At 51.1% G+C, this 140,826-nt stretch overlaps 4 protein-coding genes and 1 non-coding gene across 10 annotated transcripts; 2 read left to right on the forward strand and 3 right to left on the reverse strand.

The window, feature by feature from the left end:
- Positions 1-41,659: 41,659 nt before the first annotated feature.
- TRNAG-UCC (transfer RNA glycine (anticodon UCC)) lies at positions 41,660-41,731 on the reverse strand. The gene has a single exon. It is a non-coding gene; the product is annotated as a tRNA-Gly (tRNA).
- A 269-nt stretch (positions 41,732-42,000) lies between these two features.
- Positions 42,001-80,006, forward strand: DPP9 (dipeptidyl peptidase 9). Of its 3 annotated transcripts, XM_061150634.1 has the most exons (22): positions 42,001-42,154; positions 43,092-43,144; positions 46,037-46,124; positions 50,219-50,472; positions 55,753-55,865; positions 56,920-57,093; positions 57,236-57,404; positions 58,159-58,272; positions 60,574-60,702; positions 62,185-62,246; positions 63,790-63,890; positions 64,792-64,969; positions 65,209-65,371; positions 67,239-67,318; positions 69,828-69,980; positions 70,341-70,476; positions 72,178-72,323; positions 73,085-73,231; positions 74,128-74,280; positions 74,868-75,010; positions 76,230-76,341; positions 78,953-80,006. In XM_061150634.1, the coding sequence occupies exons 3-22, from the start codon at positions 46,069-46,071 to the stop codon at positions 79,043-79,045; spliced, it is 2,676 nt and encodes an 891-aa protein (XP_061006617.1). In that variant the 5' UTR covers positions 42,001-42,154; positions 43,092-43,144; positions 46,037-46,068; the 3' UTR covers positions 79,046-80,006. The 3 variants fall into 3 exon arrangements, with proteins under 3 accessions (XP_061006617.1, XP_061006618.1, XP_061006619.1); XM_061150635.1 differs by lacking the exon at positions 46,037-46,124; XM_061150636.1 differs by lacking the exons at positions 76,230-76,341; positions 78,953-80,006 and adding an exon at positions 74,398-74,532 and having other exon boundaries at positions 74,868-75,006.
- LOC133062087 (uncharacterized) lies at positions 63,912-84,471 on the reverse strand. 3 transcript variants are annotated; one of them, XR_009694105.1, is made up of 4 exons: positions 84,294-84,414; positions 77,229-77,281; positions 76,475-76,552; positions 63,912-64,403 (listed from the first exon to the last, which is right to left on the reverse strand). XR_009694105.1 is itself a non-coding variant. In XM_061150637.1 (4 exons), exons 1-4 carry the CDS (start codon positions 84,341-84,343, stop codon positions 76,036-76,038), a joined length of 309 nt encoding a protein of 102 aa, XP_061006620.1. In that variant the 5' UTR covers positions 84,344-84,471; the 3' UTR covers positions 75,681-76,035. The 3 variants fall into 3 exon arrangements, 1 of the variants encoding a protein (XP_061006620.1); XR_009694104.1 differs by lacking the exon at positions 63,912-64,403 and adding an exon at positions 75,050-75,706; XM_061150637.1 differs by lacking the exon at positions 63,912-64,403 and adding an exon at positions 75,681-76,163 and having other exon boundaries at positions 84,294-84,471.
- On the forward strand, positions 84,467-97,088 carry MYDGF (myeloid derived growth factor). Of its 2 annotated transcripts, XM_061150640.1 has the most exons (7): positions 84,467-84,701; positions 86,081-86,131; positions 91,492-91,553; positions 93,089-93,170; positions 94,654-94,726; positions 96,036-96,153; positions 96,892-97,088. In XM_061150640.1, the coding sequence occupies exons 1-6, from the start codon at positions 84,525-84,527 to the stop codon at positions 96,113-96,115; spliced, it is 525 nt and encodes a 174-aa protein (XP_061006623.1). In that variant the 5' UTR covers positions 84,467-84,524; the 3' UTR covers positions 96,116-96,153; positions 96,892-97,088. The 2 variants fall into 2 exon arrangements, with proteins under 2 accessions (XP_061006623.1, XP_061006622.1); XM_061150639.1 differs by lacking the exon at positions 96,892-97,088 and having other exon boundaries at positions 84,468-84,701; positions 96,036-96,600.
- A 2,883-nt stretch (positions 97,089-99,971) lies between these two features.
- Positions 99,972-117,520, reverse strand: TNFAIP8L1 (TNF alpha induced protein 8 like 1). The gene is made up of 2 exons (XM_061150638.1): positions 117,376-117,520; positions 99,972-101,026 (listed from the first exon to the last, which is right to left on the reverse strand). Exon 2 carries the CDS (start codon positions 101,019-101,021, stop codon positions 100,461-100,463), a length of 561 nt encoding a protein of 186 aa, XP_061006621.1. The 5' UTR covers positions 101,022-101,026; positions 117,376-117,520; the 3' UTR covers positions 99,972-100,460.
- Positions 117,521-140,826: the final 23,306 nt, after the last annotated feature.

Below are 140,826 nucleotides of genomic sequence, written 5' to 3' on the forward strand. Positions count from 1 at the left end.
AACCTCTAATCTACTCTCTGTCTCTATTAATTTGACTATTATAGGAACCTATGTATAATAAATGGAATCCTACAATATTCTTTATTGTCTGGTTTATTTTACTTAGCATAATGTTTTCAAGGTTCATCCCTGTTGTAGTGTGTGTTAGAATTCCTTCCTTTGAAAAAGCTGAATAATATTCCATTTTAAGGGGTGGCTCACATTTTGTCTATCCATTCATCTCTCAGTGCACACTTGGGTTGTTTCCACCTTTTGACTATTGTGAATAATGCTGCTAGGAACATGTGAAAATATGTCTTTGAGACTCTGCTTTCAGTTCTTTTGGATATATACCCAGAAGTAGGACTGCTGAATCATCTGGTAATTCTATTTTTAGCGTTTTTGAAGAACCTACATACTGTGCATACAGTTTTCCACAGAGGCTTTACCATTTTATATTACCACCAACAGTGCACAAGGGGCCCAACTTCTCTACATCCTTGCCAACTCTTGCTATTTTCTTTCTTTTTTGGGGGGAGATTAATTTTATTATTTATTTGTACTTTATTTTTTGGCTGCACCATGTGGCAGAGGGATCTTAATTCCCCAACCATGTGTAGAACCTGTGTCCCCTGCAGTGGAAGTGTAGAGTCTTAACCACTGAACAGCTAGGGAAGGCTCTGCTTGCTATTTACTTTTCTTTCTTCTTCTTTTTTTTTAATGCTAATGAGTGTGGCAGTTGGGTGCATTTTGCATCAAGGTCTTGCCAGGTGAATTTGAAAGGCTTGAAGGACAAGGAGTGATTAAGGACAGGGAGACTCAAACAATCAACGTATTGGTCATAAGACAGGCATTGTAGGTTCACCCCAAACCTTTGGGGTCATGTGGAAGGATACCAAGATGATTATGGGATAAAAGGCAGAGAGGAAAGCTGTTGGAAAAGTCTGTTGGAGTGGTATGATATTGTGATTTATTTTAAAAATTAAAAAAAATTTTTTTGGCTGTGCTGCTGGCATGTGGGATCTTATTTCCTTGACTAAGGATCAGATCTGCTCTCCTTGCATTGGGTTAGCACTGAGTCCTAACCCCTGGACAGCCAGAGAAGTCCTGATATTCTGATTTATCATAAGATAGATACAGATATCTACTGGTCTATATAGTCAAAGCTATGGTTTTTTGAACTGTGGTGTTTGAGAAGACTCTTGAGAGTCCCTTGGACTGCAAGGAGATCAAACCAGTCAATCCTAAAGGAAATTAACCCTGAATGTTCATTGGAAGGACTGATGCTAAAGCTGAAGCTCCAATACTTTGGCCACCTTATTCGAAGAGCTGACTCATTGGAAAAGACCCTGATGCTGGGAAAGATTGAGGGCAGGAGGAGAAGGGGATGACAGAGGATGAGATGGTTGGATGGCATCACCAACTCAGTGGACATGAGTTTGAGCAAGCTCCGGGAGATGGTGAAGGACTGGGAGGCCTGACATGCTGCAGTCCATGGGGTCACAAAGAGTTGGACACGACTGAGCGACTGAACAACAATAACAGATACAGACATAGATATATTTGGTCTTTCCCCCTGTTCCTGGCACAGAGCTGCTAAAACCCTTGGAATTTCCTAAATGGTAAGAGCAATTAAAGGTGAAATGGGTGTTATCCCAATAGCCAACAATTTTATCAGTTTTGCCTACATAATAAAACCTCCATAAAAATCTCTATGGGTCTGGAGAACTTTCAGGTTGATGACCACGTGGAGATGCTGGGCAGGCAGCACACCCCAGAGAGGGCACAGAAGTCCCTTCCCTCCTCCATACCTTGCCCTGTGCATCTCCTCCATCTGACTGTTGCATTTTTTCATAATACATGTGTCATCTAGTAAGTAAACTAAGCAAAACAGTTCCCTGAGTTCTGTGAGCCACTCTAGCAAATTACCTAACCTGAAAAAGGCATTGAGGGAGCCTTATTTATAAGCTGGTCAGTCAGAGGCCCAGGTGATAATGGCCAGGACTTGCGATTAGCATCTGAAGGCAGAGGGCAGTCTTTTGGGATTGGGTCCTCAACCTGTGGGATCTGATGCTATCTCAGAGTTTGTGTCAGAATTAAGTTGAATTCAGGGCACCCAACTGGTCTCTGAGGACCATTTTGTGTGTGGTAAAACCTGCACATTTTGGTGTCAGAATTGAAGTATTAAGAGCAGTCCTGGAGAGGAAACACAGGAGTTCTTCCTTCCAGGTGGAGTTTCAATGGAGGAGCTCTGGTTGCCAGCAACAGAAGCCACACCAGTGAGCCCCACAGAAGAAATGGGTTGTTCACAGGGTTGGCTGAATATAGGACCCAGGGCAGTTCTGGGTATCTGGGGAGCAGGACTCAATGGATGTCCCCTTGAGGGAGCTTTGGTCACCATGGTTGACTGAATAATGCAGCAAAGGTATTATTCGTCCTGACCTCCTCCCACTCAGGGGAAAATTCTGAGAAATTTCTGCTCATTGGCTCAGATTCATGAAACTGTCCCCTGCTTGAGTGGGATGTGTGGATTGACAGCCCATCCAAGACCCAACATCTAGGGAAGGAAGTGTTCCCCAGCAGTAAATCTGGGTGTTGTGAAAAAATGAAAGTGTTAGTTGCTCAGTCATGTCCAATTCTTTGCAACTCCATGAACTATAGCTCTCCAGGCTTCTCTGTCCATGGAATTCTCCAGGCAAGAATACTGGAGTGGGTTGCATTCCCTTCTCTAGGGGATCTTCCCAACCCAGGGATCAAACCCAGGTCTCTCTCTTTGGCAGCAGATTCTTTACCATCTGAACCACCAGGGAAGCCCTAAAAACCCTACCAGTTCATTATAAACAGTGCCTCAGGAACCCAGGCACTGGGACAAAGAGGAATGAGCTGACCCTCGTCCAGGAGAAAAGTGTCTGTAGTCAGAGTCACCCAAGTCATATAGTCTCACAAGGTTGATTATGTTCTTCCCCTGCTCTAAGCTCTTCCATTGCTGCCTATTGCCCTCAGGATAAATTCTATGCCTCAGTTTGCTCATCTGCAAAACAGAGCTATTGTTCTTTTTAATAGAATCAGCCTCCTCAGGATACAGTGAGAATAAAATGAGTTACCATAGGGAGGGCGCACGAACAGTGTCAGGCATGTAGTCACCACTTAAGAAATGAAAGTGACCATGATGATAATTAAAGGCTTCCCTGGTGATTCAGGGCTAAAGAACCCACCTGCCAGTTCAGGAGACCCGGGTTCGATCCCTGGATTGGGAAGATCCCCTGAAGAATGGAATGGCTACCCACTCCAGTATTCTTGCCTGGAGAATCCCATGGACAGAGGAGTCTGGCAGACTAACAGGCCATGGGGTCCCAAAAGAGCTGGATATGACTGAGTGATTACGCATGTATGCATGTGATGTTAATTATCTTTATGATGGATATTATAGTCTTTTGCGAGCCTTCACATCCCCGCCTCAAACACCTCCAGAGATTCTAATATGCTTTCCTTCTGCTCAAAAAACTCCCATTGTGCCTCAGAAACTATTTCTGCTTCTGTGAAATGGACACAGTGACACGAACCCCCCACCCCCACTCCCACCAACAGGTTTGTTGTTGTTCCGTCACTAAGTTGGACAGGTTGTGGTGCATATATTTTTAAACTCACGTGTCAAATGCTTAACAAGTGCTGGGGACATGGTAAGGGCCCAGAAATTTGTATTTTTTAAGGAAACATTTATTTATTTATCTGACTGCACAGAATCTTAGTTGCAGCATGCAGAATCTTTTTTTTTTTTTTTTTCTTCTTCCAGTTGCAGCATACAGGATCTTTAGTTGAGACATGTGGGATCTAGTCCCCTGACCAGGGATCAAACCTGGGTCCCCTGAATTGGGAGTTCAGAGTCTTAGCTACTGGACCACCAGGTAAGTCCTAAAATTTTTAGATAGTACTATATACCTTTTGTGAAACTTAATTTTGTGATAACTGTAGGCTCATATGCAGTTCTAGAAACACAGAAGGGTCTGGGGTATCCTCTACCCAATGACTACATCTTGCAAAACTATAGATGTATATCCAGAAAATTGACACTGAACACTTCTGACACTGTGGGGGGGCCCTCCTGTTGATCTTTTAAAGCCACCCCCAATTTCCTTCTACTCCATCCTTTTTTTGGCTCAGCATGTGGAATCTTAGTTCCCCAACCAGGGATCAAACCTGTGTCTCTGCATTAGAGGTGTGGGATCTTAACCATTGGACTGCCGTGGGATCCCCCTAATTCCACCCTCTAAACCCCTGGCAAGCACTGATACGTCTCCTGTTTCTCCAGTTTTGTGATTTCAAGAAGGTCTGTTAGAGGAATGCATACAATGTGTAAGCTTTGGGAAGTGGCTTTCTTTACTCAACATAATTTTTTGAAGATTTATTCAAGTTGTTGTGTGTTATCAGTCATTTGTTTCTTGTAACTACTGAGTAGTTCCATATATTAGATTTCCCCTTTTTCTTTTGAAAAGAATATCAAAGGTTATAAGACTGGTACCATGACCTCTTGGGTACCCATTGCTCCACCTCACATTTTGTTGTTCACATTTTAATAGATACATCTTGCATTGTCACCAAACTCCAGAGGATTTGGCACCTCTAAGAAAAAGGCCATCCTCTTACATAATCATACAACAAATTCATGCAATTTAACATCGAGTCGATGTTATTATCCAATATATGTAATCCATATTCAAATTTCTCCAACAGTCAGCATTGTGTTTGTTAGAGCCCTTTCCTTTTCCAATCTGGGGTGTAGTCAGAATCACATATTGCATTTGGTGTTCCTGTCTCAACCAGCTGTAATTTTCTTCCACGATGTTTGAAGAGAGCAGAAAAGTTTTCTTTTTTTTTTTAAGGTTGTACTGCATGGCATGTAGGAGCTTAGTTCCACAACCAGGGTCTGAACCTGTGTCCCCTGCATTGGGAACACCAAGTCTTAACCACTGGACCACAAGGGAAGTCCAGAAGTTGTTTCATAGATGGAATTTGTCTGATGGAGTCTCTAATTCATTTCATTCATCCAGCACACACTTATTGGGCATCTACCATGCCAGGTGGGTTTCCCAGGTGGTACTAGTGATGAAGAACACACCTGCCAATGCAGGAGACCTAAGAGACACAGGTTTGATCCCTGGGTCAGGAAGATCCTCTGGAGGATGGCATGGCAACCCACTCCAGTATTCTTGCCTGGAGAATCCCATAGACAGAGGAGCCTGGTAGGCTACAGTCCACAGGGTGGCAAAAAGTCAGACAGGACTGAAACGACTAAGCATGCAGACATGCAATGATTGAAGCAATCCATGGTTAAGACACCAAGCACCACATATCTACTGAACCAAGTGTTGAACGTTGCTGAGGAATATAGCCAACTTCTAAGCATCCAAGGGTCCCTGGTTTCACAAGGGTAAGATTTCCCAAGCTGTGGTCAGACTTTCTGCTTTTTACCCAGCCCACCCGGTCCCCAGAGCTCCACCCCTGGCTCATCCGCACTGTGCCTCTATGGGTCTGGATGCACCTGCCTGCCCAGCCTCTATCGCCAGAGCCTCAGCCGAGAAGAGGAGCTCAGGTTTCTGCTAAGAGCAGCTGCTAGGAGGCCCCGGGCAGGTGAAGGACTTGGCAGTGAGGCCCTGCTGATGAGGAAGGAGTCAAATAATCCCTGTGTCACTCTTGTCCCTTGCAGTATCCCAGGTCACCTGTGAGAGCCAGCTCAGGGGTCAGAGAACCAGGGAGAGCGTGTATGGGTGGGTGAGCATATAGAAACAGTCAGTGGTAGTCAGCTGGATTGGGGGGTTTGCCCCGCTCCAGAGGACATTTGGCAATGTCTGGAGACATTTAAAATTTTTTTATGCTTTCATTTATTTATTTATTTAATTTTGGCTATACTGGATCTTTGTTGCTGTGCATATGCTTTCTCTAGTTGCGGCAAACGGGGGCTGCTCTCTAATTGCGATGTGTGGACTCACTGCAGTGGGCTCTCTTGTTGCGGAGCACAGACACTAGGGCACTCAGGCTTCAGCAGTTGTGGCGTGTGAGTTCTACAGCACAGGGTCAGTAGTTGTGATGCTCGGGCTTAGTTGCTTTGCGGCATGTGGGATCTTTCCTAACCCTGGGATCGAACCCATGTCTCCTGCTTTGGCAGGTGGATTCTTTACCACTAAGCCACCAGGGAAGCCCTAGAGATATTTTTGATGGAGGTGTTGCTGGCGTATAATAGGTAGAGGCCTGGGATGTCCCTAAACATCCTACAATGCACAGGACCATCCCTAAAAACAAGACTAATCTGGCCCCAAATGTCAGTAGTACTAAGTAGGAGGAACCCTGATCTGTGAAGATGGAAAGGGGCTCATTTCATCTCATCTTCTCAAAAATAGCCTTCCTTGTTGTCTTCTTCTTATTACATGAGTGCAAGTTGCCTGCAGATAATTTAAAGATTAGAGAAGAACAACAGAGAACATAAAAGTCACCCACAAATACCCCATGCAGAGGGAATTGCTGCTAGCAATTTTTTAATATCCTCACCCCTAATATATCTGTGTTCTCATTCATATATTTACAAAAATTGAATCATTCAATTTTTTGAATCATTCATTCAGCACACTATTTCACATAATAGATGGGAAAATCTTTTTGCATCTTAAAAAAATTTTTTTTTTGACAGCACCCCTTAGCACGCGGGGAACTTAGTTCCTTGACCAGGAATGGAACCTGCACCCTCTGTAGTGGAAGGCAGAGTCTTAACCGCTGGATTGCCAGGGTAGTCCTGATCTTTTGCATATTGAAATTCTCTGCTACATTCTATTTTCTGATATGGCCACGTTGCCACTTAAGTAGGAGCCTCATCATTGGAGATTCCAGTTGGTCACAGTTTAGGGTTAATGCACCTTTGTGACAAAGCTCTTTGGGACTAACTCTTTGTACTGGTTCATATCTATTTCCTTAAGATAAGCAGTTGGAGGCTGAATTGCCATATTAACAAACATGCTCATTTTAAAGCATTTTTTAAATGACAACTTATCTGCTACCTATAACTGCAAGGCAGTTGATAATTACATTGTTTACTACAATGCAATTGTAAAAAAAATTAAAGAAGGATATGAAGCAGGAAAGTAAATGTTTCAGTTAGCTCCACCTCTTAGTACCATCTCTCTAGCCAGTTTGGAGCACACCTTACCAAAGCTTTTTCTACACGGACACAAACCTATGTTCACCAATTTCACGTCTATAAAATGTGAGCTTGCTCTGTTCCTAACTATAAAACTCCAGAAAAATGATAAAGATGAAGCTATTTGCAGGGCAGGAATAGGGACACAGACATAGAGAATGGATACATTGAGTTTGGGAAGGGGAGGATGGGACGAATTGAGAGAGTAGCACCAACATGTATACACTACCATGTGTAACGTAGCTTGTGGAAAGCTCAGCTCAGCGTCTGTGATGAGCTGGTGGGGTGGGATTAGGGAGTGGTAGAGAGGGGATATATGTGTCCTTACAGCTGATTCACTTCCTCGTACAGCAGAAACTAACACGACCCTGTAAAGCAGCTGGACCCCAGTAAAAAATCCTAAGATAAGTAAGACCATTTCCACCCCCTCTTTTCATCTCCTAATCACTTCAAAAGCATAAACCCATCTGATTCTCACTTTTCTCAGGTGGTGTGACCTGAGGGTGGAAAATGTCCCCATCCATTCATCCATTTACCCACCACATGTTTACTGAGCATTTGCTGTGTGCTGGACATTATTCTAGATGAGCAGTGAACAAGACAGACAAAGATCCGTGCCTTCGTAGAGGTTACAACTCAGAAAGGGAGACAGGCACTGAACAAGGAAGGCTTCTAACACAGAGCATTGGAGAGAAGTATAGGATACTGTGAGTAAGTAGCAGGTGCCCAGGGCCAGCTTCTCTGACTGTGTGAGCCAACACAGAAGGGTGCATTAGCACAAATAAGAGGCCCGAGAGGAAAGCGTATTCCTGGTGGTGGACACAGCATGTGCAAAGGCCCTGAGGTTCGGGGGAAAATGAACCACTTGGGGCACTGCAACCAGGCTGGTGAGGAGCAGAGACTGTGGGGGGAATCCCATGTTGCTGGAAGGGTCCTGACTGTGATGCTGGCAGAGATTAAACTGGGTGTGGGGAGGTGGAATTTCAGATGGGAGCCGTGGAAGTGTTGGGGGACTCCCAAGACCCTGTCAGGATGGATGAAGGTCAGGTTTACAGGGGATGGATCATGGGTTGGGGGGTCTGTGAGGGTTCAAATTGCAGACCTTGATAACAGCCTCCTTTCTCTCTCCTACAACTTTGAATATTTGTCTATGTCAGTTAAATCCAAAGCCTGTAAAACTTAAAAAATTTTTTTCTGGCTGTACCACATGGCATGAGGGATCTTAGTTCCCCACCAGGGATCGAATCTGGGCCTCCTGCATTGGAAGCGTGGAATCTTAGCCACTGGACCTCCAGGGAAATCCCCAAAGCCAGTAAAACTTATATCAAGGTATCAAATGTCTTCTTTAAACAGAGAGAGAGAAAAAGGGGTAGAGAGAGGGAGAGAAACTGGCAAATGCAGACTGTGTCTTCCTGAAACCATGGTGACCAGAATAATGACCTGGGGGGCTGCTGATGATATTAATAATAAATCCCTGTGAGCTTGTGTGGATTTTTCCAACATGGGTATTGTAAGGGCAAGACAACATGTTTGCCTATGTGTGTGTGTCTGTGTGTGCGTGTGTGCATGCATGCATGGATGGGGCTCTGTGTGTATGCACTTTTGCATAGGTGTCTGTGTGTGTGTGTGTGAGTGACTGTTGTGCATGTGGGTTGCAGGTGTGTGGCTTGTGTGTGTTGTGCGTGGGTGTGACTGCATGAGCGTGTGCTTTCACGTAGGTGTGTAGAGTCCTATGAGTGTTCGAGTGCCCCTTTCCATGACTGTGTAATCAACTGTGTGTACATATACATCTGTGAAGGCATCTGAATCGGCCTGTACATATGTGTGTGTGCAACGCTGTGTGAGTGACTTGTGCCCATGGATTCAGGTGTGTGTATGTATAGCATGTGTGTTCAACACCAGAAGTGTGTCTGCACATGTTTAGATGTGAGTGCCAGAGGGGAGCTTAAAGTGATAATTGGAAAAGTGAAGACCCACATCCTACCTAACAACTGGTCCCCATGCCAAGTTCCTGATTTTGAGAATGTACTAGAGTTATGTAAGATGTTACTACTTCGTGGAGGGGGAAGGAGGGGTACAAAAGAATGTCTGTGCTATTTTTACAACTTCCTGTAAAGCCTATAATTATTTAGAAAACAAACTTTTTTTTTTAAATCTGAAGATGAGAAACATGAATTTCACATGTTTTCTTGTCTCCTCAAAACAAGCAGTAGAAAAGTGGAAAAAACCTAAGCTGCCAACCAAAGATTTCTTTTAAGTGAGGTTTTATCTGGGAACATGGTTGATGTCCCCAAGTCTCCTGGGTGGGGGATGGCGATACAGGCATATGTGCTGGGGAGGTGGGGAGGCTCAGGCTGGACCCAGGCAGGTGCAGTCAGTGTCCACAAGCCTGTGGCTGTCTAGTGACCTGGATGGGGACTGGGAACATGCAGAGTGAAGGGCAGCATTGGCGAACACGCGGGACTTCACAGGTGAAGACGAGGAAATTGAATCAAGGCGGAGCGGACAAGTCAGCAGTGTCAAATTGCTTGGGTTGGCAGGAGAAGGAGGGGCAGAGCAGCTAATCCCTGGGTTTCAGGTTGTCTGACCACCTGCCTTAGTGGAGGTCCTCCCTAGACCCCAGGGTCCCGAGTTGAGTGGGTGTTGGGGTACAGAGGGAGGCAGAGACATGGAGATAACATGGAGATACAGAGAGAGAATGTGAAAGAGAGGGAGAGAGACAGAGGCCAGGCAGAGCAGGGAAACAGAGAGAGAGGCAGAGACACACAGAGAGAGACGAGAAAGAGAGAGAGAGAGAGGCAGAGAGAAAGCAAGCTTTTGTTGTCTCTGTTGAGCCTTTGTTTCCTTGCCTAAAAGGATAGATCAATTAATTGGTCCATCAGTGGCATTCTCGCAATAGGCCAGTAATTTATCAGTTATCTATTGCTACATAACAAACCATCCCAAAACTTAAAGTCTCAAACAACAACAGTTTATTATTTCTCAATTATTCTGTGATATGGCTGGGTGGTTCTTGCCTGGGATCATTCATGCAACTGGACTCAAAGGGCAACAAGTTGGGCTGAAGTTCTAAAATGGTCTCATCCACATGTCTGGGGCATCATGGGGTTTCTGGAAGCCTGGAGTCTCTCTCCTTCTACTTCTGGGTCTGGAAGCTTAGAAACTACATTTCCCAGAATCCCATGCAGCTAAACTTTGGGTGCAATTAAATTCTGTTAAGGGAATATAGTGATGCAGAGGCTGTATTTCTGTTTTATTTGTTTATTTATTTTTGGTTGTGCTGGGTCTTTGTTGCTGCAGGGAGTTTCAGAGAGTAGAGGCTACTCTCTAGTTGCCGTGTTCAGCTTCTCCTTGCAGTGGCTTCTCTTTGTTGTGGAGCCATGGGCACTAGGGCACTCAGGCTTTAGTTGTTGCGGCACATGGGCTCAGCAGTTGTGGCTCCCAGGCTCTGGAGAACACAGGCTCAATAGTTGCGGTGCATGGGCTTAGTTGCTCTACAGTATGTGGGATCTTCCCGGATGAGGGATTGAACCTGTGCCTCCTGCACTGGCAGACGGATTATTTACTACTGAGCCATCAGGGAAACCTGAGGCTGTGTTTCTGCCACACCTATGCTGTATTTCTTGGGAAGCAGGGTGGTGATATGATATGAACAGAGGCATGAAAGTCCAGGTACCATTTTTTTTGTTGGCATTGAAAGGCAGGACATGGCGGAATCAATTTTTGTTGCTGTTTTCATGGACATTTAATGACCAATAACAACCTGTTTGAGATGGGTTTTCTGTGACTTGCAATCCAAAGAATCCCAACTGATGTGGTAAGGAAAGTGAAGTCTTCACGGATGGGTATTTTATACACAAGGAAGCAGAGGAATTAGTTTAAGGAAAATGATTTCCATGAGGTCAGGTTCCCAGCTCAATCAGAGCAAAGAGCAAAAATGCTTGAGCCACATGGGATAGCAGAGACAGAATAGCCTTCAGAAAAATGTTGCTGGAGCCACAGCAAGGAAAACTGAGTCCAGCAGGGGCAGAGAGGCTTGCCCAGGATCACGTAGTGATGCCAGATGAAGCTCTTTTCCTGCTTGTGGCTGGGGGGAAGAAAAGATGTAGGAGGGAATGGGAGGAAATTTCTCTGTGTGCAAAATTGCTATTAGAACAGGAATAGTAAATGTATCATCAGCAAGATAACTGAGAGATAGAGCCTTAAAATGTCACTGGTCTGGGAAGGGCCAGCTCTGAGAAAAGATGGAGAGATGTACAGACAGACATCAGGGGAGATGGTGGCATGGATGATGACTGTTTTTCAAGCTCTCAATTTAGTCTCTGAATTCCTGGATGAAGAGCACACAGTAGCTGATAGTGCCAGGATCCCAGGGGTGCAAAAATGGCCTCTATTGTCCTAGGTGTGGCCATACCAACAGTTACGGCATGGCATATTTTATCAGGTAATGAAAAATGTCTGCTTGTTTCTGTGGTGGAAACAGTGAGATTTCAGAAAAACCAGGGATGTATCAGTTAGGGAAGGCTAAGGTTTTGCTGCTGTAACAAACATCCCCTAAATCTCGGGGGCTCAAAACCTCAAGATGTACTTCTTGCTTGTGCCAGCCCCTCTATTGGGATTTGGCTGAGGGCTGTATATGGACTTCTTCAGGACACAGGTTGATGGAGTCACCACTGTCTCAAACTTTACCGTTCATTAGTTGAAAGAAAGAGACAATGTGATGAGTTGTGCTCTGGCTACTGGAGCTTCCACCTAGAAAGAGCAGCCCCTGAGGTAGTGCTAGTGGTTAAGAATCTTTCTACCAATGCAGGAAACATAAGAGACATGGGTTCAACCCCTTGGTGATCCCCTAGAGAAAGGCGTGGCAATCCACTTCAGTATTCTTGCCTATAGAATTCCTTGGACAGAGGAGTCTGGCAGGCTACAGTCCATAGAGTCCCAAAGAGTCAGATAGGACTGAAGCAACTTAGCACACACACAAAGACAGGGCACATGTCACTTAAGCTCACATTTAACTGGCTCAAGGCCATCTCATGGCCCCCAGCTGACTTCATGGGGGGCAGGGAAGTGCAATTCTGCCTGGGAGAAGACTGGAAATTTTAGGGAAACAGCATTTTTGGCTAACTTGGGAGATGGGGGAGGGGAAATGTTCTCTAGAAATGAGACAGTCATGCCAGTTTTTTTTTTAAATGAATGTATTTATTTGGCCAGGTCTTAATTGCAACACATGGGATCTTTAGTTATGGCACACAGACTCTTAGTTGCAGCATGTGGGATCTAGTTCCCTGACCAGAGATTGAACCTGGGCCCCCTGCTTTGGGAGTGCACAGTCTTAGCCCCTTGACCACCAGGAAAACCCCACTCATACCAGTTTTTTTTTTTTTTTTTTAAGACTAACTATTTCTAAGGCTCTTGGATATTGGCTCTATTCTAAGCATTTGATATGACTTAACTAATTTAATTCTCATGACAACTCCATGACAGATAAGGAAACAGCCCAGAAAGTTTGGTTAGGTATACTAAGAACCCAAGAACTATCCTAAGAACCCAAATTCTGAAGTAGCAGAGGTAGGGATTTGAAACCAAGCAGTGTGACTCTAAAGCTGGTGCATTTAAGCACTACACTATGATGCCTCAAATCCAGAGAAGACTTCAGGGTAAAAAAAAAAAAAAGAGGCCAAGAGATGTCAGTGGCTATTGGATCACATAGGAGCCCCTAAGGATTCTCAAGGTGACAACCAGCCCAAGGACAAAGGTAACACACTTGAGAATGTTAGGATAAACTTTGGGGACACTGAAACATTTCTGAGCAGGGCAGGCACAGGAAAGCTGTGAAAAGATGTTTGCATTCACTTAAGATGTGGAAGACATTTGTACAGAGGCCTTGGACCAAGAGAGCTTTGAATATGGGTCTGTGGTTAGACCCAGGGGCTTTGGACCATGCAGACTCAAACCCTGGCTTGTCTGCCTCTTAGCTGTGTGACTTTAGGTCAGGAACTTATCCTTTCTGTGCCTCAGCTCTCTTATGCTTGGGCAGCCCTTTAGAGGGACCCACGTGGTGAAGAACTGAGGCATCCCACCCACAGTCTTGCAAGGGCATCATTCTCCAATTCCCACCAAACATTTGTTTAGTCCTGGTAACAATCTGACTGGAACCTCATAAGAGACTCTCAGCAAGCATCATCCTATGAGTCTGTCCTGGCCTTCAATCCTCAGAAACAATAAGATCATAAATATTTATTGTTTGAAGCTTTAATGTTTGGGGAGAATTTGTTCCCTTGGACAACAAGGAGATCAAATCAGTCAATCCTGAAGGAAATCAACCCTGAATACTCATTGGAAGGACTGATGCTGAAGCTGAAGTTCTAATACTTTGACCACCTGATGTGAAGCACTGACTCATTGGAAAATACCCTGATACTGGGAAAGATTGAGGACAGAAGGAGAAGGGGGCGAAAGAGGATGAAATGTTTGGATTGCATCATTGACTCAATGAACGTGAATTGGAGCAAACTCTGGGAGATGATGAAGGGCAGGGAAGCCTGGCATGCTGCAGTCCATGGGATCACAAAGAGTTGGATGTGATTGAGCGACTGAGCAACAACCACCACCACAGAGAACTGATATACTGGGGAGGCACATGGGTTCCATGTGGGCTGAATTGCAGGATTAGCAGATGGTTTGGGAGCCAGGTCTAGCTGGTGCAGAGGAGGTGGGAACCAGGTAGGTGGAGCCAGTGAAAGCCAAGGAGAGCAGTCAAGGACAGTCTCCCAATAGGGGGCCACACCTGCCTATGCCATCCATGATGTTCCACCTTGAGACTGCCCTGGTGGTCCAGGGGCTAAGACTCTGTGCTCCCAATGCAGGGGACCTGGGTTTGATCCCTGGTCAGGGAATTAGATCCCACATGCTGCAACTAAGAGTTTGCATGTTGCAACTAAAGATCCTGCATGCCACAACTAACAGACCCCACCTGCTGCAATGAAGATCAAAGATCCCATGCCTTAGGCTGCAACGAAGACTCAGTGCAGCCAATTTTAAAAGAAAATTTTTATTTTGTATTGGGGTATAGCCAATTTCAAGGTAGAACTTTTTTTTTTTTTAATTTGGCTGCACCAGGCCATTACAAAGAATGAAATAATGCCATTTGTGGCAACATGAATGAACCTAGAGATTGTCATACTGAGTGAAGTAAGTCAGAGAGAAGGAGATATATCATATCCCTTATACGTGGCAACTCACTCCAGTATTCTTGCCTGGAGAATCTCCATAGACAGAGGAGCCTGGCGGGCTACAGTCCACAGGGTCGCACAGAGTCAGACACGACTGAAGGGACTTAGCACAAGCCCATAGCCAGTTAACAAACAATGTTGTGGCGGTTTCAGATAAGTGGCGAAGGGACCCAGCCATACATATACATGTATCCATTCTCCCCCCCGACTCCCCTCCCATCCAGGCTTCCACACAACATTGAGCAGGGTTCCATGTGCTATACTGTAGGTCCTTGTTGGTTATCCACTTTAAATGAAACAGTGTGCACATGTCGGTCCCAGACTCCCTAACTACCCCTCCCCCCCATCCTTCCCCCCAGCAAACATAAGTTCCCAGAAATTAATTCTCTAAGTCTGTTTCTTTCTGTTTTGTGAGTTCACTTGTATCATTTCTTTTTAGATTCCACATATAAGGGATGGCATATGATATTTCTCCTTCTCTGTTTGACTTACTTCACTCAGAATGACAATCTCTAGGTCTATCTATGTTGCTGCAAACGGCATTATTTCATTCTTTGTAATGGCCTGATGCAGCCAAATTTTAAAAAAGAGTTCTACCTTGAAATGACGGTGACTGCACATAGCGTTGTCCTTGAAGTTAAGGCCCACTGCTCAACTACCCAGCCCAGCTTTTGCAACTGCCCCTAAGAGCCTGGGAAGGACCTGACTCCCTTCCCACCTGGCTCTTTCCAGGGTACCCAAGGGGACCAAGGAGTCCCCCCACATCTCTTCTGTGGACCTTCAGCAGAACCCTGAGCCTAGGTTCTCATCAGTTGCCAAGTGTTCTCCTTCCCACTCCCGATGCTTCTCCATCCTCCCATCACACATGTGGTCCAGGCTGCCAGTGTCACTTGTTTGGATGATGCTCCCATGTCCTCTTTTTTCCCTTTTTTATTTCTTTCTTTATTTAGTGACTGTTCTGGGGTCTTCATTGCTGCACCGGCTTTCTCTAGTTGTGGAGAGTAGGGGTTACCCTTCGTTGTGGTGCTGAAGCTCCTTAATGCCGTGGCTTCTCTCGTGGGACACAGACTCTAGGTGTTCGTGCTTTAGTATCCATTCTCCCCCCCAAACTCCCCTCCCATCCAGGCTGCCACACAGCACGGAGTAGAGTTTCACGTGCCATACAGTAGGTCCTTGTTGGTTATCATTTTAAACATAGCAGTGTGTACATGTCCATCCCAAACTCCCTGACTATCCCTTATCCCGTCTTCAGTAATTTCAGCACGCAGGCTCAATAGTTGTGTCACCCGGGCTTGGTTCTTCCGCAGCATGCACGATCTTCCTGGACCAGGGATCAAACCTGTGTCCCCTGCATTGGCAGCTGGATTCCTAACCACTGGACCACCAGGGAAGCCCTCTGAAGTTTTCCTGGCTCCCTGTGACACAGCTGCCTCCCCCTCCCATGTCCCCAGGCAGCTCTGGGAAATGTCAGCCTGAGCTAGTCACTCTCCTGCATAAAACCTTCCCATGAGAACAGAAAATGGCACCACCTCTCGGGAGAACCACTTGACAGCTTTTAAAAATGTTAAACATACACCTCCCTTAGGAGCCGTTGCAATCCTTGATACTTACCCCAGAGAAAGAGAAACATATGTCCGTATGAAGATATGTCCATACATGTTTATAGCAGCTTTATCTGTCATTGCCAATCGAAAGAAAGCTGTTTAAAAGTGGCAACTTCCCATGAGGGCAATCGGATGACATCTACCAAAATTACAAATAAGCATGCCCTCAGACTCTATAATCGCACTGCTGAGAATTTACACTCCAGATGGGGCCACACACGTGCCAAGTGACACATGTAGAAGACTGTTTCTCACAGCAGTGTGTGTGTGTGTGTGTGTGTGTGTGTAACAAAAGAGTGTAAACCACATAAATGCCCATCAACTAGGGGCTGGTTAAATCAATTATGAGAAATACATGCCATGAGATATTATACAGTGAGTGAAAGCAACAAGAAAGCTCTTTGTGTACTGAGAGAGAAGCTCTTTATGTACTGAGAAATACCTTCAGGATGTTATTATTAAATGAATAAAGCAAAGTGTGTAACGATTTGTTACCAGTTGATCATGTGTGTATGTGCATGTGGGTGAAATGTTTCCATTAAGAGTCTTTGCAGTGGCTGTTTGCTCTGCTTAAAAGCCTCTTCCCTTGGGGACTTCTCTGGTGGTCCAATGGTTAAGAATCTGCCTTCCAATGCAGTGGACATGGGTTCAATCCCTGGTTGGGGAACTAAGCCCATGCACTACAACCTCTGAGACTTCAAGGCAGATAGAAAGAAACTGGCTTACCAGTGAGGATCCCGCATGCCAAAACTAAGACCTGCCCCAGCCAAATAAGTAAATAAATATTTTTTTTTAAAAATGCTTTTCGCTTGATAAACTAGAGGGATGGGAGGGAGCCTCAAGAGGGAGGGGATATATGTATACTTATTCACATTGTTGTACAGCAAAAACTAACATATCATTGTAAAGCAAGTATCCTCCAATTAAAAAAAAAAAAGCTCTTCCCAGGATTTCCCTGGTAATCCAGTGGTTAAGTCTCTGTGCTCCCAATGCAGGGACCATGTGTTCAATCCCTGGTTGGGGGACTAAGATCCCACATGCTGTGTGGCAAAAAAAAAAAAAAAAAAAAAAATGCTCTTACTATAGACTCTACATGTCTCATTCCCTCACTACTTTAAACCTCTGCTCAAATGTTGACTTCTCAGCAAGGCTTTCTTTGGGCACCTTATTTAAGATTTTTCACACAACTCCCATCTTATATCCCATCTCTTTTCCTTAATTTATTTTTCTCTGTAGCATTTAACACCATCTAATATGATATATTTATGTACTGATACTGTTTCTTAACTATTTCCCCCACAACAGTGTGAATTCTACCAAGGCAGTGATTTTTTTTTTTACTTGCTTTGTGCATGCTGTGTCCCTGTTCCTATAATAGCGCCTGGTATACAGTAGATACTCAGCAAATGTTGGTTAAATGAGTGAGTGGATCTCTCTCTGAGATCTGAAGCTGCCCACAGGTATTCTAGATGGCCACCACAAACCAATGGATATTTAAGCCTCCAAAATCTTAGCGGCTGCCTTTGAAACATTTCCTTTGTAGCAGTCCCGTCTCCTGCTGTAATAGTCAGCTATTGCTCTGTAACAAGTTTCCCTAAAGTGTTGCCATTTGAAACAATGAACATGTGTCATCTCACAGCTTCTGTGGGCCAGGAATCCAGACCTGCTTAGCTGACTGGTCCAGGCTCAGTGTCCCTCATGATGTTCCAGTCAAATTCTTGGCCAGGGTTGTATGATCTGAAGGTTTGACTGGGACTAGAGGATCTGCTTCTCAGATTGCATATACATTTGTTGGCAAAAGCCTGGATGGTATTCAGATTTTTTTCCCTTTTATTTTACTTTGAAATAATTTTAGACTTACAAAATATTGCTAAAATAGTAAACAGAATACCTCTCTACCCTTGATTCATCTTCTAATCTAACACTGTCGATAACTGCAGGAAATTGCCACTTATACAACATAGTGAACTGATTTAAGATCTTATTCGAGTTTCCCTGATTGTCCCATTGAATACTATTTAACTGAACTATACAGATCTTGAGATTCATCCGGCCTGGCATTCAGCATGATGTACTCTGCCTATAAGTTAAATAAGCAAGGTGACCATATACAGCTTTGATGAATCACAATCTTGAGATTCATCCGGCCTGGCATTCAGCATGATGTACTCTGCCTATAAGTTAAATAAGCAAGGTGACCATATACAGCTTTGATGAATCACAAGCTGGAATTAAGATAGCTGGAAGAAATATCAGCAACCTCATATATGCAGAGGATACCACTCTAATGGCAGAAAGTGAAAAGGAACTAAAGAACCTCTTGATGAGGATGAAAGAGAAGAGTGAAAAAGCTGGCTTGAAACTCAACATTCAAAAAACTAAGATCATGGCATCTGGTCCCATCACTTCATGGCAAATAGATGGGGAAAAAGTGGAAGCAGTGACAGATTTTGTTTTCTTGGGCTCCAAAATCACTGCGGACTATGACTGCTGCCATGAAATTAAAGATGCTTGCTCCTTGGAAGGAAAGTTATGACAAACCTAGATAGCATGTTAAAAGGAAAGACATCACTTTGCTGACAAAGGTCTGTATAGTCAAAGCAATGGTTTTTCCAGTAGTCATGTATGGGTGTGAAAGTTGGACCAGAAAGAAGGCAAGCACCAAATAATTGATGCTTTTCAATTGTGGTGTTGGAGAAGACTCTTGAGAGTCCCTTGGACTGCAGGGAGATCCAACCAGTCAATCCTAAAGGAAATCAGCCCTGAATATTCACTGGAAAAACTGTTGCTGAAGCTCCAATACTTTGGCCACCTGATGCAAAGACCCAACTCATTGGAAAAGACTCTGATGCTGGGAAAGGTTGAGGGCGGAAGGAGAAGACAGCGGCAGAGGATGAGATGGTTAGATAGCATTACCAACTTAATGGACACGAGTTTGAGCAAACTCCAGGAGATGGTGAAGGACAGGGAAGCCGGGCATGCGGCGGTCCATGGGGTCACAAAAAGTCGGACATGACCGAGCAACTGAACAACAACAACAGATCTTACTTAGATCTCACCAATTTTTCCTCTTAATGGGATTAATATTATTGGATGATTAATCCTATTATTATAAACATTAACTTAATCTTCTCAAATATTAATAGGATTCTGGTTCAGGCTCCTTCATGGCATTTCATCTCCTCCTGTCTTGTCTTTCACAACCTTGATATTTTTGAAGAGCATGGGTCAAATAGTTTTGTATAATGTCCCCCAGTCTGGGTTTGCCTGAAGTTTGCTCATAACTAGATTGAAGTTAGGCCTTTGGGGGAAAGGATGCCACAGAAGCAATGTGCTCTCAGGGCATCTTCTGGAGAGGCATGTAATGTCAAGTTGTGTCATCACTGATGATGTTCACCTTAATCTCTTGATTACAGTGGTGCTAACCAGGACTCCCCACTGGAAAGTTACCATCTTTCCCTTTGTAATTCACAAGTATCCTGGGGAAGATACAACAAGATGATGCACATAACCTGACAATTTGAGCATATGGATGGATGTGGAGGATCAAACCAACAGGACATCCCCGTTTCCAACTCTGGCATCGTCAGTGCCGCATCCATATCCCCTTTGCCCACCTCAAATGTCACCTGTTCTTAGTTCAGGAATGTGGTACACTGGGGGTGTTCTCTGGTTGGGCACTGAACTTGGTCAGCATGTCAGGGAGCCACTACCCCAGGAGGGACCCTGGATTGATTGATTAAGGTATTGATTGATTAAGGAAGAGGCAACTCCAAGGTGCATCCTATTGGAACACCTTCTGCCGTGGCCCATGCCTGTTCTGTCTCTCTTCCCTCCCCGCTTCTGGGGTTTCCTCTGCTCCCACATGAGCTATCAGTCTTCAGATCTTTTTTTAAAAAAATATTTTAACTTATTTATTTGGCTGCACCGGGGTCTTAGTTTTGATGCATGGGTTGAGCTGTGGCATGTGGGATCTATTAATAGTTCCTGGACCTGGGATCTGAACCCAGGGTCCCTGCATTGGGAGCGTGGAGTCTTAGCCACTGGACTACCAGGGAATTCCCTGTCAGTCCCCAGATCTTGTCTCTGGAGCTGCAAAGAACTGGTGTTTAAGGCATTCTTATGACCTCCAGCTTGAATACAAAGATTTTTTTTTTTTCTCTCTAAAACAGCTTTAGAAGAGTGTGCATGCTCAGTTGTGTTGACTCTTTGCAGCTCCATGGACTGCAGCTCACCAGGCTCCACTGTCCATGGAATTTTCCAGGCAAGAATACTGGAGTGGGTTGCCATTTCCTCCTCCAGGAGATCTACCTGACCCAGGGATCAAACCCATGTCTCTTGTGTCTCTGACATTGGCAGGTGGATTCTTTACCTCTGAACCACCTGGGAAGCCCTTAAAACAGCTTTATTAAGATATAATTCACATGCTGTACAATTCACCCCTTTAAATATACAATTCATACTGGGTTTCTTTTTCTTCTGCTTTTAATATATTCACAGAGTTGTGTAGCCACAGTCTAATTCAGGACACTTTCCCTCCCCTGGAAGGAAATCCCGTCCTCATCAGCAGACCCTCCCCATTACCCCTCCACCAGCTCCTGGCAACCACTCATCCACTTCCAGTCCCCACGGATCTGCCTGTCCTGGATGTCTCATATAAATGGACTCAGACACTATGTGGCCTTTTGTGTCTGGCTTCTTTCATCACAGGCATCAAGTTTTCAAGGTTCGTCCACGTGTCACATGAATCGGTGCTTTGTTCGTTTTTGTGCTGTGCTGTGCTTAGCCGCTCAGTCGTGTCCGACTCTTTGCAACCCCATGGACTGTAGCCTGCCACACTCCTCTGTCCATGGGGATTCTCCGGGCAAGAATACTGAAGTAGGTTGGCCATACCCTCCTCCAGGGGATCATCCCAACCTAGGGATCAAATCCAGGTCTCTCACATTGTGGGCAGATTCTTTACTGCCTGAGCCACCAGGGAAACCATGTTCCTTTTTAAGGCTGAATAGTATTCTATTGTCTGGGTGGACCACATTTTGTGTGTCCATTCATCCATTGATGGACATGTGGATTGCTTGCACTTTCTAGCTGTTGTGAATAATGCTATTACAAACCCTGGTGGGTACATTTTCCTGTGCTGTAATTTGTCTTGGGTGGACTCACTGGATCATGTGGCACCTTATTGAGGAGGGGGTGCTCCAAGCCCGAGGCTGAGCAATTGTAACCGCTGTCTCTGATTGTTTCTTACAGACTTTTTGGTTTGTCTCTCCCACTGCAAGGTCAGCACCATCAGGACAGGGGTTTCCTCCTGTTCTTTTTTTCACTGCCGCATTGTCCCCAGGGTCTAGCTCCCAGTGCCTGGCATGTAGCAGGTGCTGGGTAAATCAGTTAAAGATCAAAATGAGGACCATCCAGGGCTCAGTGCAGGGTCTGAGAGCTTGTGAACACAGGGTACCTGTAACTACTGGTTTCACCACCAAAATACCTTAGGGGTGGGGCGGAGGGAAGGTCCTGGGCTGGTTCTATTGCTTGTGTCCCCACCTGAGTCTGTGTTTAGTCTCCTCCTCACCTCCCCCCACCCCCACCACTCCTGCCTCCCTCCCTGGGAGGATCTCCCAGGCTTTCTCTATGGTGCACCCCCCATCTCCCTCTGACAGATGTCACTTGTCGGTTCATGGGCCTGGATCACTTTCTCTCTTTTGCTGTTGGGTTGTTTACATCTTTCTCCTCTCTTTCTCTCTCTGTTTTTCTGTCTTTTTCTTGCATTTCTCTCCCCCGCCCCGCCCCCCCCACTCTGGCCCGTCCCTCTCTCTGTCTTTTTCTCCTGGTCCTCTGGGGCTCTCCCCCTTGGAGACTGTGTGTCCGTCCATCTTTGTCTGCCTTTATCTTTCCACTCTCCCTCCCCGCTAGACTTGCGGTCTGTCTTCAGCTTCTTTGCCTCTTCCCCTCCGTCTCCTTCTATCTCTCCGTCTCTGAACTTTTGTGTCTCTGGCTCTCCTGCTCGCTTTCTCTCTGCCTCTGTCTCTGCCTTTCTGCCCTATGTGACCCCGTGCGCGTCTTTGTCCTCCGTGTCTGCCTCTCTCTGGGGCTGTCCTTCCCCTCCTCTCTGTTCCCATCCCCCGTTAAGTGCACACAGGAGGGAACAGCAGCCCCGTGGGCCTGGGGACACCCCCTCCTTGGTTGCCAGGGTGCTGGAGCCTGGGAGGGGCTGTGGGCTCATTACCCTAATGGTGTCTGCGGTGGGCACCCAGCCGGCCCAGGAAATGGGCCACTTAAGCCTATTGGAGCTGATAGCAGCCTGCGGCCACTTTTCCCCTGCTGCTTTCAGGCAGAGAGCTGAGAGAGGGGAGAGAGGGAGCAAGCGGGGACTGGGAGCGAGGGGGGAGCAGTGGAGAGAGGGAGAGGGCAGGAGAGAGAGGAGGAGGAAGAGGGGGGAGGGAGGGAGGAAGGAAAGGAGGAAAATGCCTCTTCATCTCAGGCCTGGTAGGTCCTGGAAAACTGTGCTGGGCTGGACCCTGGACCCCAGGAGCAGGGCCATCCCTTGTACACACAACTTGCACACCCCAGAGAGCGCCACCTATAGGTTCCACTCAGGGACACCGCACGCCGCGCCCCCACCCCGTCCCCCACCCCTTATCATCACAGACGTCATCAGCACACCCACACACCAGGACAGGCGCAGACCCTCACCGATGGTCATGGTGTACAGGTCACGCGCGCACTCACGCTCATGCAGAGCACTGAGACATGTGGGGAACTGAAAAGGAGGGGCGCTCACGAAGAAACCTCTCACACACAACCAGACACACACTTGCGGGCTGCGGGAGCATGGAAAAGACACGGTGACCACATCCCATATACATGGTCCACCAATCCCGTCACACACCCTCACACCACGGTCAGGCACAATCCATGCTACACAGACCCACAGATTCACAAAGCTGTGGACACCCACAGAAGCAGCAGCATCAGAGACAAACGACAGGTACAACCACAGCCAGCCACGTCTCACCCCAGCCTCTGCTCACGGCCACGCGTCACCACAGAACAGTTAAGTCTAGCTTGGCCAGATCCAACCATTTTTTCCGGAGAAGCCCGAGATCTGGATTTTTATGTGAAACCACTTAAAAAGAGGATAAAGTGTGTGCCACCCTGGGACTTCCCTGGGGCTCCAGTGGTTAAGACTCTGCACCTCCACTGCAGGGGGTGCAGGTCTGATCCCTGGTCAAGGAAGTTCCACATGAGGTGTGGCCAAAGGAGACAAAAAAGAGTGTGTGCTTCCCAGACCAGCAGAACTGATGGTCTAACCTTAGCCTCTATTTTCAAAGGCCCCAGCCACACCATGAATAGCTGGGCAACCCCTAGGCCTTTCTAGGCCTCCACCTTCGGTCCCTGGGTCAGGAAGATCCCCTGGAGAAGGAAATGGCAACCCACTCCAGTATTCTTGCCTGGAGAATTCCATGGACGGAGGAGCATGGTGGGTTACCGTCCATGGGGATGCAGAGTTGGACACGAATGAGTGACTAACACACACACCTGCTCTTCTAGAAAACTCCGTCAGAAAGAACCTCATTTCCCAGGCCTGATGTGAGGACTGTGGCCTGATGCCAACTCAGATATGGGACAGAGGGAGTGCCTCCTGCCCTCTGCATCTCCCCGTGCCTGCCTGCCTCTGCTCCTCTGCTGGGTCCTACCCCCTTCTGTGTCTTTCTGTCACGTGCACACACACACACACACACACACACACACACACACACACACTCACACAAGTGGCCTGGAGTCCCAGCCAGGAGGCAGAGAGGCCACTGGACTGAGCTGGGTTCTCACAGGGTCTTTGATTTTGAAGAATCTGCAGAGAAATGTGTGTGTGTGTGTGTGTGTGTGTGCGCGCGTGCGCATGCAGGTGACTGGTGTGCCCGCATTTGCATGTGTACCTTTGCCTACGTGCAGGCATGAGCCATGAGCTCACAGGTGTGTGGTTCCATGTGTCCTAGGCAGATGTTTGGAGTGGGTGGTAAGGTGGGGCCATTCTGAGACCCATCCCTGCCTAAACTGGATCTTCATCTTCTTGAAGCGAGGCCCCTCCATTCCTCTTGCTTGGGTGGGGTCCCCATCCCAGGAGCTGCATCCCAACCCTGCTCCCATCTCTGAGTGCTGCTGGTCCGCTTGGAGCCATTTTAGACAACCAAGCCACCACCGCCGCCACCACCACCAATGGCGCAGAAGATACGGCACTCAGATCATTCCCAAAGGACACTTGTTGACAATCTGAGTGAAGTCAGAAGAGAGCAATTGCCTGGTTCAGTCTCAGCAGGGAAAACATGTGGTGGAGACGCATTTTTCACCATTCTGCACACGTCCAGGAATGACCATGAGAGTCAAGCGTATTTGCTTTGGAGCTACAAAAAAATGTTAGCAACGAGGTGATTTTGCATATACCAAACCTGAAAATGGATCTTCCGCACGGTTCAGACAGTAAAGAATCTGCCTGCAGTGTAGGAGATCTGGGTTTGATCCCTAGATTGGGAAGATCCCCTGGAGAAGGGAGTGGCTATCCACTCCAGCATTCTTGCCTGGAGAATTCCATGGACAGAGGCGCCTAGAGGGCTACAGTCCATGAGGTCACAAAGAGTCGAACACATGTAAATCCATGGCTGATTCATGTCAATGTATGGCAAAAACCACTACAATGTTATAAAGTAATTAGCCTCCAACTAATAAAAATAAATGAAAAAAAAGGAGTCTAACATGACTGAGTGACTAACACTTTCCTTTTCAAGCCTGAAAATAAAGAGGATTGACTCTATAAAGAATGTGTATCCAGGGAATTCCCTGGCAGTGGTCCAGTGGCTGGGACTCTGTGCTTCTAGTACTGGGGGCACAGGTTCCATCCTTGTCCCTGGTCATGGGACTGAGATCCTGCTTGCTGCTTATTGTGGCCAGAAAAAGAAAAAGCCCCCAAAGAACGTGTATTTAAATTGCATTATTGCTGTCTGTATTCCCCGGCTAAATGATCACATGGGCAGGTATCTTGGTCTCTCTTGTTCACAGCTATGTCCCCTAGCTCCAAAGAGAGAGATTGGCACACGGTAGGTGCTCAATAAATATTTCCTGGTGGACGAAGAAAGAACCAATAGATGCAATTTTTTTTTGGCCACATAGCATGTGGGATCCTGGTTCCTCAACTGGGGATTAAATCCTCACCCCCAGTATTGGAAGCATGAAGTCTTAACCACCGGACTGCCAGGCAAGTCCCTGATGGATACAGTTTTTAAAAGCTATCTTGTGGTATAACTGACATAGAATGAACTGCATTTAAAGTGTACAACTCACAGGGCTTCCCTGGTGGCTCAGTGGTAAAGAATCCACTTGCCCATGTAGGAGACATGGGTTTGATCCCTAGTCAGGGAAGATCCCATATGTCTTGGAGCAACTAACCTGGTGAGCCACAACTATTGAGTCTATGCCCTAGAGTCTGGGAGCCACAACTACTGAGCCCATGCACCCTAGAGCCCATGTTCTAAAACGAGAGAATCTGCTGCATGAGAAGCCCAAGCTCTGCAATGAAAAGTAGCCCCTGCTGTCCACACCTAGAGAAAGCCCTGAAAGCAATGAAGATGCAGCACAGCCAAAAATAAATAAATAAATAAAATTATAAAAAAGATTACTATTTAACCGAAAAACAAACAATGAAGTGATTTTTTTTTTAAAAAAGTGTACAACTTGCTAGGTATTGACATCCATGAAGCCATCACCACCATCAAAATAGTGAACACATCTATCACCCCCAAAAGTTTCCTCCTGTCCTTTGTCATCACTCCCTCCTACTCTCCCCCTCAATTCCCAGGCAACCACTGACCTGTCATCTGTCACTGAAATGAGTTTGCACTTTCTGGAGTCTTCTGTGAATGGAATCCAACCATCTGTACTCTTTTTGTCCGGTTCATTTCACTATGGATAACTGTATGAGATTCATCCATGTGTTGTGTGGATGTATAGTTTCTTCTCTTTTCTTAGTGCATAGTATTCCATTGTGTGGATGTACTACAATCTCTCCATTTACCTAGGATGACATCTCCGTCATTCCTAGGCTTTTTGTGATACAGTACAATATAGTTCTGACACTAACCACTTGGAGTTAAGGCAGACCACATAAGTTAAGGGCGCAGTCGCCAACAAGACTGTTCTCACTTCAGATTCATTTACCAACCAAGAAGCTCTACTGAGCTTTGGTGCTCAGAGTTTTAATTGGAGTTTCATTACATAGGTATGAATGATCAAATCATTGGCTGTGAGACTGAACTTAATCTCCAGTCACCCTCCCATTCCATCCCTTAAGGTCAGTCAGTGTTTCCTGCAATGACCAGTACCCATCCTGAGTCGTCCCATTTGCATAAACTCAGATGTGGTCAAGCCCCACCGTCAACAATAGACACTTCTATTGTTCATGGAAAACCCAAGGATCTAGAGGTTATCTTTCAGGAACCTGGGACAAAGACCAGATACATTCTTTTTTGTTCTTTTAACAATACAGCAGTTGGTTATGAATAAAGCTTCTATGAACATTTGCGTACAAGTCTTTTTTGTTGTTCAGTTGCTAAGTTGTGTCCGACTCTTTGCGACCCCATAGACTGCAGCACACCAGGCTTCCCTGTCCTTCACTATCTCCCAGAGTTTTCTCAAACTCATGCCCACTGAGTCAGTGATGCTGTCTAACCATCTCATCCTCTGTTGCCCGCTTCTCTTCCTGTCTTCAATCTTTCCCAGCATCAGGGTCTTTTCCAGTGAGTTGGCTCTTCAAATCAGGTGGCCAAAGGATTGAGAACCTCATGAACACAAGTCTTTATATGAACATAAATTCCCTTTTCTCTTTGTTAAATATTATTACATAGGAGTAAAAAGACAGTCATGGCATTTTTAGAAGTTTTTTTTTTTTTAACACGGACCATGTATTTTAACAATTTTATTGAACTTGTTACAATATTGTTTCTGTTTTATGAGTTGTGGGTTTTTTGTTTTTTCTGGCCTTGAGGCATGCGAGATCTTAGCTCCCTAACCAGGAATTGAACCCATACCCTCTGGAATAGAAGGAAAGGTCTTAACCACTGTACCACCAGGGAAGTCCCTGGGTCAAGGCATTTTAAAAGCATTTGATTTGGGGAACTTTCAAAATACACGCAAAAGGAAGAGTACAGAATAGTGAGTTCCCATTCCCTGTCCCTGTCTCAAATTTGTGGCTATTTGTCGTTGTTTAATTGCTGAGTTGTGTCCAACTCTTTTGCAACACCATGGACTGTAGCTCACTAGGCTCCTCTGTCCAAGGGATTTTCTAAGCAAGAATACTGGAGTGGGTTGCCATTTTCTACTCTAGGGTATCTCCTACCCAAGAATCTAACCCATATCTTCTGTGTTGGCAGCTGGATTCCTTACCACTGAGCCACCTGGGAAGCCTTTGTGGCTATTCCCAGGCATTACATCTCATTTACAAATATCCTAATGGTCTATAAACAATAAGGACTCTTTTAAACAATGTAATCCCAATATTATCACCACTCTTTTAAAAGCTAGCAAGTCTTTTTTTTTTTTTTTTTAAAGCTAGCAATAGTCTTTAATAAACTTAATAGTGTGAACTAGGAGCCTGTTAGAGCTCATAACATTTTTGCACGATTGGTTTGTTCAAATAGCCCACATATGGTGCTAGAATATGTTTTTTTTTTTTCATCTAAAGGAATGCTCACCAAAAAGTTACCAGTGTGGTTGTGTATGTGGGGGGGGAGGATGTGGGGGGGGTAAGTTATCAGTGGGAAGTGGAATTAGGAGTCCCTGCTGTTTTCTTCTGGGTATAGCTGGTAATAATGTTCGTTAAACTTTATTTTTAAAATGTGCTTACCTCAGTGTCTGTCAGCTGTAGACTTTAAGCTTTTATTACTATCTGAGTGTTTGCTGTGTTCTCAGCACCAAGCCCTTCAGTACACAGTTTATCTTATTTAATCTGGACAACCGCCCCCTGTAGCAGGCATGGTTATCCCATTTTGCAGATGAGGAAACTGAGGCTCAGAGAGGTGAAATGACTTGTCCTCGGGGACACCCAGCTGGAGACAGGGGCCAGGCTGGGAGCCCAGGTGTGCCCAGCTGTATTTCTACATCAAATCTGGGAGCTCCCTGGTGGTCCAGTGGCTAAGACTCTCCATTCCCAATGCAAGGGGCCTGGGTTCAATCCCTTGTCAGGGAACTAGATCCTACATGCTACAATAAGAGTTTGCATGCTGCAGCTAAAAATCGCACATGACATAACTTAAAAAAAAAAAAGATCCTGTGCTGCAATTCCACAACCAAGACCTGGCAAAACCAAATAAATAAATAATTTTTAAAAATTTAAATAAATAAATAAAATCTGTATTCCTTAAAGATTCTATTAGTACAACAAATATCTATGACTTTAGGGGAAAACAGGGTGTATTCATCTCCTGTGGCTGCTGTAACATGATCCCAAACTCGGTGGCTTACGACAACAGAAATGTCTCCTCTCACAGCTCTGGGGACCAGAAGTCCTACATCAAGGTGCCAGAAGGGTTGGCTCTTTCTGGAGGGCGTGGGGGAGAAATTGTCCCATGCCTTCATCCTAACTGAACTTCCCTGGTGGCTCAGATGGTAAAGTGTCTGCCTGCAATGTGGGGGACCTGGGTTCAATCCCAGGGTTGGGAAGATCTCCTGGAGAAGGAAATGGCAACCCACTCCAGTATTCTTGCCTGGAACATCCCATGGATGGAGGAACCTGGTAGGCTATAGTCCATGGGGTCCCAAAGAGTTGGACACGACTGAGTGACTTCACTTTCTTTTTTTCTTTTTCTCCTAACTTCTGGTGCTTTCCCCAAATCCTCAGTGTTCCTTGATATATAGATGTACCTGTCAAATCTGCCTCCAACTTAGCATCATCTTCTCCTCTGTGTCTCCCTAGGGGTCCCCTCCTCTTAGACGGACACCAGCCATTAGATCTGCGGTTGTGACCAACTCTTTGCGACCCTATGGACTGTAGTCTGCCTTCAGGCTCCTCTGTCCTTGGAATTCTCCAGAGAAGAATACTGGAGTGGGTTGCCATTTTTTCCTCCAGGGGATCTTCCTGACCCAGAGATCAGACCCAGGGATTGAACCTGGGTCTCCTGTATTGCAGGCAGATTCTTTACCATCTGAGCCACCAGGCCCTTGGATCCAGGGCCCATCCCAAATCCAGCATGACCTCGTCTCAACTAATTACATCTGCAAAGACCTAATTTCCAAAAAATGGTCACACTTGGAGGTTCGAGGTGGCTACAAATTTTTTGGGGGGGAACACATTGAACCCACTACATAGGGTTAACTTTTAAAAATATTTATTTATGTATTTGGCCACACTGGGTCTTACTTGCGGCACACATGATCTTCATCTTTGTTGCAGCATGCTTGATTTTTAGTTGTGGCAGGTGGGATCTAGTTCCCTGACCAGGGATTGCACCCGGGGCCCCCTGTGTTGGGAACAATGAAATCTTAGCACAGTTAGCATTTTAGACCCAAAAAGGCAGAAAGGAGGACCCGTTACCTATTCTCCATAACCTGATGCCCCTAGAGCCCTGGACCTGGCTCCTCCGGCCAAGATGGGGCCGAGTTTCTGGGCTGGGGGCAGTGCGAGCAGGGAAATGGGGCGTGTGGACAGATGGCCCCAGATCATTGGCAACGCAGTCAGGAAAGGAGCCTGGCTTCACAGCTCCAGGTTTCTAGGCTCCTCCTGCACTGTGGGATTCTGACACTTCCAACCCCCCCCCAAACTCAGGATGGGGACATAGAAATAACCAAACGAGGCAAGGACATTGAGGTTCTAGGGGACACTACTCCCATCTTCTCCCTGGTGCCAAATGGCTCTCTTTGTATGAAGGAATACCTTTTGTGGTATTTCTTCTACTTTGTATGGAAACATCACCTGCTCATATGAGGCAGACATTTAGCACACTGAGCCCATACATGTGTGTAGACGTTGTAACCACCATCCAGCTGGTTGTGTGGAACACTCTGGGACTCCCCCAGAGGGCTCCTGGGAAATCTTTCAAATGGGAAGCGTGGTCCTGTCCTCCCTCACCTAAATCTTTCCGTGTCCCATCACCATGAGGATCAAACTCATAATCATCACCATGATGACAGCGCTCAGTGTACATCAGGCACTTGATCTGCCGCAAAGAGCTTGTCTGCATGGAGTGCCTTTCTCTCCTGATATCCTTTGGACACAGGGATTCCCTGGTAGCTCAGCTGGTAAAAAATCCACCTGCAGTGCAGGAGACCCCAGTTCAATTCCTGGGTTGGGAAGATCTCCTGGAGAAGGGGTAGGCTTCCCACTCCAGTATTCTTAGGCTTCCCTGGTGGCTCAGCTGGTAAAGAATCTGCCTGCAATACAGACAGGTTCAATCCCTGGAGGAGGACATGGAAACCCACTCCAGTATTCTTGCCTGGAGAATCCCTATGGACAGAGGAGTCTGGTGGGCTACAGCTCATGGGGTCTCAAAAAGTTGGACACGACTTAGGGACTAAACAGCAATGCTTGTTACACCCATTTTATAGATGGAGAAGATACTACGTGGAGTGTTGAAGTCATCTGGGCTAAATTTGAAGCCAGATCGTCTGGCTCCAGCCCCACCTCCAGATAGTCATGGAGGCTGCTTCTTGTGATACAGCTGTGTGCTTGAATGTCACCTCCTATGATCCCTAGCAACTAGCAGTCTGGGTTGAGAATTCAGGGCAGGGCGCCAGATATGCGGAGAGACAGAGTCAACGTAGGAATAAAAAAGCAGTGGGAGAGACTTCCTGGTGGTCCAGTGGTTAAGGCCGCTCCCTTCAACTGCAGGGGCATGGGTTCCATCCCTGGTGAGGGAACTAAGCTCTCGTATGCCCCATGATGTGGTCAAATCGGGGAGGAGGGGACAGAGAAAGAATCAAGGAAAGAGAGAGAAACAGAGAGGGATTAGAGAGAAAGCAATGGATGGAGACAAACTTGTCCCAGGTCCCTAGTACGTGCTTTGAATAGGTGGGTGGCTGGGGAATGCCCATGAGATCATCAGACACTGATGCTGATCAGGGAAAGGGGAGAAGCAGCAAGACTCCAAATCTAGGCACCTGGGTACAGAGCATGCGTGAGAGGGCGCTGAGATGTACCAGTGTGTGTGCACATGCACGTGAGGGCCCTGCGTGGATGCAGCGATTTGGCCTTATGGCCGGGCGAGCATCCTTTCTCCTCTCTCCCAGTCTCTCTTCCCCATCCTGGGTCTCCCAGCTTTCCCCCTGTCTCTCTATCTCTTGTCTTAGAGTCTCTGCATTTCCCTGGCAGCCAGTGTTGGGCGTATGTTGGCACAGAAGGCACCTCCTTGGGGGTGGGGTCCCCATGGCAGCGGCTGATGCCTCACACACACTCATTCACATCGGAGTTCCTCCGCCCCCGCCACTGAATCCCCAGGAGGACTCACCCACGGCTGTCAGTCACAGTGTGGTAAATGGCAGCCCCCACCCCATCTCACCCACCAACTGTGGACTGCAGACCCACAAGTGGCCTGCTCTGACACTGAGAAGGGAAAATGGATGGGAGCCCGTCTCCCTCAAAACCCCCAAAACCTGGCCGAGGAAGGATCGTGGGGCCTCTCAAGCTAGGCCAGGCTGAGGACTCCCATCTTTAGAATCCCAGGGAGGGAGGCTGGTGGTGGTGGTGGGCTGTTCAAGAGGAGGAGGAAGAGGAGGGAAGGGGCTCTGGAAACAGAGGGGACTCGGAGTGGAGGGGGCACAAAGAGAGGAGAAGTCAGAGAGGAGCTCAGAGAATGGGAGGGGGCTCTGAAAGCGAGGATCAGAGTGGGGAGGGGACAGCACCCAGGCTTGAAGACTCCCCAGAGAGGGCCCGCAGCAATCCTGGAGAGCTTCCAGGAGGCCTGGCCTGCTTCCCCCTGGGAGAGTCCTTCCCACCCCACCTCCCAGCCTGAAGGAGTGGACCCCAGAGCCCACCAGCTAATGACCAAGGGACTGACCAGCTGACCCTTGTTGACCAAAGAAAGCCAGTGGCCTGTTCAGGGGTATGTGTGTGTCTGTGTGTGTGTGTACTTCCCAAGGCTGTCCTGTGGACCTTTCCCCAAGGGGCCCTGTTGCCCTTCCAGGTCCCCAGGGCATCCCTGTCTTCCTAATAATGTCTGAGGGAATAGGCCTGGCCAAGGACAGAACTCGCTCCTTCTGTGCTTTGCGGTGGTCGTTCAGCTGCCCCCACTGCCCAGGTCCCTGTGGGCCTGGGAGTCCCAGCCCAGGTGCCCCCACCCTGGATCACGTGGTCCCCTTCCCCCGTCCCCTCCTCCTTCCTCCTCGGCCCACTCGGCCCCCTGCCGTCTTTAATTGGCTTTTGTGGAGCTGAATTCACTGGGACCCTCACTGCACAGCCCTGCGAGGTGGGGCCCGGCTGCCGCTCTCCCGCCTCCCTCCCTGGCTAATTGGGGGGCTTCATTGTCGAGAGGAGGCCCCCCCCAGCCACCGCCCGCTCCCGCTGCTGTCTGCTTGCTCCTGCAGACAATGCTGGAAGCCTGCTGTCCTTAGGGGCGGGCTGCTGTAATTTGGTCTAATTCAGCCCTGGAGACAGCGATTACAGCTAATAAATAGACCCCAACCCTCCTTTGTCTCATGCTTCCTTCCATCCTGCTTCCACCCTTCCCCCCAGCTGCTCTGTTCGTCTCCTTTCCCACAGCCAGGAGAGGGCAGGAAAACAGACAGGGCCTCCAAGCCTCAGTTTTGCCATCTCAGTTCAGTTCTGTTCAGTCTCTCAGTCATATTTGACTCTGCGACCACATGGACTGCAGCACACCAGGCCTCCCTGTCCATCACCAACTCCCAGAGTTTACTCAAACTCATGTTCATTGCGTCAGTGATGCCATCCAACCATCTCATCTTCTGTTGTCTCCTCCTCCCGCCTTCAATCTTTCCCAGCATCAGGGTCTTTTCCAATGAGTCAGTTCTTCATATCAGGTGGACAAAGTATTGGAGTTTCAGCTTCAGCATCACTCCTTCCAATGAATATTCAGGACTAATTTCCTTTAGGTTGGACTAGTTGGACCTCCTTTCAACCATCTAGGAAACGGTTATCGCATGGGTCCCCAGGAGCTGGTGCCCATCCATCTCCCCTGCACCTTGAGTTGGGTGTGGGCAGCAGTAGCTTGCTCACATCAGCACCCCGCCATGTCCTAGGCACACCAATGTGCCCCCTTCTTTAGTGGAATCTCTCTTACTCCATCCCACCCAATTCAAGGTCAAGGTCTGGGAATCTGGGAAAGGACTGTGGACCCACCAGACTGGGTACTCCTCCCCTCACATAAATTAACACTGACATGGAACCACTCCTGATGATGGCTTGAAGCACAGGGAGGGTGAGACACCTATCTGATGTCACACAGCAATTAAGGGGCAAGGTTGAGGGAATTCCCTGGAGGTCCAATGTCCAGTGATCAGGACTCCGAGTTCCCATGGTAGGAGGTGTGGGGTTTATCCCTGGTCAGAAACTAAGGTCCCACAGGCTGCATAGTGCTGCTAAAAAAAAAAAAAAAGAGGTGGGGGATGTGGGCAAGGTTGAGATTTGAACCAAGGCTTTAGGGATTCAATGCCCATGTTCCTAATCACCATGCTATAGTAACTTAGAGGATGAACTTGCCTTAGGGAATGGGCTTTGTTTTAGGGGGGTTGTTTTTTTTTTCAATATTTATTTACTTGACTGCGCAGGGCCTTCATTTCAGCATGTGGGATCTTTAGTTGTGGCTTGTGAGATCTAGCTCCCTAAGCAGGGATCAAACCCAGGCCCCCTGGATTGGGATCAAGGAGTCTTAGACACTGGACCACCAGGGGTCCTGGGGATGAACTTTGAATGTAGTAGACTCAAGGGCAAGCTGGCTAAAGGAAAGAGATTTCTAGAAGGAAGTCACAAAACATTCATTCATTCACATAGTTTATGTGAATTCACATTCATTCACATTCAGTCCTTCCTGAATACCGCAGGCTGTGTACTATGGACAGAGCCATGGCTCAGATAGCTAGGCAAGGCTTGGGGAGAAGCAGAAATGACAAGGAGATGTTTGAGGGACAATGTGGAGACCGAGGTGTTTCCCTGCCTGAGCGGGGACAAGTCAGGGCACAAGTGTGGAGGGGACTGAGGTGAGCAACAGGAGAAAGGACTCCATTGACTCGCCAGGAGCCAGGGGTCTGCGGGAGGAAACCCTTCCTGCACTTTGCTGTGAACTCACCGCTTCCCAGGTAGCGCTAGTGGTGAAGAACTTGCCTGCCAACACGAGAGATGCAAGAGACTCAGGTTTGATCCCTGAGTTGGGAAGATCCCTTGGAGAGTGAAATAGCACCCCACTCCCTTGCTTGGAGAATCCCATGGACATGGAGAATCCCCTGACAGGCTGCAGTCCATGGGGTCACAAAGAGTTGAACGTGATTCACACACACACACACACACACACACACACACACACACGACCCTCCATGAGGGAGCACTATTTTTATCATCTCCATTTCAGAGATGAGAAAGTTGAGGCTCAGAGAGGGAAAACCACCTGCCCAGTGGCACACAGTGAGGCTGAGTTCACCAGGCTGCCCAAGAGAGAGTGGGAGAGGAGTGTAGTTCTGGGGAAACTCCAGTAGGATATGTGTGTGTGTGTGTGTGTGTGTGTGTGTGTATGAGGGTCGGGGAGACAGATCTGGGGGATGAGAAAATCTTTCTCACATCCCTCTATACCCTGCCCTCACCACATCCCATCTCCCCCCACATTTAGCCTTCAGAGAATGACGGTTTGATTGTGCAGAGCTAAGAATAACCTCAACTGTAAAGTGCCCTGGAGATGCAGGGAGGTGAGAGGCAGAGCCTGTAGGAATGAGGCAGGGAAAGGGACAGGTCTCATCCACACATGCCCCCTACCCCTGTGCCAGAAGCTCTCCATTCTGCAGCTTCTGCCAGCAGCCCAAGGCTTCTGCTTCTCTCATCAACCATCCCTGCATCCCCATGACAGAAATAACAAGCTCACTGTGTCATCATCTCTTGATGGAGAAGGTCCTTTCTATATTTATAGGCGCTGGGTTAGCCATGGAGAGGTTTAGAATCGTGCGTTCTGGAGTCAGAATGCCAGGTTAGAATCGGTGCTCCCCAGCTGGCTGACAGATGACTTCATCTCTTTGGGCCTCAGTTTCCCCATCTATACAATGGGATTAATGATCCTACCTCTCAGTGTCACAAGGGTGACTGACACATTGTGGTACAGCAGATACTAACACATTGTAAAGCAATTATACTCCAATTAAAAAAATAAAAAAAAAAGAATTTATGGGACCCCCCCACCCAGTGCTAAGGATTGTGTTCAGATGGCGGGGGTGGGGGGTGGGGGGGAGGAATCCACATGGGCTGCAGGCAAGAAGGCATCATTTCATAAACTGATGAAAATTATAAAGATAAGGTGGGCAGGGGAGTTCCCAGCTACTGCAAACCTCCCCAGGTAATCAGTCAAAGAATTGATTCATTCAAACATGACTGTTGTGGTTCCAAAACTTATGGAATAAATAGTTTAAAAATATTTCTCAATAGCAAAAAACAAGTGAGCGAGGTTGTTTATGAAGTTAATCTCTCTGTGTGTCTGTCTCCCCAGTACACTGCTTCTTGTGTAACTTAAATCACCAAGCCTAGTTTCCCCATCTGTAAAATGGACATAATGAGAGTTGTGATAAAGAAATTATGGAAACACGTACTTCAGGGGCTTCCCTGGTGGCTTGGTGGTAAAGAATCTGCCTGCCAAGGCAGGAGATGTGGGTTTGATCTCTGGTCTGGGAGGATCTCACATGCCTCGGAGCAATTAAGCACTACAGCTGCTGAGCCTGTGCCCTAGAGTCTGCTGAAGCCGACGTGCCCTAGAGCCCATGATCCACAAGAGAAGCCAGCGCGGTGAGAAGCCCTCGACCACAGCTAGAGAGGAGTCCCCGCTCTCTGTGACTAGAGCAATGAAGACCCGGCACAGCCAAAAATAAATAAATAAATAAAGTTATTTAACAGCAATTAAAAAAAACAAAAACCCTAGTTCAGGACCTGGCACCTTAACTATCATTATTTAATTACTAGTTAACCAGTTCATTAGCTAGTAGTTCACTATCATGATGTTTGTAAACTAAGTTCTAATCGAAAATGTGATTGATCCCTGGTCTGGGAACTAAGGTCTCACCTGCCAAGTGATGCAGCCAAAAAAGAAGGGAAAAAAAAAAGGTTTTTGCATTAGAGCCACGATTCTTCTGTCCCACAAGTTTTTCTGTATGTTTGGAATGGTTTCCAAAATAGAGATGCAACTTGTATACAAGCTGAGGAGTAGTAAGTCAGTCTTGCCCAAACCCCCAGCCCCCAGCCTCCAGGAGCCTCTCACCCAGAGGTCATAGGCAGTCACCCTTGCTGCCCATTTCACAGGTTCCTTCCAGGGCTATTTTGTGGGCACACCCCACTATGTTCATATACATAGGTGCCCTTTCTGAGTTGTGATTATTTTGATAAACGCTGGCATAGGCTATAGAGTTCCCCAGACTGCCCCAGTTCAGAACATAAAGGGTCTTCTCATTTATCACACAGCTATGGATGGACAATTGGGCTGTTTCTGCTCTTCAAAAAAAAAAAAAACTTATTTGGCTATACTGGATTTTAGTTGTGACACAGGGGATCATCAAACTTTGTTGTGGCATACGGAATCTAGTTCCCTGACCAGGAATCAAACCCAGGACCCCTGCATTGGGAGCACAAGGTCTTAGCCACAGAGCCACTTGGGAAGTCCTGGTTTCTGTTCTTTTGCCCAGAAAGCTCTTGGTCTACCATGTCTTAATATACTCATGAATGACCATGGTATGGCCCAGGCCGAATGTTCTAGTGGCTGATTCCTGTTCAATGAGCTTTTATTTTATCTTTAGTCATCTTGATTACCTTGAACTTCATCTTTGTGGTATGCAGTCTAGTTTTGTGCTGTGAACTTTGGAGCCAGACCACCTGTCTTTGAATCTCTCATCTATCATCAAGTTGTTGTTGTTTAGTCACTAAGTCATGTCCGACTCTTGAGACCCCATGGACTATAGCCTGCCAGGCTCCTCTGTCCATGGAATTTCCCAGGCAAGAACACTGGAGTGGATTGCCATTTCCTCCTCCAGGGGATCTTCCCCAATCCAGGGACTGAAACCACGTCTTCTGCATTGGCAGGAGGATTCTTTACCACTGAGCCACCTGGGAAACAACTGAATCTATCATCTACTACTTATAAGCTGTGTGACCTTGGGCAAGTTACTTAACCTCTCTGTGTCTCCTTGAGCGTGTTACTATACTCTCCATACCTGGGTCTCTTCCCCTATTAAAAAGGGGGCTGCTAGGGGGTTGTTGGGAGTTTATTTATTTACTTGGCTGTGCCAGATCTTAGTTGTGGTGTGTGGGATCCAGTTCCCTGACCAGGGATGGAACCTGGGTCCCCTGCATTGGGAGTTTGGAGTCTTAGCCACTGGACTACTTGGGAAGTCCCCTAAAAGAGTATAAAATGTGACATTTTCTTAGAAAGTTTCTCAGCTCACATTTGCTGGAAGTACAAAGGGATCTGTTGCAGACAGCCTTTACAAGAGATGTTTCCCAGACTGGAAACACTGAATCCTTACCCACTTCCCTTCTTTCTTTCCTCTTTCCTCTTCTTCCCTCCAACCTTCCTGAAGGCCCCTGGAAGGCTGAGCACTTTGGTAGAATAGACTCTGCCTGCTTGGGGACAAGGACACTTCTGTAAATACTGGGGGTGGGTGTTAGGGGAGAGAAATCTGGGCCTCAGTGAGGAGCTAGAAGGAAGGATGGGATGTGTGGTAGGAAGGGGATAATGGTGGGGTGGTATGGATACTGCAAGGTGCCTGTGGTCTGGGCTCCTGCTGACACCTAGTGGAAAGATGGAATTATCGTTGTTTTCATTCGAGGCACCTGAGTTTCTAGCCTCCTCAAGGACATCTACTGGACACAGACTCAGAGAAGGGGAGCAACTTTCTGGGCATCACACAGCAGACTGGCTGCCTTGAGTCAGTTTGAAGGACACAAGAAATGATTTTTTAATGAATTCCTTCAACGAGCTTTTTTAAGTGAATGTTTTATTTTTATTTTTAAAAATTATTTATATTTTGGCTGGGCTGCGTCTTCATTGCTGTGCTCAGGCTTTCTCTAGTTGCAGCAAGTGGGGGCTGCTCTCTAGTTAGGACAGGTGGGCTTCTCATTTAGTGGCTTCTCTTGTTGCAGAGCACAGGTTCTAGGCGTGCAGGCTTCAGTAGTTGTGGCACGTGGGCTTAGTTGTCCTGTGGCATGTGGAATCTTTCTGGACCAGGGATCGAACCTGTATCCCCTGCATTGGCAGGCAGATTCTTTTATGCAGGTCTTTGCTGCTGTGCGGGCTTTTCTCTACTTGCAGCGAGCAGAGGCTACTCTTCATTGCACTGCGCAGGCTTCTTATTGCAGTGGCCTCCCCCGTTGTGGAGCAGAAGCTCGAGGGCCCGAACTTCAATAGTTGCAGTTCCCAGGACCTACAGCACAGGCTCAGTTGTTGTGGCCAATGAGCTGAGTTGCTCTGCGGCATGTGGGATCCTCCTGGATCAGGGATCCAACTCGAGTCTCCTACATTGGCGGGTGGACTCTTCACTACTGAGCCACTAGGGAAGCCCCAGCAGGTGGATTCTTAACCACTGGTCCATCAGGGAAGTACAAGAAATAATTTTAAAGAAGATTTTCTTTTTGTTGCTTTTTGTTTTTGTTTTGTTTGCAGATAAGTGACCTCTCAGACCTTGATGCAGGAAAGAACAGGCTTTGCAAGGTTTTGTCCTTCACCAGGAAGCCACCTGTGTTACTCCATCCCCCAAACCAGGTATTTTCACGCCATCCCTTGGTATTTTCTCTCCTCTGAGCAGCTATTCATTTGTTTGTAATTTCAACACATGTTTCCTGAGCCCATAGTGACATGTAGGGAACAAAATAAATTTAAACAAACAAGTAACAACAACAAAACCCCTGAACTGGTGAAGCTCACAGTCCAGTGGGGGTAGACAGAGGAGAAAGAAGTAAACAGATCTACATATGGGGTTGTTTCAGAGACTGATAAGTCATTGAAGGAACAGTGACGTGATAGGGACTGAATTTATGGCTGCCAAAGTTAGGGGAGAAGATTAAGGTTAGCTGGGCTCAAGGAAGGCCCCTCTTCAGAGGTAGCATTAAAACCAAGACTTGGAGGAGAAGGAGGAGCAAGCCCTGGAAATAAGTGGGAGAATGTGGCAGGCACAGCTTGTGCAAAACTGTATGGTCCTTGGGGCAGGACCATACCTAGTATGGTGGAGGGATAGCGAGCAGGCCCATGTGACTGGAGCAGGGTGAGGGGGAAGAAGAGAGGAAGGAGAGGAGGGCAGGGAGAGGATGGGGCAGGTCGTGCGGGACCTTATGAGCCATGGGAGGATGTGGTCTTTTGTCCCAAGGGAAATGGGAGTCCTGGAGGGCTGTGGCAGGGGAGGGGTGGGGCCTCAGTCAGGTGATCACAGGTGCAGTGGCTGCTGCAAGAAATCACATGCTGTGAGGGTTGAGAGGATGCAGGTGACCACACTGGTCCATGTGGGCCATGAGGGGGAGGATGCGAGAGATGGTCATATAGTATGTAGTCAGTAAATACTTACTGAATGAATGAATAGATGGAATACTATGCAGCTGTCAAAAAGAATGCCACAGAAGAAGTTTTAATGGCAGGGGGAGGTGTAGTTGGCAGAATAATACCCCCCACAATGTCCACGTCCTACTGTCCAGAACCTATGAAGATGCTGCCTTCCATGGCACAAGGTACTTTGCAGGTGAGATTAAGTTCAGGGTCTTGAGCTGGAGCGATTATTTTGCATTATCTGAGTGGGCCTACTGTAATCAAAGGGATCCTTGTGAGGAGAAGAGGGGACTTCCCTGGAGGTCCAGTGGTTAAGACCCCATACTCCCAAAGCAGGGGGCACAGTTTCAATCCCTGGTCAGGGAACTAGACCCTGCTTGTTGTGACTAAGAGTTCACATGTCACAACAAAGATCAAAGATCTTGTGTGCTGCAATTAAGACCTAGTGCAGGAAAAGGAAAACTGTGTGCTTCTCAATATGATTGAAAAAAAAATTATATATTTTGCTGTCCCGTGTCTTAGTTGCAGCATGTTGGAACTTTCACGTGCAGCATGTGAGATCTAGTGCCCTAACCAGGGATCAAATCAGGGCCCCCTGCACAGGGAGCTTGGAGAGTTAGCCACTGGACCACTGGGGAAGTCCCTCAGTATGTTTTAAGTAATTTTTAATAGTAAATCCCTGCCTCGAGCCTATGTGGAAAGTGTTATCAATATGTTTGCTTCCATTAAACACAGAAACATAAAATTGTAAGTTCTTAATGTTGTGAATTTTAATATACCTACTTTTAAGTTTCAATATTCTCAATGATGTTCTGGGGGGAAATAGGACTTAAAAATATGTAAAACCAGACATAGAAGGGCACACATTTTTGTTCTTGCCTCAGACTGCAATACGGCTTGGTAAGACACTGCCAAAACCTGTCTTGATTTAAGATTTTGATATTTTGTCCACTGTGAGGTTGCTTTTTGCCATTAAGTTGATATTAATATCTTGGGATAATGTATTAAAATATTATTTATCTTGATTGTTGAGTTTTTTAGAGCCACCTTAATTTTTGCACCTGAGGTCTGTGCCGCATCACTCTCCTTTTAATCCTGGCCCTGCAAAGGGAAAAAAAAAAAAAGCAGATTTTACAGTAACTTGATCTAAATCCTTATGATTACCTCCCTTCCTTCCACTATCTCTCTTAAAAAAAGAAATGCTCTAAAATGAGTTAACTCCAGTTAATATGAAAACTCATTTAAATTATCTTCAATTAACTTCTTCCTATGTCCTCATTCCCCCCGCCCCCCTCCACTTCCAAATTCGATGCACCCAGCAGCGAGATCTTTTACAGAAAATTACTCTAGAAAGTGGTTTGGGCTGAAACAGCATGGTTAATATTTGTAGGCAGGAAAGAGTTTAAAATAAGGAATCTATGAGACGAACTAATGAAACGTTGACTTCAGGATAGGTTTGAGAGCAATTTCTGTCTTAGATTGTTTTATTAGTGTGTTTGTGCTTGTTGAGAGGGGGTTATTTTCCTCCTTCTAGCTTCCACATCAGACAGAGTGATGGACATTTAGGAAGAGTGGAAATCAACGTGGGGGGACGGAGCCAAATAATAGTCATTTCAGGAGCTACAATGTAACAACTTCTGTAATATTGCCTATAGTAAACTCAAGAAGTGTGCCTCTTGTCCGTTTCCCTAGTGTAGCGGTTATCACTGTCACCTCCCACAAGAAAGAGCCCTGGTTCAAAACCCAGATGGAAACACTTAGATATTTTTACTATGGGACTTTAAAATTTACTACAGTAGAAATTCAGATTAGGCGCTTTTAAAATTTATTCTTGTTTTTTTAAAGCTATTCTGGAATTGTAGAAGTTATTGCAAAGTAATAGAAATACTAGCTTGATGTTTAGGAAATTTTAAATAATAAGAGAAGCTTTTAAAAAAAGAATTAAGCAACTATTGCGTTGGCCGGGAATCGAACCCGGGTCAACTGCTTGGAAGGCAGCTATGCTAACCACTATACCACCAACGCCTGGGCAACATAAGATTTCTCACAATGCCCTTAGTAAAAGTCTTAGCTGTTTGGTTGGGTGATACCAAGTTACCAGGGGTGTCTCTTCCCAGTGTCCCTTCCTCGCACAGGAAGACGCCACCCGTGGCACGTCTCACCCCACTTACTGCGGGGGGCCCTGCTGACGCGTCTCCCCCAAGCGCCCCTGGCTTCTTGGTACTGGCTGGGCCGCGACCAATCCCAGGGCGCCGCCTGGGCCGCTCGACTTCCGGGTCAAAGGGGCCTGGGCTGCCGGGTACCCCGTGTCCGCCGGCGCCGCTGTGCCCCGCGCCCGCCACTTCCGGGGCCGCAGTCCCGGGCATGGAGCCGCGAGTTTGAGGTGCCGCCAGCCCCGGGACGCCCTGCCCAGCGCGGCCGCCTCCCTCGTGCCGGCCCCAAGTCCCGGTAAGCAGCACCCCCACGCCCCGTCCGGCCTCGGCCGCAACCCTGAACCCGCCACTGACCCGCCCCGCTTCATTCCCGACTCTGGACCCTACGTGGAACCCTCCGTCCCGGCCTCCGCGCTCCCCGGCCCTGCCGTTGACCTTACGCGCGGTTCCTCCAGTCCCCGCCTCCGTTTCCCCTTCGCCCCGCGCCTCTCCTCGCTCCTCGCCCGCGCGTTCCCTCCGCTTGCCCGGCCAGCTCTCAATCTCTCCTCTGCCCAGCCTAACCCGACGTCCTCTCCCATCCCGTTGCTGCCCGGGCCACTGGGCTCTGACCTCTTTCCCGGGTGGCCTCACTCAATAACGCCTTCTCTTCCCCGTCGGCTCTGGAGGTCCCTACCTTGTCCTCTCTTCATGCAGACACATGCTACCTATATGAGAGCAGAGGCCACCGCCCCGCCCTGCGTCCGACCCCCACTCCTTCATCCCACATCCCCACTGGGTCCAGCCCGCTTCTCTGAGCCCCCTTCCCAGCCCTGTCCAGCTATCCACCCTCTTCCAACAGAGTCTTGACACTTCCCCATCTGTGCGGCAGAAGTGGCCCCTTTCCCTTTGAGCTCATCCCCGCCCCCGACTGTGAGGAAGTCACTTGCCTGAGCGGCAAGCATAAACCTTTACAGGAGCTGGGACTAAAAGCCCAGGAAGGGTGCAGTGTGGTCACCAGTCCCTGTAGTCCCTTGTTGGATCCTGGTCGAATTGGCGCCTGGTGGCAGGACTTTCCTGCGGGGTGTGGTCCAGGGCGTGCAAACAGCGCTGCGGGGCTGTGAGGCATCATTAAGATCTACTGGGTACAGTGAATCAGGCTCAACCACTGGGGACTCGCCAATGGCAGGAGCGTGAGGGGGTTAGTCAGTCCTTCTGTTAAGTCGCGGTGTTAATGACACATTTACTCTGTCAAGGTCTGTGAACCACATCTGCAGCTGAAATGGAGGCTCTCTGGACCCTTTAGAAGGTCAGTGGCGATGGGGTGGGGTGGCTGGACTGCTGGGTATGGGTGGGTGGGATTCATTTGTCTGTTCCAGGATATAGAATCTGGGAGGAAGTGGTTTTCTACAGCCCTGGTGTCACTTTCCCTGGGGGACAGTTAGCCTGGCCCCAGGCTAGTGGCTTCAGCTTTGCTCTGGTTGGAGACTTTTCTTTCTATCCAGGAGGAGAAAAAAAAGTATTTGGTGGATGTGTGGCTACACATGCAGACATACACACCACGCCCACCCTCCACCCCCCATCTAATAGGGTGCCTGGCACTCGGTTCTGGAATGGTGTGGATTCTTGCTCTGAAAGGGGCTTGAGTCCAGTTCTCCTCTTGGAGATTTTAAGTAATTTGTTACTTTGTTATTAAGTACTTGTTATTTAAGTAACTATTGATTTTAAATAATTTGTTCACATGACAGTATTAGCTGCCCTGTGGTTTCTACGTGTGTGATTTTACCCCTGTAATCTCATTCAATCCTCCCAGTAGTCTTAGGTGTTGGCCCTGCCAACAAACAGGGCGTTGGTCCTGTTTTACAACTGGGGAAATTGAGGCACAGGGATGTTAGGCGACTCCTTCAAGGTCACAGAAGCCACGAGTAGTGGAATCAGGATTTGACCCCAAACCTCTCTGACACCAGAGCCCACAGTTTTCTTCCCTGGTCTGCGGTGAAATCGGTGCTGCTTTCTCGTGACAGTTTGCTTTACTTCCAGGTGATTATCCTGGGACCAGGCGCTGCTTTCTTTTTCTCTTTCAAATATTTACTTGACTGCGCTGGATCTTCACTGTGGCATGCAGGATCTAGTTCCCTGACCAGGGGTCGAACCCGGGATCCCTGTGTTGGGAGCACAGAGTCTTAGCCACTGGACCGCCAGGGAAATTCCGCTGCTTTATTTTTCTTTAACCATCGGGGCACCTGTCTTGTCAAGAAGGTGGTGGAGTGCCCCCCACACCAACGGTCCCTTTGACTTTAGACAGCATTCAAGTGAGGACAAGGACGTGCTCATTCAACCTGAGATGTCTGTTGAGTGCATCCTGTCTGTCAGGGCCACAATGGGAAGAGACAGGTGAAGGTCTGCTTCCATGTAGCTGACATCCTGTTGGGAGTGGTCATCTACCCAGAGAGGGGTTCTCAGCCTCAGCTCTAGTGGTGTTAGGGGCCAGATTATTCTTTGCAGTGGGAGGGGGTTTATCCTGCTTATTGTGGGGGCTTAGCAGCATCCCTGGTCTCCACCCACCAGATGCCAGCCGCTTGCCTCCCAGTCCTGACAACCAAAACTGTCCCCTGGGGACACTGGGCCTCGTTGAGAGGCGTCTGCGTACCAGGATTACCTGACCTGCAGAGGCCCTGGGAGGCTGCATACATCTAAGCACACAAACAGAGAAGGGGTGATTCACAGGCCCTGGGGGCCACCCTGGTATACCACCTAAACCACAGGTGATTTACTTTGGTGTCTAAGTGTTAGTCGCTCAGTCATGCCTGACTCTTTGCGACCGCATGGACTGCAGCCCACCAGGCTCCTCTGTCCATGAGATTTTCCAGGCAAGGATACTGGAGTGGGTTGCCATTTCCTTCTCCAGGGGATCTTCCCAACCCAGGGATCGAATCTGGGTCTCCTGCACCGCAGGCGGATTCTTTACCGACTGAGCTACAAGGGAAGCTTAGTGTCTGGTGTCTAGTGTCACTTTGGTGTCTAGTATGAGTCTAAGAATCTCACTCAGTTTTTGCCCCCCAGACGGTAAACACAGTTTCTCCCCCTTGGCACTTAGAACACTGAGACCAGATCATTCTTGGAGAGAGTGGGAGTGGGCTGTCCTGGACACCCTAGGGTGACAAGTAGCATCCTAGACCCCGCCCACTGGGTGTCGGTAACCGCCCCCCCATCAGAACAACAAAAAATATCAACAGACATCACCAAAGATGCCCTGGGCAAGGGTGGAGGGCAGAAATTACTCTCACTGAGAACTGCTGTCTTAGAATGAGTGCCTGCAGAAATGCCCAGGCATTGAGATGGGGCTGACAGGGTAGCACTCTGGACCGAGTGCCAGGAATGACCCCTGAACAGCTGATCCTGGGACCCAAAGGACAAGAGGGAGCAGGTCTCACAAAAAGCAGGGCAGGAGTGTTCTAGGCAGAGGGGCTGCAGAGTGCAAAATCCTGGAGGTTGGCTTGTCTGTGTGTTTAGGGAGGTTAAGGCCAGTGTGGTTGGAGATGGTGGTCAAGATCTGGGAGGAGTGGGGTTGGGACAGCCATCGGGGAGCAACCGCAGTGGGGAATGTGGGTTTATTTGATTCCCCAAAAGTGCTGTAGGTGGTATCTCCCTAGTCATGTGAAACTCGCATCTTCTCAGGACTCTTAGCTGGGGAGAACTGCCCGCTTCCTGGCAAACATCTGGATAGGCCTTCAGATTTCTTAACATCTGCCCCATGAGAGGGACTTCCCTGGTGGTGCAGTGATAAAGAATTCCCCTGTATATGCAGGAGATGCAAAGACACAGGTTTGATCCCTGGGTCGGGAAGATGCCCTGGAGAAGGAAAATGGCTGCCCTCTCCAGTATTCTTGCCTGAAAATCCCATGGACAGAGGAGCCTGGCGGGCTATAGTCCATTGGGTGGCAAAGAGTCAGACACAACTGAGCACGAGAAGGCCCTTGGCGTTGAGTGTTCCTTGCAAACCAGAGGGCTGCCTTTGGTTTTTCTGGGTTTTTTTTTGGTCGCCCCATATGGCATGTGGGATCTTAGTTCCCTGACTGGGGATCAAACTTGAGCCCACTGTATAGCCGAGAAAGTCCCGGGAGGGCTGCGTTTGAAGGGGAGTGAGGCCTCACCCCTCCACACTGCCAGAGCTGCAGCCCTGCGGTCTCCCCCCTCGCAGGCTCCCCCACCTCGAGGTCAGTCAAGTGGTTAATGCGGAAGGTTAAGAAGCTGCGGCTGGACAACGTGAACACAGGACATTGGAGAAGGTAAGGGGTGCTTGGGGATCCCTGGTCGGTGGTGACATCGCAGAGGTTCCCAAATTTCTAATGGAATCATAGGTCTGGAGGGTCTAAGACAAACTGGCTGTTCCCAGCTCTCTGGTTTTCCCCACAGTGTGCTTCTGGCTCTTCTGTGAGGGCAGCAGTGTGGGCTGGCAGGGTTACTCAGCCTCAGCATTTAAAAAATAGATTTTTATTTATTTATCTGGCCATGCCGGGTCTTAGTTGTGGCCTTCAAACTCTTAGTTGCGGCATGAGGGATATAGTTCCCTGACCAAGGATCGACTCGGGCCCCCTCCATTGGGAATGTGGAAGTTCTAGCCTTGATATTTTCGCCACTGGGCTAGGTCCTTCAGTGCTTGCCCTGGCATTGCAGGAGTGGAGCATCCACCCCCACCCCCAGTCATGACAACCCCAAGTGTCCCCAGACATCACCCAGTGTCCCCTGTGGAGGGGATTGAGAACCACTGGCCAGATGGTCAGGATGTGGGCTTGGGGCTCCTGCCCTTTCTTGTGGGGAAGGTTGGGTGGGCCACTTGACCTCAGAACCTGCTTTCCAGTCACCTTTAGGGAAGAGCCCAGAACTCACTTCCCAAGGTTTCAGTGAGGATCAAATACAATTATCCTCACAAGGCTCAGTCACTCATCTGTTCTACGTGTGGGGCCTGACACGAGAGGAAGGGACCATGAAAATTCCTCAGCTGAGCTGATCTCTGTCAGTATCAGTTTTCTGATCTGCAGCTGCTGCTGCTGCTGCTGCTGAGTCGCTTCAGTCATGTCCGACTCTTGTGCAACCCCATAGATGGCAGCCCACCAGGCTCCCCCGTCCCTGGGATTCTGCAGGCAAGAACACTGGAGTGGGTTGCCACTTCCTTCTCCAATGCATGAAAGTGAAAAGTGAAAGTGAAGTCGCTTAGTCGTGTCTGACTCCCAGCAACCCCATGGACTGCAGCCCACCAGGCTCCTCTGTCCATGGGATTTTCCAGGCAAAAGTACTGGAGTGGGGTGCCATTGCCTTCTTTTCTGATCTGCAGGCTCACCTGCTTTCCATGAGTGCAAGGATCGGGATGGGGTGGGCAGGAAGGGAACAAAAGACGGTTCTGGAAGACAGGGCTGGCATTAAGTGCGTGATTTGTTTCCCAGATGTGACTCTGAGCTTGTGTGGTGCCCGCGCATTCGGGCGTCAGTTCCCAATGGGGTTGGAGTCTCCTCTCCCCTGTGCACCAGGTCTGGGGCGGGCATGGGCTGGGCTGCTCATGGACTGGTAGAAGCTGAAGGCCTGGGTGGTGCTGGGGGTGGCCCTCATAGAGTGGAGGATGGCCTGCTATTCCAGGGGAGCCCCCAGCAGGAGGGGTGCTATGAGGTCCCTAGGCCGCTCCCAGGCGTTTCTAAGCATGGTGGCCGCGGCCCCCACCTCCCTTCGCCTGGCCCCTCCTGCCTTCTTGCCTCCGCCTGCTTCCCTCATCACCTGGGACTCTGGGGGGCAGGTGGTCTCAGCTTGAGAGGCTCTGGGCACTACAGAGCCCACGCGGCCCCGGCACTGTTGGCAACAAGCTCACATCTCAGAAGCCGAGCGGGCCTTGACAGCGACCCTGCTGGCAGATCCTGACCTGGGTGCTGGTGGTGGGTGGTATGGGCTGTGGGCCATCCTATCGATTGGCAGAAGGAAGGCGTAGGTGGGTCTGACCTAGGTGGCTTGGAATCCGCTTTCATTTCCCCAGCTGTGTAAACTCTTGACTCAAGAAGCCGAGCCCCAGCTGGCACTGAATGAGGCAGAGCCGGCACAGGCTTGCTTCCTGAGGACTGCGTTCTGTTCACCTGTTCCCCTCTCCAAGCCTCTCTTTCTGCCCCTGGGGAGGAGAGAGGCGAGCTGAGGGCCAGGGCCCAGCAGCAAGTGTTGGCCTGCCTGCGAGCTTGGGCTGCCCAGCCACGTCTAGAAGGTTCCTAGAAGGTCCTCCCGATGTTTCATTTCGTTTCTCATCTCCTGGATCGTGTTTTTGCTTCCTGGGCTCTCTGCACTGATCGGAGGCAAGATCATTTTTATTTTCCTTTGCTGTGGACATAAGCCATGAGATTCCATGAGGGTTTTTGCCAGGCTTACTTTCTGCCTCTGGGGTTCCCCATGGGAGCACCCGAGGCCAGTTTGTTTTTCTGCTGTGATCGCAGCTGGAATTGTGGTGGCAGCATGGGGGGGGGGGGGGGGGGGCGGGGCTTGGCGGTTAGGGGACTTGCCCTGACTTGGTTTTCTGAGCTTGTTGCCAACAGTGCCAGGGCCGCGTGGGCTCTGTAGCGCCCAGCTGGTCCTGGCCCGGCCCCTTCCCAGCCCTGCCTGTGGCCCCTGCTGCCCTCGAGGTGAACCGCAGCTCTGTGGCAGGCCAGGACAGGCCATGGGTGCCCCTCAGCAAGGGTGCCATCCTGCCAGGGTTTGCTTTATTTGACCCGAGGGCCCCAAAGGCTCTGATGGTCTGTGGTCCATGTCCTCAGAGGCAGCGTGGGGGCAGCTGAAGTGTTTGGGGTGGCAGGCCATGTCAGTCTGTTGCCCCTCCCCCAGCTCAGGTGGGTCAGAAAGGACCAAGCAGGGGCCCAGTTGGAAAGAGGAGTCTGAAGATCAGCCTACAGTGGGTGGTCAGCAGCCATGGGTGCCTCCCCGTGTCTCTTTCTCCTGTCGCCTCTCACAGCGGGCAGGGATCTTGTACTAGTAAGGGGCAAAGCCTTCTGGAAGTCTTAAGGCCCCCACGTGAAGGTGGAGCCCTAGCTCTGTCCACGACTTCTTGAAAGCCAGTTCCTCCTAAAAGGGAACATGTACGTGTGCCCGCAGAGGCACTGATCCCACAGGATGAGGTATCCAGGAGTCTAAGCAAGACCTTTGGCTCTTTGGTACCCTCACAGGAAATCCAAGCTGGCCTGCCCATGTTGGCTGGCCTCACCAGACGACCCTGGCTCTTCTATAATCAGGTCACCAAGGCTGTGTTTAGATTTCCATAAAATAAATATTTGCCTGGCCAGTCTAGTTCAGTCAAGAAGCCGCTAGTGCGGGGGGTGGGGAGGGTATTACACAGCAGCAACCTTTCCTGGAGTGGGCGGAGAGAGTGGAGTGGCCTCTGGGGAAGGGGGTGCCTGTCCATCCTCTCACCTGAGGCTCTCTGATGACCAGCAGATGTCTGCCTGGCTCTCTGAGCCCCTCTGGTGAGACGGGACAGCTTCCCCTGCTGGCTGGTGAGCTGATAGCATGGGCCATGAGATTTGCCCACCTGCCCCTTATTCTCAGTTCTTGGGGAATGAGAGAGTGTTTCCCGGCGGAGATCATCATGCTGTGGCTCTCCAAGGAACTCCTCCTGTGCGCCAGGGGCCGTGTGAGGTTCCAGGGACACTGCCGTGGCCAGGACAGACACAGTGTTGGGGAGGGGGGTGTGGTCCTGGGCAGGAACAGGCAGGAGATCCGTGAACAGTCACCATGATGAAACATTCTGAGGGTGGAGCAGCCAGGGGGCAAGTGAAAGATAGATGGACAGTTTTGGTCCAGATGGCCATCCACAGCCCTGACAGACACTTACACTGAGATCTGATTAGAAGCTAGTCCAGTATGGAGTGGGGCAGAGGTGTTCCAGGCAGAAGGCCAGCACAGACAAAGGCTCTGGGGTGGGAAGGAGCCTGGCTTGTTTTTGAAGCTGAGAGAAGGCCTAGACTGATGAAGGTGGGTGAGGTTTGAAGGCCTGGCAGAGGTCAGAAGGCAAAAGCCAGCAAAGGCCATGTGAGTGCTTGGTTTTACCCCAGCTGAGTGTGGGAAACCAAGGAAGGGTTTTAAGTCGCAGGATCAGATTTGCAACATGTGCGAGGTTGAGCTGGGAGACAGTGTCAGTGTTTCAGCCAGGAGGTGCTGGTGGTGGGGGTCTGTGGGTTCCTGGCTTGAAAGAAGTGGAGGACTTTGAGGCATCCTCAGGGGGTGAGGCAGGGTGCCCAGAGGTGGGACCTGACCAGGGGAGTTGGGGGTAGGGGGCGGCTTGTGAGCGGAACTTGGGTGCCACCCTGCTTCTCATCGTCTTCCCGCCTGTCCTTCCCTCCCTCTCCCACCCTCCTTGTAGCTTCTCGCTGAATTCCCAGGGGGCAGAGAGGATGGCCACCGGGGCCCCGACGTCTGAGCGGGGCGACGCGGCGGAGACGGAGGACCCAGCGTCCCGCTTCCAGGTGCAGAAGCACTCGTGGGAGGGGCTCCGCAGCATCATCCACGGTAGCCGCAAGAACTCGGGCCTCGTGGTCAACAAGGCGCCGCACGACTTCCAGTTTGTGCAGAAGACTGACGAGTCAGGCCCCCACTCCCACCGCCTCTACTACCTGGGTAAGGCCCCTGGGCTCCCCGCCCCCGCGCCACGTTTCCGGGCCAGCTGTTAAGACGTCCTCTCATCCCCAGAGATCAGTGAGTCATAAGGTCCAGACAGAGGGCTGGGCCTGGGGCAAGCTGTTCCACCAATGATGTGGTCCCACCCACAGGTGACGGCTGTGAACAGTGACAGCCTGGGGCAAGGGTCCCCCAGGGCCTCAGCTGTGTGGTGGCCAGCACAGAGGGCAGTCCTGCCCCATCCATGTAGTAGCAGCTCCAGGTTTGGGCCTGGTAGGTGGGCACAGGCCCTGAGATTGTTTCCAGTGCCTGTCAGCTAGGCCCGCCCCCTGAGTCACTTCCCGGCGGCCTGGGCTGGGCCAGGGTGGCTGGTGAGCAACGTGACTCCCCACAGTGGAAGCGGAAGGTCACTCCCGTGGAGGCTGCCGGCTCGTGGTGTGTTGAGAAGGACCTTGAGGCTCACAGAGAGGTGGCAAAATTGCATCACCATGGGCGGGTGGTTGGGGGTTTGCTCCCCCAGCCCTGGATTCCCGGATAAGCATGTCAGTTGCTGCTCACTTCTGCCCCCTGGGGTGTGCCTCGATGCAGGGCTTCCTACGTCATCAGCAGTTACTTCTGCGCTTGTGCTCCCCGCTGGCCTTTGGGGCACGGTGTGGCCTCACACACACCTGTGGCCTCGACAGCTGGGCCCCAGCCTGGCTCCTCGGAGGTGGATGACAGATACCTGCTGAACAAATGAATATTGCCTGAGGGTCTTCCAGGCCAAGAAGGAATGGCGCCAGTCATGTTTGTTTGGACACAGCCTGACCCGCGATTGTTGCTCCGAGGCAGGTTTTTAACCCCAGCTCTGAACCTCCGGGGCCGGGTCACCCTCCACATACCTTCAGCCTGACCCCGGTCAGCCCTCGGTCAGTATTGGAGTGAGTGATGGAGCGAACCTACAAGTGAAGGTCATCCCCCACCCCGTGCTGCCCTCACGCCGAGGCCCCTGACAGCGAGTGCAGGGGCTGCGGACGCGCTCCCTCCCTGTGGAGGCCCCGTGGAGACCAGGTGGCCGTTGGGCAGGTGGAGTCAGAGAGAGGAGTGGTCTAGAAGGGTCGGTGCGCAGCAGCCGGCTGTTTTTAGAAATCCAGTTGTGCTGGTGTGCGGCCACACCCGTGGGTGTACAGACCATATCGGGCGGCTTTCAGGCGTAACTGGGACAGAGGTTATGTGGGCTGCACAGCCAAAAATACTTACTGTCTCTGGCCCCTGTGGAAAAAAGTTTGCCAGCTCTAGCCTAGGAGAGATTAGGGCGGGCTTCAGGTTTCATTTACCCCGGGGAGAGGAAAGAGAGAGGACTGAATGTGGCCCAGACTCTGTGACTGTGGCAAGCCACAGCCTCTCTTTTTCTTTTTCCTGTGGTTCTGTGTTCCCCAGTCCCTCCCCTGTCCTGCATGCAGTCTCACTTGGGCCCCTCGCTGGCTCAAGTTCAAGTTGCCCTCCCAGGTCAAGGTACTTGTAAGAGTGTCCCAGGACAGCTGCTAACACTAGTGACCACTGACCTGGTGGTTTAAAATGACAGAAGTGTATTTTGTCTCAGTGCTGGAGGCCAGAAGTCTGAAAACAGTTTCTCGGCCAAGAGCCGGGTGTCTGCAGGGCTGGTCATCTTCCTGAGGCTCAAGGGGTTGGGGGATGTGTTCTTTGCCGCTTCCGGTTCTTGGCAGCCATCGGTATTCCTCAGCTTGTGGCTGCATTGCTGCAGTTTTTGCCTCCCTGGTCACATTACCTTCTCCTCTCCTGTGTGTCTGAAATCTCCCTGCCTCCCTCTTATCAGGCTCATTAGGGCCCCCTGCATAATCCAGCCTGATCTCCCCAGCTCTTTACTATAATCCTAATGGTAAAGGCCCTCTTGCCAGGCAGGTACCATGCTCACCAGCTCCTGGAGTTAGGATCTGGGCGTCTTTGGGAGCCATCATTAAGCCAACCACAGAGCTGCTGAAAGGGCAGAAACGCTCTGAGTTACTCTGAGCCTCATAGTAAAGACATAGGTGTGTCAGGGACCTCTTCCAGCCCGCCCCGTGCCTCCCGACACTGAAAAGCCTGAGCTAAATGGAGTCCAGGCATCTGCTTCATGTGTTTCTCTCTGCGGCTCCACCCTCACTTCCCACCTGCCTTCTGCTGCCACACTCCCAGGGTCACACGACTGGTTCCAGCCACCAGCAGAAACGGACCACCTTTCTCTGAATATGACGGGCTTGATGTAGGTCAGATGTCCGCTCCTCTGGTCAGCCTTGGCCTGTGCGTGGGTCTGGGCCTGGAGTCTGCAGAAGGTCCTGAGAGCCTACCCCAGAGGTCTGGGCAAGCTCCAGACAAGGGCTATAGAGCCACTGAGACCCTGAAACGTGCCTAGAACAGCCTAGAGATATCCTGCTTCTCTTGGGCTAGATCACCCTTGAGCTGATCCAGTCTCTATCACTCAGCACCCTGGGGTGCCCTTGACCTCACATCACGTCCAGGTTCCTGGATCAGGTCTCCCCCAGGCCCCCATGCATTTATAGCTCAGTGCTGGGGGAGTGCTGGTAGTAAGACACTTTTATGGATTGAACAGAAAGGACCTCCCAGGTTGATGGCCAGCCTGCTCTGGTGCCCTGAGCATGTGGCCTGTCCCCCTGTTCCTCTGGGACCCCTACCTCCCTGGCAGGCCCCATCACACCCCTTTGGGAAGTCTCTCTTGGAGCCCAATGCATGTGGGACAGAGCAGAGAAGGGAATGTGCCTGCTGCTGTCCCGGAAGACGGGCTCCGGTTCCAGGGCTCCACTGCTGCTAGTGGGTCGGCTCTTCCCTGCTGCAAATGGGTGTCGCATGTCCAGCGGAGGAGGGCACGGGGCCCCAGATGGCACTGGGAGTCCCTTCAGGTGTAAGGGAGGTCTCTCGTGTTCTGGGTCCAGGTCCTGGGCCACCTGACATGCTGGGGGGGCTCTGGGATGGGGCGCTGAGATGGTGGAGCCGGTACAAGAAGCGACAGCAGAAGTCAGGGGCCATGCTCAGCCGTCCCAGACCCTCACTGTGCACACAGATCCCCATCAGCACCAGGGCCTGGCAGCTGCCTCACAGGGAATGTGCCAGAGCGCGTGTCCCTTTTCATGTCGGTGCTTATTAGTCAGTGGGGAGGGGAGGTGTCTCTGGTGTTCTTTGGTCGGACTGCACCACCAACTTCCTGTCTGGAAGGCTTGGGCTCCCAGGGAGTCTGTGGACCAGGGCTGTTCAGAGCCCATGGCGCTTGGTTGAGAATGGCCACCTACCCCCTCCCAGCTGTCCACACTGGGCCTTGTTTGTTGTTTAATTGAGAAGTAATTCACGTCCCATCAAATCCCTTCTCTTAAAGGCAGACGGCATGGTGGTTTTGGGTACAGTCACAGGATTGTGCAACCATCCTCACTGTCTAGTTCCAGAACATTCCATCACCCAAGGCAATCCCCATCCCCGTGAGTGGTCACTCCCCATCCCAGCCCCCAGCCCCGGCAACCACTGACTTGCTTCCTGTCTCTGGACTTGCCTGTTCTGGACATTTTAGAAGAAAGGAGTCACCTACCACATGATTCCCATCCCTACTTGTCTTGTGAACTTGGGAAGGAAGATGGCCCCATGGGTGGCCCGGGTGGGCGGGTCAAGTCCATGCCTCTAGCTGGGAGTGAGTCTAACTGCAGCAGCTTAGAGCAGCGGTCCCCAATGTTTTTGGCACCAGGGACCAGTTTCATGGAAGACAGTTTTTCCGCCGACTGGAGGTGGGATGGTTTCAGGAAGATTCTTATGAGGAGCTTGTAACCTGGGTTCTTCTCGTGTGCAGTTCACAGTAGGATTTGCTTCTGAGAGAGTAATGCCGCTCATCTGACAGGGGGCAGGGCCCAGGTGGTAACACAAGCAAAAGGAGCGACTGGAAACAGATGAGGTTTTGCTCACTAGTGCTCCCCTCCTGATGTGAGGCCTGGTTCCAAATGGGACTAGGGACCCCTGGCTTAAAGTCCTTAGATGTTGAATTGTGAACACTTCCTCACTTGTACATCCAAGTTAGCTTTGCATTTTCACTTCTTTTCCAACTATACTTCATGAACAGACTGTCACGAGTTGAAAATGCAAGTCGCTTGCTGTATTGAGAAGCTACCTGTAAGAGTTACTGCAGTGGGACGGGTATTACTTGTGAAGCTCTGTTTAGCTCCAGAGGCATCAAACTTGGGGCCCTCAGCCTCCAGTCTTAGAAGTGAGGGTGCGTATGAGGACAGGAGACCAGTACCAAACCCAGTCTTCCTCCTGGAGGAGTTTGGGATTGAAAGGGGTCAAAGAGACGTGCCCACTCTGTGTGATCTGCTGTTGGTCATGGTGCATTCCTGGGCCACAACCTGCTTCCAGGGAGCCCTGCCCCAGTCCCCCATCTTGGTACCTGGAGAGCTGGGACCCCCACACTCCCCGAGAGAACCGTCTTGTTCCCACTACTAACATTCTTAACAGCCATCACGCCATTGTCCATCAAGGCAAAGACACCGGGTTGGAAGATGTGTCCTTGCCATATTGGCTGCTGTCTGTGCTGAGCACTATGTATTTCTTCCCTCACTCACCCACATGGAGCTCTCCCCAGGCAGCCACTCTGCTCTACAGATCAGCGGCTCCCAGTCAGGTGCTCCTGCCCCAGGAGATGATGCTCAGTCGTGTCTGGGGACATCTTGTGGTTGTCACACTGATGGGGCTCTTGGCATCCATCAGGTAGGGCCAGGGAGGCTGCTTCACACCCTCCTGTGCCCAGGATGGCCCTGCAGAAGCTGACTGACCTGGAGTCAGCACTGCAGAGGGGGAGGGGCTGGGCCTGAATACACTTCTCCCTGTCATTCTGGAGCTTTGCCCTTCCTCTGATCCAAGACTAATTCCTGGCCTTTGCAAGAGTCCATAGTATCGTAGGATACATGACCTGAGCCCAACCTGTGAGGAGTTGGGGATCACTGACCCCCCATTTTTTGTCCTCTTGGGTGCTTTTTGTTCAGTAACCGAGGCTGACATATTTGGCTCTAACATTTCAGGTGGAGGAGCCTGCTGCTCCTGCTGGCCAGTGTAAATTCTATCTATGGATTCTCTGGGGAGGGATGTGCGGCCAAGGGGCTGGAGAAGCAGGAGGAGCCAGCCAGGCCCAGTCCCCAGGAGCTGTGGGGAGTCTGGGTCCTAGGCCTGTCCCACCTGAGGCTCTCCTCTAGCGCTGGGCTAGGCTAGAGTTGGCAAGGGCAGCCACTCTGCTTTTCTTTCCCCCACAAGGGATGCCTTATGGCAGCCGAGAGAACTCCCTCCTCTACTCCGAGATCCCCAGGAAGGTCCGCAAGGAGGCGCTGCTGCTCCTGTCATGGAAGCAGATGCTGGATCACTTCCAGGTGAGCCCCGTGATTGAGTCGGGCCCTCCCCGTGACTGAGGCGGGCAGGTGCACTTGGCCTCTGAGGGGTCCCAGCCTTCCCCCCCAGGAGGAGTGCCCGGCCCTGGACACCTACACTACGCCCGCCCTCCCCTCCCCCCGGGGCACCCGAACTGCAGTGCAGGCTTGTGATGACAGCGCCGGCTGGAAGCACCTCTCCCTTTAAAAGCCTCATCAAAAGCGTGAGAGTAACTTGGGCTTGAGGCCCTTTTATAGACGTTTAGCTAATGACCCATGTGGTCCAAGTCACCTCGCTTCCAAAGAGGATGTGGCTGGTGAGCAGGGAGAGTGCCGTTTGTACTGGTTTACATTGACTGCTTTTGGATCATAAATATATGACAGTACTCCAGGGAGAGGACCCACACAGCCCTCTTCCCTTTGCTTGTTGCCTGTCCTGGACAGAAGTTGCCAGGCTCACCAACTCCTATTTGCCTGGCTTTCCTTGCAGCGGGGGAGGGGGTATGTGTGTGTTCATTTTGCTTTGGATTCTGCTCTTTAAAAACACATTTCTGGGATCTCCCTTCTGCGGTCTAGTGGTTAGGACTCCACGCTTCCACTGCAGGGGGCAAAGGGTTGATATCTAGTTGGGGGACTAAGATCCTGCACACCTCGCAGCATGGCCAGAGAAAAAGAAATTTAAAAAATAAAAATGTGTTTCTTCCTTTTAATGTTTCTCTGAATTCCCATGTGGTGTTCAGAATTCTCCATGGGGCAGCTGCATGGTGTCCCCCATAGAGCACCTGCTCACCCGCCCGCTGCCCTCCCACCCCAGGTCAGGCATCTGGGTGGTCCTGAATCTGCCCGTCCCTTCCTCTGCACAGAGTGGGAACATGTGGTGGTGGGTGGAATTAGCTCAGATGTTCTCACAGGAAGGGGCTGTGATCCAGGACAGAGGGTGGGGGTCTGTAGGGTGGCACTGGTTGGGGGCCAGGCCCTATCTGTCTGGGAGAGAGTTGGTGGGGAAAGGGGGCCGGGGCCTCGGCTACTGACACTGACGTCCCCCTTGTGTCCTCAGGCCACGCCGCACCACGGGGTCTACTCCCGGGAGGAGGAACTGCTGCGGGAGCGGAAACGCCTGGGCGTCTTCGGCATCACCTCCTACGACTTCCACAGCGAGAGCGGCCTCTTCCTTTTCCAGGCCAGCAACAGCCTCTTCCACTGCCGGGATGGCGGCAAGAATGGCTTCATGGTGAGCCGTGCTCGCTGGTGGGGAGGGCGTTGGGGGGGACGGCGGCAGGAATGGCTTCATGGTGAGCCGCACTTGCTGGTAGGGAGGGCGGGGGAATAGCTGGGGCCTCCTGCCCCACTAAGCCAGGCCTCTCTGTCTGCAGGTGTCCCCCATGAAGCCCCTGGAGATCAAGACCCAGTGTTCGGGGCCACGGATGGACCCTAAGATCTGTCCTGCCGACCCTGCCTTCTTCTCCTTTATCAACAACAGCGACTTGTGGGTGGCCAACATTGAGACGGGCGAGGAGCGGAGGCTGACCTTCTGCCACAAGGGTGAGGCTGGGCGGGCGGTGGGGAGGGGGATGCGGGGGCGATGGAACACCACCACCACTACCTACCAGCCCCCTCCCTGTGCCCCTGTGTGGAGGGTGGGGCGGATGGGAACCCGCTCTCCCTTGTGGTCAGTCCCCACAGCCACCATTCCAGCTTCTGCTGGAGACCCTTGCCCCACCATGCACCCCCACCAGACCATGAGCACCTGCTCAGAGCCTGGTCTCCCAGCCACCACAACTTACCACCCCACCCCCACAGTAATCCCACAGAGTCCTGCTGCCTGGCTTTCCTCTGTGTGAATCACCCAGGCCATGGGGGCCTGGCCTGCCCGCTAGATGCTGCCCATCTCAGCCTTCGTACCCCTGCCCCTCTGTCCTCCACGCTTCCAGCCCAGAGCTCACCAGACCCGGGCTTGCCTCAGGCCCCTGCCTGCCCCGGGTGATGTCACCCCTGTGCAGAAGCCGGTGGAAATTCGAGGGCTGTGGCTGCTCCCGCCTACCATCCTGCCCCAGGGCCTGGTGCCCTCTCGATAAGCCTGAGCCGCTCAGCTGGGGTGCCTGGGACACTGGCCATGTGCTGAGACGTTGTTAGCTGTCACAGCGGGGCAAGGATGTTCCTGGCATGGAGTGGGTGGGGTGGCGATACTGCTCTATATCCCATGGCGCCCAGGATGGCCCCCAACATCAGCAGTGCCAGGAGAGCAGCCCTCCTCTGAACCAGACCCTCATCTCCCACCTGGCTGTGTCCCCTTCAGGCTTGTCCAGTGTCCTCGATGACCCCAAGTCTGCGGGTGTGGCCACCTTTGTCATCCAGGAGGAATTTGACCGCTTCACTGGCTACTGGTGGTGCCCCACAGCCTCCTGGGAGGGTAAGTGCCTCTGGTTTAAACACACTTGTGCAAGGGACTTCCCTGTGATCTGGGGGTTGAGCCTCTGTGCTTCCACTGCAGGGGCTGCGGGTTTGATCCCTGGCTGGGGAACTAAGATCCCTCATGCTGCAAGGTGCTGCAAAAAATAAGTAAATAAACACACTTCTACAAACGCTCTTCTATTAACAGAAGCACAGTATACGTGCTAATCTACCCTTCACGCTTTTCATTTAATATTAGCCTTGGCCAGCTTGCTGTTGACACTCAGGCCGCTGTTACAGAATACCACAGCCAGGCAGCTTATAAACAATGGATATTTATTTCTCACTGTTGCAGGGCCTGGGAGTCCACGACCAAGGCAGATTTGTTGTCTGGTGAAGGACTTTCCCTGGCTCCCGGGTGCCATCTTATCTCCCTATCCTCATGTGCTGAAGGGGCAGGGAGTTTTCTGGGGTCTCCTTTTTGTAAGGGTACTGATCCCCTTCATGAGGGCTCCACCCTCATGACTGGATCACGTCCCGAAGGCCCTACTTCCGTACATCACACTGAGTAGTGGGGAGCTAGGATCTGCCATTTGAATTCTGGGGGGATGCACACATTTAGTCCGTTGTAATCAGAACACAGAGAATCGGTCCTCTACCTGTGGATGTCTTGAGTGTCTAGAGAGTAGCCCCACTAGCTGAAACTTGAGAAAGCCCATTTGCAGCAGTAAAGACCCATCACAGCTATAAATTAATTTAAAATACAAAGAGGAAAGAAGAGAAAATCCCGCCTTAGAGAAATTCCCAGCTGGAAGAGAGCTGAATTGAAGCTACATACACCTGGAAGTTTGATGGGTTTTGTCAGCGAGTTAGGAAGAAGCCGGAGCAGTGGGCCCTTTTGTATCTGTGTTTCTTCGCGCTGCCTAAGGCCAGGATGTGTCACCTCTTCCTTGTTCAGCAGAGCACAGTCTGTCTTCTGAGTGAGGGAACAGTCATTTCCGGGGCCTGTGAGTAGTGTCAGACCCTCCACAGCATAAGCAGAACTGGCCCAGGCCTCCGCTGCCCAGAGTCCCTCTGACCTGAGTGCCAGTGGGCCTGGGGCCACAAAACCCAGGATCCTGGGGACCAGGTATTGGTGTCTACCGCTGTAGCCGTGCACCACCCCATCGGCCATCCACTCCCACCTTTACATCAGCTCACCTTTTCCTTAAGTTGATTTGTAAAGAAAGCTTCATGGTCCAACCATGAATACAAGATCGGCCTGAAAATTGTGCAGTGGGGAGAAACCAGTGCCATACACTCTAGCCAGCACCCAGGTAGAGGTTGAATTGTCAGGGTTGGGTAGGCTGCTGGCACTCCTGAGACCTGGCGGGGATCGGCATGTTTCTGGGGAGGACACTGTCCACACTCCTCCATCTGGTCGGTGATTTTCACCATCACAACACCTGGTGTGCCTGAGGCCCACCAGGGAGAAGGGCTCCAGGTCAGAAGTCGGGGTCGGGTCTGGTCACTCTGCTCATGACTCTGCCTACCAGCAGCCGGTGACTGTCCCACCCTTCAACTTCATGGTCTATAAAATGAGGTCTCCTCCCCTTATCCCTGTGGGCATGGAGGTGGGCTTCTTCTCTCTGGGGGGCTGTGGTCTCCTGAGCTTTCATGACAACCACAGATGTCTCCAGACATGGCATAGGTCCCTTGGGGACACAGATTGACCCCTGCTGTCATCCACTGGCCTTGATGACATCAGCGTTCTTACTCTGCTATTCTCAGCAGCTCAGAACCCCTCAGATAAAGCCCCCCATATGCAGGAGCCCAGGGGCACTCACTCCGCTTGCTGTAACCAGCACCCTACAGAGCTGATGTGGAGATCTGCAGGCCAAGTGGGGCTTAACCACATTTGACGGATGTTGTTGGTCCACCCTAGCGAGTTAGACGAGGGTATAAGATGCAGAGGGGACCCTTCTCAGCAACTGAGAAAGCAGTGGCTGTGGGCTCCGTCCCCTTGACCTTGGCACTGGCAGCCCCCATGCCACTTGCTAAGCCAGCAGCTCCTGGCTACTCGCTTCCTTCTTGTGACAATGTTCATGTCACCCTTTCTTGCCCCAGCCCTGAGTGCTGGTCTGCTTGGGTGGGTGTGACCAAGTCCCACAGATGGGGCAGCTTGGACGTCACAGCTTGGAGACTGGATATCCTAGGTGGAGGCATTGGCAACTTTGGGTGTTTGGGCCCCACCGTGGAGGGGCAGAGTCCTGTGTGGGCAGGAGTGGGGGACAGCAGGGGAATGCCTGGCACCCTCAGCAGGTACCGCGCTCCTTCCCAGGGTCAGAAGGCTGCAAGACACTGCGGATCCTGTACGAGGAAGTGGATGAGTCTGAGGTGGAGATCATCCACGTGCCCTCCCCTGCACTGGAGGAAAGGAAGACGGACTCCTACCGGTACCCCCGGACAGGTGAGGGCCTGGGATAGGTCAGGGCCCAGGACAGGTCAGGGCAGCTCGGAGATGTCTGAAGCCTCTTGGAACATGGTAAGGCACCAACCAGGATGGGCCCACAGGACCCAGGCAGGGATAGACCCAGAGAAGCAGGCTGGGCTCGGGAACAACAGCCGGGCCAGCGCCACCATCAGTGGTGACTGGTGTCCTGCCTTGGGGCCCAGGAGACAATGGGAGCCCTGGGCAGGTAGTGGAGGGTGTGGCCCCTCTGACAGCGTTGAGGACGCTCACTGCCTGTGAGAGTACAGAGTTTGCCCTGTGTCTCAAGAGAAGCCAGAAATCCAGACTCACCCACGAAATCTCCCAATTTATTTTTTTTAATGTGGACCATTTTTAAAGTTTTTATTGAATTTTTTTATAACATTGCTTCTGTTTTATATTTCAGTTTTTGGCCAAGAGGCTTGTGGGATCTTAGCCCCCCAACCAGGGATTGAACCTGCACCCCCTGCATTGGAAGCTCCGAGTCTTAACCACTGAACCCAGAAATCTACCAGTTCTTAAACATGTCTCAAATTATTTAAAAATACTTTTAGCAGGACTTCCCTGGCATCCAGTGGTTAAGACTTTACCTTCTAATGCAAGGGGGTGCAGGTTCGATCCCTGGTTGGAGAGCTAAGATCCCACATGCCACGCTAGGCACAGTCACACAATTTTAAAAAAGAAAAACGAACTTGGTGAGCCATACAGGATACTCACGCAGGCCAGGTTTAGCATCTTTGGGGCCCCCGTGGAAGCCTCTGATAGACTTGTTCCTGCCGACTGTGGGCTGTGCTAGGCAGAGCCTTCCTGGGGAAACTTCCAGGCCCTGGTATGAATGGGGAGGTCAGTCTTTCCCTTCCATTGCTGGAAAGGTGAGGAAGCAGAGCTCCAAGATATCACCTGCCAGGGTGCTAGAGCCATGAGGCCAGAGCTGAGACATGTCATAGGAACTGAATCCTGCCCTGGAGAGCCTGTCTCGGCTGCCCCAGCCTATAGGCTGCCTGCCTCCTGACTGCTGAGCACCAGCTGTTGCCAGACATGGGCCCTGTTTCTGCGTCATGGGTGCTTTCATTAGGGGCATGTGCCGTCTTTACACCCAGCTGCTTTCAGGGTCTCCCAAGGCAGGGAGATGTCTTCCTCCTGTCTTGTGTCCCCCCGTGATCCCCGACCAGCCCAGGTCTGATCTCTGTTCTTACACAGCAAAGATGTAGCCACGTCCCCATTGGGACCATGGTCCAGGCTCACAGTCAGTCCTGCCTGGCGGCCTTTGTTCCCCAGGCCAGAGAGGGTGACACACCCACAGAGGGACCTTTGGACAGTTGGTGCCTTCCCTCCCCCCATGTCAGCTGGGTCACAGCCCGTGAGCATCACCTGAACCCCCTGCTGCCAGCCGCTGCCCCAACTCCTGCTGTCAGCCCTCTTGGTCCACCTGCCAGGTCCACCTCGCTTTCATTTCTGCAGGCAGCAAGAACCCCAAGATCGCCTTGAAACTGGCTGAGTTCCAGACCGACAGTCAGGGCAAGGTAAGTGTGGCCGGGGTGCCTGGAAGAAGTGTCCAGATGAGGAGGGGAAGCTGGGGTCTGAGCTGGGAGATCAGGTGGCCCCTCACCCCCATTTCAGGTCAGGTGCTTCTCTGGCCAACTGAACTCAAAAGAGGCTCCACCCGGAGCCCCGGCTTCCAGGCCGCACCCTTCCACCCATCACCCTAAACCTGGACTCAGATAGCGAGTGGCCCTGAGGTGCGGAGAGGGGACCCCTGTGAGTGAGCTTCGAGCGGAGGCCCTGCAGGGGTTGGGCTGCCCAGAAAGGTGGTGGCTTGCAGAGCTTCTGGAACAGAGAATCCAGGGAGCGGGGGTGCAGTCACCTGGTGGACCTGACCTTAGACCAAGGGTACCCCCGCCCCCGCCTCTGGGCAGTTCCTTATCCGTCACCTCAGCAGATGCATCAGTGTTCTGGGATCCTTCTCTCCATCACCTAGTCAGCATGGATGGGAGTCATCATCACCCAGGGAGTCACTCTTCAGGATCCATAGCCAGGAGGGCAGAGGAGGCTGTGGGGAGAAGGGTGGGAGGGGGGGATACCCAACTCCACGTGAGAATGTTGGGTGGTGCTCCTCATGGCAGAGATCAGAGCAGGCTGGTGAGCTGGGAAGCCCCTTCGTATTTTAGCCAGAATGGCTTCTTATGTAATGTTTCAGAAAAATGCCTGAGATAAACTACATTTATTTTCACGATCTAGGGGTTGGTTTTGGTTTGGGCACGAGTAGGACCTAACCAAACCCCTTCCCCACTCCTGACCGGAATGTTCTGGTGGATCCTCCAGGGACCTGTGCTAAGCGGCTTTGCCGAGCCCCACCAGCTGTTGCAAATGGTTCCAGGCCCCCCCTGAGACGAGCAGGGTCCTGAGATGGCTGGGAGGTTTTGCCCACTAACCCACAGCTGGGGGATGCAGAGGTTGGGGGCACGCCTGAGTGTGGGATGTGCTGGGCCCTGCTGGCCTCTCTCCCATCCACCCTCCCCAGGAGATGCCCCGCTAGCCTTGTGTCACCGCCAGGAAGCCACAGGGACCAGAAGGCCACCTGGCTCTTCAGCAACAGCCATGCCAGAACCCTTGGTTTCCAGTCAACAGGCTGTCATAGCAGAGACCCCTGGGAGGCTTCAGTCCCCAAAGTCTGTCATTTGTTCTGGAGGCTGAAGGCCTGAAACTAAAGTGTTGACAGGGCGGCTTCCTCCAGAGACCTGGCAAAAGACCTGTCCCTGGCTATCCGAGGCCTGGGGATGCCACCTTCTCCCTGCATCGTGTCACAAGACGGGATGCGTGGCGCCTGTGTACACATCTCCTCTTTTTATAAGGATACTCATCCTGTGGGTTTGGGCCCCCACACCCCAGTATGACCTCATCTTAACTGATTACATCTGTAACTGCCCTGTTTCCAAGTCAGGCTCCCTCCTTGGGTCCCAGGAGTTAGGGCTTCAGTGTGTGGTTCTGGGGAGTTACAGCGCCTCACAGCAGTGGCAGCACATGGCCAGGCTGGATGGTAACCCATGTCTGTCTGTTCCCCTTTAGATTGTGTCGACACAGGAGAAGGAGCTGGTGCAGCCATTCAGCTTGCTCTTCCCGAAGGTCGAGTACCTCGCCAGGGCCGGCTGGACCCAGGACGGCAAGTAGTGAGTGTCATCCCTCAGAGTCCAGGATACCCCTCACAGTCACTTCTGTCCTGGGTTGGGGCAGACACACTACACCAGAGCCCCAAAGCACACCTGGGGACCAGACCTGGTCGGCTGCCTATCACCATGCAGCTCGTAAGAATGGCTTTTCCGTTTTCCAGTGATGCGGGGGCCTGGGGTCCAAAGAGGAGTATTTCATCACATGGAAATGATAAGAAAGCCATATTTCAGTGTCCAGAGATAAAGCTTTATTGGCACATGGCCACACCTCTGTGGCCACTCACCCCACACAGGCAGGGTTGAGTAGTTGAGAAAGGAACAGTGGCCCGTGATGAGGGTATCTGGTCTGTCTTTCTGTTGAGAGTCAACTTTTCCATCTCTGACCCCAACAGATCTTTGTTTACAATACATTGAAGTTGGGACTTCCCTGGTGGTCCAGTGGTTAGGACTCCGCACTTTCACTGCAAGAGGGCAAGGGTTCAATCCCTGGTCTGAGAACTAAGATTCTGCATGCTGTGCATTGCGACAAAAAAAGAAACAAACAGAAAAAAGATTTAAACTAACTGTTCACTTAGAGCAAGATATGAAACAAAGGACAAATAAGGGCTGAAGATTTGGCAGAAGTCGCCTAAGTTCACCAGTGATGCAAGGTGTTTGCAGAACAGCTGGATCGTACAGTTTTGTCAGCACCCACCCCACCCCCCTCCCCACCACCCCTGTCTCCCTCCTGGGCATGCCTGCCAGCCAGGGAGGCTTTATGTGCTGCGTAGTCACTTGCTTGTGTCCCTGAAGCCGACAGGAGGAGCCATTCTGATCATGCACATGGACGGGCAGGGGGCGTCTGGCCCCAGCTGGCCTGCACCGGGCCCTGAGCTTCCCGTCCTCCCATCTCACCCTCCAGCGCCTGGGCCATGTTCCTAGACCGGCCCCAGCAGCACCTCCAGCTGGTCCTCCTGCCCCCAGCCCTGTTCATCCCTACCACTGACAACGAGGAGCAGCGGGCGGCCTTCGCCAGGGCTGTGCCCAGGGATGTCCAGCCATACGTGGTATATGAGGAGGTCACCGACGTGTGGATCAATGTAAGAGCTGGGGTGTGCAGGCTCTGTCCTACCGCACCTCCTGGTTTCCCATGTCCCCGCGCCCAGGTCCCCAGCTCCTCAATGTGGAGAAGCCAGCTCAGGAGGGAGGGTTGGCGGGGACCGCCCTCTGGCCTGGCTGTCCAAGCCTCCCCTTTGTCAAAGAGACACAGCCCAAGTTTCCCCCCACCCACTCCTGCCACAGCCCCCACTTATGACATGTCCTCTCTCTGCCCGGACAGGTTCACGACATCTTCTACCCCTTCCCCCAAGCAGAGGGAGAGGACGAGCTCTGCTTCATCCGCGCCAACGAGTGCAAGACTGGCTTCTGCCACCTGTACAAAGTCACTGCTGTCCTGCAGCCCCGCGGCTACGACTGGACCCAGCCCTTCAGCCCTGGGGAAGGTGAGCAAGCCCAACTGATACTTACTCACCACTCTTGCCTGCGGTTCAAGCAGGTGGTTCAGTGCATAGCTTTTTCACGGGTCCCACCCCACAGGGAGTGGATGTTTATGATTAAGAGACTGGCCTTTCCTAATGCCGTTCCTGGTCTGGAAGGGCTGTCACAGCCACGACTGTTTCTTTTGGCAGCAGGGTTCATCCAGCACCGACTGCATGCCAAGGCCCTTTGTGTACCAAGGCTGTGCCATCTGACCCTTTATAGGAGAAGCTGCCCTGCCTTGCACACAGGGAGGGTCACTGTAGAAAGAGACAAGTGTGGACATCTCTGCTGTAGAGAGGAGGCAGGCAGACATCCAGAGACTGTGAAAGGCACCAGGAGGCCTGGAGCACATCAGTGGATAACGTGACACAGGGCAGAGACCTGTAGCAGAGGTGGCCGCACAGTGCTCCAGGCAGAGAGCCCAGCCGGTGCAAAGGCCTTGGGGGGTAGGACCCGGCCTGGTGTGGGGGAGGGACAGTGAGGAGGCCCATGTGGCTGGTGCAGAGTAGTTGGGGGGCAAGGGAGGGAAGGCCTGGTGTGGTCGGTAGGACCCTCTGGACCGTGAGAAGCATGGGCTTGAACCCAGAAGGCTCAGGAGCACAGAGTGAGTTGGAGCAAGGCAGGGGAACCAGCAGGCTGTGCCATCACCCAGGCCCGCTGGGGGTCTTGGGGCGGCTTGGTAACAAGAGGCACAGAGGCTATAGAGCCGGAGCAGTACATCATCGGCAGGGCCACCAGCCCCAGAGGAGGCCCGTGCAACTCGGCTCCCCATGTGGGCCCAGCAGTGAAGGCATCGGGGAAGGTGTGGGGGCAGGCAGTGATGCACCCACCTCGCGGTGAGTGAGGGGCAGAGGAGTGTTTGTCTCTCCTGGGTCCTCTGGTGATGGTCGCTCAGCCCAGGTCTCTGTTCTGTACACCCTGTGGATCTGTGTGGGGACATCTGACCCTCCATAGGAGACGTTGACAATAGTTTGCTTCAGACCCAAGAGAATAGAAAAGATCTGTAACCACTGCTCATAAACTGTTTTTAATATAAAATTTCTAACACATGGCAAGAAACATTACATATTGTTATTTACCTGATAAGAACTCTAAAGCGAGGACTTCCCTGGTGGTCTAGTCGTTGAGAATCCACCTGCCAATGCAGGGGACACAGGTTCAATCCCTGGGTCAGGAGGATTCCACATGCTGCGGAGCAACTAAGCCTGTGTGCCCTGGAGCCCGTACTTCTCAACACAATGAGAAGCCCGCTCACCACAACTAGAGAGGGCCCACGTGTAGCAACAAACACCAAGCACGACCAAAAATAAGTAAATAAATGTATAAAAAAGGAGATACCTACCCCCCCCCCAAAAAAAAACCCCAAAAAACCTACTGTAACTCCACTGAGCCTTTGCTTAGTCCCAGAGTTTAGTCAAGACCTGGTTCCCAACCTGTCCTAACCAGTCACAAGTCCAAGGCCTGGAAGGAGGTAGTTTGGCCCGCGGGGTTCTAAAATTGGGCGCCTTTTTTTTTTTTTTGGCCTTATCAGTCTGCATGTGGAATCTTATTAATAGTTCTCTGACAAGGAATCAAATCTACACCGCCTGCAGTGGAAGCTTGGAGTCAGGAGAAGCTCAGAGTCCTAACCACTGGGCAGCCAGGGAAGTCCTGAAAATTGGATGTTTTTGATAAAAATGCCGATCTCAGGTCTGCGTCCCATGCCGGGGGCCCGGCTGTTCCACCTGCCTGTCCCCCAGCTGCCTGGGCTTTGCAGTGAGTCCATTTTGTGCTTTGAGTCCGCGTCACAGCTTCCCCGGGCCCCTTTCACCTCTTTTCCTATCCTTCCAGATGAATTTAAATGCCCCATCAAGGAGGAGATCGCACTGACCAGCGGCGAGTGGGAGGTTTTGGCGAGGCACGGCTCCAAGGTACCCGAGTCTCCACACACACCTGTATACATACACGTGCACAGACACACACACACAGTCCTGACCCCTTCAGACCCTGAGAGCCTGTGGCTTCTCCTCCACCCCCACGCCCCCCACCTGGCCACCCGCTCCTGCTCTGCAACTCAGGGCCATGGGGGCTGCACTTCCCACCAGCAGGAGATCCTGGGTCCAGAAGCAGGGTTGTCTGCGTTTCCTTTGTTGGATCCTGGTGGTTGGGGCCTGGCCCATTCTCCCTGCCACCAGGAGTGTCCACTTGGCCTCCTTTGGCTGCATGAAGCTACCTGTGGACAATGGTGGGGCCCACCGTGGAACCACCCTGCATTCATCACTGGGGGCCAGGTCTGCAGAATTCTTGATTTTATGGAGAGACCCCTTAATCAGACGTCCTGGAGCCCTCCCACCCTCCCAGCTTTTATAAAGGTCTCCTGGTCCAAAGACTCAGACAGACCTAAACTGTCCAAGTGCCCAAGAGGAGATGTAGGCCAACCTTTTTAAAGCCCAGAGCTGGGTGGCCTGTGTGCTGCCAAGAGAAGGGGTCTGGGCACTCCTGGGCAGGGGGCAGAGAGGGCATCCATTACAGTGTCAACCTGCACTTCATTTGACCTGACAGCCCCCATTCTAGGCAAGAGCACCCAAGGCACACCCGGGTTAGCACACAGATGTGCACTGTTTATACGGTAGAAAATAGCAGTCTGACTTGGAATGTAATGTAAGGAATAATGTAAGGCACTGTGCCCATGACAGTGGGACCACAGCTGTCCCTACTGGCTGGCTCTGCTGTGCTTGAGTCTTGCTGGAGGCACCCCTGGGCTCATGGCCTCACTCGGCCCAGCCAGCCAGGCACTAAGACTGGGTTTCCTTGCTGTGACATGTGGCCATCAAACAGCTCCAACCCTCCCATCTCCACAGCAGTATCTCCCTCAGTGCTGTGGACACTCGGGGCAACTGTGGGCACTGTGGGTGTGGAGCAGCCTCCCTGGCCCCCACCCCAGCTGTGATGACCACAGATGTGTCCAGTGGCTGCCAAATGGCCCGGGGTGCGAGTGCCCCAGGTGAGAACCCTGCTTTAAAGTACTTTGAAGGCCTTTAGCAGCTGGCAGACACACAGGACAGTATTAAAATCTTTCTCTCGGGACTTGCTGGGTGGTCCAGTGGTTAGGACTCAGTGCTCTCTCTGCCAGGGCCTGGGTTCAGTCCCTGGTAGGGGAACTAAGATCCCACATGCCCTGCTCATGGCTGGAAAAAAAAAACAAAACTTTTCTTCGTGGTCAAAGTTTAACCCTCTGCACACCCTATCTTTTTACCTAGAAATTTTCTTTAAAATAAAAAAGCAACATTTTAAGAAAGAAAAAAGGAAAGAATGCCCTTTGCCGTCCCTGCCCACAGCCACATGCTCCACCCTTGTGTCCCGGGTCTTGAGTGGGTCCCTCACCTGGAGACCCTCCTTCCCACCCACACAGCTTCTCGCAGTCTTGGTGACAAAACCAGCACACGACTTCACTACAGGTGGTTTGGGATTTTCTGATGACATCCTCCATTTTCAGAAAACCTGCATTTATTTTCCAGTGAGCACATGACAACCACCATATCAGCATTTGTTGTAAAAATTGAACTTCTCTATACGGTCCCCTTCCATCCTCACCCCAGGCCCCCATGACCTGCCTCCGTCCTCAGAAGTGACCACAGTGGGGAATCACTATAGGTCTTTCCTGTTTGCACAGGAACATGAGTATTTTAGAGGGTTTGTAGGGTTGCACGGCTTCTTGTGGCCCCAGGGAGGTGTTCTGTAAAAGTGGAGCCAGCCTGTCTTTAGGACATTCCGGCTGTCAGCTCTCTCATCTGAAGAGCACTTGGGGCATCGCTGTGCCTTCATCTGGAATTTGCCCCTCCACTGCCATCCTTGGGAGCAGTCCCCAGGCACAAAGGCCTGTTCAGAACATCTGCTGCACAGTCAGCCCCGCAAGGCAGTGCCTCTTCCGTCCCCAGGACGAGGTTCTTTCTTCCTCCTCCTGAGGTCACTGCCTGAGAACCACGCCCAGGTCTGATGGGCTTTTCCTCCGGGAAATAGCGGGGCAGGGAGTTAACACTTCTTAACCCTGAGCACTTGGGTCAGAGGGTGGGCTGTCCCCACCGGGGACCAGGACTGGGGGCTGCTGGACCCAGGACAGGCTCTCCCTCAGCCTCGGTACCCCCACACTCTAGACCTTCAGTCCCCCTCCGGCGGCTCTGGGCCCGCCTGGAAGGAGCTGTCCAGACTGGGAGTTCTGATTCCAAGTCGGACCAAGGACATGTGGTTAGCCCAGCTCTAGTGGAGTGGGCTTCTTCCCCATGGGATCCAGGACCGTCTCCCAGACAGTTCTCCAGCCGGCGGGCTGAAGCCAGCTCTGGGAGAACGGTCCTCCCTGTTCACAGAACACTGAGCCCTCCCAGGGGGTGGGGAGGGAGGCCCCGGGGGCCATGTCACCAGGAGCCCCCATGCCACCTGCAGATCTGGGTCAATGAGGAGACGAAGCTGGTGTACTTCCAAGGCACGAAGGACACGCCCCTGGAGCATCACCTTTATGTGGTCAGCTACGAGGTGGCCGGCGAGATCGTGCGCCTCACCACGCCCGGCTTCTCCCACAGCTGCTCCATGAGCCAGGTGGGCCCCTCCCCAATGTGCCCTCCCTTGGAACATTCCAGGATATCAGGCAGCAATCTGGAACATGACCACAGGGCCACCCTTGACCCAGACAAGTAGCCAGTGTAGTCTGCTGGCTGTAGGACCAGCAAGATGGGCAGGTCCCTCAGTCAGCACCCAGGGCCCCCCCTGGTCAGGGGACAGGCTCTTCTCACCTCTCAGGGTAGGGGTGGTGGTAACAACAGGGTCACACGAGCAAACACACCACACGGGGTATAGACGGCAGGCAGTTAATGCAGGTGGGGGTGATGGGGGAAGGTGCCAGCACAGCGTGGGTGATGGGAGGCACCCCGTGGTCTCAGCGCCCCATCCCGCCTGCAGAACTTCGACATGTTCATCAGCCACTATAGCAGTGTGGGTACGCCACCCTGCGTGCATGTCTACAAGCTGAGCGGCCCTGACGACGACCCTCTGCACAAGCAGCCCCGGTTCTGGGCCAGCATGATGGAGGCAGCCAGTGAGTAACCCCAGACCCCCGAGACCTTGACCGAGTGCATCGCTGCCCGAGCCCTGGTGAATAACGTGGGTGAGCGCAAGGCAGCAAGTGGCCCAGAGCCCCAAGAACCAATCAAGTGTAACCACAGCCCCGAACTGTCCCGTGGGGCCCCCAAGACAGCCTCAAGTTTCTGTGCTGCCGTCCCAAAGAGAGCACATGCAAAGGGCAGGAGCCGGCTCTGCCAGGTGGAGGGGTCCCTACATAGAGCCAAGTGCACCTGTGCAGAGCCCCTGCCTGGGGTTGGTCACTAGGGGCCTCAGGGAGTGGGAGGCAGCTGGTCAGTTAACCCAGGTTGGGAAGATCCCCTGGGGAAGGAAATGGCCACCCACTCCAGTATTCTTGCCTGGAGAATTCCATGGACAGAGGAACCTGGCAAGCCATAGCCCGTGGGGTCACAAAGAGTCAGATACGACTGAGCGACTAATACTTTCAACACTTTGAATGGGCTGGAAAGCAGTCTCTTATCATCACTGCTCCCAGAACATGAGTAAATAAGCAGTCTCCTCCATCTGACAGCGCAGTCCTGGAACTTGGCCCTGGTTCACAGATGAGGAAGCTGAGGGAAGAGAGGGGCCTGACAAGGTGCCACCCAGCACTGAACAGGGGCAGCGAAGGGGGCTCAGGCGTCCTGATGCCCAGCCCTGGATGTGCAGGCAGGCCCATGGGGACACTGTTTTCCCCCAAAGCCTAATCTGGCTGTGTTTGTGGGTCACCTCTGTGAGAAGTGGGCAGACTGGCCCCCTGGCCACACCTGACCACGCTCAGTCGTTTCAGCTTCATCTGTGGCCGCTCTGGGCGGCCGCAGCAGAGTCAAGTGCACACAGCCCTTCGTGGCCACAGGTCCCCCAGCCACAGATTCAGCCAGCCACAGAGCATGCCAAAAGGCAAAACCTGACTTGTGCATGGCAACCGTTTACGTAGCACTTACACTGTGTTTACAACTAGTTACGTAGCGTTTGTGTTGTATCAGGTATAATAAGTAACTCAGGTGACTGAAAGCACACGGGAGGGTGTGTGTATGACATCTTATATGAGGGACTTGAGTATCTGCGGCTTTTGGTATGGGGGGGGGGGGTGCCCTGGACCCAGTCCCCTGAGGATACAGAGGGACAAGTGTGGTGACAACCCAGACACACAGAATGTCTCTTTTGCACGTAAAACCAAAAATATTACCTGGCCTTTTGTAGTAAACACTGTGGACCCCTGGCCTATATCACTGTTGACTCATTTGCCTTTTAAATTGACACCCTGTTTACTTTAAGAAACTTAAAATCTCTTCACCACTGGATTGAAAAGCGAGTGTTGCTTTGCAAAAACAGAGGTAACCATAAAAATCAGAGAGAAGACCCCTCCCCCCACCATAAAATCTATCTTAATCAGATCCCAGAGCTGCTGTCACCTCCAGGGGAGAGGAACTAGTGTCGAGGGCTCCAGAGAGGGTCCCAGACCAGACTGTGGCCTGACCTGAGCAGACACTCAGGGTGCAGGTCACTTCCAGCCTGCAGACTCTGTAACTGCCAGGAAGCACAGAAGACGGGGTGTTTCTGGCCCACCTTCTGGGTTTGGGGGAGTGTGGGTTTGGCCAGACGTGGGCCCCACTCAGATTTGAGCCTGCCTTGGCTCACCCTGGCCCTCAGAGCCACAGCCACTCTGTCTCCACAGGCTGCCCCCCGGATTACGTGCCTCCAGAAATCTTCCATTTCCACACGCGGTCAGACGTGCGGCTCTACGGCATGATCTACAAGCCCCACGCCGTGCAGCCGGGGAAGAAGCACCCCACTGTTCTCTTTGTGTATGGAGGCCCACAGGTGGGCACGCCCTTCCCCCATACTCCCCCTCTCCACCCAGGGCTCGAGGGGCCCCTCCTAGTGCTGCTTCCCGTCCCCACTGACCACACGGGATTCTTGGGGACCACCTGCTCGCTGCACAGCCTCCTCCCCCGCTCCACCTGCTGATACTCTACATCCCTCTGGGAAGCCCCCCAAACCCCATCTATGTGTCTGGGCCACCCACCCAGCAGTGACGCACTCTTACCCTTGGTCACCAGCTTGAAGCCCTGGGCCCAGCCCTCTGAGAACGGGACAGGCCAGGCAGGCAGGTTGGCAAGCAGGTGCATCTAAGACAGTGGTTCTCAGCTGGGGTGGCTGTCCCCCAGGAGACACTTGGTGACATCTGGGGACATTTGTAGTCATCACAGCTGGGGTGGGGGAGCTCCTGGCATCTAGTGGGTGGAGGCTGGAGGTGCTGTCAACACCCTACAGCCAGCAGGACACCACCCGGAACTTGATGAGGCCCCAACATGAATTGTGGTGAAGTAGGGGACCAGCATAAGCCACATTACTTGGGGGATACACCGCCTGGCACCACCAGCCTGCCAGCCTCCCCATCAGCTTCTGTGTCTGTTTCTAGATATAACAGGGGGGTAGAAAGGAGACAAACGTAGCTGAAGAGAGAGGGGGTAATCCCAGGGAGGGCCTGGGACAGCGGCCTCCTCTCGGAGCATCCACAGGCTTCATGATGGAGCGCAGGCCTCCTCTTTAGACTCACATCTGCCTTGCCTTCCCCACAGGTGCAGCTGGTCAATAACTCCTTCAAAGGAATCAAGTACTTGCGGCTCAACACCCTGGCCTCCCTGGGCTATGCTGTGGTCGTGATTGACGGCAGGGGCTCCTGTCAGCGAGGGCTTCGATTTGAAGGGGCTCTGAAAAACCAGATGGTAATGTCTCTTCCCATTCCCTTCTTGTGTGGTGAAAGTGGGGGGACCTGGGGTTTGGGGGCGGCCCTGAAGCATCTTCCTCAAGGACAGTCCTGGCCAGGGTGTCAGTCCTAAGTGGGGCGGCCTGTGGAACTAGAGAAATGTCCACTCTGCTGCTCAGCTCTGAGCGGTGCCCCATGGGGAGACAGATACACATATGCCCCACCTGGTGCCTAAGACCCAGATGCAGCCAGGCATGTCAGTATAGGCCCGATCAGCAGGAAGCCCCAAGGGCTAGGCCAGACAGGCACTGGTGGCTGTGGAGGTGGTGCTAGCGGTGGTAAGGATGGTGGGGATGGTGGGGGTACTGATGGTGGTGGGGGTACTGATGGTGGTGGGGGTGATACTGGTGATGAGGAGGAATTTGATGGTGATAGTGGTGGTGAGGATGGAGATGGTGGTGGCGGTGGTGGTGAGGGTGGTGGGGGTACTGATGGTGGTGGGGGTGATGCTGGTGATGAGGAACTTGATGGTGATAGTGGTGGTGATGAGAATGGAGGTGGTGGTGCTGGTGGTGGTGAAACACCAGCTGTTTGAGTCTTGGCACACACCAGGCCTCTGAATACAGGGCACCTCGCATCTCATTTCATCCTCACACCCACTGTAAAATCTTCATGTTAACCTCATTTTGGGGATGGGAAAACTGAGGCCCAGAGAGGGGATGTGACTGTATCAGAGCCAGCCAGGAGATGGCAGGGCAGGGTTGGTGCCAGGTCTGGCTGACCACCACCCTGAGAGGTTTGCATGGGGCCTGGAGAGAGGGTGACTTCCAGAGAGGGCCTCCTGCGAAGGAAGGGAGACAGTGGGGCATGGGCCTGGGAGGAGGCCACTGAGGGGTACCTGGCCTCATCCCCCAGGGCCAGGTGGAAATCGAGGACCAGGTGGAGGGCTTGCAGTTCGTGGCCGAGAAGTACGGCTTCATTGATCTGAGCCGGGTGGCCATCCACGGCTGGTCCTACGGAGGCTTCCTCTCGCTGATGGGGCTGATCCACAAGCCCCAGGTGTTCAAGGTGGGTCCCGCCCCGCCTTCTCCCCCATCTGCCAGCGCCCCCGTGCCCCTTGGAGCCCGCCCCCCCGGGGGAGGCATCTCGGCAGGGGCCTTGCCACGTGGCTGTTTCTCCCCGCAGCAGCCCCACGGGGCCGAGCCCCCCTCCTCATTGCCCGCCACTGCTGACCCCAGGATGGCGTCCGGCTGCACAAAACCCCGCCAGCAGCTCTCTGTGGGAGGCTGAGCTCGGGACCCCGGCCCCGGACGGGCAGAGGTGGGGCATGGTGTGGAGAGCGTCGGGGGAGGGGCCCCCAGGCCGGCGGCGCTGCCAGGGCGATGAGGAGGAGGAGGCAGGAAGGCAGTGGGCCCAGGGAGGGGCCGAGTCCAGCCTGAGCGCTCGCCCAGCTCACCCACCCTCCCACGACAGTGCACGGTTCACGGGGGAGACACGTCGGAGGGCCCCTCCCCGCCAGCCCCCGTGTGCATGCCCGCTCCTCATGTCCTCCGGGGGAGGCCCCGGGACCACAGGCCAAACGCAGGCTCCCAGGACGTGACCTCTGTGTGTGTTTCTCTTTCTCCCGCCACCCCTTCACCCACGGTGGCCCCCAGGTGGCCATCGCAGGCGCCCCGGTCACAGTGTGGATGGCCTATGACACGGGCTACACAGAACGCTACATGGATGTCCCAGAGAACAACCAGCTTGGCTACGAGGCGGGTTCCGTGGCCCTGCACGTGGAGAAGCTGCCCAATGAGTAAGGCCCCTTCCGCCCGCCTGCCCGGTCACCAAGGCCGGCCCTCTACTGAAGCTGAGTTCTCCTGGGGCCGGGTGGGCATGGCTTCCACACCCCCTCTCTGTCTGTGCCGGCGCCCCCTCCTCTTCCTCTATCCTCCCTCCCTCACCACTCCTCACAGAAAGCAGGCCCCCAGGTCCTCTTGGACCAAGGAGGGAGGGAAGCCCCCCAGCCCTGCCCCCAGAAACATGGAGAGGAAGATCTACAGTGACACTGCTTTGGACACCCTGGCACCCCTCACCTCCTAAGCACGTGGCCTGCTCTGGGCCCCATGTGTCGGTCTTGAACCCTAACCGCCTCTGTCTTGCGGGTTCTGCCTCAGAACCCACGTCCACAATGGTTGTAAAACCTACATGTGTTGGCCCATCTGTGATATTCCATGTGTGCTTTGGGCACTGGTTTCTGATTCTCCCATTGGAAAGAAAATGGCAGGGCCATTTCTCATGTTCCTTTTGTCTGGTGAACGTCCACCCTGGCCCCACCTTTAGTACCAAGGTTCTTGTCCCAGACTGACCCCGTCCTGGCCTCTCTCCCTGCGAGGCCATTCTCTTCAGTCTAGAGGGTGACCTGGACTCCAGGGGCTGCCATGGTGCAGCCAAGCTCAGAACCCACAGCTCTGCAGCCACTTCCATCCTCTTTTGCATTCATCTCAGTTCACTGGAATAATAAAAGACAGAAGCTTGGTGGTTGCCAGGGGCTGGGAGCAACTGCTCATGGGCATAGAGTTTGCTTCAGAGTGATGGAAATGTTCTGTAACTTAGGATCCACGTGATGGCTACATGACATTATGAATGCACCAAATGCCCCTGAATTTTTCCTTTTAAAATGAGTGAATTTTAAATCATGTGTCACCTTAGTAAGCTATTTTTATGTCAAGATTTCAAAAGGAATCATCCTCCACCACCCATGCCACATGTCAAGTACTTGGTAGCCACTGGTGGTGTTGGGTGGGGCAGGCCTAGCACATTCCAGAAGCTTCTGGGACCTCAGGGCATTCCAGGTACCACCAGCCACACCCTCCCCTCCTGGCCAGGCATCTCCCAGACATGCCAGTCACGCCAGATCATTGGGTTGCTCCACCATCTGCTGCCAAGTTGCTGCTGCTGCCTCCTCACTGCCATGGGGCAGGGTGGGAGAAGGGGGTTCAGCCTCAGACCCTCACCCCAACCTTGTCTTCCAGGCCCAACCGCCTGCTCATCCTGCACGGCTTCCTGGATGAGAACGTGCACTTTTTCCATACAAATTTCCTCGTCTCCCAGCTGATCCGCGCAGGAAAGCCTTACCAGCTCCAGGTGAGTGGCTCCTCCCAGGAGCTCCCAGGGTGGGCAGCAGCGTGGATGGGGAGGGGGGCAGTGGGGGGAACCCATGTCCCTGTCCCCATCCTCACATCTGACTGCCTGGCTCCTCAGGGTAATTGGTAATTACCCTGGCTCTCTGGGTCCCCGAGTCCATTCAGTAGATGTCTCGCGGTCCACTCCGCCCTCTGCTGGCCACCTCTGGGAACTGGGGGGAGCACACGCGTTATTTTAAACCAAGCAGCTAGCTTTGAAGTTCAGAACCCCACCCAGAAAGTATGAGGCATGGTGGTGGCAGGGTGGGGGGGGGGTTACCTTGAACAGGGGTTGGAGAGGAATTCCCTGAGGAGGTGACATTTAAGGATGCTAATGAGTGGGGACTCAGCTAGGCCTAGGGGTCGGCTGTGGAGGACACTAGACACAGGAAATTAGTGAAAGGGAGCAGCTCAGGGACAAGAAACCAGTGTGGTTGCAGCCAGCAGAAGAGTTGAGGACCAGGGCCAGGTGACGAGGCAGGTGGGCCCTCGGGTGGTGGGCGGGGCTTAAGCAGTAAGGGCGGGGTCTCAGGCGAGGGCGGGCCCTCTCGAGAGGGCGGGGCTTTGGTGGTAAGGGTGGGGCTTTTGTGGTAAAGGGCCCGGCTTTGGGAGTGGGTCTCAGGGGAGGGCTGTATTTTTTCCTAAGGGTGAGGAAAAGTCGGTCATCTTTCAGGCAGCCATGTAGACAGGCCCATGGGGCCAGTGGGACATGCACCAGTCAGTTGTCCCAGCAGGAAAGGGGCCAGGAGTGGGGAGCGAGAGGCCTGGTGGACTCCAGGGGCAGGATGTGGTCGGGGGGTTGGTTGGGGGAGGCCTGATGCTGGAGGTAAGAAGGACAGATTTGATTACCTGCTGCTGCCACGCAGTCTTTCTGCTTCCTGGACGCCTTCACGTGCTCAGTCCTGTCAGGGGAGGACACGTTGCCATTCAACAGATGGAAACGCTGAGTGTCGCCGGGCAGGAGGGACAGGCCTCAGGGATCTATGGCTGCGCATGCGCGGGCCGACAGGGCAGGGGGGCGGCGGGGCTCCCACAGGGTGAAGAGCTGTTGGGAGCAGCCCCGCCCCAGCCTCACATGCACCCCCAGCACAGGCCAGCGGCAGCTGCGCTTCAGAGCTGAGGAGTCAGGCAGGGCCAGGGTGGATCCTCAAGTGTCCCTTCTGAGCCTGAAGGCCCGAGTCTCCTGGTTGGGATAGCCCCTCTCTCCCTGAGTGACCACAGGTGGCAGGTCCTTTAACCTTGGGCCTGGTCTCCTTATCTATGAAATGGGCTTGATAACCCCTGCCTCTGAGAGGTGTTGAGGGTCAAATGAGTGCTCTCAGGAAAAACGTTTGGCGCATGGGGGTCTGGAGACTTGTGCCTCTGCCTCCCAGGGGAAGTTGAAAGTGAGACAGGATGCTCCCTTGGAGGGTGGGAGAGGGGGGATGGAGCACACCCACTTTCTGCTTCAGACACCCAGAAACACTTGGCCTGGAGGCTGACAGGCCAAATTTGTTCCCACGTCACATTGTTGCCACAGACCAGGCCTGCGACCGGGGGTTGGGAGCATAGTGGGGAACCAGATGAGCTCCTTGCCCTCACAGCCCAGGAGGAGGAAGTGCCCAGGCACCCAGGACCCAGGGTGGCGTAGAGGGGTGGGTGTCTGTCCCAGGGCGTGCCACTGCCCCGGGCCCTGAAAGAGTGGGACCTATGAAGCTGTGGGAGCAGTAGGACCCAGGAATCCAGGTCTTGATCTCAGCCTGGCAACTCCTCTGAGCTCGGGACAGTATGATGAGACTTGTGACTCATCCAGGATGGATTACTAAGGCAAGGGTAGAGGAGGGGAGATCTCTTGAGCAGTTAGATGTATTCCTAGGGTGTGAAGCAGGTCTCACACCTGCCCCAGGAACCCTCACTCCATGGCCAGAGGCAAGACCCGCCTTGCTGTCTGTCACCATCCACCTCTGCTACTCAGCCAGGTCTCGGACTGGGTGATTCCTTGGGTGTGGCCCCTGTCTCCAGCACACTGCCACTTCCCTCAGGGGATGGTCCCACCCTTGGTTACCGAGGGCGCCCAGGAAGCACTTTGCAAAACCTGGGGCGACGCCCTCCTAGAGCGAGGCTACAGGCCTCGGTGTGTCCAATCCCCAGTGGGGCCTGTTGGTAAAATGCAGTGGCTCAAGTGGAGGGCAGCAAATGTCTCCATGATTTGAAGCCCCAGCCCCTCTGCTGATATGAGTTCCTTACGCTCCCTGGGTTTGGGGGACAGAGGAGCAGCACACCTTCTCAAGGCTTTCATGTGTACTTACGTACCTGATCATCTGGCCCAGGCCACACAGACCCTACAAGGTCTGAGTTTTTCACTCAGCTCTCATGGGGGAAGGCTGTCACCTGCCCAGAATCACTTGCCCACCAAGTTGTCTGTGGAGGGGGGATTCGAACCTGGATCCCTCAGTTCCAGAGCAACACCTCTTCCCAGGGGGGCGAGGGTGGGACCAAGGCCCTGAGGGGAGATGCTGGGAGCCAGACTCAGAGGGCGAGGTTTGGGGTGCAGGGTCCTCGGTGCCACCAGCCTGCCTTCTCTTTCCACCCAGATCTACCCCAACGAGAGACACAGCATCCGCTGCCCCGAGTCCGGCGAGCACTATGAAGTCACACTGCTGCACTTTCTTCAGGAACACCTCTGAGCCCGGGGCCGCCTCAGGAGGGGCCTGCACAGTCAGAGCACAAGTGGCTCCGCAGCCGCCACCGTGCATGCTGGGGGCAGGAGGGACCGAGTGGCCTCGCGGGCCCCGCACCGCGCCTCCTCCCACCAGCCCACAGGACTGCCTGCCCCGGGAGCCACCACCTTTGCCCCCACACCTTTGATTGTTTTTGTTCACGCTCCTGGGTTTTTGGCCTGCTGCTTCTGGGTTGCCAGGATGGAGCACTGAGGCCAACGTCCACAAAGCACTTCCTCAAGCCATCCCTCCACTCCCCATTGTCTGGGAGCCTCAACTCCACTGGGCACTGGAGGCCTGAAGAGACTCAGAGAAGCCTGGCCTTTGCACCATTCACCCCGGGGGCAGGGTCGGGTGGGGGTGGCCAGGCCTAGGCTCGGGCCCAGCCACAGGTGCAGAAGCATGCGGTTGCCTGTCCTCCCCACCTGCGCCCACTTCTTGTGATTTTTTTTTTTTTGGGCAGGGTGTGGGGCGCATTTTATTATTTAAAAGACAGAAAGCTAGGGGTGCCTAAATCTAGAATCTGGGTCTGCCGCTGGCCGCGGGTTCACCCCAGCCAGCACTCGAAACAGGAGCCGTGCACCCAACAGACCCAAGTAGTGTGCAGGGGAGCGGGCAGCCCTCCGGCCCGGCTCTCCCCGGGCTTTTAGGCAGGCTCTGAAATGTGACTGGCTGGGGCTCTGCTGGCCAGCAACTGCTGCCCCGTCTCCAGCCCGGCCATCTGGTCCCACGTTTCTGCCTGGCCCGCACTAACCGGGCTTCCAGGGTTGGGAGTGGAACCCTCCCCGCCTCAGGGTTATCCTTACTCTTCCTTTTCCTCCCGCCAAGAGTTCTGCCAGGGGCGGGTTAAAAAAAAAAAAGAAAACCCAACAAAAAAAAAAAATCCCACCAGAGAGACGAACCACCTCTACATATTATGGAAAGAAAATATTTTTGTCAATTCTTATTCTTTTATAATTATGCGTGTAAGAAGTAGACACATTAAACAATTCCAGATGGAAGCGTTGCCACCTGCCTGAGGTTCCTTCTAAGCTAAACTCCCCAGGGCTGGTGATGGGGGTTCCGTGGGTGGGCAGGGAAGTCCCAGGAGGTGACTGAGCCAAGGGCAGGGCAGTCTTGGCAGTGGTGGGAGAGGGGTTGCTTGCTCAGCCTTGCTGCCCTAGCACAAAATAGCAGGGGGCCCCATGCCACAGCTAGAAGATGCCCAAAGGACAGTCTCAGAGGTCCTGAGGCAGCTCGTGGGTGCCACTGAGGGACCCAGCCCAGGCTGTCGTGGGCAGCCTGGCCCTGACTTCCTTTTGCATCTTTTCTTGTCCAGAGGCTTGATTTGGTGGTTGGAGCATCAGGACACACTGACAAGTGGGGGCAGGGGGCGGACTCTTCGTCTGTCCCAACAGCTGAGAGAGGAGGCTGGAGACCCTGCCCGTGCCGAGCGCACTCGTGGTACTTGAGTGTCTAACGGCACAATGACCTCGGCCCCAGGGCCACCACCCGCTCCATCCTTTGCGAAGTTCCAATTTTATTTTCAATGGCTTAAAGAATAAACCAGGGACTCCCCTGGGTGGTCCAGTGGTTAAGAAATCATGCATCCACTGCAGGGGGCACAAGTTTGATCCTTGGATGGGGAAGTTCCACATGCTGCAGTGTGGCCAAAAATAAATAAACCAGTACAAAAGGGTACAGAGAGGAAAACGATGCCCTCCCCACCTCCATGAGAGGTAAGCCCTCCCCAGTCTCTCGTCAGAAAAATTATTTTCGGCTGTGCTGGGTCTTCGTTTATGTGCTCAGGGTGTCTCTGGTTGTGGCAAGCAGTGGCTACTCTCTAGTTGCGGTGGCTTCTCTTGTGGAGCATAGGCTCTAGAACATGCAGGCTTATGTAGTTGCAGTGCCTGGGCTCAGCAGTTTGGCTCACAGGCTTAGCTGTCCCATGTTATGTGGAATCTTCCCGGACCAGGGATTGAACCTGTGTCACCTGCATTGGCAGGAAAATTCTTAACCACTGGACCATAGGGAAGTCCCCCAGTCTCTCTTTTTAATACCTGCCTTCTGTTTTGCTCTGGGAATGCCATAATTTATTTTGCCAGGCACTTATAAAGGGATAGGATTATTCTGGGCTTTTTGTATAAATCAGGGGTCAACAGACTGTCAAGGACCAGAGAGTAAATATTTCAGGGTTTGTAGGCCAGGCGGTCTCCATTCCAATTGCTCAGCTCTGGCCCTTGCAACTCAAAAGTAGCCAAGGGTAAAGTATAAATGAGTGGATGTGGCTGTGTGCCAATAAAACTTTATTTACAAAGCCACACAGCTGGCCAAATTTGGCCCACAGGTTGTCATTGACCAACCTCTACTACAAAAGATCCTGCGACAAACAGCCTTGTACATGTTTTGGGCATGTCTGAATTTATAGGGTAATTTCCTAGAATTATTGAAAGGCATATTCATTTTTAATTTTGAAGAATATTGCAATATTGCCTTCTAAGGAGAACGCCTCCATGTACACACCTCTTGGTGAAGTGTGCCCCTTGCTCCATTCCTTCAGTGTTGCTCTTGTTCAGTTGCTAGGTCATGTCTGACTCTTTGTGATCCCATGGACTGCAGTACGCCAGGCTTCCCTGTCCTTCACTATCTCCTGGAGTTTGCCCAAGTTCATGTCCATTGAGTCAATTATGCCATCCAATGATGCCATCCTCTATCATCCCTTTCTCTTTTTGCCTTCAATGTTTCCCACCATCAGAGTCTTTTCCAGTGAGTTGGCTGGAAAAGGTGGTCAAAGTATTGCGACTTTAGCCTCAATATCAGTCATTCCAGTGAATATCAGGGTTGCTTTCCTTTAGGATTGACTGGTTCGATCTCCTTGCAGTCCAAGGGACTCTCAAGAGTCTTCAGTACCACCTGTTATTTTTGAAAAGCTTAGGGAGTGAAACACAGCAGCTCACTGTAATCTGAACTCATATTTCTTTTATGTGTGTATGAATATTTTCATGCTTTAAGGCACTTGTTTACTGCTAATCATTTGTCAACCTTTTAAAATTTCTTTTTGGCTTGCAGGATCTTAGTTCCCCAGTCAGGGATGGAATCCAAGCCCTTGGTAGTGAGAGCTCAGAGTCCTAACCACTGGACCACCAGGGAATGCCTTGCCCACCTTTCTTTTGATATGTTGGCCTCATTCATTTGTAGACACTCTTTATATATGAAGGAAATAAGCTCATTGTCATACATGTTGCAAACTGAACAATGTTGCTGATTTCAAAATGTTTGATGGGTAGGAAGCTCAGCCAATGAATGTTAAGAATCATCTCAGGAATAAGAATATATCTTGCCCATAATCCACTGTGAAAGTGGAGAGGCAACTAATCACAAGTCACAGAATGACAGAAGTTGATGAGAAAGGAGTCACTAGGGTTGCCCAGGAGGCTTGGCAGTTGGCAACCCACAACCATCTCAAGCAGAAACTTTTTTTGGGGGGGGCAGGCTGCCTTGTGGCATGCTGGATCCTAGTTCCCTGACCAAGGATCAAACAAGTGCCCCCTGCAGTGTAAGCATTCAAGTTCTATGCACTGGACCACCAGGGAAGTTCCTGTTTGTTTTAAATTAACCATAGACACATAAGAAGTTGCAAAAAACAGTGCAGAGTCTCATGTACTCAGCTTACATCTTACCTAACCCTAATACACTGTCATGCCAAGAACATGATGTGAATACAGCACAATGAACTAAACTCTAGACCTTATTCAGATTTTATCAGCTTTCACAGGCACTCATATATGTGTGTAGTTCTATTCCATTCTGTCACCTGTACAGATTCCTAGAACCACCACCACAGTCAAAATACAGAGCTGTTGGGAAATCCCCTGGTAGTCAGTCTGTTGGTTAAGACTGAGCTTCCACTTAAAGGGACCCAGGTTTGATCCCTGGGCCAGGGAACTAGGATCCCACATGCCTCATATCCAGAAAAAAAAAAAAAAAATATATATATATATATATATATATACAGAGCTGTTAATTTACCACAAGGGAGTTCCTTCATGCACCCTCTATGATGTCCACACTCACCCTGTCTATGGTGTCCTGACCATGGAGACAGAAGCCGTGGCAGTTGTGTTACCAAATCTTTTTTGACTGCTAGATTTCATGTCATGGTTAAAAAGCAGAATCTTGGGAATGATGGTTTTTTTCTTTAAATCCCTTTAGTTTTTTGTTTGTTTCTATTTTGGGTTTTGTTTTATAGGCAAAAAGGAAAAACAGAAACAAGAGGCTGGGGTTCAGTCTGAGAAGACAACACACATACACACACCTACCCCTCTTGAGGAGGAAACTCAAAACTACTCACAACCAAATACCTTGTCACCTACAGTGTTTGGCCACTAATTGAATCCTTCATAGGGATATGCTGAAGGTCAAACACAGGAGGTAGGGAAATGGAGACATCAAAAGAACTGCCTTGTGTCAAACACCAAATAGTCTGCTGTCCTCCGATTTATGGAGCCAATTCCTAACAGGTCCACGGCACCCAGCTGCAAAGAGGGAAGCATTTCTTAACATGAGCAGGTACCCCCACTCAGAACAGGCTGTAAGAAATAAATGTGTTGTTTAAGCCAGCCAGTCTGCGAGATATTGCTGTAACAACCCAGACTAAGGCAAGGAATTGGTCCTGGATCCCAGTTGCCTTTCGACGTCTTGGTCTCCTCATTCTGTGATGGTTCCTCAGCCTTTGTCTTTCATGACATTTTTAAAGAGAACTAACTGCCAGCTACCTAGGTCGAATGTCCCTCAACTTGGGTCCCTCTGGTATCTGCTCTGATCAGATTGAGGCCGTGCATTTTGCACAGAAATTCCACGGAGATGCCACTCAGAATGTCCTTCTCTGTATCCCATGGTGGCTCCATGAAGTCACTGTCTTTTTTTAACGACGTTGACTTTGCTCAATGGGCTAAAGATGGTGTCGCCCCTCTAAAATTACTACTTTTCTCTTTGTAGCTATCATGTATCTCGGGGGAAAATACTTTGAGATAATGCAAAAATCCTCTTCCCCACCAGTTTTTGGCATGGATCCACGAATCTTGGAGTAACAATCAAAGAGTTGTTTGCTCAATGGTGATCTTCCATTTCCCTCATTCTGCCTACATGCATTAACCTGAATTTCAGTGGTGCTCCTTTATATCCTTCATTCGTTGTACACGTACTAACTAGAAGAGTTGAAGGGTCAGTCACTTACCTAGTGAGGGACGAATGGACCCCAAACCAAGAAACCTGTTTCAATTCCATCAACCCCAGAACGCTCCTGGGACTTCCAAGCCCCGCCCCCAAGATGGCAGCCCGGGTAGGAGGGGCGGGGCCTTCCGGATCACGTGGTCGCGCCGACGACGACGTGGCCTCCGCCTGACTCCCTACGTGTCCCTCACCGCGCTCCGTCCGCCGTCCCTGCCCCCGTGAACCTGATCCCAAGATGGCAGCGCCCAGCGGAAGAAGGAATGGCAGCGGCGGCGCGAACTTGTGGGTCTCGTTGCTCCTGGCGGCCGTGGCGCTGAGGCCGGTGGAGGCGGTATCCGAGCCCACGACGGTGGCGTTTGACGTGCGGCCTGGCGGCGTGGTGCATTCTTTCTCCCAGAACGTGGGCCCTGGGGTACGTGCCTCAGACACCGCGGGGGCTTGAGGGATGGTGCTTGGCGGGGCATGGCCTGGGGAGGGGGTGCTGACCGGTGGGGGCGGGACCAGGAGGGCAGCCCCGGTAGGGGCAGGGCCTTAGGTTAGGGGGCGGGACTTGGTAGGGAAGCTGGAATGAATGAAGAGGAGGCGAGGCTCCTGGGGGCTGGCTTCTTTGAGGGGGCTGGGTCACTAGCCTCAGTCCCTAACTCATCTCACTTGCCCATCGTGCCCAAGCAGCCCCATCCCTCAGACCCAAGTGTTGTTCTTCAGTCGCTCAGTTGTGTCCGAGTCTGCGACCCCATGGACTGCAACATGCCAGGTTTCCCTTTCCTGTACTGTCTCCCGCATTTTGCGCAAACTCTTGTTCATTGAGTCAGTGATGCTATCCAACCATCTCGTCGTCTGTCGTCCCCTTCTCCTCCTGCATTCTGTCTTTCCCAGCATCAGGGTCTTTTCTAATGAGTCGGCTCTTCGCATCAGGTGGCCAAAGTACTGGAGCTTCAGCTTCAGTATCAGTCATTCGTCCTTCCAATGAGTATTCAGGGTTGATTTCCTTCAGGATTGTCTGGTTTAGACTCAAGTGAGCCCCTCCTTATTGGAGGGCATGATGGGCCCAGAGGTGGGGAGAGGAGAGCTGGAAGCCCTGGGGCATATGCCTCCAGGCCCCACAGAAGGTCGTTCTGCCTCAGCTCTGACCAGGAAGGAAGTAGACAGATGTTGCTCTTTTCTTCCATTGCACAAGGTCCCCCATCTTTTTCATTGAAATCTGAGGCCAGACCCTCTTTATCTAGAGGCAGCAGGCCTAGGTCTAGTCTAGCCCATCCTCAGCTTGTTGGAGAAATTGCTTCCTCTCCCAGTCCTGCTTTCCAGTCTAACAACGATATCAATAGTCATTATTTGTTTATTACTTCCTTACAACCCGATATTGTGCCAGACTCTTTATGTGAGGCCCATTTTCCAGGTGAAGAAACAGAAAGCTTTGCACTTGCCCAAGGCCCACAGTGGAGCAGAGATGGACCCCAGGTGTCCCTACTTCCGGATTTCATGTTCCTAAATGGGTGGGTGGTGGAGGAGATGTGATCTCCCCCTTCTGGAAGCCACATGGGTTGTTTGTCCAGAGCCAGAAGCTCCCCAAGTGGGGAGGCTGGTGGGGAAGTTCCAGGCCTCCAAGGATATTGGCCTCCAGGGACATCAGCCAGAAGGCTCTGACTCTGCCTCCTTCCTCTGAGTGTAGATACTCAAAAGCAGGATCTTCTTGATTCTGGATCTCAGAGGGACATTCTGAGACCCTGAACCTCCAATGCTATCTACTACTGAGTTATCTGCTACTGAGACGTTTTCCCTTCAATTCTCTAGGACAAATATACCTGTGTGTTCACCTATGCATCTCAAGGAGGGACCAATGAGGTGAGTTGTTCAAAACTCCATGTAGTTTAGTACGACAGCATCCATTGTCATACAGACCTGCTCTCTAGAGGACACTGGACTATTCTTGCCTAAGCTAAAAGATAGTGCTCAAGTCCAATGATGATGGCAGATTCTACTCATAATTCCATAGAGTGAACAGACATATGGACAGAAAGAGGGATGTGAGACCTGAATCTGCCATTCTCATGAGCCTCTGTGAGCAGTATCATGTTCGTCTTCTGTGCTGAGTAACACGGACTGAACAGCTTAAAACAGTGCCCAATTATTATTGCATCATTCTTTTTTTTTTTTTCCAGTTATTTATTTTGGCTACCCTGGGTCTTTGTTGGGGCATATGGGCTTCTCTAATTGTGGTGCATGGACTCTGGAGCACGAGGGCTCAGTAGTTGTGGCACGAGGACTTAGTTACAGTGTGTGAGATCTTAGTTCCCCAACCTGGGATGGAACCCAGGCTCCCTGCATTGGGAGCACAGTCTTATCCACTGGACCACAGAGGAAGTACCTATCCCACGGTTCTGAAGGTCAGAAGTCCCTGTCGGCTCAGCTGGATGCTTCACAAAGCCAAGATCCAGGTGTCAGCCCGGCTGGGCTCTCACCTGCAGGCTCTGGGGAGAGCCCTCGTCCAGACCGATCTAAGTTGTTGGCAGAATTCCTTTCGGTGTGCGACTGAGGTCCCCAGTTCCTTGCTGGTTGGTTTCTCCAGCTGATGGCAGAAGACGGAGTGAGAGAGATTGGAAGCATAAGACAGGCATAGTGCACCAGAGCAGCACAGCTGACTTTGAGGAGGTAGGATGTATGACCTCTAGAAGCACAGAGCAGCCCCTGGCTGGTGGCGGGGAGATCAGAGCTTCAGCCCTCCAATCACAAGGAACTGTACCCCACCACAACCAGGTGAGTTAGAAGAGGACCCCAATCTCCAGATCTCTAGGTGGGAATGCAGCCTGGCTCCCACTTTTATTTCATTTTTTTTATTGACCATGCCATGCAGCATGTGGGATCTCAGTTCCCCGACCAGGGATCAAACCCGCATCCCCTGCATTGCAAGGCAGAGTCTTAACCACTGGACCACCAGGGAAGCCCCTGGCTGACACTGATTTAGCTTGTGAGACTGAACAAAGGACCCAGCCCTGCCACACCCAGACTTCTGACCTACAGAGCTGTAAGCTAATGAATGGGCGTGCTTTTAAGCTACTAAATTTGTGGTAATTCTTCACATAATGTAGTGAGTTGAATGAGGTCCTCCAAAATAGATGTGTCCACATCCTACTTCCTAGAACCTGTGAATTTAGACAATGTCTAAGTGTCCTTCAGTGTCTGCTGGAGGACAAAATTACCCCCAGGCGAAAGCCACTGGGCAAGGATGATATGAAGTTGGGGCTTCCCTGGTGGTCCAGTGACTAAGACTCTGCGCTCCGAATGCAGGAGACCCAGGTTCAATCTCTTGTCAGGGAACTAGATCCCACAAGCCCCAACTATGACCCAGCGCAGCCAAATAAATAAATAGATAATTAAAATAAAAGAGTGACATGAAATCCACTTTCCTTATTTTGGATACATCCGATTTGTAAATAAAAGTAAATGACTCCCAGCAACAGTATTGTAATGAAACGTAGTGAACGCCTGGTGACGCCCTTCCCAATGGAACCAAGGGTTGTTGCAGCCCTTCCTCCTGCCGCCAGGACCACGGGCATGCTGGGATTGTTCACCGCTCCCTCAGACACCTCCAGGCCTCACTGCTTCTCCAAGCAGTCCAGTCCACTGTGGGGTGGTGACAGGTGGTAGAACATTCTACCCCAGTCCATACCTCTTGGTAGAGCCATGCCCCATCTCAGGCTCCTGATTAGTCCCAAAGCACCTTCTCCTCATCAGCGCATCCCCTGCCTCTTTGGTTGTGAAAGTGAAACTGTTAGTTACTCAGTCATGTCCGACTCTTTGCTACCCCATGGACTGTAACCCACTAGGCTCCTCTGTCCATGGAATTCTCCAGGCAAGAATATTGGCATGGGTTGCCATTTCCTTCTCCAGGTCATCTTCCCGACCCAGGGAATGAAACCAGGTTTCCTGCATTGCAGGTGGATTCTTTACCATCCGAGCTACCAGGGAAGCCCATGGTTGTGTCCATGGTCAGTTCATTGGATAATAAAATCATGATGTCCCCACCCACCTTGCAGTTTACCAGGCACCCTGAGCGGTGCTAAGCCAGGTACATATCATGTTTCATCTTCAGAACCCTGGGAGGCTGTCATTACCCCCACTTCGCACACGAGGACATGGCAGCCCCTGAGGCTGAGGACCCAGGTCCCCTCAACTGGAATGTGACTGAAGTCCCCAAGGTGCAACCCTTTGACCACTACCCTGAGGCAGGACACAGCCTGCATCACCAGCAGTGCCTCCCTGACAGGATCCTGCGGGTGGACAGTTCACGGGAGAGCCAGGCTCACTCCTGGGACAGCGGCTAGGTCACAAATTCTGAGCCAGCGACAGGCTCAGTTCTTCCATTTCGGATGAGGGAATTCTTCCTGAGGGAAACACGTCAGAGCAGACGTGTCCAGCACGACCTGTTCCAGCAGCACCAGCCAGAACTATGATCATCAGAGACCATGGGCCACCAGTGGAGCACGGGAACATGACAGTGTGACCCACTGGCTCTCTGGCTGCTGGCCCATTGCCCCGTTGGCAGGAAACAGCCCACTGGATCCTCTGTATCCGCCTGTTAGAAATGAGAACTTAAGTCCACACAAAGCTCGCACGTGACTGTTCAGAGCAGTGTGATTTCATCATAGCCAACAAGTGGAAGCCACCCAAGTGTCCCTTAATAGGTGATGAATGAACACAGCGTGGTCCTTCACACACAGGAACATCACTCTGCAATGGAAAGGGGTGAGGCCCAGACGCTCACTACTATGTGGACAGATCCTGAGAACACAATGGTCAGTGAGAGAAGCAGGCACAGAAGGGCATACAGGGTGTGATTCCACTGATGGGAAACGTCTGGAACAGGCCGATCCACAGACACAGTGGTTTCCTGGTTGTCAGGGCCTGGGGGAGAGAGTGGGGGTGACTGCTCATGGGTTTAGGACTTCTTTGGGGGATGGTGAGAATTAGGTAGGGGTTTCCTCTGTGGCTCAAACAGCAAAGAATCTGCCTGCAATGCAGGAGACCTGGGTTTGATCCCTGGGCAGGGAAGATCCCCGGGAAAAGGGAGTGGCTATACAGGTGATGGTTGCACAGCTCTGAAAGTACTAGGAAACACTGAAGTGTGCAATTAAAAAGAGCATATTGTGTATTATATAAACTGTTTCTCAATAAAGCTATTAAAGGTAAGTGAACTGTTGATACACATGCAACCACTCAGATTAACCAGACATGTGTTAGGCGGAGTGAGACAGACCAACTCAGGAGATCATGGCTGTGATTCCACTCAGGTGGCATTGTGCAAAGGCACAACTATGAGGATAAAGCAGATCAGTGATTACTGGGAATTTGCAGGAAGGGACTGACTCCACAGGGATGGTGAATAGACAACTGCAGAGACAGAACTGATCTGTGTCGCAGTTGGGTAACTCAGACACAGGGACTTCCCTGGTGATCCTGGTTAAGATTTCGCCTTCCAATACAGGGGGTGAGTGTTCAATCCCTGGTTGGGGAACTAGGATCCCACATGCCTCCTGACCAAAAAACCAAAACATAAAACAAAAGCAATATTGTAACAAATTCAATAAAGACTTTAAAAATGGTCTACATAAAAAAATCTTTAAAAAATACACAAATGGGTCCATTTCACCATCTGTTACTTATCAATATATCTTAATGAAAAACAACAGCAGTGACAGTTTACATGTATCACTTACACTCAGTCACTTAGATCGTGATCTCCCCAGCCTCCTGGAGAAGGTCACAGAGGCTCCGTCTGAACAGGCTGCCCCAAAACACACCCTCATGTGCGTATCTGATGCCAAAATCTGAGCCTCACCAAGGGCGCCTACCGCCCACCCTAGCCTGCAGCCTCAAGACCACAGTCAAGTTCGTTTAACAGACCACTCAGAGGGAGGTTGGCCGTATTGCTAAGAAACTCTTGGTTTTAATTTAGTTTGCTTTCATAGTCTTAAAAAAAGTTTAAAGATTTGCCTGTCATGGAACTTTTAAGAGCTATGGAAGACCATCCCAGATATATTTCACAGCATAAAACTGTGAGCCCTTGAAACTGTGGGCAGGAGTTTTTTTTCTGTTTTTTTGTTCAATTTTATTTTTTGGCCACACTGTGCAGCATGAGGGTTCTTAGTTTGCCGACCAGAGATCAAATCCACACCCCCTGCAGTAGAAGTGCAGAGTCGTAACCACTGGACCCCCAGGGAAGTCCCGGTAGTTTTTAAATAGAAAATAAATATATGGGTCCACTTGCCTTGCCTGCCCCACCTAAGTAATTGGCTCCGGCCTTCATGCTGCAGGCAGAAAGCTTATAAGTGACCATTTACTTCCATCATAATTAACATAAAAACGGCCTTGTTTTTATTAGTGGAAAAGCTCTAGTGTTAAAACAAATTATCAGCGATTGGAGTCCATCTTTACTCTTTCGGAAAGACAAGACACTCTCATTTTACTAAGCTCAGAAACACCTCAGGCCACCAGACCTTGCATTTGGCCAACTTTTTGGAGGCCCTGAAAATGAGAATAAACTGGTAGTGGTATGTTTTGGAACCATCATAAAGTATTATTATTAATTTTAAAAATGTTTTGGCCACACCGAGTGGTATGTGGGATCCTAGTTCCCTGACCAGGGATCGAACCTGTGCCCCTGCAGTGGAAGCACAAAGACCTAAGTACTGGTCCACCAGGCAAGTCCCTAAAGTATTATTTTCTTAATTAAATTTTTTTAAAAAGCTAATACATGTCATTCAGAAAGAGAAAAGAAAAAAAAAAAATACATGAAAAGCTCTCCGGCACCTTCCATCTGCCCAGCCCCCACCCACATCCTGCATGTTGCCATGGCTATCACAGTCTTGCATCTTCTCTAAGAACTGCTCTGCACTTACACAAGCAAGCATGAGTATACAATCTTTCCTTCTTTTATTTTTGTTTTTATTTTTCCCAATGGACTTTATTTTTTACAGTAAAATTGAGCGGGAGGCACAGGGATTTCCCGTATGCCCGTTCCCCTCACCCATCACCCCTGATCAGAATGCAGCCACTTGGATTTGTGAGGGCCAGTGACCCTGCACTGACACATCAACACCCCAAGTCCAGAGTTGACATCGGGGTTCATTCCTGGTGCGCTGCGGGCTGTGTACATGATGGTGAGGCTGTGTGTCCTGGGTTGACCTGCTGTCCTCTCTCCCCAGAAGTGGCAGATGAGTCTGGGGACCAGCGAAGACCACCAGCACTTTACCTGCACCATCTGGAGGTAAGCCAGGGTCCTGGGGGTGGGATCTCCCCCTCCTCAGATGAGGCACCTTTGCTCTAGGCGGCCCACAGAGTCCTGCAACCCTCTGGGGTGGGGAGAGCTCCCTGGGGGTGGGGGGCTCTCCAGGAGATCACGTTGACACTGAGGCCAAGAAGGGGTTGGGGGGGGCGGGGGGCAGGAGCATTCAGGCAGTGGCCGCAGTCCCGGGAAAGGGGCCAGGCTCCGCAGACGCTGCCCCCTTCTTCATCACCCTCAGTTACATTCATCATTCAAGGGCTTAACCTCCCACCCTGGGGCTGACACCATGCCCACCCTTCTCGTAACCCCATGGCCTGGAGCCCAGCTCGAGGAGCCTGAGAAGGAGGCGCTCAGCCCCCTGATGGGGAGGAGGGTCTACAGTGTCATCGGATCCTGGCCCTTCTCCTCTGGGCCCCATGGCCTGGAATGGATCGCCTGAGCAGAACTGATTTTTTTTTTTTTTTTAATTTAGCTGTGTTGGGTCTTAGTTTCTGCATGTAGGATCTTTGTTACGGTGCAGGGGCTTCTCTTCTTGTGGCACACAGGCTTAGTAGTTGAGCGACGGCTCAGTTGCTCCATGGAATGTGGGATTGAACCGGCATCCCCTGCATTGGCGGGTGGATTCTTAATCACTGGACTTCCAGAGAGGTCCTACAGAACCGATTTCTCAAGCATCGACACGTGTCCGACACAGCAGAATTCCCAGCCACGCTCTCACCCTCAGGGACCGGGGTCAATGCAGGGGACAGATCAAGAAATAGGATATGATAGAGAACCGGGAGGGTGATGTTTAATCTAAGAAAATGTGTGCTGGCCTCAGTGCACAGTCCCCGTCTCCTGCGAGGCACCTTACAGCAGTGCCCCACTCCAGGCCCCGAGTAGTGTGAGGGTGGGAGCCCCATGTCCTCAGCGTGCCACCACCAGCCCTGTTGAGAGCCTGTCTCTGCCCCTTCCTGGCCTCAGAGGAAAGCATCTAGAGGAGAGGAGCTGGGGTGGGGCCCCCTCATTGCAGGTTAGTCATCCAAGCTGCATCCCCCTGCCTGTAGACCATCATCTCACATGGACTTGGGAGTGCCAGCCCTCCAGGTGGGCAGACTTGGGCCACACAGGCCCAGAGCAGGGTCCTCATCCTGCCACCTCGTAGCTGACCCACCCAGCAGCACCCCCTTAGGGGCACACTCAGCTGTAGGCACCCTCCTCTGCCACCTAGGTAACCCCTGTACTTCTCACCCTCTGGGGATGTCACCCTGCCCCGCCCCCACTGCAAACCTGGGATGTTGTCCAGGGGATGAGAAGTGCTCAGCAAATGGACACAAGTGTTCCTGTCCTCAAATAGCTCCCGTGCAGAAAGGGAAGAGGCTTGTCCATCATGGAGCTGGAAGAATGTTCTGGCAAAGAGCAAATCATGTTGAGGGCACCCAGTCTGTCCTTCCCAAAAATGGAATCCCCAAGTAGATTCTTAGGGAATGGAGGACACGTAGACCCAGGCTGATCTGTCTCCCGACCTTTCTTCACAGGCCCCAGGGCAAGTCCTACCTGTACTTCACACAGTTCAAGGCAGAGGTGCGGGGCGCCGAGATCGAGTACGGCATGGCCTACGTGAGTGTTGCCCAGACTGGGGGCTGTCTGGCTGGCCCACCATGGACTGTGCCTTGAAGACCCCCAGGTTGGGGGTGGGGAGGTGGCAATAATGAGGAGATGGATACCAAGCCCTTAGAAGGAGGCCTGGGGGTCGCAGGTTGCAGTACCCAGAGGGGATCCCAGTTGGCCCCTAGAGACCGGTCTTCCTCCAATAAGGCTTTACCAGCCTCCCACTTATGTCCCCTGCTGGCCAAGCTGGCAGGAAGCCAGGAGGCAGGGGGGCTCAGCCCTGGGGATGGGGCAGAAGTGGGCCCAGGGGGCAGGCTCACTGGTATTGGGAGGGCCCCACATCCTTTGGCGCCAGTGACCTGTGGTTCACAGCTCTGCCAGCACCTTCTGCCATGCTCCTGACCTCCACAACCCCCTTCAGAGCCCAGCCATTCTGCAGAGCCCATGCCTGCTTCTGCATCTGAGTCAGGAACAGTGTGAAAACTACTTTATCAACCCAAGAAGCAGAACCAACAAGAGACAGACATGAGAGATTCACTGTAGGAACTGGCTTCCGCTGTGGGGGCCTGGCTGTTGGTGGGGTTTCGTCCAGGGAAGCCTCAGCTCTTCCCCTAGGCATCCCCAGGTCATCAAGGACCATCTCTTTGACTTAAAGTCAGCTCAGGATGAACCTCTGTCACAGCAGTGGCCCCCCCAGCAGCCCCCACCAGGGTCTGATTGCCTAACGCTACCATGGCTCCTCCCAGTTGACACATCAGACTGACCATCAGTCTGTTAATTCATCACTCTCTTGGGTCTCTTCTTTGCATGCATTCATGCTCCATCACTCAGTCATGTCCATATCTTTTGGAACCCCATGGACTGTAGCCTGCCAGGCCCCTCTGTCCATGAGTAGTCTCCAAGCAAGAATACTGGAGTGAGTTGCCATGCCCTCCTCCAGGGGATCTTCCCGACTCAGGGAATTGAACCCACATCTCTTACCTCTCCTGCATTGGCAGGTGGAGTCTTTACCCCTGCGCCACCTGGGAATCTCCACTTCTTAAAGAACAGGAGCCTGGCAGGCTATAGTCTATGGGGTCGCAAGAGTCAGACACGACTTAGCGATCAAACTACAACCACAAAATTGTGTCTAAAGTAATCTATTCTTACTGTAAAACTCTTACTGTAAAACTCCATTACTCTAACTGATCTGAGAAAGACACAGTTCTGATTTTTAAAAATTACATTCAAGAGACAGCCATGCTTGTATGCCATTTCCATACATCAGCTAAAGGGAAAAACTGAATTAGATGCCTCCCTCCTCGGATTTGCAGCAAGGCATGAGGTTTGAAGCCAGTTGACGATCTCGTAAGTGGATTAACCCGCCACTTCCACTGGATTCTCTTTTCTGTGCTTAAAAAAGCATCTCGAGTCTGTCGTCTCTGTTGCTCCAGGAAGCAAACCGAGCCGTGTTCTTTCCTGATTAGAAAAGTTTCCACTTGTTCCCTTTCAGTCGAAAGCTGCTTTTGAGAAAGAGAGCGACGTTCCCCTGAAAAATGAGGAGTTTGAGGTGACCAAAACAGCAGGTAGGTGGAGGAGTTTGTGGGGCTGTAACCCAGGTTCTCCAGCAGGGAAGGTGAGAGAGGGGACAAGACCCCCATGAGGGGTCGATCCAGGGGCCACTGGTGAGAGGAGGCTCCTATCCTTCCTATAAAAAGGGCCACCTGGTAAATATTTTCGGCTTTAGGGGCAAACACCCCCTCTGAAATGACTCGGCCTGCCCCCGCAGGGCCAAGGCAGGCATGACCCACTCATCAGTGCATGTGGTGGCTGCATGCTAATGAGACCTTGTTCTGTGAACACTGACATGTGAATGTCATACTACATTCCCGTATCACAGGATGCCGTTTTCCCTTTCTGTTTATAAATGTAGAAGCCACTTTTTGCTTACAGGTGGCAGGCACGCTTGGCCCATCCCTTGCAGAGAACAGAGGGTGTGAAGTCTGCTCAGCTCCACAGTGGGGTGTGGGGGAGGGGGCGTCCTGGGCCCTGTGACAGGTTCAGGCATCGAAGTTGGGACCTCGTGTGTGCCACGTGACGGGAGAGGCCGGGGATCACATCCTGAGGCTCCGAGACCCCTGTGGCCTCTGACCCCTGTTCAGCTACCGCCATGCAGGCAAAATGCAGAGCCGAAAGAGTAGGTGCTAGAGTTGGGGCTCGGAGGGGTGAGAGCAATGGGGGATGAGTGAGTGAGACAGTGGATGTGGAGTTGAGCTGAGTCAGGGAGCCTGAGAGTCCTGAGGGACAGGGGAGAAGTGAGATGAGGAACCCACGTGGCCATGGGTGCCACCAGGCACCACAGTGGAAAGTGGGAGGGGAGGGAAGGTGGTAGTGTGATTGGGGGTTTTAGGAGGGCCTGGAAGGAGGCCCGCCCTGCCCTCAGGTCCTCCAGGGCACAGGGCCTGTTCCGAGTGTAGATCAAGGACAGAGGGGCCTGGGATGCTGGCAGACCCTGAGCCCCAGGAAGTGCCAGTGGGGAGGATAGACAGGGAGTGGGAGACAGGCTGGGGCTGCAGAGCAGGGCACGGCCAGACAAGTTTGCCAGGGCAAACCTCCGACCCTCACCTAGTCTCAACGTGGCTGAAGTGATCACAGCTCTTCCCACCTCAACCTCTCCCATGGCCTCTTGTTGCCCTCCAGACAGGCCCTCGACTTCCCCACCTTTCCCCTGTCCATCACCCATAAGCCTCTCAGGGCCAGGAGCCTTTCCTTATGGAGTCCATTTGGAGGCCCCTCCCCTGCCCTGCCCCCATCGTTGCCCCCACCCCACCCCCCAACTCAGGACCCAGAGGCCTTGCAGAGGCGAGCACCAACCCAGGGTCTCTTCCTTTGCAGTGTCCCACAGGCCTGGGGCCTTCAAGGCTGAGCTGTCCAAGCTGGTGATCGTGGCCAAGGCAACACGCAGCGAACTGTGACCTGAAGCCCCTCTGAGGGCGGCTCCTCTCCACGCAAGGTGCTGGACCCCAAGAGGGCCCAGTGCTTGTTTTCTAGGTGGGATTGGGGGGCTCTTGGTTTTCTGTCCCAGCTGACATTGCCCCATTTGGAGGACAGCTAAGGCCCCAGAGTGGAGTCTGGAGGGCTAGGACTCACCTGGCTCCCACCTTCCCTCACCCCGAAGATTGTGGGTCTGAGACCCACAGCTCTTCTCATCAGAAGAGGCATCAGGACACATGGTGGGGGGCCAGGGGGGGCGTCTCCCGGGATCATGGCTTTTCTGAAGCCAGAGCATCCCCTCCTACCCACTGGGATCAGGCCAGGCTCCAGGATGTTCTGCGGGGGAGCCCCCCGCCGCCTGTGATCCCACACCAGCCGCCTTCTCACTCCCCAGGGGACCAACTTTCAGACTGGGCAGAAATGAAATGTTCTTTCATATTTAAATAAATAAGACAACTAAAAAGCACCCACAGTCTTGGCATCCAGCGCTGGTGCCCCCCCACTGGCTGGGCTTGCAGGGCTGGGGTCCCCTACTTTCCTTTGCTGCTGAAGACAGGCGAACTGAGTCACCCCCGGGCAGAGGGAACCTTCTGGCAGGACTTTGCTGCAGGCGCAGACGTGCCGGACCCGAGGCAGCCTCACCAAGGCTCACATGGCCTCACCTGTGGGGCCACTCCTAGCCGAAGGGGAATGCACTGGGGAAGCCTGGCTCTTTTTATTTTTGGCATGGCATGTGGGATCTTACTTTCCCAACCAGGGATTGAACCAGCGTCCCCTGCTTTGGATGTGTGGAGTCTTAACCACTGGACCACCAGGGAAGTTCCCAGATCAACTGTTCTGCACCCTATAGTTGGCTCTGCTTATTTTTTTTGAAGCTGGATTGCAAACTCGGTGACTTAAAAAAAATAATGAAACACCCCAGGCAAACAAAAATAAATAAATGAAATCCCCAAATGCCTCAGCCAGTTCTAGCAGCAGGGCCTGGGAGTCTGACCCCCAGTGGACTGTCTGCCTGGCCTCTGACCAGGAGGAAAGAAACCTGTGGCTGTGAATCGGGTCCTTGATGATCAGAATCACTGCATTGGGCTGGCTGAGGCCTCTCTGTGTCTGTCACTCACCTGGCCCGCCCCTCGTGCGATCAAGGAGTCAGGTGCTGCTGGGACCCCGCCAGCCAGAGAAGAAGCCGGCTGACCAAGGGCATGGGGTCCAGCCCCAGGGCTCCAGCACTACTGGTGTAGGAGCCATTCCAAGGGAGGCGCAAGCAAGAAAAACAGCTGCGCTCAGAACCAGTAACTGACAGGGACCTTGGGCCCACAGGACTTGAGGAAAGGAGCAGCAGCCTCAGTGGTCAAGTGCACACGACCTGCGCCACTTCAGGAGCAGCTCTCTTTTTGTTCAGTTGCTCAGTTATGTCCGACTCTTTGCGACTCCACGTTCCACAGCATGACAGGCTTCCCTGTCCTTCACCGTCTCCTGGAGCTTGTTCAAACTCCCGTCCATTGATTCGGTGATGCCATCCAACCATCTCGTCCTCTGTCCTGTCTTGCCCGCTGGACAGCACACAAGTCCAGAGCAGCTCTGGACGCACACATGTCCTAGGGGATGCTCGCTCCCCCGAGCATGGCAACCTGCAGGTCTCAACAGGGCCCAGGAGATGCTTCCCCGAGGCTTCCTGCAGAAACTAGGCAGCAGGACACAGGCAGAGGCAGTGGTGCTCCCTGGGCCCTGAGCTGCGTGAGGGCCAGACCCCAGCCAAGAGGAATATTGATTTTTACATGATCAGTTGGGAATCACTTACCACTTCCACATCCTGGGCGCTAGCAGAGATGCAGAGTGGTGGGCGTGATGTGGCGGGGCAGGGCGGAGCATCTCTGGACACAAAGAAGCCTCCCCTTTACCCCAAGGGCCTGGTGAGCAGAGCCGCCCGGCCCCAGGTCACGATGAGGAGCAGGACCGAGCCACCTCTGGGCTGCCAAAGCCAAGCTCTGCCACCGCTGCTAGGCTGTCATCAAGCTCAGCAGGAATAAAGCCTGCCAGTAGGCTGCAAACCTATAACATTTGTGTGCAACCTGGAGTTCTTTTCTTTTTTTATTTTGGCTGTGCTGCGTCTTCATTGCCACGCTCAAGCTTAAGTTTCCCCGTAGCAGGTGGGATCTTAGTTCCTGGACCGCAGATGGAGGCTGTGTCACCTGCATTGGAAGGCAGATTCTCAACCACTGGACCACCAGGGAAGACCCCAACCTTGATTTTTAATAGGTAGAAACCCTGGGCAGGTGAGGAAAAGCTATAAGATGCTTTTATTTACATAGTTCTCTTTGGTTCTTTTTTAAAAAATTCTTTTTATTTATTTGGCTGCACCAGGTCTTTGTTGTGGCATGTGGGATCTAGTACCCTGACCAGGGATTGAACCCGGGCCCCCTGCATTGGAAGCGTAAGTCTTAGCCATTGGACCACCAGGGAAGTCCCAGTTCTTCTTTTTTTTTTTTTTCTAAATTAAATCTCAGGTGTATGAAAAGAGTCAAGACAACAAGTCCAAAGCCTTGTCACATGAATGTCCTTCAGCCAGCAGAGCAGAGGGCAAAGGATTTCATCTGGGGCTTCTTGGTGTAATCAAAATACACATTTGCTCTTGAATTGGAGGATCTGTCTCTTGGCACACAAGAAGAGGGGTAGTTTGCCTTGGAAGTGGAAGGTAGGGGAACAGCTGACTATTGGGTGGAAGCCTTTGGCTTTTTCAAGGCAGCTGAAACCAAACAGAAATGCTGCCCTGGATCTGGGGTCCTACTGTACCAGCCAGCCCAGCATGGCATGGAGAGGCAAAAGGGAGTGGTGAGGACTGTGGCGGAGCAAAGACGGGCCACCTCTGCAGCTTCACCAGTGGGCAGTACAGGTAGGTTTTCTACAGTTTTCATGATCTATTGATAGATTGGGACATGCAATTTCCTTGGTTTCAGGTGTTGGCAACTAATTCCAAATGTTTCAAACACTGAGGCTGAGCAAACCCATCGTCTCACCTAATAAGGCCTGCGGACCTCCTGTTGGCAACGTTTCCCCTAAGCAGACCAGGTTCTACAGAAACGGACACTGTTCCCCCCTCCCCCCAGGGTGCTCAGAACAACCGGACACAGCCAGACCTGCAGCAGGGTTTGCAATCTTTTAAAACCTCTGCCCACTTCTGACCGACAAATTGCAAATACCTCCCCACACCCCCACGTGTCCATCCGTGACCCAAGTTAAGCATTGTCCCACCTGCCAGGTGTTGCCAAAGCCAAGGTTTGTTGAGCTTTGTCTCTGAGGCCTGTCATAAAAACAAGTGTTATGTGTATTTGTTTCCCAAATACGAAATGATCCTTTAAAAACAGGCATGCGTCTAAGATGGCTTTCCCGACGGCCTCCCATCAGAGGTGCACTCCGACCCCTCCCTCCTGGGAGTCAGGGCCACGATGCCAAGCAGACAGAGGGGCATCCTCGCCAGTAGGCCTGAGCCCACCACAGCTCTCACCACGGCTCCCTGGCCTCATTTCCTGAGGTGCGGAGCAAAGTGCCCAGCCTGGGAGGCTGAGACAACGGAAGCTTGTTTGCTCAGCTCGGGAGGCCCAACATCAAGGTGTGGGCCTGGCCGGTGTCCCAGGCTCTCTCCCAGCTTCTGGTGCTGGCTTGCAGCTCTTGGCATTCCTTGTCTTGTAGACACATCCGCCCAGTCTCTGCCTCCACCTTCACATAGCATTCTCCCTCTGAGACTGTCTCCACATGTCCCCTTCTCAAAAGGACCCAGTCATGTGGATTAGGGGCCGCCCAGCTCCAATATGAACTCACTGCAACCAATCACATCAGCAATCACCCTATTTTCAGATCAGGTCATATTCACAGGTCCCAGGGGTTAGGACTTCCATCTGGGAAATGGGAGGTGGGGTAGGGTGAGACAGCTCACTCTGTAACACCCCCTCTTGGTTCCCTATAACCCTCTCTGCGGGAATGAAAAAGCCCAAGCAACACTGAAGTGAGAAGCCCCCAGCTGTCAGAGACACCCAGTGATTTGAGGGGTACAGACAGTGGCTCAAGGGGCATTGTTCAGATGGTGCCACAGCAGGCAGAGGTCTCCAGGTGCCTGGGGGAGGCCGCAGGCACAGGCAGACTGAGCCGGGCTCCGAGCCCGGTGAGATTGGGCCCGGGGACAGGGGACCCGGGTCCTTGGAGCTGCAGTCACCTGTGTGTATGTGTTGGAGGAGGGGTGATTGGCCAGAGTCAGACAGGAAGGAAAGGGTTAGCTCCGCCCCACTTCGAGCCCCGCCCCCCCGCAGGCAACCGCAGCGGGGTCGGAAGTCATCATATGCTGTCCTCATCCAGCATCCGGGTGAGGCCGTCGCAGATCCGGCGCAGGTGGGAGCGGTAGGGCTCCACGGGGCTGTAGAGCGCTGCCAGGAAGTCGCAGTCGGCCAGGTGGCCGAACACGTGGTTGATGCGGCCGTGGGACTTGGCGGTTAGGTGCGCGCCAGCCGCCTGGTGCAGCAGGTCCCGGCACTCAAGCAGGGCGGCGGCCAGCACGCGCCTGTCGAAGGTGAAGTCCACCTGGTGGAAGCTGACAGCAGTCATGGCCAGACGGCGCGCCTGCTGCCGCAAGCGCTGTAGCCGCGCCAGCTCCTCGGCGCCCAGCTGCCCGGCGCGCAGCAGAACGCCCAGCTTCACTGCCACCTTGACCAGGTTCTTGACCAGCTTCTGGGCCTCCTTGCGGCTGCGGGTGAACTCCTTGGTGGCGCGGTACAGCTCGTCCAGCACCTCGCTGCTGGTGTCGTCGATGAAGGCGGACGCCACTGCCCGGGAGGCCATCTTGCTCAGGAGCTTCTTCTGGGCCTGGAGGGCCAGGCTCTTGGTGCTGAAGGTGTCCATCTGTCCTGTGGGGGGAGACACACAGACCCGCCATCAGCCCGCGGTGCCCAGCTGTGGGGGCCTTGCACCGGTGGGCGGCTAATGCTGGCGACCTCTGTCTTCCGCATGGGAGAAATGGGTACGCGCGCCACCAGCCCATCCCCAGGAGAGCCCATGTGCCCACTCCACAGACGTACTGGGTGCGCAGAGCTGACCTCGAGACCCTTCCACCCCACCCCACCCCGCCCCCCTCCACCAAACAGCAAGTGCCGCCATCAGAGAAGCTGCAAGAGCCCTTAGCAGGGACTCCTGAGCAGATCAAGAAGGCCCAAGAAGGCCCTGGACAAGAGGACAGGTAACAAGATGGGGAGGGAATCACAGGCTCCAAGGCCTAGGGAAGGGAAATTTAGAGTTGTTGGAGGACCGGATGCAGCAACTTATGAACAAATAGCAAAACCTATTTTTAGGAAAAGCTTGTAAAAACAAACAACATTCCCACTGAAGAGATGATGGGACCTAAGGGAATTTGTTTCTTAAAGGAATTAATGTGTAGTGGTGGAATCTGGGCAGGGCCTTCTGTTATGGTTTATTACAGAATATAGTTCCCTGTGTTATACCCTAGGACCTGTGGTTTAGCCATTTCTGTAAACAATACTTTGCACCTGCTAATCCCAAACTCCCAACTAATCCCAGACTTACAACTGCAAGTCTGTTGTCTATGTCTTTATTTTTGGCTGTTGTGGGTCTTTGTTGCTGCGTGGGCTTTCTCTAGTTGTAGAAGGTGGGGGCTACTCTCTAGTTTTGGATCGCGGACTTCTCATTGTGGTGGCTTCTCTTGTTTCTGAGCTTGGGCTCTTAGGCGCATAGGCGTCAGTAGCTGTGATGGACAGGACTTAGTTGCTCCGTGGCATGTGGGATCTTCCAAGATCAGGTATTGAACATGCGTCTCCTGCATTGGCAGGCAGATTCTTAAACTGTGCCACCAGGGAAGTCCTGTTCTCTATGTCTGTGGGTCTGTTTCTGTTTCATTCAGTTCAGTTCAGTCGTTCACTTATGTCCGATCTTTGCAACCCCATGGACTGCAGCACTGCCAGGCCTCCCTGTCCGTCACCAACTCCCAGAGCTTGCTCAGACTCTTGTCCATCGAGTTGATGATGCCATCCAACCATCTCATCCTCTGTCATCCCCTTCTCCTGCCTTCAATCTTTCCCAGCATCAGGGTCTTTTCCAGTGAGTCAGGTCTTGCAACAGGTGGCCAAAGTACTGGAGCTTCAGCTTCAGCATCAGTCCTTCCAAAGAATATTCAGGACTGATTTCCTTTAGGATGGACTGGTTGGATCTTCTTGCAGTCCAAGGGACTCTCAAGAGTCTTCTCCAACACCACAGTTCAAAAGGCGCTCAGCTTTCTTTATAGTCCAACTCTCACATCCATACATGACCACTGGAAAAACCATAGCTTTGACTAGACAGATCTTTGTTGGCAAAGTAATGTCTCTGCTTTTTAATATGCTGTCTAGGTTGGTCATAGGTTTTCTTCCAAGGAGCAAGCATCTTTTAATTTCATGGCTGCAGTCGCTATCTGGAGTGATTTTGGAGCCCCCAAAATAAAGTCTGTCACTGTTTCCATGTTCCCCATCTGTTTGCCATGAAGTGATGGGACTAGATGCCATGATCTTAGTTTTCTGAATGTTGAGTTTCAAGCCAGCTTTTTCACTCTCCTCTTTCATTTTCATCAAGAGGCTCTTGAATTCTTCACTTTCTGCCATAAGGGTGGTGCTATCTGCATATCTAAGGTTATTGACATTTCTCCTGGTGATCTTGATTCCAACTTGTGCTTCATCCAGCCCAGCATTTCGCATGATATGCTCTCCATATAAGTTAAATAAGCAGGGTGACAATATACAGCCTTGAGGTACTCCTTTCCTGATTTGGAACCAGTCTATTGTTCCATGTCCAGTTCTACCTGATGCTTTTTGACCTGCATACAGATTTCTCAGGAGGCAGGTAAAGTGGTCTGGTATTCCCATCTCCTGAAGAATTTTCCACAGTTTGTTGTGATCCACACAGTCAAAGGCTTTGGCATAGTCAATAAAGCAGTAGTAGATGTTTTTCTGGAACTCTCTTGCTTTTTCGATGATCTAGCGGATGTTGGCAATTTGATCTCTGGTTCCTCTGCTTTTTCTAAATCCAGCTTGAAGTTGACAGTTCACATACTGTTGAAGCCTGACTTGGAGAATTTTGAGCATTTCTTTACTAGCGTGTGAGATGAGTGCAATTGTGTGGTAGTTTGAGCATTCTTTGGCATTGCCTTTCTTTGGGATTGCAATGAAAACTGACCTTTTCCAGTCCTGTGACCACTGCTGAATTTTCCAAATTTGCTGGCATATTGAGTGCAGCGCTTTCATAGCATCATCTTTTAGGATTTGAAATAGCTCAACTGGAATTCCATCACCTCCACTAGCTTTGTTTGTAATGATGCTTCCTAAGTCCCACTTGACTTCGCATTCCAGGATGTCTGGCTCTAGGTGAGTGATCACACCATCGTGGTTATCTGGGTCATAAAGATCTTTTTTGTATAGCTCTCTTGTGTATTCTTGCCACCTCTTCTTAATATCTTCTGCTTCTGTTAGGTCCAGATCTGTCCTTTTTTGTGCCCGTCTTTGCATGAAATGTTCCCTTGGTATCTCTAAATGTTCCTTTGGTATCTCTGTTTCATAGATAAGTTCATTTGTGCCATACTTTAGGTTCCACATATAAGTGATATCATATATGGTATTTGTCTTTCTCTGACTTAGTCCTCTTAGTATGAGAATCTCTGGGTCCGTCCATGTTGCTGCATATGGCATTATTTCATTCTTTTTTATGGCTGAGTGGTAGTCCATTATATATATACACCACATCTTTATCCACTCATCTGTTGATGGACATTTAGGTTGCTCCTATGTCCTGGCTATTGTAAATAGTGCTGCTATGAACATAGGAGTGCATGTATCTTTTTGAGTTATAGTTTTGTCCAGGTATATACCCAGGAGTGGGATTGCTAGATCATCTGGCAGCGCTATTTTTAGATTTTTAAGGACCCTGCATACTGTTCTCCATAGTGACTGCACCAATTTCCATTTCCACTAATAGTATGGAAGGGTTCCCTTTTCTCCACACCCTGTCCAGCATTTGTTATTTATAGACTTTTTAACGATGGCCATTCTAAGAGGACAACAGAGGATGAGTTGGTTGGGTGGCACCACCGACTCAATGGACATGAGTTTGAGTAAGCTCTGGGAGTTGGTGATGGACAGAGAAGCCTGGCATGCTGCAGTCTATGGGGTCACCAAGAGTTGGATACAACCGAGCAACTGAACTGAACTGATTCTAAGAGGTGTGGGGTGATACCTCACTGTAGTTGTGATTTGCATTTCTCTTCTATTAGCAATGTTGAGCATCTTTTCTTGTGCCTATTGGCCATCTGTATGTCCTTGAAGAAATGTCTATTTAGGTCTGTCCATTTTCTGATTGGGATGTTTGTTTTTTCTGTTACTGAGCTGTATGAACTGATTATATATTTTGGATATTAATGAGTAGGGCTTTCTGAATCCCACTACGTGCGGGCCCTGGCTCCAGCCTCGCAGACCCACTGTAGCCTTGCTCTGAGCTGAGAAGGGCTCAGGCTGCGTGACCACGGGGGTCCTGGCCTCACTCCACAGCTCCATGAGACAGGGTCCCAGCCCCCTCCTCAGGCTGTTCAGGGTAGGGGAGGAGCGCAGTTAGCAACCCCCCATCTCTCCAGCCCCATGAGTTTACAGCAGACACCCCTGAGGCCTTAGTCAGGCCCTAGATGAGTCAGGGGGGCAGCAGCTGGGTGGGGGTTCCCCAGGGCCATTTGTGGGGTTTTGGGAAGCACAGAGTTCTGATGACTCCTCTGATACAGAAACACTGACATGCATCAGCTTCCGCCCAGGAAAGGACCGGGCAGGTGGCCGAGGTGAGTGGCAGGCTGGTCCTCTTGGAACAGCAACCACGCCTCCGACTGCAGAAGTCTGGACCTCTGCCTGTCCCTCATGTCCTTCCTGCCATGGCCGTCTTCCAGATTTCCCAGGCTCTGAAGCCTCCCCCTCAGCACCAGAATTCTTCCTAAACTGCACATCTGGGCATAGTCCTTTCCTTCTAAGAACCAGCTGGAAGCTCCTCATGGCTCTTGAGACCAAGCCCCACACTCCATTTGGGTCCCTGCCTCTTCCCTGGTGAACTCCTATACATCCCTCAATACCTTAGCCCCCAAACCCCTGCCTCTTCCTTGGCGGACTCATATATATGCCCCAAAGCCCTGGCCTCCAAGCCGCTGCCTCTTCCCCTGGCAGCTTCATCCCTCAGCTCAGCCTGAACACCACCTCTGGGAAGCCATCCCTGAACAGCCAAACTGACAGTGAGGCACCTCCTATGAGTCACCCAGCACCCCAGGCATCCCCCATCTCTGCTCCACACTCTGGCTTTGCTGCCTCAGTGGTCTGCATCACCACAGGCCCCAGGGGAGATAATGGCCTGATTCCCTATCCACTCTGTTTCTGGAGACTCCAGAAGCATCTGCCCAGTGAATGAGGGAGCCTGAGGCCCACCCCCAGCCCTCCCCCACTGCTGCCCCAGGCTCTGGTCAGAATCCACCGCCACCCCAGCTGCGGGCCAGCCCGACCAGGAATGCCATGTGGGTGCCCACTCAGCCATGGGAGCCCCCACAAAGCCCCTCTTTGTGTGAGCTCAGACGCTGGGAGGAGTCCCAACCCTCAGCCGCCCTCTTGCTGCCCACAGAGGTCAGGACAGGCCTGGTGATGAATGACCCGGGCCTCCCTGCCCCCTACACCAGTCCCAGACCCTGTCCACAGGCTGGGACCAGAGTGGGGTGTGGGTGACTCAGCATCACATGGCAGGCCCTGAGCAGTGGCTGGTGCCTATTTCATCACTTCTGCCTGATATTGTACTGAGCTGGCTGCCCATTTGCAGAATGGCTCAGACCAGGCTCAGAGAGGCTTAGCCATTTCCCCAAGGCCACACAGCAACACAGGGACCGCCTGCCCCACCCTCTCTGCACCCAGCTACCTCTGCCTTCCCTAGCTGATGCCTGGGAGTCGCCCTCAGTCTTGGGGGGCTGGGAGATATCCCCCGTGACACAACCAGCCCTGATATCTGGGGCTTGCTCCTGGCTCTGACCCCATGGCCAAGCAGCATAACTGCCCTATGCCTCAGTTTCCCCATCTGTAAAATGGAGGATGGTGACTGTAAGGATGGAGAACTGACTCCATCTCAGGACAGAAATGTGTGGCCAACCTGAGGGCCCCCCAGGCTGTGAGATTTCCCTGTGCAAGAGGCTGGACCACTGTCCCGACTTCTGACCTTCAGGCTCTGCGTCCTTTAGCTCTCTGAACAGACCTATTTCTCCGCAAGGATGCCTTCTCACCAATTTCTCTAGAACATTCTATTCTTTATTTTTCTTTTTGGTCACACTAGGTGGCATATGGATCTTAGCTTCCCAACCTGGGATCAAATCCACACCCCCTGCATTGGAAGCACAGAGTCTTAACCACTGGACCGCCAGGGAAGTCCCTAGGGCATTCTATTCTGTTCCCTCTATGTGGACCCCTCCTGGTCTCATCACCTGTAAACTCCTGCTCCTCATTCAAGTCTCAGAGTGACTGTCACCTCCTCCTGGAAGACTTCTGGATGTCCCAGGCTATGCTGGTTCCCCAGCGTCCGTCCTCCATTGCAGTTCTGAGCACTTGCTCTCAGTGTCCGTCACACCAGGCCTGACGGCGTGGGCAGGGACTGTATGTTTCTTGCTCTGGTGGCCAGCCTGGGGCCTGGTACTCAGCAGGCACCCAGTAAGTGTTTGCTGAATGAATAAGCGGGGGGATGTCTGCAGACATTGAAACCCGGAGGGAACTCCCAACACCCTGGGTCCCCCAGTTTACAGATGGATAAACTGAGTCTCAGAGAGAGGAGAAGGCCTTTCCCTGGATCCCAAGAACCCTGGCGCTCAGGTCTTTCTGCCCTATTCCATTACTGTGTGGCCCCAGGCAGGGCTCTGCCCCTCGCTGGGCCTTGACCTTCCCGTCTGCAAGTCCTGAGCTTGTGCGTGTTGGTTCAGAGGGGAGGCTGGTCCTATTGACTGGCTTCAGGAAGAGCCTGGGCCCACGGCAGCAGCACTGCCCGACCCCCACCCTGCCAAGCATAGGAGGAAGAGGGGTGGGGGCGGAGGGGGGGACTCCACACTCTTAGCCCCTCGGGCCAGTCCCCAGATCTGTGACACCTGGACCAGCCCAGCTGCATGGTGGCCCACCCCCCTTCTCCTCCGTCCATTGTTCTATCAGAAACGCATCCCCCTCCAAGCAGCCAGACAGGGAGATGACTGCTTTCCCCGGGGAGCACTCTGGGGACCAAAATAGACCCCAGCCTTCCTTCCTGCCAGCTGTGCTCATCCAGGTCCAAGGGCAGGCCAGCGGGAGGGGCCTGGCGGGGGCAGGGCCTTCCCAGGGACTGCCCAGCGGACCCAATGCCAGACCACCCCACTATCGTCACGAGCCAGAAATGCCCGATGAAGCTTCCAGGGCTCGGCTGGGACGCTCATTCAGGTCCTCAGTGAGCGTCCACAGCACCAGCTGTGTCTTAGGGCTGGGAATATGTGTGTGCTAAGTCGCTTCAGTCGTGTCTGACTCTTTGTGACCCCATGGACTGTAACCCGCCAGCCTCCTCTTTCCAGGGGATTTCACAAGCAAGAATACTAGAGTGGGTTGCCATTTCCTCCTTTAGGGGATCTTCCTGACCCAGGGATCGAACCTGGTTCTCCTGCTCATCAGGCAGATTCTATACCTGGACCAAAAGAGATTGGGTCCCCGCCTCCCCAGGGATCCCGGCCTGCTAGACCCCATGCCACCTCCTTGTTCCAAAATAATTTGGGTGCCCTCACTTCCCTGAAACAGAGTCCACAGGCAGCACTGTCTATCTCCACCCGCCGGTATAAAAATAAAATTAATAGGTGGTGACAATAGTGAGCAGGATTGTACAGGCAAACTCTGGAATATTTCTTTAAAAAAAAACAAATTTTTTTTGGCCATGCCACACAGGATGCGGGACCCTAGTTCCCCAAACAGGGAGAGAACCTGTGCCCCCAGCGTTTGCAGTTGGGCATCTTAGCCACTGGGCCACCAGGGGAGTCCCTGGAGTGTTGCCAGTTCTGTGCCTCAATCTGGGTCTACATGAATGTAAAACGTCATCGAGCTGGGTGGCTGCAAAGCAATGTGAATACACTAAAACCCAGCAAATTGTCGACTTTCAAGGGGTGAATTTTATGGTGTATGAATTAGATCTCAGTTAAAAAAATCTAACATTTCTCCAAAGAAGGCATATAAATGGCTGATAAGCAGGTGAAAAGATGCTCAACATCACTGACTAGGAGGAAAATGGAAGTCGCGCTCATAATAATATAATACCTCACCCCACAAGAATGGCTACTGCCAGAAATACAGACAAGAAGCAGGGCTGGCGAGGTTGGGAGAAACAAGCCCTCGTCCAAGGCTGGTAGAAACAGAAGATGGTGCAGCCACCGTGGGGAACAGTTTTCTGGCAGGTCCTCGAACAAACACAGTTACCACATGACCCAGCAATTCCGCTCCTAAGCATCAACCCCCCCCCAAGAAATGAAAATATATGTTCACATAAAAACATAAACACACATGGGCATAGATAGCACATTTGTACTAGCCAAAACATGGAAATGACACAAACACCCACCCACATATAGATGGACAAACAAATGTGGTGTCCCTCCACACACCAGAGCATCACTCAGCCCTGAAAAGCAGTGAAGCCCTGACACTCGCTACCACATGGATGGACCCTGAGGACACGATGCTCAGTGAGAGACGCAGACACAGAAGGACACAACAGGGTGTGATTCCACTGACAGGAAACGTCCAGAACAGGAAGATCCACAGACACAGAGAGTGGGTTCCTGTTGTCAGGGGCTGGGGAGCACAGAATGGAGACTGACTGCTAATGGAGACAGGATGTCTTTTGGCAGTTGAAGAATATTTTGGGATGTGAACACTTTAGTGAATTTTACAATACGTGAATTACACATCATCAAACTGAACACTCATTGCACCTATATCCAGTGGACATATTTTATACCTTTGTGCCCCTTACTATATATTTGTTGTTTAGTCACTAAGTCGTGTCTGACTCTTTGTGACACCTGGACTATAGGCCACCAGGTGTCTCTGTCCAGGGGATTTCCCAAGCAAGAATACTGGAGTGGATTGCCATTTCCTTCTCCAGGGGATCTTCCCAACCCAGGAATCAAACCGGCATCTCCTGCATTGACAGGCGGATTCTTTACCCCTGAGCCACCAGGGAAGCCTATATATATATATGTATGTATACACACACACACACACACACACACACACACACACACATAATGCCTCACTTTAAACATGTTAAATAGGATTTTCCTGATGTCTCAGTGGTAAAGAATCTGCTTGCCAACTCAGGAGAAATAGGTTCGATCCCTGGTGTGGGAAGACCCCACATGCTGCGAAGCAACTAAGCCTGTGAGCCATGACCATCGAGCCTGTGCTCTGGAGCCGGGGGACTGCAATTACTGAAGCCTGAGCGCCCCAGGGCCCGTCCTCCGCAACAGGGGAAGTCACTGCAATAAGCCCGAGCACTAGAGCAACTAGAGAAAAGCCAAAGCAGCAATGAAGACCCAGCACAGCCAAAAATAAATAAAATTATAAAATAAATAAATGAAAATGGTCCACATAAGAAAACAGAAATCTTCAAAAAAGAAAACCTCAGGCCCACTGCACTCAATGACGGAGTGAATCTGTCAGAGGTTTGCCCCTTGATGGAGCATTGCAGTGAACACGAAGATGCAAATTTCTATCACAAAAAGAACTCCAAAGGTCCCATCTGTTTGTAGGACATATCGCAGGTTAACCTTAAAAATGCATTCCAGTATACATCAGGTGCAGGCAAATACTGTTTGACTCCATTATACCTAGAATAGTCAAATTCATAGAAAGTACATTGGTAGATGCCAGGGGCCATGGGGTAGGGAGATGGGGAGCAGAATGGGGATTTAGTGTTTAATAGGGACTGAGTTTCAGTTTAGGAAAGTGAAAGATTCGGGCGACTGATGATGGTGACGGTTGCACAACAACGTGAATGTACTTAGTAGCACTGAAATGTACAAGTTAAACGTGGTTAAAATAGTATGATTTATATTATGTGACTTGTACCATAATACAAAAACATAGCAAACAAACAAACAGACCAAAATTCCATCTTCCCCTGATTTGCCCAGGAGTTGCATTTCAGGTATGTTCATTGAAAATTAAAACTCCCAGTCATTGGTTTACATTTCTGGCAGGACATTAGGAAGTTGTGGGCTGAGGGGCTGCCCTGAGCATAGCTGGATGCCTAGTGTCCCTGGCCCCTGCCCCTGAAATGCAAGCACATCCTGTTATTATCACAAGTGGGGGAAAAAACCCTCCGAATTTCCAAAACAGCCGCCTAAGAGGGGTCACCCCTGCTGGAAGGAGAAGACAGCAGGAACCAATGAATGTGGAATAAACAGGATAATTTCAGAGACAGTTAAGGCCTGGGTGGGGGGCAGTGACAGCCAGGGACAGCAGGTGACCTAGGCCAGCGGTCGGGAAGTCTTCCTGGAGGAGGAGCCCCTGTAGCTGGGACTGGAAGGACGGGGCCTGAGGCAAGATGAGCCAGGCAGAGGGGACAGCATGTACAAAGGCCCTGGGGCACAGCAGCGCAGAGAGGAGACCGGAGACTGGTCCCCAGCCTCCTAGGAGCCCACCGTCCAAGTCTCCCACAGCTCTGAGGTCTCCCCACCAAGACCCCGGACCAGCCCCAGCCCCTGAGGGCAGCTTTCCCATCTGTGAAATGTGTGTCCAGTTGCTGAATCTCTGACTCTGTCATCTCCTATACTCCATGTTCTTCCCAGAACCCTGGCCTCCATCCCTACCTCAGACTTTTGCCCTCTGCCAACCCCACTTTGTCTCTTCGGCTCTGACCTTTGTCCCTGTCCCCATTTTGGACACTCCAGCTCCTAAACTGACCAGACATTGACCTGGAGCCTCGGGCTGCTCTAGACATGACAGCATCCTTTCCTTGCCCAGGCAGAGGCGGGGAGGCAGGACTCTATGTGAGCCCTCCCAGAGTGGAAGGGCACTCGGCCTGGCAGATCTGTTCCTCCCAATCCTTTCAGTCCGCAAACTCTGGGGGAGGGCCAACCCCCACCCCTGCCCCATCAGTGACCTTCCCCACTTCATCTCCTCTCTCACTGTCCCTGCAACATGCTAGGCATGGTCCAGCCTCGGGGCCTCCACCAGGTGGGGGTGGCCTCTCCACCCACACATTCCTGGTGCTGGACACTGGGTGTGGGGGTGATGGGGATTCCACCCCGACTCCCAGGGGCCCTACTCCTCTCTAGGTACACTGGGAATGCTATATCTCATCCCATTCACCACCTGCTGGAAAGTTCTTAGCCACCAGCACTCCGGGGGGCGGGAAGTAGGCATGTAGGTACATACGTATGTTTTCCATAAACTTTACTGACATAAAGGATGTGCGCCGTGCAACTTAAGAAAATAGCAAACCTTGTTGTAAATTTCACGCAGCCAATCGATGCTTGATAAATGTTCTCAGTGAGTTTTGCCTAACTGGTGGTGGTGGTGGTGTTTAGTGGCTAAGTCGTGTCTGTCTTGTGACTCCATGGACTACAGCCCATCAGGCTCCTCTGTCCATGGGATTACCCAGGCAAGAATACTGGAGTGGGTTGCCGTTTCCTCCTCCAGGGTATCTTCTTGACCCAGGGATCGAACCCATGTCTCCTGCATTGGCAGACGGGTTCTTTACCGCTGAGCCATGAAGGAAGCCCAGTTGTAAAACTGGTTCCAATAGCCAATCTGTGGTTGCTATGGATAAATGAAAGCAGTTCTGACATGGATGTCGCTGGATCTTCTCTTTCATATGAGAAGAGAAAACTTGGACTTTACTTACTAACTCATTGGCCAAGTGAGTGACATTTTTTTGCAGAATCCAACAGTGGTTTTCCAATAGTGAGGGAATATCCCCTCAAGGTTTTTTTTGTGCTATTCGAAAGCAAGCAACTAGAGACACACCACCCTTTAACATTTAATTTTCATTATTGACATTACCTGGAATTATACTGGGGGTAGCAAACTCTGGCCGGATGCCTGTTTTTGTAAAGTTTTGGTGGCACTCAGCCATGCCCACTGTGTACATATCAAAGCAAAGCCTTGAATAGAGGCAGAGGCCGTGTGGCTTGCAAAGCGAAAAATATTTACTATCTGGCCCTTTATAGAAAAAGGCGGACCAGCCTCTGGATTAGAGGATGACTGAACAATACATCAAACCCTGATTTGTAGCATCTGCCAATATCCATGGTGTAAATTCTCTTGCCATGGCCAGTTTCAAGCTTCCAACTTGACCACGGAGTTGGAACAAACTGCTCACCATTTCCACCAAACAGAAATAACCTCGAGAGCATAGAGGTCATTGTGCAATGCAGTAAAATAATTAGAAAGGATATATTTTTTCTTTTTTGGCTGCACTGCCTGGCATGTGGGATCTTAGTTTCCAGACCAGAGATGGAACCTGTGCCCCCTTCATTGGAAGGTCAGAGTCTTAAGCACTGGACCACCAAGGAAGTCCTGAAAGTTAGGATTTTTGACCACTTATGACCTTTGCTTTTTTATAAGTTATTTTGAAGTATTTAAGTCACATACCATCAAATCCATGCTTTTAAAGTGTACAATTCAGTGGATTTTATATATTCACTGACCTGGGTAACCATCGTCACTATTTAATTCCGAAACATTCTCATCCCTCCAGAAAGAAACCCCATCCCTTGAACTTCCCTGGTTGTCCAGTGGTTGAGATTCCAAGAATGGGACCCAGGTTCGATCCCTGCTCAGGGAACTGGATCCCGCATGCATGGCATATAAGAATCTGTAAGCCACAACAAAGTTCAGAGATCCCAGGGCAACCCAGTAAATAAAATATCTATATATTTTATTTATTATTCTTATCTGGGGGGAAGGAATGGTGGGTCTGCATTGCTGCACCTGGGCTTTCTCTAGTTGCGGCAAGCAGGGGCTACTCTTTGTTGCAGGGCGTGGGTTTCTCACTGCGGTGGCTCCTCTTGGTGGGGCCCATGGGCTCTAGGTGCTCAGGCTTCAGTAGTTGCCACTCACAGGCTCTGGAGAGCTGGCTCAGTGCTGTGGTGCATGGGTTTAGTTGCCCTGAGGCATATGGATCGTCCTGGACCAGAGATCAAACCAGTGTTCTCTGCATTACAAGGCAGATTCTTAACCACTGGACCACCAGGGAAGTCCCTTTTTTAAAAAAATAAAGAAACCCCATCCCCATCAGCAGTCACTCCCCATCCCCTCCCCCAGGCCCTGGCAACCACTAATTTACTTTCCATCTCCATGGATTTGCCTGTTTTTTCATATAAATGGAATCACACACTCTGTGTCCTTCTGTGTCTGGCTTCTCTCACTGGGCATCCCGTTTTCAAGGTTTATCAGCACTGTAACGAGTGTCAGCCCTTCACTCCTTTTTATGGAGTATTCTGTAGCTCTGTGGGTGTTTTTCTTCTTTTTTGGCAGTGCCACGCAGCTTGTGCCGTTCATTTATCCACCAGGGATGGAACCTGGGTCCCCTGCAGTGAAAGCTGGGAGCCCTAACCACTGGACCACCAGGGAATTCCCATCCATACCTTTGTTTTAAACATAATGTATTTGACTGTAAGTTCACAGCCTGTCATTTTTTTAAATTTATTTTTTCTTCCAGTTTTATTGACAGTCTGTCATTTTTAATAACGGGGATATTAACAACTGGGTGGCAAAATTCCCAACAATACAGCACGTGACTGATGATTGGGGTGAGGCCGACTCCGGCATGCCACTGGTCCACAGAGCAGCCTGCTCTCCACATGAATTCTTCATGTCCCAACAAAGGGCATCAATAATTGATGGGCCTGCTCAGCGGGGCCAGGGCTGCCGCCCCACCTTTCTCCCTCAGCCCTGGCTGCAGGGGCCCAGGGCAGCCTGGGGTGGGATTGGGTAGCGGGGGGCTCCGGGTCTCTGCTCGCCATGGTAAATGCCCCCACGGTCTTTGTTCCCATTCCATACTCTTCGCTAACACCAGAGCACCTGCTGCTTCCAGCCAACACCAGGGTACCCACTGCTTCCAGCCCTTTATCAACCATCACTCAGACCTCACATCTGGCGCCCATTTGGATATGGAGAAAGCGGGGCTGAGGGCTACCTGTTTGTCTGAGGTGGGGGTGGGGGAGGGGATACCAGTGGTTCTCAAACGGGGTTTCCCAGAGCCTTCGGGGGCCACCCCAAAGATGGGCAGGGTCTGCCTGCCTGCCAGACTGCGGCAAGAACTAGGACACTTTCCACGGTGGTCAGATCTCCACTGAAGAAAGAGCAGGGATTGGGCGAGGGATGGGGGTTGGGGGTAAGGAACGGATGGGCAAAAATGAATGTTGGGAGACCGAAGCCCACCCCACTGCAGAGGACAGGAGAGGCTGGGACTCAGGTTGATTTTTAACAGCAAGTGGCAGAGGTTCGAGGGTCACCTGGCAGGACTGTGGACACAGCCCTTTAGAGTCCTGGCTCCACCCACTTCTCACCTCTCCGCAGCCTCCATCGTGTCTCTGGTCCGCGTCCCCGGTCCGGGTTCCTCTCTGGAGAAGCCGCCAGAGGGCGCCAGCGAACACCTTAGTCCTCCCCTCAGGGCTCCCACCTCCCTCAAAGTAAAATCCCAAGTCCTCCGGGGGCCCACAAGGCCATGCACGACCTACTCTGTCCCCTCCCTGCCCTCCCCTCCTTCCTCTCTCCCCCTCACTCACTTTGCTCCTGACACACAGGCCTCCTGGTTGTTCCACCAGCACATGGAGCCTGGTGCTGCCCCAGGGCCTTTGCATGGGTTGTGCCCTCTGCCTGGATTGCCCCTCGTCTCTGCATGGCTATTTATTTCTTGCCATTGAGCTTCAATTCAAATGTCACTTCCTCAGGAGTCCCTCCCAAATTCCCCATCTCAACTAACTTCCCCATCCATCTGCCTCTCCAGTCCTTCATGCAATTACAGCTAAGCCTAATGACTTTCTCTGGATGAATGTGAGCTGAATCCGGGGGGCAGGAAGGGGTGCACCACATGGACTTGGGTCATTGCTGGGTTCTGGGCACCCTGCACCAGGCTTGGCTTACAGTAGGCACCCAGAACCAGGTTGTTGAATGAATAGATAGCCTTTCAGTGCCAGAAAGGAAGTCAGAGATGTCATCAAAGGGCCCCACTATCCAGCCAGGGAAACTGAGGCAAAGAGAAAGACAGATATCCTAAGGTCACATAGAAGCAAAGCACGAACACTTCTGGAAGGGTCTCTTCCAGGTGGACACTCCCCAACCTCCACCGCCCCTTTGGACAGAAGGGAAAAGTGAGACCTGCAGGATGGAGCCTTGGAAGATCCCAAGGACTTGACCAGAGGATGCCAAAACCAGTCCTGAATGCCTCACGTGATGAGATGCTGGAGGAAGTCATCTGATGGAGGGGTATATGTCGCAGATTCTGGGGTGAAAGCCCAAATTCTCTGTAAGGCCAAGTCCTGCCTGTCTTAGGTCATCTCAGTCTGTAACACCTGCACAAGCATGAGTCATTTCTTCAGCACCTGCCTCTGGAGCTATTTCCATGACAATAGCCGGAGTTATGTCCTAGGCACCCTGTTGTGGCCCCATATGTCAGACAGGGACATTGAGGCCTTCTGAACCCATCACATCAGATCACCAAGCAACCAAAAGGCCCCTCCCCTCCCCAGGTCTCAGGTGAGGAAACTGAGGCTCAGGCAGCCCTTGACCTGCCTAAGGCCACACAGCAGAAGGGGATATCATGGGGCCTCCACGGGGCCTGCCTGACTGGTCTTTTCACTTAGGAACCCCCACCCTCCATCAGAGTGGGGTTTGAGTCCCCAGTTTGCCTCCCCCAAGAGATTTGGGCACTCACCCACCACTGGCGTCCCAGGCCACCAGGCCTGCCAAGTGGGAGAAGCTCAGCCCAGGTGTTCCTGTGGCTGGGACGACAGTTCTTTGTTCTGGTTTCCATAGGTACAGCGTCCCTGGGACGGCTCCTCCTCCGCCCCTCCCAGCCACCCAGCTGCCCAGCCCTGGCCCCGCCGGCCCTTGGCCCGGCCCATCTAGCAACTTGTTATGTTTTAAAGTTGGCTCCTGGGCACCTGGCATTCAGGTAGAGGGAACAGCTCCTGCAAAGACTCTGAGGCAGGAGAGTGCCTGGTGCATTGGTGGAGTGTGGTGGCTGTGTGGCTGGAGCAGAGTGAGTGAGGGGGGTGAGAAGGAGGAGGTGGGGATCAGGGGAGAGACACGCAGGGCCCATGTTCCTGCATTTAATCCTGCAAGCTGCCCTCACCCCTGGGGGAGTTGTTATGTCCCTCAGACAGGAAACTGAAGCTGGGAGAATGGAATCAACTTGTTCAAGGTACTGGTGGTGAGCGGCCGAGCAGCAACTCTGGTTTGTCTGATTCCAAAGTCCGAGGTCCCCAACCACCGGGCTGAACTGCCCTCACCCATGCTACCCACCCACCCCCAAACCCAGGACGTTCACCTCCCCCAGCTGGGCTGAGACCTGCTCAGGAAGTAACCTCAGAGGCCTGTTTACAGATGGGGCTGCCCCTCCTCCAGCTGAGCCCCCCCAGGATATTGGGGGTTGTGATGCACACAGATCTGGGTCAGGTCAACTACCAATTACCTCAGTGACGAAGCCCCAGTTCACAGCTGACAAAACTGAGCCCAAGGCTTCAGGCTATTGGGGAACTCCCAGGTGGCCAGTCTGGGTGGGCCTGGCTCCGGACGCCCTCAGCTGCCTGGATCAGCCAGAAGTCACACACATCCTCACCTCCACGTCTCTGGCCTGGCTGCCCACACCTGGAATGCCCTCCTGGCTCTGAAATCTGGCCCTGGGGCTTGGCACCCTGCACTGTGAAATGGGCAGAGTCCATCAGAGTCCTTGTTGGGTGTGCTCTGGTCTCAGAGCACTACCCATGCGGGGGGTGGGGGGAGGCAGATCAGATCCAGTCCGCCTCCCCTGACCCACACAGCAAGAGAGACAGAGGGAAAGGGAGAAACAGAGAGGGAGATGGAAACTGAGGCAGGAATACTGATCGACGGGGGGTTGTCAGAGCAGAGGGAGCGACAGAAACAGAGAGACCAAGTGGCCCCCGAGGTATGCTGAGATGCGGCGCGCCCCAGCACCGCTCGCTTACCTGTTCTCTGGGATTCAGTCGTTGGTTCGACCGTCGAGGTTCTGTCCGGCCGCCTCTGAGAGGCCGTTGCTGTGGCTGCGAGACTCGTGCCTGAGGACTGGGACCCGGCGGGGCGGAGCAGGAAGCTCGGTCCCGCCCTCCAATTGCCCCGCCCTTCTGTGCGGCCCCGCCCCGCCCCCGCCCGCCCGGAAAGGACCGCAGTGGGGCCGGCAGAGGTGGGGGCGAGCGAGGACGTAGGCTCAGCCAATGGCAGCGCGGGCGGTGTACGAAGAGTCCAATGGAAGCAGACCGCCGCGCGGCGGGGTGGGGCCTAGGGCGGGGCCAGGCGGCTCGGGGGATTCCTCCGGAATCGCGAAAGGGGCCGGATGCCAGGGGAGAGGCCAACCCCGGGGCCAGTCCAAGAAAGGAGAGGAAGGAGACTTAGAGTCAAAAACAGAGATATGAGGACCATGGAGACAAACGAGCCAGAAAGAAAAGCAACAACTCTGTGGCTCTGGGACTGCCCCTTTCTCCCACTGGGACTCCGTTTAAAGTACGGCCCCGGGGAACCGTTTACTACAGAATGACCAGGGAGTCCATTAAAAATGTAGATAAAAAATGAAGAAAAGAAAAGTAGATAAAAAATGTAGATTGCTGTACCCTCCAGACGGGCTGAATCTAACCCAATGTTGAAGATACATCTTTCTGGGTTGCAGATAACTTCTCCAGGTTAGGTTTAATGCAGTCGCTACGCGGATGGACCCTGGAGATCCCACCAGGGGACTTCCCAGATCCAGGCACGATGTCCGTGGGAATGAGCCAGCGAGATCTGCAGGAGCCTCCAGGCCGCTGGCGGGTGGGGCGGTGGGGCCAGCTGGGGCCCCCAGAGGATGCAGCTGTGAGTCCTGGGAACAGGACCCAGGAGCAGCTCCCAGAGCCCCTGCCTCTCCATTTCCTCCCTGAATCTCCAACCCCGGGGTCCCAGTTGCAGCTAGGACCAGGGCGAGCCAGAGCAGGCTGCACAACCAGTGCAGCTTGAATTCTGTCCTCTACGTGGGGCACACACAACCCTGGCACAGACTTCAGGAGGCAAAAAGAGATGAAATGTCTCTTTATCCCATCCTTTTTTTTTGTCGTTTTTAAAATCAGGTGACTGAGACCCAGAGACTAGAAGTGACTTGCCTGAGGACCTGCCAGCGAAAGTGGCAGGTCCAGGATTTTAACCCAGTAATTTTTGTCCCACCTCTCCCATTCACAGCCAGGTACTAGTTTCTCATCCCGGACGCTCTGTATTCGCGTTCCTATGCACTGACATGGAAATAATAATAGAGTTTGCATCCTACTGTTGTGTGGAAATTGTATAAATCTTAATTATGTTGAATTGGTTCATAGTTATTTTCAGGTCTATTATATCCTTCTACAGCGGCTTCCCTGGTGGCTCAGACAGTGAAGCGTCTGCCTGCAATGTGGGCGACCCAGGCTCGATCCCTAGCTTGGGAAGATCCCTTGGAGAAGGAAGTGGTGACCCACTCCAGTACTCTTGCCTGGAAAATTCCATGGACAGAGGAGCCTTGTAGGCTACAGTCTATGGGGTCACAAAGAGTCGGACACGACTGAGCAACTTCACTTCACTTCTTCACTTCATATCCTTCTACTCTTCTGTATATTCATTCTGTTAATTTTTGAGAGTTTGATATTGAAACTCCAACTAAAAATCTTTATCTACTTAAAAAGATAATTGTAATATATAGTGGAACTATATGTAACCTTGTTCTGCATTTTCCAAGTCTCCTATAAATGTGTTATCATACTTTCATAATTTAAAACAATAAAATAAAAAATTAATTAAAAATAATAAAATTTTAATAAAAAATTTAAAAAAGCCTACAAGCCCACAAGTAAGAGTGAATAAAGGGAATTCCTTGGTGGTCCAGTGACTAGGACTCCGTGATTTCACAAAGGAGGACACAGGTTAAATCCTTGGTCAGGAAATTAGGATCCCACAAGCAACAAGGCCAAAAAATAAAAGAATGAATAAGTGCCCAGGAGGGACTTCCCTGGTGGTACAGTGGGTAAGACTCCATACTTTAACTGCAGGGGGCATGGGTTCGAACCTGGGAAACTAAGATTCCACATGCTGGGCAGTGCAGCCAAAAAAGAAAAGTGTCCAGGAGGATATGAAGAAATTAGAACCTTCATACTTTGTGGTAGGGATACAAAATGGTGAAACTTCTGTGGAAAACAGCTTGGTCATTTCTCAGAAAAGTAAACATAGAATTACCATATTACCCAGCAATTCCACTCCTAGGTATATACCCCAAGGAGTTGAAAGGAAGGACTTTAACAAGTATATTTTTTCATAACAAATTTAATAGCAGTATGATTTACACTAGCCTAAAGACAAAATAACCCAAATGTCCATCGACAGAGGAATAGGTAAACAAAATGTGATCCATCCATTTGTTATTGTTCAGTTGCTAAGCCTTTGTGACCCCATGGACTATAGCTCACCAGGCTCCTCTGTCCATGGACTTTCCCAGGGAAGTATACTGGAGTGGGTTGCCATTTCCTTCCCCAGGGGATCTTCCCCATCCAGGGATCAAACCCACGTCTCTTGCATTGGCAGGCAGGTTCTTTACCACTGAGCCACCTGGAAAACCCAATCCACCCATACAGTGAAATATGGTGGTGGTGGTGGTTTAGTCACTAAGTCGTGTCCGACTCTTACGACCCCATGGACTGTAGCTAGCCAGGCTCCTCTGCTCATGGGATTCTCCAGGCAAGAATACTGGAGTGGGTTGTCATTTCCTTCTCCAAACAGTGAAATATAATTCAGTCATAAAAAGGAAGGAAGTTATTCATGCTAACATGAATGAATCTTAAAAATAGGTTTAAGGTGCCAAACATAAGATGATCAACATTCGGTACTTCTTTGGTGGTCTAGTGGTTAAGACTCCTCGCTTTCACTACATGGGGCACAGGTTCAATCCCTGGTCAGGGAAGATCTGCATGCCGTGAGGTGCAGTCAAAATTTAAGAAAAAAAATAGATAATAAATATTGTATGATCCACTTATATGAGGGACCTTGAAGGAGAGAATCCACAGACAGAAAGTAGAATAGAGGTGACCAGAGGCTGGGGGGACAGGAATGGGGAGTTAGGGTTTCATGAGGACAGAGTTTGTGTTGTGGTTGATGGAAAAGTTCTGGAGATGATGGTGGGGATTCACGACATTGTGAAGGCACTCCATGCCACTGAACTGTGCATTTAAAAAGGCTTACAATGGTAATTTTTATTATATATTTGCCATAATTTTAGAAAATGAATACTGTAACATCCCAAACCACTGAATTGTATGCTTTAAGTGGGCGAATTGTGTGGTATATAAATTATGTCTCGACAAAGTTATTTTTCTTTTAAAGTGCCTAGCAGTATATCTGGCAATAATAACATTACTATAGTTGATGACTTCCATGGTGGCTCAGACCATAGAGAATCTGCCTGCCGTGCAGGATACCTGAATTTGATCCCTGGATCAGGAAGATCCGCTGGAGAAGGGAATGGCTACCTACTCCAGTATTCTTGCCTGGAGAATTCTATGGACAGAGGAGTCTAGTGGGCTACAGTCAATGGAGTCGCAAAGAGTTGGATACGACAGAGTGACTGACACTACTACTACTATAGTTAATAATTACTGAGCACCTACTACGTTCCAGTCACTGTGAGGACTTTACATACATTAACTCACCAAATTCTCACAGCAACCCTACAATGCTGTGATACCCTACAGGTGTCTCATTTCACAGATGATGAAAAACAAGTAACCTGTCCCAGGCCACTCAGACAGGTCATGGCAGAGGTGGGATTAGTGAGTTGGGAGCAACGGGTACAGCTCCTCTAGGTGGTCGGACATCCTTAGGGAGCGATGGTCTGAACAGACCAGGGTCTCTATCCGGGGTTGGAGGCTAAGCCTGGGACCAGTGACTCGGGGTCTAGAGCTTAGCTCAGAGTTGGGACTCAGCGAAGCGTCGGGAGCTCTGTATCAGGGGTCAGTTTCAGCCGGGGAGCGGGGAGCTGGGTGGGTGCTCAATTTTGAGTGGGGGGCTCTATTCAGGGTACCAATGTTCGTAGCTGCGCGGATTCCGGCCGTGTCCAGCAGGGGGCGGGCGTGCTCTGCTCACAGCCTGAGCCGGCTGAGCTCTGGCTTTCCCGGGAATGGGTCGCCCTGGTGGGCGGGATACGCAATGCACGACACAGGGTCCCCAAGTCTAAGTCACCCCAGGTCCTAGACCCACCCAGCGTCATCTGCACCCCGAGATCAGACCTCGCACCCGGCGGTGCTGTGTGTTTCGCGACGGCCGACCCCCTTCTCTGGGCCTCTCCCTCGCGCCTGCGCAATGGGACCACAGTAGTGGCGGGGGCGATGGAAGGATGGGAGGTAGGAAAGCCTGTTCTCCAGGAACCTCCGGGAGCCCCTTCTCCTCCGCCTGGCGGTTTCCCCGCAGCCGGAGCGCTCCAGGGGCCGACGGCGGCGGTGACCAGCGCGCCACCCTCCCCGGCTCCAAACCCAGGCGTAACTCCCACGTGCCGCGATCCATCTGTCCCCAACCCATCAATCTGTCCCCGCAAGACCCCTCCCAACGCCACTTAGGAAAGGGAGTGGGTGGTCGGACACAGATGGGGGAGGGGAGGAGGGGCGGACCTTACTTGAGCCTTCAGACCAGGCCAGGAAGTCCCGTGGAACTTTTCCAAGGGCACTGAGCGTGGGAAGCTGTCTTCATCCCAGGGTCACGGGCTCAGCCGGGAGTGGGGGCTCAGGGCCCGTCTCCCCATAACCCCCACCCCCGGCCCAACTATCAGGGAAGCAGAAGGAAAGTGGGACCGCAAGGTCCTAAGAACCATATTTCAGCCCTCTGCCTGCGTCCCCCCACCCCGCATTCCCCGCATCTCCCTCCCCGTGGCAGTGAAGAAGCGCAGCAACGAGTCGGTCCCAGCATTAGGATGTGTTTACAAGCTTCCGCCGCGCAGACGCCAGTCGGCCGCCTGCGTGTGGGAGGCGGGCGTCTGCGGAGAAAAACGGTCAGGTGTGGGTCTGTGGGTACGCGGGTAGTGGGGGAGGGGAGGGCCGGATCTGCAGCTGCTTCTGAGGGTGGTGAGCCCCACCCTCCCTCCATTATTCCCGGCTGGAGAAAGCTTCACTTCTTGGAGTCTCAGTTGCTCCATCTGGAAGACGGGTGCACAGAGTCACAGCCCCGGGCAATCATGACAGAGCTGTGATGGGAAAACACAGGCAGCTTTGGGGGCCCACAGGAGGTACCTGACCCCATCTGGCAACCTGGGTGGCTTCCAGGGGGAGGTGACAGCTGAGCTGAAAAAGAAAGAGCAGGAGTCAGTCACAGGGGAGAAACTGGAAGGAGGGTCTCTTTTATTCTTGGCTTACTGATCTTGGGCATCTCATAGGTCTACTCTGAGCCTCTGTTTCTCTTACTTTCTTTCCACCGCCCCTGTTTTTGGTTTTGTTTTTATTTTTATTTTTTAGCTATTCATTTATTTGGTTTGCTCGGGTTCTTAGTCCCAGCCTGAGGGATCTTCGTTGCCTCATGCAGGATCTTTTGCTGTGGAACAGGACTCTAGTTGTGGCCTAAGGGCTTAGTAATTGTGGTGAACAGGCTTAGTTCCTCTGCATGTAGGATCTTAGTTCCCCAACATCCCCTGAGTTGCAAGGCAGATTCCTAACCAGTGGACCACCATGGAAGCCCCTGAGCCACTGTGTCTTCATCTGTGAATCAGACTCATGATACCCACCTTGCAGGACAGTTGCAAAGACTGTCCTGAGAGGATGTAGGGATGTGCTCAACCCAGTGTGAGGATGGGTGATTATCATCTGCCCCCAGGAACTCCCAGGCTCTGGAGAAATAAGAACAGTAGAAAGGGCTGAAATGCTGATGATGGAAAGGCTCCCCAGGCGTGAACAAGGGAGAGGGGGTTAGGAAGTTCTAGGGGCTGACAGGGAAAAGTGTGTGTGCTGATGGGACCACAGAGACCTTCAGGACATCAAACGTTGGATATAAAAATCCAGAATTCAGGATTTTATGGCAGTCCAGTAGTTAAGACTCTTTGCTGCCAAGGCAGAGAGCACATGTTCAATCCCTGGTCCAGAAACTAAGATCCCACATGCCACTCAGGTGGCCAAAAGATAAATAATAATAATAATCCAGAATTCATCCTGAGGGTAATAGGGAGCCTCAGAAGATGTCAGAGCTTGGGTGAGATGAGAATATTGGAATATCTCTCTACTGGCCAGTGGGGGTAGACAGCAATGTGCAAGACTGGAGTTGGGGGGCAAGGAAGGAGGGGGCTGTGGGGAAGAAGGGGGCTGCCCTGGGATGCCCTGCCCCCATTGCACCCCAGAGGGGAGGAGGAGAAGCTGTTGGAGATCTTGAGGAGGGTAGCCAGCAGGCAGCACCAGGGTGCAGAGGACCTGTCTGAGCTGTCTCTCCTGGGAGAGATAGTTGGGGTGAGGGACAGTTGGGAGGTCATTGGCAAGATTTGGAATCCAGATGTTTGAGGACATGACTGGAGGTGAGGATAAGGTAAAGGCAGAGAGAGGAGGGTAAAGGGTGGAGTTTGGGGCTTAGCCTGTTTCCTCTGTGATTTCCGCCCCATCCCCCCACCCCCGGTCCCAGACTCTAGGGATCCCAGATTCCACAGTCTCCCCAGGATTTACCTCTTCCGGATCGTCACAGGCCACCTACTTCCCTCCCGGGGCTGTGTCAACCCCACATCCAAAGAATCTGCCTCCCCGCCCTCCCCTTACTCCCTCCTCCCAGAGATCTAGACTGGCCCTGGTCAGCGAGAAGATAAGAAACTCCCAAGATCCACCGCCCTTGTTCAGATCATCGCCTGCAGCGCTGTAACAGGGTCCTACAGACCTTATCCCGGAGTGCCCGGGCATCCCCTCCCCTCCCCCCACCCGCCACCCCATCACCCTGCCGCCCGACAGTGTTCTCCTGGTTTGCCGAGGACGCACTGACAGGCCAGTGCTCATGCAGTTCTCTCCACCCTCAGAACCCTCCTCGCACCCTTCTCCTCGGCGGGTGAGATAGCTCCGCAAGGGAGCAGGTGTAGCTCCTGAATCATCACACAGACCCAGCTGTTTCTGGCTCAGACTGGAGTGACTTCCTATCTGTCGATCAGCCTCAGTTCCTTTTTTTCCTTTTTTTTCCCAGTGGGGTGGGGAGGGGGAGGGTGGTCATGGAGAACTTCTCTGACTAGGGATCAAACCCGTGTTTCCTACATTGGAAGTGTTGGAGTCTTAACCACTGGACCGCTGGGGAAGTCCCATCAGCCTCGGTTTCTTTTATCCACCGCCTTCACAAAGCTGACTTCCCAGAGGGGCTTGAAATAGGAATAATGCGAAGCATTTCAAAACTGCAATCGTGGGCTTCACTGGTGGTCTATTGCTTAAGAATCCTCCTGCCAGTGTAGGGGACACGGGCTCAATCCCTGGTCTGGGAAGATCTCACTTGCTGGTGCAACTAATCCCGTGCCACAATAAGAGAAGCCACCGCAATGAGAAGCCTGCACATTGCTCGGAAAATAGTCCCCAATCTCTGCAACTAGAGAAAGCCTGTGGGCAATAAGGAAGACCTAGCACAGCCAAAAATAAAAATAAATAAATGTATCTTAAACAAAAAAACTGCATCGTGCAATTCTAAAAGGGAGTGAACACTCAGTGCAATGTGGGATCCTGGATTGGAACCTGGAACAGAAAAAAGGGCACTCATGGAATAAAGAGAGACATCCAAAGGACATTGGGAGCATCTGTGCATCTTAGCGTGCCCAGGCTGCTTTGTTCATTGGGACAGATGTTAAGGTTTTAACATTAGGGAAAGCTGAGTGACGAGTAGAAACTGTCTGTACTATCACTACAACTTTCCTGTAAATCTAAATTATGCCAAAAGGGAAAAAGAAAGGCAAAGATTAGGGGGCCGTGAGTGCTTTTAGCAAAGCACTGGTGTGGCTGGGGTGGGGAGGTAGGTGTGACTCTGAAATTCATCAGATGATCTCTCTCCTGTCCTGGCACACCCTCAGCTTTCAATGTCAGCTGCTCCTCTGGGACCTCCAGGCCTCCCCACAGCCCCTGATCTGGCAGTCCATGTCCTGACATGTCTCTGCTGTGGGGTGGATATGAGGCTGGAGGTGGCCTGTGTGCACACACGAGAGCGTGTCACATAGCTGGTGTGTATGTCCCCGTGTCTGTGCTGTGCCTCCAAGCTGACTTCCGCACTTGGCTGTTGGCAGGAGGGCCTCAATTCTTTGCCACTTGCGCATCGCCATGCGCTGCTTGAGTGTCCTTTCAACATGGCAGCTGGCTTTCCCCAGAATGGATGATAAGAAAGAGAGCAAGAGGGAGCCAAGAGAAAGCCCTGGCTTTCTGTGTGTGTGTGTGTGACCTCATCTCAGAAGTCACACTGTCACTTCTGCCATGTTCTATTTTTTAGAAGTGAGTCACTCAATTCAGCCTACACTCAAGAGGAGGGGGAATTAAGCTTCACTTTCTGAAGGGAGGTGTGTTAAAGAATTTGGGGGCATTTTAAATTTATTTTTAAAAGTGACTGTGTATTTTAATATTTTTATTTATTTATTTGGCTGCACCAGGTCTTAGTTGCAGCATGTGGAATCTTTAGTTGCGCCATGCAAACTCCTAGATGTGGCTTGTGGGATCTAGTTCTCCCACCAGGGATAGACCCCAGGCCCCCTGCATTGGGAGTGTAGAGTCTTAGCCACTGGATCACCAGGAAAGTCCCTGTGGGCATATTTTTAAAACGCCACCACCTCCCAGATAAACTACCTGCAGCCTTGCCTTGGTGTCTGCTCAGCACTGGTAGGAGAGTAGAAAATTAGATAGAGTAGTCAGTTGATACATGGTTTGTCATGAGCCACTTGAGGTTCAGTCGTGCCGAGCTTCTGGAAGACAGTGTAGACTACCCCACAGAGTTGTTCCACCCCAAGAGCGAGGGAGCTGGGACAGTCATCCTCCAGCCCTAAACCAGCATTGCCTGAGGGCTGCTACCAGGAATGTTGGCTGTGGGCAGAGTGAAAACTCCAGGATGAGCCTTATAAGTGTTTGCCAGTGCCGCGGAGACACAGGGCTCCAAGGGCATCTGCTGTAGCACACAGCTCAGTATTAGTCAAGGGAAACCTGCCCTGGGACGTGATTGATAATTATAAGACAGGAATCTCTAACCTGGGGAAACAAGAGCTGGGAGCTGCTAAAGATCAGCTGAGAGGTTGGTCTGCTGGACACAGAAGTCAATAGAGGACAGCAGAAGCAAGGCAGAGAAGGAGACTGAGTTCTGAGGCTCTTGATCAAACTATGCCTGAAGGCCCTGGACGTTCTAGCATCTAGAACCTGTAGATCCAGCCAAGGACATCGTCTTGGCACTTCATAGGATGTATGCATAGGGTAGAGGGCAGGAGCTGTGAATCAGGGAAAAGGTTCATAGCACTATAGACCTCCAGAATAAAAAACCTTAAAACTGTCTTTATTCATTTCATTTTCACACTGTAAACTCCCTTTCTGTTTATGTGCCCAGCCCTGTGCTAGGAGATTACAGAGCCAGAGTGGCTTCATTCTCCAGACATAGGCTTCAAAGACTCCCCACTCTTGGGGAAAACAGAGCTCTACTCAGACTCTTCCTGCAGAGGGAGGCTCCAGAGTTCAAGTAGTAGAAGGGAGAAAGAGTTTGCCTGTGAATGTCCCAGTGGGCTGCATGGAAGTGGGGGCATGGGAGCTAGGGTTTTGATGTTTGAATAGGAGTTTTTGAAGATAAAATAGAAGCAGAAAAGGAGAGTGTTCCAGGAAGAGGGGACATCCCAGGCAAAAGGCTTAAAGGTGTGAAAACAGCAATTCACTCACAATGGTTGAGTTAAAGGATCCACAGGAACCATAGAAATCTTGACCTGAGATTTAATCTCAACACAAAAGGGAGCCTCAAAGGAGTTCCAATGGAAGTAGAGCCCATAATCATTTAGGGGCTCTAAATGGGCACCAAGTACAGCCCATAATCACCGTGAACCCATAATCATTTCTTTCCTGAACAAACCGTCATTAGATGGGTTCAAATCCCTGCTCTGCCAGCTACTTGCTGTATGACCCGGGCAAATCATTTGTGCTCTCTGAGCCTCAATTTTCTCATCTATACAATGAGCACTTAGTGTGCTGGGCCTGGTATTGGCTGGAAGTACAGTCTCTGGGGACAGAGCTGGGGACAGCCTCTGCTCTGGGCAAGCTCACAGCCTAGAAACCGGGGCTGCTGCTGTGAGCTGGGCACTTGAGGATGATCTTCTTGTTTAATCTGCCCCGTGAGGACTTCCCTGGTGATCCAGAGGTCAAGAATCCACCTTCCTATACACAATGGAATATTACCCAGCCATTAAAAAGAATACATTTGAATCAGTTCTAATGAGATGGATGAAACTGGAGCCCATTATACAGAGTGAAGTAAGCCAGAAAGATAAACACCAATAGAGTATACTAACGCATATATATGGAATTTAAAAAGATGGTAACGATAACCCTATATGCAAGACAGAAAAAGAGACACAGATGTATAGAATAGACTTTTGGACTCTATGGGAGAAGGCGAAGGTGGGATGATCTGAGAGAACAGCATCGAAACATGTATATTATCAAGTGTGAAACAGATCGCCAGTCCAGGCTGGATGCATGAGACAAGTGCTCAGGGTTGGTGCACTGGGATGACCCAGAGGGATGGAATGGGGAGGGAGGTGGGAGGGGGGATCGGGATGGGGAACACATGTAAATCCATGGCTGATTCATGTCAATGTACGGCAAAAACCACTACAATATTGTAAAGTAATTAGCCTCCAACTAAAAAAAGAAAAAGAAAAAAGAATCCACCTTCCAAGCCAGAGGATGTGGGTTTGATTCCTGGTTGAAGGAACTAAGATCCCACATGCCATGGGATGTGCCCCAACGAAGACCCAGTACAGTTCAAAAAAAAAAAAATCTGTCCGTGACCAGGCACAACTTCATCCACTGCTCTCTTTCAGGTGCGTTCACATTACCACATCATCCAGAATTTCTCTCTCCTCGCCAGGCCTTTGCCCATACTGAGCCTGCTGCCAGATACCCTCTTCTGCACCCCTTGGCCTGGAGAACTGTTCACTCCCCAGGGGTCATCTTAGAAGGAGCTTTTTTCCCTGATCTCCCTCCCCAAGCTGAATCTAGTCCTCCGCTGGGGTTCACAGAACCCTAGGTGCCCCCTACCACAACCATAGTCCCCCAGTATTTTAGCAGCCCAGTGACATGTCTGTCTCCCCCAGCCTGAGAGCCCTGGGAAGGCAGAGCTGGGTCTATCTTGTTCACTCCTGTGTCCCTGGTGCCCAAAACAGGGCTTAGTACACAGTAGGCACTCACTAAATATTTGTTAAGTTCCTTAAGGAGACTTTTCTTTCCACTTTGTGGCTGAGAAAGCAGAGTCCAGAAAGGACTGGTCTAGAGTTTCAAAGCGAATGAGCCTGAACTAGGATTCTAACTCAAACCTGCCTAATTTCCGATCCTGCTTTCCCGCATTCTGGGCACTTCCCGCGGTCCTCTGACTATCCTTTCCCCCATCTGACCAGCCTCTGGGTCCCTACTGTTTCTCTAAGATCCTCTCCCTAACAGCTCCCTGCAAGACCCCTGAGAGTCAGGGCAACTGGGAAGGCTTCCTGCAGGAGGGGTCTCCTGGGCAGCGAAGTGTGCTGGGGGTGCGTCTCACAGCCTGTGGGGTGTGATGTTTGTTCATCCTCACCTCTCTGGCAGACACGGGGCGCAGGTGGGAAATCTATTTCCACCGCTGTCCTTACACCCACCCGTCTGTCTTGGTGACTTCATCGGGGCCTGAGCTGGGGGTGCCGCTGACCTCATCCTCCCACCTTCGGGAGGGTGTGTGAGCATAACCTTGACACCCTAAAATAACTCAGCGGCAGCACACCCAGCCGGAATCTGGGACAACAGGCACCTTCTACGCGTTATCTCAGAGTCCCTGCCGCAGCTCCAGGAAGAAGGAGTTGTTATGGTCCATCGTTAGCAGATAAAAACTGAGCCCAGAGAGGGATTTCACTCGCCTTGGGATACAGAGCAAATGAGAGACAAAGCTGGGACTGGTCTCCCCTCGGCCTTTGCGCTTCCTCTTCAATGCATTTCCCCCGAGCCTGCTAGAGGGCGCCCATGAGCACCTGAGTGAGGCCGCGCGCCTCCTCTGCCCACAGCCCTCCAGGTCTTCCACCTCCCGGAGGTCAAAGCCCAAGCTTTTTGCTCCTTCACCCTTCCCCTCCTGGAGAAAAGACCTTCCGCCCGCCAGTGGGTTGTGATCATAGGAAGTCCTTCCTCTTTCTCAGGACTCTCTTTTTCAATCTGTAAAATGGGCAGGTTGTTGTTCAGTCGCTCAGCTGTGTCTAACTCTTTGCGCCCTCATAGACTGCAGCACACCAGGCTTCCCTGTCCTTCACCATCTCCTGGAGTTTGTTCAAACTCATGTCCATTGAGTCAATGATGCCATCCAACCATCTCGTCCTCTGTCATCCCCTTCTCTTCCTACTTTCAGTCTTTCCCAGCATCAGGGTCTTTTCCAATAGCCAAAGTATTGGATCTGTGATAGGGTTAAAGTAAAGTGAAGTCGCCCAATCATGTTCAACTCTTTGCAACCCCATGGACTGTAGCCTGTAAGGTTCCTCCATCCATGGGATTTTCCAGGCAAGAATACTGCAATGGGTTGCCATTTCCTTCTCCAGGGGATCTTCCCAGCCCAGGGATTGACCTGGGTCTCCAGCACTGCAGGCAGACTCTTTACCGACTGAGCTATCAGGAAATCTCTAATATAGGGATCTGTAAAATGGACAGGTAATATTTCACAAACCTGCGCCAATGACTTCTTACATATTCAATTTTCCCTATACCCATAAGTGTTTGATTAATATTTTCCTTTATACCCGCTCACATTAAAACATCAATACCTGTATGGATTTTTTTAAGGTTTTTTTAAAAAGTGTTTGTTGAATTTTTTACAGTATTGCTCTCTTTTATGTTTTGGGTTTTTGGCTAGAAGGCATGTGGGATCTTAGCTCCCTTGACCAAGGATCGAACCAGTACTTCCTGCGTTGGAAGGCAAAGTCTTAACCACTGGACTGCCAAGAAATTCCCTGTATGAGTTTTTCAAAGTCCTTTTCTCTTAATCACAAACATAAAAGAAAGATCAGCATTTCTCATCATATCTAGAAGGTAACTGAAAATCCAATTTAATCTGAATCTCATTGGTTACTGATGCCTGCAGGATCCTGTGACGGGATTAGCAGGTAGAAAATGTGTTACAGACACCCCCTCCCCCAGGGCCCAACTGAGACTTGGGGAAGATGGAAATGACGTTTAAGAACAGTCTCTTTGCAACTGGAGTTTGAGGTTATTTCTGCTGAGCACCCTCTGAAGTCATGTTGTTCTTGAACAAGGGGCATGCAGCTCTGGGCAACACTGACCCCCCATTCTAGGGTCAGGTGCCAAGATATCGCTCCCTCAGGCAGACTCATCCTAGTAGCAAACATCAGATATTCTGTCTGCTTCCCTGACTGTGTTTTCTGTCTCTCTCAGTAGAACTTATGTTTCACAAAGGCCAGAATGGTTGTCTGCCTTGTCGCCTGCTGTCTTCGGTACCCAAGACAGCTTGGCATACAGTAGGTGCTCAATAATGTTGGTGGAATTAATGAATGTATCCATGTCTGCATCTCTTTGTGGCTGGCAGGATAATAACTCCCCCTCAAAAAAGAGGTCCCCATCTTAATCCCCACAACCTCTGCATATATCACTTTATGTGGCAAAAGTGACTTTTTGCAGATGCAATTAAGTTAAGGATCTTGAGATGGGGAGGTGATCTAGGATTACCTGGGTGAGCTCAGTGTCACCCCAGGAGGGAGGCAGAAATGCCAGAGCCTGAGAATGAGATGTGATAACAGAAGCAACAAAGGCAAAGTGAGAAAGAGAGCAATAGTTTGAGAGAGACATGATCAGTCTTGGCTGGCTTTGAAGATGGAGAAAGAGGCCATGGACCAAGGAATGCAGGCAGTCTCTAGAAGTTGGGAGAGCCAGAAAGTGGGTTCTTTCCTAGAGCCTCCAGAAGGAATAAAATCCTTAATTTCAGTTCAGGGGAGCTCAGGATGGAACCCAGTGGAAAGAGAAGAGGAGTCAGGACCTGGGAGAGCTGTACCCAGAACTGGTGTCCACTCAGCCAGTATTTACTCCCAGGCGTTGTTCTGGATGCTGGGACTGCAGCAGTGGAGGAAACAGAGATAAATCCCTGCCCTCAAAGGGCTGACATTCCAGTGGGGAAGACATATAATCAACAATCCAATAAAATGCACAATACAATGGCAAGTTCTCTCATCAAACACGAAGCCGATTGCTGGAGGGACAGGGTGATTATGCAAGGCTTCTCTGAGGAGATGACATTTGAGCAGAGACCTAAAGGAAGTGAGGAGGAAGCTGTGTAGATATCCGGGCAGAGGCAACACATGTGCAAAGGCCCTGAGGCATTAACTCTGGTGAGCCGTGGATTTGGGAAATGATGGAGGAGAGTTGATGTTGCCGAGTGCATCCAGCCAATGACCCACTGATTCCATATTTAGTCATAGTCCTCAGAGAAACACTTGACCTAATACATAAAGAGAGGTGTGTGTGCTAAGTCATTTCACTTGTGCCTGACTCTTTGCACCTCTAAGGACTGTAGCCCACCAGGCTCCTCTGTCCATGGGATTCTCCAGGCAAGAATACTGGAGTGGGTTGCCATTTCCTTCTCCATTAACCAGCTATACTCCAATAGAAAAATAAAAGGTTTAATAATAATAATAATAAAGGAACTTCATATAACTAAAACAACAACAACAGAAAAGCAGGAATTGACCTAAAAAATCCATTGAGTAAATTAGGGCATATTCTAACAATGCAATAGTGTGGAATAGTCAAAAAGGACATAATTAAATCCATACAATAATGATTTCTAGGGACTTCCCTGGTGGTCCAAAGGCTAAGACTCCATGCTCCCAATGCAGGGGGCCTGGATTCAATCCCTGGTCAGGAAACTAAGATCCCGTATGGCACAACAAAGACCTGGTACAGCCAAATAACTTCATTAAATAAATAAAAAGAATTTTTTAAAAATAATGATTTCTAATTTATTGAGCACCTACTAAGTACCAGGTATTGTGCTAAGCACGCTATGTGTGATAACACATAGCAACTCTTAGAAAGCAATCCTGAAACGACTACTAAAAAGTACCCACTAAAAAGGAGAGAGTATTAGTATCTGTATTTTTCCAAATGTAGCAATTTCAAAATAAGTCCATGAATTCTTTGACAGTTTATTCAAGAGGTGGAGCCCAATCCTCCTCTTTCTGAGGGTGAGTGGACTCAGCGACTGGCTTTTAATGCATAAAATAAGGCAGGATTGACTAGGATGTAAAAGGCTCTCTGGCTTCCTTCTTGGTGTCTTTCTTGGATCACTCAGTGGATGGGGGCAGGTGGGGGGGAGCCAGCCACCATATTGTGAGGATGCTCAAGCAGCACTATGGCAAGGTTCATGTGGAGAGGAACTGAAGCCTCCTGCCAACAGCGGTGTGCACGGACTGCCTTGAAAGTGGCTCCTTCAGCCCCGGTTGAGCCTTCAGATGATGCACCCCAATCAATGTCTTGACTGCAACCTCATGAGGGACCCCAACCCAGAACCATCTGGCTAAACCACTTTCAGATTTCTGACCCTTAGAAATGAGACAATAATAAGTGTTTATTGTTTTAAACTGTTACGTTTCAGAATATTTCATTATTCTGCAATAGATGGTGAGGAAACTGAGACACAGAGAGGTTAAGGAACTTTCCCAAAGTCACAGAGTCTTCACATGGCAGAGCTTGAATTCGAACCCAGGCAGTCAAAAACACAACATTAGTAAAATAATAATAATAAGTTGCACAATTATATATGCCACGAGTACATTAATGTCTTTTTTTTTTTTTCTCCCAGCACCGCACAATTTGTGGGATCTTAGTTTCCCAGCCAGAGATTGAACCTAGGCCCTTGGCAGTGAAAACACAGAGTCCTAACCACCGGACCACCAGGGAATTCCCTGCATTTTTTAAATGCACAAAATAATCCTATTCACTGTTCCTAGATATAAGTGTGCTTGAGAGAACATACAGATATAAGCACTCCCACATTTTGTTTGTTTCTTAAAAAATGAAAAATGACCTGAAGCAAATATGACAAACATTAACCATCATTGTCAGCCCTGGGTGGGAGACACACAGGTGTTTGCTATATTCATCTTTGCACTTTTCTCAAAATGAAAAATAAATGATTATAAGGAAGAGAGAAAGTCAGTGGTGGAGGACTTAAATGGGAAGGGAGCAAGTGGAAGGAGGTTCCAGGCAGAGGCACCAGCTTCACAAAGGCCTGAAGACAGCAGTGAGCTTGGTCTTTTGGGGCAATGAGGAAACCTAGAACCTCTCATTCTACACCCTGGTGGCACCTTTGGATCATGGACCCACCCCCCACTTCAGACCAATTAACTCAGAATCTGAGGGCAAGCAGGGGCGGGGTGGAGGACAGTGGCAGGGTTTAACATGTCCCAGGTGATTCTAGCATGCGCACATTGTTGGGAACCACTGAATACACAGTCTAGTGCAGTAGCCACTTAATACCTGTTTGCTGAGAGTCATAGAGAAGCTGAGGGGGATGGACAGGCCTCTGCCAGCCTGTCATTTGGACTTGGGAGAGACCATCATCAACCTAAGAGAATTCCAGGTGATAACAAGTGCTGTAAAGAAAATGCAGATAATAATGAAATTAATCATATCTTCTTCAATGTCTGTTGATAACACTTTAAATAATAAATTGTTCTTGTTAAATTGTTTAACAAAAGAAAGAAAGAAAATGCAAGAAGATGATGGGATAGGAAGCAGCCGAGCAGCCTTTTGAGCCAGCTGGTCAGGGAGAGCTTCTCGGAGGAGGTGGCACTTGAGCTGAGACCTGAAGGGGGAGCTGGCCCTGGAGATGTGTGGGAAATGTGTGCCAGGCAGAGGGAACAGCAAGGGCGGAGGCCCTGAGGAAGCAACAAACATATAAACTGGTGGTTTGCAGCACACAGTGAGCAAGACCGTGCTGGGGGTCTCTAGGGGTGGCAATTCAGCCCACCACAGCAAAAATGCCCCCCTCCCACTTCCCCACATTCTTGAGAGAAACAGCACCTGAATAGAAGTGCTTATTTTTTTCCCCCAAAGGAGAGCGAGCGTGAACACAATCACCCTATATCCATCTGATTTTAAATTTAGCCCAGTGCTCATGGAACGCAGTTCAGGGGAAAAACAAGGAGTTATAAAAATATAATTCCATTTTCCGTCATGGGCAGCAGCAGAGGGAGTGGAGCAGGGAGAGATGGAGGTGGGGTGGGTTGGAGGATGAGGAAGATGTAAAACTCCCAGAGGAACTATACGATATGGCCTGCTGGGGCAGAAGGATTCAGGGGTCCCATCCTGGATTCCCCACCTTCTCCAGTGCTGCCCCGCTGACAGCTCTGTCCCTGCACAGACATAACGAGTAATGAGAATGACCAAGTTAAAATCCAGCTCCATCCCATCCCACGCTGCCCCCAAATGCCCAAGGTTCCCCACTACCCTGCCACCAAGACACAGACTCCTCTCTCCTCGCCCCACACTGTGTTCCTGCCCGGATTGGGAAAACCGCCTTCCAGTCTAAAGAAACCACACGTGCTGGCGGCCAAGAAATGACCCCAAATGTAAAGACTGTAAGCAACGCACGTCACTGCCTGTAGTTTCTGTGGGTCAGGAACCCAGCTTGGCTTAACCAGATGCCTTTCTTTAGGGTCTGGTGAGACTTCCTTCAAGGAGACACCTGAGGACCCCATCTCATCCGCAGCACAACTGGGACAGGTTCAGCCCCGCAGACTGGTCTCATACTGTTAGTGGTGTTCAGACTCCTGCCAGGGGCCTTCTCCATCGGGGCAGGCTTGTGGCGAGACAGAAAGAAATAGCAAAGCTGAATTTACAATCTCATGTAATTTAATGAACTTCAGAAGTACCATCCCATCACATTTTGCTATATCCTGTTGTTGAGAAGTGAATCTGAGGGACTTCTTTGGTGGTCCAGTGGCTAAGACTCCCACTCTCCCAATGCAGGGGGCCCAGGTTTGATCCCTGATCAGGGAACTAGATCCCGCATGCTACAACTAAGAGTTTGCATGCGGCCAAAAAAGATCCTGCTTGCTACAATTAAGACCCAGCACAGCCTAATTAATTAATTATAAAAAAAAAAGAAGTGTCAGAGACCCCATTAACACCCAGTTGGAGGTAACTGAACAACGTGTGATAAAGGAGGAGGTGGGGATCCTTGGAGGGCCATTCTAGAACTGGGGCTTCATTAAGGGTATCACCTTAGGTTCATGCTGTGGAATGCTACACAGCTGTTGATAGGGGAGTTCTGAGTTAGAATGTTATTCTGTTGGATTTTCCTAGTGGTACAATGGATAAGAATCTGCCTGCCAATTCAGGGGACACAGGTTTGATCCCTGGTCCAGGAAGATCCCACATGCTGCCGGGCAGCTAAGCCCAGGTGCCATAACTACCGAAGCCTGTGCACCTAGATTCCATGCTCTGCAACAAGAGAAGCCACTGCAGTGAGAAGCCCATGCACCACAATGAAATGTAGCCCCCACTGTCAGCAACTAGAGAAAGCCTATTTGCAGTAATGAAGACCCAGCACAACTGAAATAAATAAAACTAGAGAGAAGAGGAGAGAGGTGAAAAATCTGTAAAAAAAAGAAAAAAGGTATAGTACCCTGTTACTATTACCCTGTTACTATCCCTCCTAATCTAGTAATGTTCCTGTCTCAGGGCCTTTGCAAGTGCTATGCCCTCTCCCTGGAATGCCCTCCCCTTCACATCTTTGTGTGGCTCCCTCCTTTATTTCTTTCAGATTTGTGCTCAACATTGGAGAGGCCCTCCCTGATCACCTTCCATCCCCTATCCCCCCTACTTTGTTCGGTCCCCAGCTCAGCTCACCATTTGACTTTACATATTTATCTTGTTAGTTCTCCACTTCCCACTGGAATATCAGCTCCACAGAAGCGGGGACTTCTGTCTGTTCTGTTCACTGCTGTGTTCCCACCACCTGGCACACAGTAGGTGCTCGATAAAAATGGATTGAACAAATGAATTTAGACAAACATGTCCCCTCCCCACAGATTCTTTGCTTAATGTCTTCTCCCTGATGAAAATCCTGAATGTCAACTCTTTTCTTATATGCCACCTCCACCCCCAGCCTCAGACTCTGGGACATCAGTGGTCTTGATCCTGTCTGTCAGCTTCATCTTTGTTGCTAGGCAACCCAATGCTCTTGACTTCCCCACCCCCAGCCCCTTAATACACATTCTTTTCTTGGAATAGAACAGACTAGCTTGTCCCACCAACCCACCTCCTCCCCACTAGCCCCTACACCCCTGACCACCCCTTCTGAACCAAATTGGCTTCTGAATGAGGGTCCCAATGCAAGCCAGCCCCTCCCTCATTCCTCTCCACTTCCCCAGGATCATCCAAGTCTATAGTGATCCCTCTGACTCCATCTTTCATGTGTTCTAAGCGCTTTCTTTGTGCAGATTTGCTTAATCATCACCCACTGAGGTGACACTCTCATCTTCCCCCATACAGATGAGGAAGCTGAACTGTCAAAGGAGGGGCACAGCAAGCAAGGACCAGTGGGATTCACATCTGAGGCTTCAGGGGGTCCCAGGCGAGGTACTGTGTGACCTTGGGGAGGTCTCTTTCCCTTTCTTGTCCCCCACCCCGACTCCTAGCCAGGCATTGAGGAGAGAGGAGGCTCTGGTTTAGGTGGGAGAATTAAGGCTGCACCGGGGGCATTAAAAGATAAATTGGTGACCAATCACTAGGAAGAAAAGATTTTGGGGGAAAGGCATCCTAGCAGAGCGCACAGCAGGTGCAAAGGCCCTGGGGCAGGACCCTGCATGGTGTGTTAGAGGAACAGGGAGGAGGCCTGTGTGGCTGGAGCAAAGTGAGAGAGAGGAGAGAAGGAAGAGGGGAGGGAGGGAATGGGGCAGGTCATCCAGGGCCCTGTGGGCCATGGAGAAGACGTGGGTTTTTTTATCTCAAGGGAGGTGGGAGCCCTGAAGGGCTGTGGGCAGAGGGAGGATGGATCTGACTTAGATTTTAAATCGATCATTCTGAATTATTTCACAGAAGAAAAACAAAAATCTCAGGCAAAAGTAACAAAATGGGGAGACTAATATTGACATATGTACTCTACTATGTGTAAAATAGTTAGTGGAGACCTGCTATATAGCTCAGGAAGCTCAGCTCAGCGCTCTGTGAAGACCTAGAGGGGAAGAATGGGGAGGGAGTGGTGGAAGGGAAGTTCAAGAGGAAGAGGATCTGTGTGTCCATATATAATAGCTGATTCACCATGTTTTACAGCAGAACCTAACACAACATTGTAAAACATTTATACTCCAATTAAAAAAAATACTCACTGACTCAGTGAACATAGAATTTGATCAAATTCTAGGAGATAGCGGAGGACAGAGGAGCCTGGCGTGCTACAGTCCACGGGGTTGCAAAGAGTTAAACACGGATTAGTGACTGAACAACAACACAAACAAAATAATAGACTGGAAAAAAGTGACAAAACATTAACTGCGTTCCTTAATTGAGGTTGGTTCTCATGCAATAGTATTCTCTGGACTTGATGTTTAAAAAGAGAAAGAAAAATTCCCCAAATATAAATCAACTATTAATAATACATGAACAGCGACAAGTTGAATTTGATTGGTGGATCTTCACCTCCAACCCCAGCTGGAGCCACTAACCAGGACATCCAAGGCCTCCCTCCGGCATAGTTGGCCATTTCCTGGGTCTGGGCACCCACATCACTGCCCCCTCACCTTATTCTTTCTGGCAGGGAGCCTAGCTTTTCCCTGAACTTGACGACGAATTCCTCAGCTCTGAAGGCCTAATTGTGCGTGAATCCAATCGAATTATCAGGCCCTGATGAGCAATTCCCGAGATTATTTAGCTCAGTGAAGTAAATAATGACATTAGCATCTCCTGCGAGTTCCTGGAGCCCCCGTCCCCCACTTCAGTCCTGTATTCATTTCCTGCATGGTCTTTTGAATGGTGGGAATAAAGACGTGGAGGTGAAGGCAGAATCTTCAGCTGTTAGCATAGGAGGGACTCAACACTTTCCTACAGATGGGGAAATTGAGGCCCAAAATAGGACCTGTCACACAGAAAGTTAGGGCCTCTGGAATCCATCTGCACCTCTTCAACCGCGGCTGCAGACACTGACAACCCACAAGGGCATCTCTCAGCTCACCTCCATCCTTGGGTGTGCCAAGGCAGGGCTCAAATACCAGCCAGAGTGACATTCACTGTGTGTGTGTGTTTGTGTGTGTGTGAGTGTGAGTGTTGGGTAGTGGGTGGGGGAGGCTGTAGTGTTCATGAATCCTAAGATCTCGTCTCATTGAGCGAGACAAAGAGACGCTGATTAACTTTCTGCTATAGTAAGCTAAGTATGCCTGATTTTTTAAAAAGTATGATAAGAATGACTACTTAGAGGACAGAAATAGAGTGAATAATTTTCAAGCCACTAGAGGGAATAATAAAAGGAAATAGAGAAAATCCCACACGTTCAACAGGAGGTTGAAGAGAAGGTAAAAAGGAAGTAATGGGAAAAAATAGTGTTGATCATAAAACACTATAAAAGAAAGTGATGGAAATATATCCAAATACTTCTGTAAATTCAACAAATATAAATGGATTAAACTCACTGCTTGAAAGACACAGACTCTCAGATTAGACACATAAAAACAGCAACAAAGAAACAAAATCCATCACTATGTTCTTTTGAGGACACACACCTAAAACAGAATGCTGATCATCAGCAAATAAATTGCAAGGAAAAAAAGACATAAAGAGACGTAAAGAGAAATCAAACAATTATGTGTGTGGATCTTGTTTGGATCCACTTCAAAGTGTAGGATTTTTTTTTTTTTTTACTTTTTTTGGACTTTCTTGGTGGTCCACTGGCTAAGACTCAGCGTTTCCAATGCAGGGGGTGTGCATTTGATCCCTGGTTGGGGAATTAAGATCCCACATGCCACACAGCATGGCCAAAAAAAAAAATTATGACTCTTCATGCAACTGGAAGTTTAAAAGCTGATGGACTGCTGGATGATATTACGGAAATATTAATATTTTAACTGTGAATCTTTATCTTTTAGAGATACAAACTGATCTGTGTATGTCTACATTATATGATTCCAGAATTGTCTTCAAAATAATACTAATAAAGATGAAATAAGATCAGTCATGAATTGATAAGTTTTGACATTGACAATGCTTACATAGGTTTCATTGCATTAATCTCTACTTTTATATGTTTAAAATTTCCCATCATAAAATGTTTTTATTTAAAAAAAAAAGAATGATGCACATAAACTTAAAAATTAAAGAATAGAAAAGGATTTACTAGGGAAATATGAGCTCCCAAAAGAGCCAGGCTCACCTCTGCATGGGTGGTGATTCTTTACCAACTGAGCTAACAGCGAAGCCCAAATGAATCTGTACCCCTCAACAGCTCCTCTCCATCGTTAGGCCTCAATGTCCTCTCCAAGATGGGCAGAATTCTTGCCCTGCAGGAGCTGACAAAGCAGAAAATCAAAATCAGACACACATTGTAGGGACTTCCCTGGTGGTCCAGTAGTTAAGAATCTAGCTTGCAATTTAGGGGTGCAGGTTCAATCCCTAAGTCAGAGAACTAAGATTCCCATGTGCCAGAACTACTGATTCTGCAACAACTATACAGTTCCTGTGCCACGCCAAAAAATCCCACATGGAGCAACAATCTGCCTGCTGCAACTAAGACCCAACAACAGCCAAATAAATACATATATTTGATGCTATTTAAGCACACACACACACACACACACACACACACACACACACACACACACACACACGGTACTGATTGAATGGTGCCTGTCTGCCCTGCCACTCCCACTGCCCCTGGACAAATTCATGACCACTTGGAACCTCAGAATGGGATTTTATTTGCCACTGGGGTCCTTGCAGATGTAATTAAGGATCTCCAGATGGAATCATCCAGACTTAGCGTGGGGCCTACATCCACTGAGCTTCCCTGGTGGCCCAGATGGTCAAGAATCCACCTGCGATGCAGGAGACCTGGGTTTGATCCCTGGGTTGGGAAGATCCCCTAGAGGAGGGCATGGCAATCCACTCTAGTATTCTTGCCTGGAGAATCCCCATGGACAGAAGAGCCTGGTGGGCTACAGTCCATGGGGCTGCAAAGAGTCAGACATGACTGAGCAACTGAGCACA

This window comes from Dama dama, chromosome 9 (genome assembly GCF_033118175.1).
Source record: "Dama dama isolate Ldn47 chromosome 9, ASM3311817v1, whole genome shotgun sequence".
Lineage (NCBI taxonomy): Eukaryota > Metazoa > Chordata > Mammalia > Artiodactyla > Cervidae > Dama > Dama dama.

Excerpts from the sequence above, each read along its gene's own strand:
- DPP9 (XM_061150634.1), top strand. The coding sequence starts at position 46,069 with ATGCGGAAGGTTAAGAAGCTGCGGCTGGACAACGTGAACACAGGACAT. Across the intron at positions 50,473-55,752 it reads CCACCGCCTCTACTACCTGG|GGATGCCTTATGGCAGCCGA; the intron begins GTAAGGCCCCTG and ends TTCCCCCACAAG. Across the intron at positions 70,477-72,177 it reads CAGCATGATGGAGGCAGCCA|GCTGCCCCCCGGATTACGTG; the intron begins GTGAGTAACCCC and ends CTGTCTCCACAG.
- LOC133062087 (XM_061150637.1), bottom strand. The coding sequence starts at position 84,343 with ATGGAATTGAAACAGGTTTCTTGGTTTGGGGTCCATTCGTCCCTCACT. Across the intron at positions 76,553-77,228 it reads AGACTGCGTGGCAGCAGCAG|TTCCCAGAGGTGGCCAGCAG; the intron begins GTAATCAAATCT and ends TGCTCCCCCCAG. Across the intron at positions 76,164-76,474 it reads CGGGGACCCAGAGAGCCAGG|TGAGGAGGCAGCAGCAGCAA; the intron begins GTAATTACCAAT and ends GCCCCATGGCAG.
- MYDGF (XM_061150640.1), top strand. The coding sequence starts at position 84,525 with ATGGCAGCGCCCAGCGGAAGAAGGAATGGCAGCGGCGGCGCGAACTTG. Across the intron at positions 86,132-91,491 it reads CTCAAGGAGGGACCAATGAG|AAGTGGCAGATGAGTCTGGG; the intron begins GTGAGTTGTTCA and ends CTCTCTCCCCAG. Across the intron at positions 91,554-93,088 it reads TTTACCTGCACCATCTGGAG|GCCCCAGGGCAAGTCCTACC; the intron begins GTAAGCCAGGGT and ends CTTTCTTCACAG.
- TNFAIP8L1 (XM_061150638.1), bottom strand. The coding sequence starts at position 101,021 with ATGGACACCTTCAGCACCAAGAGCCTGGCCCTCCAGGCCCAGAAGAAG.